Source organism: Thamnophis sirtalis, unplaced genomic scaffold (genome assembly GCF_051295495.1).
Source record: "Thamnophis sirtalis isolate CommonGarterSnake01/CBP01778 unplaced genomic scaffold, rThaSir2_p1.2 scaffold_5, whole genome shotgun sequence".
Taxonomy (NCBI): domain Eukaryota; kingdom Metazoa; phylum Chordata; class Lepidosauria; order Squamata; family Natricidae; genus Thamnophis; species Thamnophis sirtalis.
Genome location: NW_028261385.1, coordinates 26,782,066 through 26,902,743, shown reverse-complemented (window position 1 = coordinate 26,902,743; position 120,678 = coordinate 26,782,066). Strand labels below are relative to the sequence as shown.

At 40.1% G+C, this 120,678-nt stretch overlaps 2 protein-coding genes across 2 annotated transcripts; both read right to left on the bottom strand.

The window, feature by feature from the left end:
- Nucleotides 1-9,326: 9,326 nt before the first annotated feature.
- Nucleotides 9,327-103,642, bottom strand: ITGA1 (integrin subunit alpha 1). The gene is made up of 30 exons (XM_087715481.1): nt 103,412-103,642; nt 72,192-72,312; nt 70,984-71,096; nt 69,356-69,444; nt 65,478-65,589; nt 63,518-63,645; nt 57,541-57,689; nt 57,148-57,298; nt 55,745-55,910; nt 51,492-51,565; nt 50,010-50,154; nt 46,443-46,585; nt 44,670-44,813; nt 44,268-44,525; nt 42,943-43,073; nt 42,156-42,319; nt 40,774-40,910; nt 37,655-37,765; nt 36,150-36,235; nt 32,683-32,818; nt 30,192-30,272; nt 24,573-24,649; nt 23,182-23,271; nt 21,733-21,835; nt 20,258-20,371; nt 19,961-20,065; nt 19,041-19,145; nt 16,603-16,695; nt 12,960-13,076; nt 9,327-10,251 (listed from the first exon to the last, which is right to left on the bottom strand). The coding sequence occupies exons 1-30, from the start codon at nt 103,479-103,481 to the stop codon at nt 10,207-10,209; spliced, it is 3,558 nt and encodes a 1,185-aa protein (XP_087571607.1). The 5' UTR covers nt 103,482-103,642; the 3' UTR covers nt 9,327-10,206.
- On the bottom strand, nt 81,342-86,155 carry PELO (pelota mRNA surveillance and ribosome rescue factor). Its single transcript, XM_014060502.2, has 2 exons — nt 85,141-86,155; nt 81,342-82,053 (listed from the first exon to the last, which is right to left on the bottom strand). Exons 1-2 carry the CDS (start codon nt 85,864-85,866, stop codon nt 81,622-81,624), a joined length of 1,158 nt encoding a protein of 385 aa, XP_013915977.2. The 5' UTR covers nt 85,867-86,155; the 3' UTR covers nt 81,342-81,621.
- Nucleotides 103,643-120,678: the final 17,036 nt, after the last annotated feature.

Sequence of the window (120,678 nt, the reverse complement as noted above, 5' to 3'; positions counted from 1 at the left end):
CGGGGGCGTTGGTGGTGGCCCAAGTGGTCTACCAGTGAAAACAGGCTCCAGATCTCCATTTTCTGCTGTGACGGCCTCCTGCTGTCCTCTGCCAGGGAAAATGGAGCTTGGGGGAAGGGGGCTTCCCCAAAGCTCTGTTTTCACTGCCAGAGGGCGGCAGGAGGCTGTCGCAGCCAAAAACAGAACCTTGGAAGCTGCACACCGCCCTCCCAAGCTCCATTTTTGCTGGTAGTGACACCACAGGGTGGCCCTGTGGGCCAGATCTAACCTCTCTAGGAGCTGCACCTGGCCCCCTGGCCTTGAGTTTGACACCCCTGTTGTAAATGGTGTTTTTGCTCCCTTCTAATGGTCACATGGAATTCTGCAACCTGGATTCAATATCTCCAATTCCAAGCTCGAAGAAGCTCTCTCTGAATCTTTATTTCTCAAGGTAAAATTCCCAGTTCTCTTAGACCAAAGGTCGACAACCCGTGGCTCCGGGACCACATGTGGCTCTTTTATCCCTCTGCTGCAGCTCCCTCCTTTCATCTCTCTGCTGTGGAGAGAAGCAGCTGATTCTCTGGTGCCTCATCTCTTGCTGGGTCTTGCAGGCACTTCTTCTGTCCCATGTTAGTGCTGGGGACCCCTCAGTCGCTTGGGGACAAGCGCAACCTCCTCTCTGCCCCGAGACACTGGTCCGACCCAGCCGCGACTGACACCGCTGCTGTTGCTGCCTCCATGAAATTTAGCATACTTTACAATGGGGGAAACAGTCCCCTTCTTTTCCTGGAGCCCATGATGATGCGGAGCCACAATGCGACCCTGCCCCATTCGCCCCTGGCAACAGCAGCGTCGTCAGCCGCGGCATGGGTCAGGCCAATGTCTCGGGGCGGGGAGGAGGCAGTGCATCTCCCCGAGCAACTGAGGTGCATCTAACACCAACAAAGGCCGGAAGTAGCTGCCCGCCATTTCCTTGTGCAGTCTGTCAGCACCAAGACCCAGCTAGAGATGAGGCGCCAGAGAATCAGAATCAGAGAAAGAGAAAGAGAGAGACAAAGAAAGAGAGAGAGATACAAATACACATTCAAACACAGAAACACAGAGAGAGAGAGAGAAAGAAAGAGAAAGAAAGACAGAGTGAAAGAATGATAGAGACAGAGACACACACAGAGAGAAAGAGATACTCAGAGACAGAGGGAGAGAAAAACACAGACACACACAGAAACACACATACAGAGGGAAAGAGAGACAGAGACAGAGAGAAAGAAAGAAAAAAGTGAACAAAACACCCAAGGCCAGGTGTGGCAAGAGGTGGCTAGAAGGGGAGAAGTGAGGCAGAGCTAGGTGTGGCAAATAATTTTAACAGCTGGTTCTTTGCCCTAATGACCGTCTGGGTAGGCGTGGCTGGGGGGAGTGTCATGTAACTGGGTGGGAGTGAGTGACGTTGAGTTGGCCATGCTCACCCATTCACAGTAGATGTTAAATTATCAGCTCCCGGTGTTTGGTTTTCTGTGGGAAATGGGTCCAAATGGCTTTTTGAATGTTGCAGACTCCTATCTTAGATCTAGTTTTCTTACATGCCAGGAAATAGTCTGAGTCTCTTTCTAATACTTTCTCGCTTCCTTGGGCTAATAGTCAAAGTCTCTAATATTTTCCCACTTTCTAGGGCTAAGTGCATGTGCCTGTACATTTTGGTTTTGTAATGTTTCTGAATAGCTTCTGCAAGGTCATCTCCATAGAGTGTTATGCCTATGTAGTCTTTATTATATACATTTCCTTCTGGTATTTTTTGCTTATCTCTATTGAAGCTCTTGGCTCATTTCTACTTATTTCTATTGAGATTTTTTAAAATCTTATTTATCACTTTGTAAAATGCTTTATGAAGTCAAGCTTTATCATTCCCAATATATTTCCAAATTCACCTTAGTTTCTTGATCATTGTATGTTGCCAGGTCATTTTTACTGCATTTTACTACCATTTTTATCAGCTTTCAATTCTTTAGCATAAGACGCGTACAAAACTCCAGGCTTACCAGAGCCATGCAGTTTTTTCAAGACTGAACAGGAGATGGTTTTTAAAATAATACACTGGAGTGACATTCTAAAAAAAAAAGGCAGAATTGGGACAAAGAACTCAGTGGGACCCTAAAGCAAAAGTTTTAATTATTTGATCTTAAACAGGAATTAGACTTGTTAATTTTAAAGGACCAGCTGAGTTTGGCTAGGTGCTTCTCCAAGCCTTCCTAATATAAAGGTAAAGGTTCCCCTTGCACATATGTGCTAGTCATTCCCGAATCTAGGGGGCAGTGCTCATCTCCTTTTCAAAGCCGAAGAGCCAGCACTGTTCGAAGATGGCTTCGTGGTCATGTGGCCGGCATGACTAAATGCCAAAGGCATACTGAACACTATTACCTTCCCACCAAAGGTGGTTCCTATTTTTCTACTTGCATTTTTACATGTTTTCAAACTGCTAGGTTGGCAGAAGCTGAGAGAAGTAATGGGAGCTCACTCCATTATGCAGCACTAAGGATTTGAACCACCAAACTGCTGATTTTCTGATTGACAAGCTCAGCGTCTTAGCCACTGAGCCACCACATCCCCTTCCTAATATAAGTTGTATTAAATTTAGTCTAATTTGTAGGCAGTACAAAAAGAATAAGGCATGTCAAGTTAAAATGATATGTGACATTTCCTTAAATAAACATTGAAAATGCTTGTTCATACGATGACATAGTATTTCATGCGACCTGTTCATGAACTGTGGGGTGGAGCACTGGGTGGAAAGGAAGTGTAAAATATAATGAAAGCAATTTCTTTATATGGTGCTCTTGTTTGAGAATTCTGCATTGTTTATGTTACCACATTGGAATAAGTGGGTTCTTACTTTTTGTGGGCATAAATTTATTTTCTCACTGACATCATGAGGTTTCTGAAAAGGTTTGGGTCCTTGTATTTGTTATTATGAACACTCGATAGTTTATGTAAACTTTGCAGAATGCTCCTGCCTGCTAATTAATGATTAGAGAATTGTGTGTCCTGAAGGGACAGGATGTGTCGGTCATAATGTCTCATCTGATAAAGCCAACCCCTGTTTGTATGTCAGATTGCTAATCCATTTCTGTGCTATATATTGCATTTACAAAAGATGTTGTATTTCCTGCATTCCTCAGAATTGTTGTTAGCAGCGTGGGAGAAATCTCTGAGTCATTTAGAAGAGCTACAGGGGAGACAGAAGTTGGAGTTGTGAAATTAGAAATAAATGAGCCAAATTCATTCTACGGTTCGTAGGATGCACAGGAGAGGTGGTGACATTTTAACAATGTAGTTATTGTTGGAAGATTTCCCCCTTCTTCAGTGACATTTTTTTTCTGCTTTTCTAAACAATAAGTGGAAAAATTCATGTACGGCTGTGGTAGGTAAACACTTGCCAAGTTTAACATTATGCTAAGGCATCATATCATTTGTCTGGTTTCAGCTTAGCACAATATAAACCCAGCCATTGTGTGGGTACAATTGTGGCTTACAGATTAATGTTGTGTGCAAGCTAGACCTCCATGGCTTTTTCAAAAAGCCATAATTTTAAAACCCCATCTCTTACCACAATGTGTGAAATCTGCTGCAAACCTTTTTAAAGAGATGCACATATATGGTGTGTTTAATAGTAAAATACTAAGAACTGTGTATGGGCAGATCAAACAAAACTACAAGTAGAGAGAAATATGTTATTTTGCTAGTCTCTCTTTTTTTTAAAGACATATCTTATACGAATACCAACGTTATACCTTAGTATTTATTTCTCTTTGTTTTTACAGGAAGTAGATAACAGTTCTTACACTAACCAAGCTAGAACTAAAGAGAAATGTCCTGTCAGTTAGAACAATTAGTCGGTGAAATACTTTGCCTTAAGAGGTTATAGGTGTTCCATCAATGGAGGTTTTAAAGAAAAGATTGGACAATCATTTGTCTGAAATAGTATAGGTGTTAGGTAAGCTCCCCGTTGGGAGAGCGAGTGCTTTCAGAGAAGCGTTGTGAGAGTTGTGTTGGAGAACACACAGACCAGCATACAGAGACACTGCAGTTTAAATAGGCTTTTACTTTCATGGAAATAGAGGTATCAGAGTCCATCAAATAGTCCAAGTCATACACGGATAAGACAGTCAGTCAGCAATGTCTTTCAGTTAAGGGCTAATCCAAATAACATAGTCCATAATCATACAATCAGTCTAGTACTCAAAGTTTGCTAGCAGTTGCAAAACTTACAATAGCTCACGGCACTTTCTAACAGCCAGCTTCCAAAACACTCAGATCAGATCAGTCCAGCATCTAACAAAACAGAGAGCTAACATTTTGGCTCCCTCTTATGGCCGATTGAGGAAAACAGCAACCAATCCCATTTTACAGTATGATTTAAAGAAACAGGTATAGTATTATTACATGGTTTATATATTGCCAACCCAACTGTTAGATTATATTCCTAACAATAGGGTTTCCAGCTTGAGCAGAGGATTGGACTAAATGATCTCCAAGGTTCCTTCCACCTCTGTTACTCTGTTATTTTGGGTTTCCCAATCATGGATATGACTAAATATTTGCTTTACTTCCATTAAACCAAATTATTTTCTCCCACCTGTCTATGTGCAGCACTGCTCCTTTCTGGGAATGGAGCAAAATTCCCTTTGCCTTGACTGCTCCAAGCAAAAGCAGATGAAGACTTCTGTATGACTCAGGAAATAACAGGAAACTGAACTGTCCTATACATTATAGAACAGGGCTGTCAAACTCAGTGCCTGCGGACCAGATGCATCACGTGCTGGCCACGCCCACACACAGTTTAGCGAAGGGAGGAAAAGTTGTGATACATCACATGCCACCACGGCAAGTTTAACACCCCTGCTATAGAACATGGAAACTCTTTAACTTGAGGGATTCAGAACCCAGAGGTGAGAAGGAAGGCAATATCAAAGTAGACAAGATGCTAGACATGGCATTTTATTCATACTTTTGTCCTTTATAATCCTCTATCAAACTATGTTTATGCAAGGAAGAAGCAGGTTATAAAGGAGGGAAAGGAAACAAACCAAGAATTAGCCAACAAGCTATGATTACTTTTTCTGCAAAAGTTAGTCTGGCTTGTTTCAGTCCCTTTTAACAAACTGAAATAGCATGGTATAGAGTGATATCTGTTAGTGGGCTCACCAGCCAAAAACAAACCACATAACAGCTTGCCATCCCACAAGAGCCTCGCTATGTTATCAGTAAAGTTAAATCACAGTTCACTTGTTCTTTATTTAGCACAGAATAAGATTAATACCTCTCATAAACATACAAATCTCGGTCTAATATAAGATTTCAAACTGTACAGGAAGGAGATTAAGGATTCTCTGTGATCCTGTCCATACATGGACAGAATTAATAGAAAGTAGTATGTGTTAAATCAGCCTATCCTGAGGGACTTTTCCAAATATTGGTCACCTACAGTCATAATTATTCATAGATCTCAAGTTGTAAATCTTAATGTAGTGTCTGCTAAATTATAATGACTAAGCAAAGAGTTTTATTCACAATTTTAGACAAGATTGTGTAATTATATTAGTAATACTCATATACATTCACATAATCTCACCCACACAAATACTATTTACAGAAAAAATAGAAATGAATACATGGCATGTTACTTCAATTGATGCTGCAAGGCATGAGTCAGGCCTTTACCTCAACATAATATAATGGACAGAATGTTTTTAAGCTCCATATAAAATGGCATTTCACCTTTTTTTCCCCAAACAATTTGATGATGACTCCTTTTTGTAAATACTCAGGAAGAAAATGATTTTGGTGAATGTTTTGGACTCAAAGCAGCTCTAGACAGGTTAAAAATCAAGTTGGCAGCTGCAAGGAGACTCTATCTGTTTATATGCAAAAAAAAGAAGAAGTGGAGCTTTGATTGTATTGTATTGTCCACCATCTTGAATTTTTTAAACTATGCCTTGTGGATACTTCTATGTAGAACACAGTTTCCCGGTTTGACTGCTGGTAATGGGGCAAAATGGATTCCCATCGTTTGCCGCTGCAAATTAGTTTTAATACGTCAGGAGAAAATTTAGAATCCCAGTTCAAAACTAAATATTGTAGATCAGAGATCCTTGATGTGTGTGGGTAGAATAACTATAGAGACATAAGTGGAACATTCCACATGAAAAGAAAATTAGATAGTGAAATGAATAATAAACTTCTATTTTAAAAATATGCATTTATCAACATGCTGCTCTTGAAATGACAAGTGTATGACAAAAACAGTTTATAATACACAAAAAGAGACACAAGTGGGAGAAAAGTTATTTTTCACATTACGTAGCATTGTACTCCAATTTATGACCTACTTTCTCTAGGGCATTTCAACAATTTTTAACTAGAAAATTTAAAATTACTGAATGCAATTGCTTCTATATTCATGTTCCTATGAATATTTGAAACTAAATTCCATTAAAATAAGTACAGTGGCTACACCTTGTAATCACTATCTAGATAAAGTCAGCCGTACCTACAAATTAGCTATGCCAATAATATTTGCTAGTGCTTTAAATTGGACTTTGTGGCCCTTGGTTAAGTTCAAGTAGATTTAGACCATAGTTTTCAGTAGTGTTATTAGTGTTTTAAACTGCTTACAATATTTTATCTATTCCATGATACTTTATCTATATGCTGTACAATGTATGGTATGAATTAGTATTTGAGACCTTAAATTTAGTCACTTAAATAACTCCTCAATTTATAAGTAGAAAATTAAAGTACATTTATTTATAGCAGTGTTTCTCAACCTTACAATTTTAAGAGCAGTGGACTTCAACTCCCAGAACTTCCCAGCCAGCCTTCAAATGGGAAGACTGTACAACTCACAATAAAGTCACAAAATTTAAGGGCATCAATATGAAATACAAACATCCCTGTAATTCTAACTAAGATCATGGATCCGTCCCTCTCAATTCCTGGCAAATAGAAGGGGAAGAAATGGAGGTAGTGACAGATTTTATTTTCCTGCGTTCCAAGATCACCACAGATGGGGATTGCAGCCAAGAAATTAAAAGATGCTTGCTCCTGGGAGGAAAGCTTTGGCAAATCTAGACAGCATACTAAAAACCAGAAACTTCACCCTACTAATATAGTGCTTATAGTCAAGGCTATGGTTTTCCCATTTGCAATGTATGGCTGTGACAGATGGACCATAAACAAGAGTGAGTGCCAAAGAATTGAGGCCTTTGAACTATGGTGCTGGAGTCCCTTGGACTGTTAGGCGATCAAACCGGTCAGTCCTAGAGGAGATCAACCCTGACTGCTCTTTAGAAGGCCAAATCATGAAGATGAAACTCAAATACTTTGGCCACCTAATGAGAAGGAAGGACTCACTGGAGAAGAGCCTAATTCTGGGAAAGATTGAGGGCAAAAGAAGAAGGGGATGGCAGAGAATGAGGTTTCTAGATGAGTCACTGAAGCAGAAGGTGTGAGCTTAAATGGACAGAGGATGGTAGAGAACAGGAAGGCCATGGTGTCACAACAGGTTGGACATAACTTTGCAATTAACAACAACAATTCTTGAAAAGGGAAATACAATGTTGTTTATCTTTTCAGTAGGGAAAACAGTGCAAACACTTTGTATATCAGTGTGTATCAACCCTTTTGGCACAAGGGACTGGTTTAATGGAAGACAAATTTTCCACAGACTGGGGGGAGGGGGAGGATGGTTTTGGTTTTGCTCACTTGCTTGCCACTCGCCTCCAATTGTGTCACCTGGTTCCTAACAGGTAAGGGATCTATTGTAGATGAAACTAAAACAGTTCCCTTGCTGGCTGGAGAGTTCTGGGAATTGAAGTCCATGCAGCTGAAAATTGTTCTACAGGATACCTTGCTTTATTTCAATCCCAATCTGAATTTTTATTGCTTATAATGCATTTAAAATTGGATATTTGAAATATTGAAATATTTGAAATAAAAGCTCCAGAAGCTCCAATATCCATCCAAATGAAACTGTACTTGTGAGGAAATCCTATTCTATCAATTTCATGATTCGCATCATTCCCAATATGGGTCATTTTTTAATTGCCATTGCTGTGTAATCCTCCAATAATAAGTCTTCAGATTTTTTCAGATTTTGATTTTTTTAAAAAAAAATCATAATAGTCCGTTTATGTACAACAATTGTTCAGCATAACGTTTCAAAAATTCCAGTGGATTGATAAAATGTTAATATTTAACATAAATAACTGTAGCTATTCTAAAAGTCTATTTGAACAAATATTTAAATTACATATAGTGGCAGATGGATATGGGAAGATTGTACAATTCACAATAGAATTACAGAATTTATGAGCACCAGTATAAAGTTCAAACATTTGTGTAATATTTGAAAAGGGTTGATACCAATCAACCCTTTCAGTGAGGAAAAACACGGTGGCTAAAACAGCAACAAAAAGCATCTGAAGAAAATAATGAATATAAATCATTAGGTAAATGCACTCATAGCATCTATGATGGTCATGTCATGTTGAATTTTTTGTCAAAAGCATTTGCAACACTGCCTTATTATAGTGTATCACATTACAGTGGTCTGCTGGTGAGAAAAAAATTGAACAGGGAAATTTGAATTCTAATTTTGCCTGGGACCTGCTAGTCACCCCCTCTCAGCCTTGGGAAGAAGGCCATAAACCTGTGTCTGGAAAACTGCTTGGACTTCTCCATGTAGTCACTGATTTGAAGGCAAAAAAAAATCTTATTTTTCTGCTAACAATCAAGCAATTTTCAAGCATTAGTGATTTGCATGAAGATCCATATTCTGTCTGTAATAAATTAAAGAACTATGATTTAACATTTTCAGAAAAAAAATCATTTTTTCACATTTTCCACTAAATATAAAGCAAATGATTTTTCAAGGATTCATCATTAATAATGAGAAAGCAGTAATCATCTGTGCAGATAGCTATTCTTATTCTATTACATTGATCACCAGGAGGCAGTGTGGTGTGGATTTTATCTTTATTAGAAAACCAGTATTGTACTACCTCCTGGTGGTCAATACATACCGTACCTGAAAACATTACTGAGGATATACACCTTGGAGAAATAAAATGGTTCAGTGATGCATGATTCTAATGTAGTCTTATGATTTATTTCAGTCATAAGGGGAAGCTATGTGAAGGAATGGCATCTGCTTTCAAATTCACCCCTTCGCTGTGAAAAAAAGTCCCTTCTTCATTTTTTAACTGCACAAAATGGTTAAAAGTTTCTATTTCTAGATGTAAACTAACTTATAGGTCCCACACACTTTTAATTTATGAGAAATATAAATTTTCTGATATCTTAGCATTAGCAAAATATATAGCGAGTTTTCAGTTTTTTGGATGCACATTTTTCCCCTCTGAAATTGTAAATATCAAGGATTGTACTTGAGGTTCTCCGATTACAAATATGATCTTAGCCATGAAGTAATAATTTTTCTAGAGTGATACACAAGGCGGGGAATTCCATCTGATGTGTGATAGATAACACCTCTGTGAAGTTTTATGGTGCCGTTGCTAATTTCTGAACGGTGTTTTTCCTCCTGAATAAATGTTTCCCAAATCAGTAGCATACTCAGCTTTGAATATGGGCTTCTTGGCCATGTAAGAATGGTGATAAATCAAAGTTGCAGATGTTTATGCATATCAGACACTGTTTGAAATCTTCAGATTCAATTCAGCAGGATATATGTCCCTGTGCATACATTTGAGATAAAAAAACCTGTGGGTTGTGCTCTAAAAAATAAGTGACGATATTAAAAATAAGGATAGAATCTGAGGAGTAAATTGTCTCATGCTCTGTCCCTAGTTTTGAATACACCTTGACTTCAAAGTTGCTTGTATATCCATAAAGGTATCTGAGAAAAAAGTTCCAAGTTCAGAACAAGTTGCACAGATTTTTCGGTCCTGCTCACCTATAAAAAAAAGAAAAAGAAAAGAAAAGAGAAGCTTTCACTCCAGAATTATCTTTTCTATCTTTGGTTTGTTAGTTTTCTTCTTCTTTTTGTTTCCTTTATTGCTCAGCATAAAGTGTTGTTTGAAATAAAACTTCCGTGAAAAACTTCTTTTCTTACATTGAACCAAGGATTGGATTTATAGTCATATCTCAGAAGTCCACCAAAGGACAGTTCACTGAAGAACTGTTAAGAGTTTTTTTTTCTTTTTCTGGAGTTTCTTCTCATTTCTCCATTTTCTTTCTTAAGGGCCTGTTGAAAAATCCAGCCTGCAAGGAAAATAAAATCAAACAAACCCTCAGATTAAAAATTACTGCATTAGACACAAAGGAGATAAATACAAAATCTGACATGTGCAACATGTCTAAGTTTAGACTATGAGCTAATGACAGATTCCAAGTGACACTTTTTCTTGAGTGTCAATCATTCCAATACTCCCCCCCCATCCCCATATGGAAAAAATAAAATTTCTTCAGATGAAACATGAAAAGGAACAAAAGTCATAAAACCATATTAGGATAAATATGAATTGTGAAAACCCATCAGTTAATTTGGTAATATGTACTAGATTTACTCTGAGGGAAATATATAGAATGACATGCATACTGCTTGGAATTAAAAGCATTACTTTTCAGAGTTGACTAATGCCATTTATTTTTGCATCTTGGGATTTCTGCTATCCTCTATCTTTTATTTCTAATATAATTTAATATTCTGTAACCTCCACTGGTCTATTACTAAGACACTAACTTAATTTTCTCTCTCTTTCCATTTTATTTTATTGATGCAAAGTTGATTCTCTGTATTATTATTGTTGTTGTTGTTGTACAATTGTATCACAGCAGCCAGTTGTTTCGCCGGATTTGGCATTGGTTACTAGTCGGGCCCCACCCAGGGGCCTAGGACGTCGTAACGTATTTTCGTAATATGCGTGCAGATCCAAGCAGTGCGGCTTTTTGCATTTGACTGATGGTGATTTTGTCAATTTTTAACTGTTTTAAATGTAATTCCAGTGCTTTTGGAATAGCACCCAGTGTGCCAATTACCACTGGAATTACCACTGCTGGTTTGTGCCATAGTCGTTGAATTTCGATTTTTAAGTCCTGGTATCTTGCGATTTTTTCATGTTCCTTCTCGGCGACCCTGCTATCACCTGGTATTGCGATGTCTATGATTGTGACCTTATTTTTCTCAACCAGTGTGATGTCTGGTGTATTATGCGCCAGTATTTTGTCGGTTTGTATACGGAAATCCCACAAGATCTTGACCATCTGATTTTCGGTGACTTTTTCAGGCTGATGTTCCCACCAGTTTGTTGCTGTTTTAATATTATAATTTTTGCACAAATTCCAATGGATCATTTGTGCTACTGAATTGTGCCGCAATTTATAATCATGTATTATTATTATTATTATTATTATTATACAATTGTATCACAGCGGCCAGTTGTTTCGCCGGATTTGGCATTGGTTACTAGTTGGGCCCCACCCAGGGGCCTAGGAAGTCGTAACGTATTTTCGTAATAACCGACAAAATACTGGCGCATAATACACCAGACATCACACTGGTTGAGAAAAATAAGGTCACAATCATAGACATCGCAATACCAGGTGATAGCAGGGTCGCCGAGAAGGAACATGAAAAAATCGCAAGATACCAGGACTTAAAAATCGAAATTCAACGACTATGGCACAAACCAGCAGTGGTAATTCCAGTGGTAATTGGCACACTGGGTGCTATTCCAAAAGCACTGGAATTACATTTAAAACAGTTAAAAATTGACAAAATCGCCATCAGTCAAATGCAAAAAGCTGCACGTATATTATTATTATTATTATTATTAATATTATTATTATTGTTATTATTAACTTTATTCATTAAATATGTTCAGTGAACTGAACATTCAAAAATGCATCACAAATACCACTGACTGGTGCTAATGGTTGGTACGGGCTGCTGTCAGCATCCTAGGTATCAACCAAGTACCTTCTTAAAATATAAGATGTTCTGGCACAGTTTTTTGCAGTTCTGCTGGTGTTATTGCAGGAAGTTGCAATTTGTTGATGTATCTTATAAAATTCTAGGACATGGTACCAAGTGCTCCGATGACAATGGGTATCACTATTACACATTGTTGTTGTTTTATGGGTCACTTTGTGGTAACACTAATAATAATTGAAACAATTAATGAAACTAGTGTCTCTTAAGACACTAAAAATTGTTTCAAGTTGTAAAGACCTTATTTTCTTAGCTTTGACAAGACTGCCAACTTATGGCCAAATGAATAATAACAGATGTTTTTTAACTATTAGATTATATTACAAAAAAAAGTGCAACCCTATTTCAAACCTGATGAGATAAAGTTATTAATATGAGAACAATAAAGTATTTTTATATGGAACACTGGGAAGAATGAAAATAATTTCCAGTAGAAATTTGTAAATATATATTTACAAATTGAGAACTGAAAACTAAATAGTTATAAAAACATGAAAAAAGACACATGTGAGAAATAAGATTTAGGAAAAGCCAAGCTTATAAGGAAGTGCAAGTTTATACTGGTATATATCTAATTTAGAGCACTGTTTTTCTCATTTGGATTATATTTCCATCCAACCAGATAACAACACCAATGTGAACAGCCACTAACCTTCTCCAAAATATTTTGCACTTTTTAATGACATTTAGAATCTGATTATATAAATATTAATTAACAACCATTTAATAATAATAATAATAATAATAATAATAATATACACACCAACTTTCAAAGTTATGTCATACAAAAGCTGATTCTTGAACCACTTTTTTTTATTTGTAACATTGCAAGATAGAAAACATTGATTTTCTTTTAAATTCATGGATGGGTCATCAGTTAAGTGGCTTTGCTTAAGCAGGTAGTCAGAAAGATTTTCCCCTTCTTGCCTTTGCCAACTCACCAAGGTTTCAGGAAAAAAATGTAAAAAATGAATCTTACCTTCCATAATGCAAATATAAGCAAGGTAAGAATCAGGAGTCCAGCAAAAACACTCAGTAGAATGACCCATAATGGCACATGGCCAGGAAGAAGCTCCTTTGAGATTTGAATTATTGTCTGAAATACATTAAATCAAAACAAGCATTCATGATTTCTCTAAAATAGAAACTGGGGAATCAAGTTGAATAGAAAATACTTTTTTACTTTTTTATTCATTAGAAACCCATTCTTTTGTTATCGAATACAACTTGGGATTGATTCAAAGGTTCTCTTTAGTGAGACAGGACTAATTATTTTTATCCCAACAACTTTCCACTTGTCTTCAAAATCTTCTACAGATGTTGGATGGGAAACAACTGGAAGTGTAGATCTTAACTCTGACTCCAACCTAGTTTTTTTTTAATGAATAAAACTGTTTAGGGATCAATTAAAAAATGTAAATGGGAGTGTGCAAATGCTAGTGTTAGAAAATTTGAACTTTGAGTCTCTCCTCTTCTCTTATGGGATAGTTCTATAAGTGCAAATGTTTTGTTTCTTCTGCAGTGTGTTCTATTCTATAAATAAATACTTGCACCTTGGAAAGAAAAATGTGATAAGTCATACACTGTACATCATTTCAGAATATTAAAGCTCCAAGTCTACACCTACATTAAAACTACATTTCTATACCTACTGATTTGCAAGTTGATACCAGTGACGTGCGGTGAGGTTTATAGCTGGAGAGGCACTGACACAGGGGTTTCAATTTTTTTTAGACTTGTGGACTTCAACTCCCAGAATTCCACGGCCAGGCATGCTCAGTTCCGATTTAAAGCGACAGCATTTTCCCGCTCCCTCTCCCTCCTTCCTCCCTCTCTCCCTCCCTCCCCTCTCTCTCAAACAGACACACGCACACAGAGAAGTTGGATCCCTCTCTCACTCACTCTCTCTCAAACAAACACAAACCTTTTCCAGCTGTTTCAGAGAGGATTTCAACTCTGCTCTTGCCTGCCCTCATGAAAAGAAAAAAAATGTAAAAAGGAGAAAGGCATGAACTCTGAGGTCAGACTGAGCTAGTTGATCCCAGAGCCTCTAAAAAGCCTTTTAAAAACACCCTCTACAGGAGGCGAGAGAACCACGTGCCTCATCTACATAAGGAATTTTTCGGCTTTTAACCCTTGCTTAGCTCTGCTCGAGTGATCATAAAGTCAGACTAAATGAGGCACCTCGTTCTCCTGCCACTCCCTGTAGAGGGCACTTTTTTAGAGACTTTTTTAAACAGTTAAGCACTAAGCAGAGTCATCCACTGTGACTCTGGCAGCAACTACCTCAGCCTTTTTCCTTTTAATTTTTCTTTTCTTTTCATGATGACAGTGGTAAGGCCCTGTTTCCCCTGCCTCCCCTGACTGCACGTCCCTGGTTGATACCTACTGTAACTCTTAATCCTAATATAGGATTTAGATATTTTCCAAATAAATATAGGTTTTATTGTATGACTGATGGATTAAATTTATATGCCACCATTTCACGGTTGAGCAAGACAATTATATCCCAGTCCTATTTAATATGAGGCATCACATACATAACATATACATGAAAGATGGAGCCTCAGTTGTCCAATTAGCTAAACTGACAACTGTAAGATATGTGCTGACATTTTACATTGTTCAACTTATGCATTATACCTAAGGTGACCAAATTTTCAGATTGGTAAAGAGGGACACCATTGATGGGGGGGAGGAGGAAGCTAGGCCACGGCGGTTAGTGCCAGCCCGCGGCCTCGCTAGGGACGTCTGGTCACCTTAATTATACATATCCTCTCTCTATCCATCCATCCGTCTGTCTGTCTATCTGCCTGCCTATCTGTCTATCTAGTTATGGTATCTCTTTGTCTCTCTCTCTCCTTCTGTCTGTCTCTCTGCCTGCCTATCTGTCTATCTAGTTATGGTATCCCTCTCCCTCTCTCTCTCTCTCTCTCTCCGTCCGTCTATCTCCCTGCCTACCTATCTCTCTCTCTTTCTCTCTATCCATCCGTCTATCTGCCTGCCTATCTGTCTATGTAGCTATGGTATCTCTCTCTCTCTCTCTCTTTCTCCCTCTCTCCCTCTCCCTCCCTCATCTCATTATCATTTATCTCATTGAAGTCCACACACTTTCAAGTCTCCAAGGTGGAGAAACACTGATCTATCTAATTAATATAATTATTTCTCCCTCTCTTTTTCACTCTCTCTCTCTCCCACGCACACACGCGAATGCATAGGGCAGCCCACCTCACACACAGGTAACACCGGGCGGCTTACAACATTATGATGCACACCCAAAGCGAATAGAGTCAGGTGCCTGTGATCCCAACCCTCCTTTCCCGAGGGGGGAGGGCCGTGGAACACTGCAAAACTCTTCTTGGTGGCGTCACTCTATGGGGCTTTCACTTTCGCTTGTCCCCCCCCAACATTTCCAAAGCCAAGCTTCATCCGATTCTAACAAATCCCAGCGCCTCTCGCATCTCTCCTTTGCAAGCGTCACCTTGTGCAGAGGGCTGGTATGGGAGCTGGAGTCCGATGCCACTGGTGATCTGGGGCTGCTGTAAGCAGGCGCGGGGCTTCGGGGGAGGGGGGATGCGCAAAGCCCCCTCCCCTAATGCTTCCAGCTCTTCTAAAGAAGAGGGGGGGCTTGTGCAGAAAGGAATCTCTCCTCTCCTCCCTGCATCAGAGCTCGGGTGGGATTTAGGCAGAAAGGACTTTTCTTTCGCTGGCATCAGAGCTCGGACGAGCAACAGCAAGTATTTTAATCAGTGGGCTTCATGCAGGGACAAATATCTCCTCTCCTCCCTGCACGCATCCCACTGATTAAAGTGCTTCCTCTGGCCCACCCGATCTCTGCTGTGGGCGAAAGGGAGCTGGGAGGACAGGAGGGATTCATCCCTGCACGCATCCCACTGAAAGCGCTTTAATCAGTGGGGTGCGTGCTGGGAGGAATCTCTCTTCTCCTCCCTGCACGCACCCCACTGATGCCCGCATCAGAGCTCGGGCGGGATTCAGGCGGAAAGGACTTTTCTTTCGCTGGCATCAGAGCTTGGGCGAGTGACAGCAAGTATTTTAATCAGTGGGCTGCGCGCAGGGACGAATATCTCCTCTCCTCCCTGCACGCATCCCATTGATTAAAGTGCTTCCTCTGGCCCACCCGATCTCTGCTGCGGGCGAAAGGGAGCTGGGAGGACAGGAGAGATTCCTCCCAGCATGCACCCCACTGAAAGCATGTGGATGGGCAGGGGAGCGAGCGACAGCTGATGGGCTGGGGAGCGGGACTTTTTGAAAACTGGGCAGGGCGCGGGACAAATTGTACAAAAGCGTGCCTGTCACGCTGAAAGCGGGACGTCTGGTCACCTTAATTATACCAGTTATACATATCTAAATATTATTGTTACAAGGACACTCACAAATATTTATTAATTTGTAAAATGCCAACAGCTGTATTAAGGTTCAAATTTTAAAAAGCAATGGAGTTGCAAGCAAATATATAGCTAATAGCCTGAATGGTTATTTATAAGTATTTTTTTTCTATATGTATTAGGGTTTTTCCACCTAATTACAGGCAGATAATTTTTCTGGCTAAACTGGCTTGCCAGTTGAATTCATGATATGCTAAATAAACTGCTGGAACTCACCTCTATTTTTTCGTTTTCTTTCTTCAAGATCATTAATGAGTTTTCACTCCTTAGACTTGCTTTCACAATGAGTTCTATGCTGTGAATTTTTGCCTGGAATAAAATGGAAGTTATAATGCTTATTCTTACATTGATGGTTCCAAATTCAAAAGAAGACCCAGAGAGGAAAATGCTGCTTATTGCTTATAAGAAATGTCAGTAGAAGTGCACATAAAGGAATTTGCTATGATGACAGAACAATTTACTATTACACTCACTTAATGACCTTCACAGGGAAAATAAGCAGCATTTTGGCTTATTTAGGATAATTTAAACTTTAGGATTTAAAGGATAATTTAAAATTTAGGATTTTATTTAAACCTTTTCTTCTGGAGGTTGACACAAGAAGGGCCAAAGGAAAAACTATTGGCACCAAATATTTGTATCGCTTAGTGGACACTGCAGTTTCAGTTCGTCTCAAACTCCATCATACTCCTCCTCAAGGCATGCCAGAGTTGAGAAATGATAATCTGGACTCTACACAAACGTTGCTTACCATCTGGACTCACTTATTGTCCAATGTTTTCAGTTGTTCTTCTCCTACAATCTCATGAGATCAATCTTTGGACCAAAGAACAACAAAAAAAAATGCTTGCAAGTTGAAGCCAATACTAGAACATGGAGAGATTATTTTTTCTTTCTAACTCTTTTTCTAAGGCAATATCTTTGTTGTAAAAAGGCTTACAGGAAACCAGAAACATATGGTTTATAGAGCTGCATAATGAAAAAAATTGATTATGTGCCATCAAACTATTTTCAACTCCTAGCAACCATATAGATTTCTCTGCAAGAGGATCTGTCCCTAACCTATTCTTCCAACAGAATACTCAGGATCTCATAACTGAGTCCATCTCCTTTGCTGCTGCCTTTCTTCTCTTTCTTTCTTACTTATCCAGAATTAGAACTTTTTTCAGAGAACTGGATCTTCACCTAATGTGTCCAAAATAGGATAATTTGAGCCTGGTCATTTGTGCCTTGAATGAGCACTAGGGGTTGATTTGTTTAAAGATCCATTCACTTGGTATTCTCAGGAGTCTTTTCTGACCTCAAAGTTCAAAGGCCTCAGTATTTTTTCTGTCCTGCTTCTTTAAAGTCCAACTTTCACTTCCTTGATGTCACATGGAATACCATGGCTTGCATAATTGTCTTTGTAAGTATAGACCAGAGATGGCAAACCCTTTAGACACCGAGTGACCAAACTGCATGCACACATGCCCAAACTGAAAGGTGCAAACACACTCCTGCGCAGGCATGTGTGGATGGTCAGCAGAGACCCAAAGACAAACTGGATGGCGGGAAGTGTGGCATTCCAACACCAGCAGCGCAGCAAGAGGTAAGATCTTTTTCTTTTGTGAGTGTCTGTTTCGTCATTTGCAGGGAAACAGGAGCTCACGAAAGAAACGGCACACAGATCTGATGCGCGTGCCAGCAGAGAGGGCTCTGCGTACCACCTTTGGCATGCGTGCTCTAGGTTCACCATCACGAGTATAGACACATTAGAGCATTTCAATATTTTTTCCAAGACCTTCATGGCTGTTCTATCAAATAGTAGTCTTAGCTGCTTGGGTTTTTTTTTTTTTGTTGTTGATGGTTGATCCCAAACAGCAGAAGCTTTCTAGCACTTCAATGTATTCATTATTAATTTAAAACTGATGTTGTACCTGCTGTCAAACTTTGGTCTTCTTTATATGTAATTTCAGTTTTATTTTTTTCACCCTGTTCTTTGATTTTTAGTCCTATCGCATGCCTGGATACTGAGGCAACATTACCTCTTTTCAATGGTATTTTCTCTTTGTAGCTTTAGTTACCTGGAACACGGGTCTCCAACCTTGACAATTTTAAGCCTAGTGGACATCAACTCCCGGAATTTCCCAGCCAGCTGGCTGAGGAATTCTGGGAGCTGAAGTCCGCCAGACTTAAAGTTGTCAAGGTTGGAGACCTCTGACCTGGAACATCTCCCTGATGAATCAGTACTCTAGTTTTATATCTCCTCTTGGCCCTGCTGGGAGATGTCTGGCATATGATGTCTATGGAGATCCTCAGTCATCCAGGTCCTGGTTGTTCCAAAGGTGCTTTTTCAAGAGGCAACGGACTTTCTTGTTTTTTTCTTTTGAAGATGTTTTGCTTTTCATCCAAGAAGCTTCTTCAGCTCTTACTGACAGCCCCTTATGGTAAAATGGGAAATCCGAGCCATGATGGAACAAATGGCTGCATTTCTGCTCCATCTGAGCAGACTTGGAAGGCTTCAAATGCTTCCTTTTTAGCATTGTGCAGGTGCGCCTCAGGTGTGCATGGACGCACTCAGTAGCAGACTCACCGAACTGGTAGCATACTTCAGAGGATTACACCGCTGACAACATATCATTTTAAATTGTTAATAAACATGATTGCTCACTTACCGTTATGAAAGTAGGCTTCCAGAGTCTGAATGAAATATTCACGTGAGTTATATTCGAAGGTGCTATAGTGCAATTAATGGATGCACAATCATATCCATCACAATTCTGTAGAAAAGACCATAGACATTCATCATTAATATATTTGGAAACTATGACTGCCCAATATAGCAAAATTATTAGATAACCGGACACATTTTCCATATCATGCTGAAATAAGTACGAAGTGTCCTGATAAATAACAATGGTGATACCAGTAAAGTTCATTCATTCAGATTGCCCATCATTTTGCTTTCAGGAAGGCCCTGACTGCAAGCTATAATAAATAAAATAAAAATCTGTTTCAAAACCTAATAAGGATCATTCTACTATATGACTGCACATCTAGTGAATGTGCCTTTGGGTGCCACTTGCAACATTTCAAAACAATAAGAAGAAATATCAGCAAAGAAGAAAACTACAATGGTCGCTGAGGATAAAGCCAACCAAAACAAGTAACAAACAACATTCAATGGACCATCTAATCCACAGGTGTCAAATTTGTGTGGTCAAGTTGCTGTACATGATGTATCACAATATTTTTCTCTTCATGGAGCTGGAATGGGCATGGCCTGTGCATGAAGCATCCAGGCCATGGGCCACCAGTTTGACACCCCTGATCTAACCCATTGTTTTTCAACCTTAACAATCTTAAGATGTTTGTGATTCCTCATGTTGGCCAAGGAATTACAACAGTTGAACTCCACACATCTTAAACTTTGTTGATGAAGTTGAGAAACATTAATTTAACCAACCCTAGGCTCCCAATACCCAGGCCTTGAAACACAATTCAAGCCCAACTTAATATTGTACACTAAAATGAATTATTATATCCCTGTCCCCCCCCCCAAAAAAAAACTCCATATAAAATCAGGTATACATACTATGTTGGGATCCTTTAGAGGTTCTTGTATCTTTGATGTTTTGAATGGTTTGCCCATGTCAATCTTTAACAAATCACTTGGGTGGCTGGATTGGCATTTTGCATTCTATCAGAAGAAGAAAAAATGTAATGTTTTAAGTATCTTTATTTTATTTATTATGATACCCAAGTAGACTTCATTTTTTCCTTTATGGAAAGAAACAGATGGGACATTGACTCATTCAAGGACCCATGTTGTGGAAATCGAAATCTAATTTTGAACTTCAGAGCAGTGTTAGTTTATATATTGCAGATTTACCTCTGAGTATGATATCCTGGTGAAGTAAAGGATTTGATTTTCAACTGAAATATTCTTTGGAAATGAGATTTGCAATGCAAGCTGTGGCTGTAAGAAATGTTCTCCTTTCTCAATCTATAAAGATGAATGAAAGGCTAATTAAAATTTTTAAAAAAATGTTTCCCCATTGTTAACAAGTGCTACAGTCACTACTAAACAAATAACAATGTACAATTTTATTTCATAGCAGTGGATCTCCACCTTACTAAATTTGCATGCATGGAAAATAATTATTTAAATATTATCTTAGAAATCAAAAGACTATAAATTAAACTAAAAACATATCTCTAAGGGAAATAAAATAAATAATCTGTGGTATATTACTAGTGGCCATGTTATACTTCACTGACACAATGACTTGTTCTGTCTGTGGTTTGTTGTAAATAGATTTAAGTTTCTTACTAATTGCTTGCTAATTATGTGTCCAAGGGAAAAGATGAAGCAAGAAGAATAAGTGGCATTTATTTTTCAGAAAAGTGTCTATAATTGGCAAATGTCTATAATTCAGGGGTGTAAAACTCAAGGCCCGCGGGCCAGATCTGGCCCACGGGGTGCTTAGATCTGGCTCATGGGGCTTTCCTGGAAACAGCGAAGGACCAGCCATGGGGCTTCTACATGGCCCTCTTGAGCCCCATTTTTTGCTGCAATGGCCTCCTGCAACCTTCTGCCAGCGAAAATGGAGCTTGGGCAGCAGTGGTGGGTTCCTACATGTTCGGATCGGTTCAGCCAAACTGGTAGTGGTTGGCAGCCTGGGTCATGGGAACCAGCAGCGAACCAGGCCTGCCACACTTCTGAACTGGTCCTCCGGGTGGCGCCATAGGCACTACCATCTTGGGTTTTTTTTGCTTCTGCGCATGTGCAGAGCAATTTTTGCTTTTTTATTCATGTGGCCATGAGTGAACTGGCAGTAGTAATTGCCAGAACCCACCCCTGTTGGGGAAGACATGCACGGGCTGTGTTTTCGCTGGCAGAGGGCTGCAGGAGGCTGTCGCAGCCAAAAGCGGAGCCTCAACGAGTGATGTTGAGCTGGCTACGCCCAACCTGGCCACCCCACCCCTGGCCCCCAAGGTCAAACACAACCCTGATGTGGACTTCTATGAAATCGAGTTTGACACTCCTGCTATAATTGAACGGATGAATTCTAGATGTATCAACCACTGTCACTGTGCTCCTGCCAGAAGTGTGAATTTGTTTTGATCCTCTGTATAGGAATACACCCCTCTCAAATTTGCACTAAAAATCTGGTTATCCTTTGCAGCAGATTTTTGGAAATGTGCAGGTGAGGTGACCTGAAGTTCCATTTGCAGAAAGTTCTATCTAGTTCATAGAAAATATTACAAACTAGCTTAATAAAAGTTTACCTGATTAAAAAAAATACAACACATAAATGTTATTTTTCAAAGTTCACAACCAGAAAAAATGGCATCATCTCTTACCAAGTAGTTTATATTAATTTCTTCTCCAATATTGTCAGTAGAATTAATGACTGCAGGTATTGTGTCATTTGCAGCGATGATGATGTGATGCGGACTAGATTCTCTTAAAAAGAAATAAAATAATGTTCAGTGATTGAGAATCACAAAGCAGTCATATGTTCATTTCAGTTATCCATACAAAATGAAATGAAATGAAACAATATGTGTTATTCTTGTTCAAAAAAATATGAATTTAATAAACCTGATTTTTTTTCTAAATAATGCATACTTTTTGCCATCCAATTTATACAGTATGAAATTGTTAATCCAGTTTAAACCACCCAGTCAAACGCAGCAGTCTAATTTCATTCTTTTTAAATAGCAGTTTCCCCCCAGATTAATAAGAGGTAAAACATCGATTAATTGACTATGTTTTCAGTGATGGAACAAACCAGATAACATAGTATGAAATCTTTATCATATATAATAAATGGAAGAGTTTGGGTGCTCTGTTTACTTATAATTGGTTGAAACAGTTTAGTTGCTCTATTTACTTTTGATTAATTAATCATTATAACATATGTAAGGTGTTCTATGGACTGGTTATCATCCGCAGTGAAGATTCTTCTATCTTTTTTTCTGTGAAAGAATCTGAAAAATAGCAATGCTATATTTCAAGATCTTTCAAAGGATAAAAAAAACAAAAGTCAACTTTAGCATCATGCTTTGGACATGAATTATCAGAAACAATAGTGTGTGTGTGTGTGTGTGTGTGTGTGTGTGTGTGTGTTGGGGTGATCTTAAATTTTTTTAGCAGGGGGTTCTCTGCCTGGTTGTTGGGTGGGTATGGCCATGGTGGGCGTGGCCTAGTCGGCCTCCTACACCACGGCGGCAGGATGAGGAGCGTTTGTGCCCTCTCCTGGCTCTGGAGGCTTTCCTCGAGCCTCCGGAAAGACAAAAATGACCTCCCCAGGCTCCAGAGGTCCTCTGGAGGCCAGAAATGGGCCTGTTTCTGGCCTTCCCAAACTTCCATTAGGCCCATTTTTCGCCCACCCTGAGCTACCTGCATCCAAGATGGGAAACGTGGGGACTCTCAGGAGGGGAGGGGTGGGCGGGGCCAGCCAAGTGTGGTATTTGGGGGTTCTCCAACCTGCACAGAATCTTAGATAGAGGTTCTCCTGAACCCCTGTGAACCCCCAGCTGCCCACCCCTGGTTTGCATGTTATATTGAAGGATTCCATATAAAATCAGGCTTGAACTAAAAGACTATGTGCACTACCAGAATGATACCATGGGTCGAGGTTCAGCCTCAGTCAGAACCAAGAGCCATTAGTGGTCAAGGGAACTAAGGAACAAATTAGGAAACCGTGCTACCACATGACTCTTTTGTTTTGGGGAGGACGGGACTTTTTATCACAGAAAAAAAAACCTGGATGATCAGTATAAAATACAGATAAAAGTGAGGTATACCTTTTAAATATTAATCCACTTTCATATTTAACTGGAAATGAAATTGTTCCTCTGTTGTCTCCAAGAGTCTCATCAAGTTCATCACTATCACTAAAACAAAATATATTTCAAAAGTTGCTTTAGACAACAAGCAATTTTAACCAACAAGCTATTATGATCAAAACACCAACCCATGTTTTGCTTTATTGTTATATTATAAAATTATTTCATTTTTATTTGTAAAGAAACTTGAAGTGGAAAAATGAGTTAACTAACTTAGAGTCAACTTAATTTCTGGAGAAGAAAGTCCAGATTTAAAATAGCCAATTAAGTATGGAATTCAAAAGAAATGTTTTTGGTGCAACAATTCATTAATATCTATGCTGGTTTATCAAGATTTGTACATGTAATCAGCAACTATTGTGAATTCAGAAGTAGTGACTAATGAAATTTAATGGTAACCTAAGAATGCCAACAGCCAATCAAATCATAAGGTCACTGCAAAATACTGTATCAATAAAACATTAACTCATATAAAGAAGCAAGGAAATATTTTATGATGTTAGAGCAGTAGCACTAACATCAGTAGAGATTTATACTGCTCCATAGTGCTCATAGCACTCTTTGAGCAGTTTGCACTGTCAGCATATTGCCCTCAACAATCTGGGTCTTCATTTTACCGACCTTGGAAGGCTGGAAGGATGAGTCAACCTTGAACTGGTCAGGATCAAACTCTTGGCTGTGGGCAGAGTTAGTCTGCAATATTGCATTGTAACCATTGCACCACTACCACCATGCTGTCAGGATCCCCCCACTCAATTCAAGATCTTTAAACTTTTATTCCACTATAAATGGACAGAGTATTGTACCCTTTGAATTTCTTTATATTTTCTTTCTTTATTAAGTTTTCTTATTTCTACCCAAATCTGAAAACCATAAAGATCATTGAATCTTCCACTAAAGGAGTAGATAATGAATCTGTTTTAGGATTTAATAGTTTGGATGCTTAAATATGCTTACGCTATAAATGGAACCTACAAGTGTTGGAACTCCATTCAGTTTTTCTGATTTGAATTAATATAAGATTTGCCATTGGTTAAGCTTTGAATAGTTTAAAATTTACCCTTTATTAATCCTTTTAACCACTTACATTACCATTGCTTTAGGTATTATTTTACTATATTGCCATTGATTCTTTTATTACATCTTAATCATTCAATGAAATTTATTATTTGATTTCACTCTTTTTATATATCACCATTTAGTCTTTTATTCCAATAAATTATAGACTAATGTACTTTTGTGCAATCTTGATTCAATGGAAACTTCCCCATAATTTCAATGGGGGAAGCCAAAATAAGAGAGTGGATCCCAATTCAATCTAAAGTTGTGTAGATATTACTGGTACCAACCTTGTAACAGAAAAGTGAATTGTTGTATTTTCCAGGAGATGCGACACATTGAACTGGACTGCTATTTCGAAGTAAATCTAAATGAAAAGAAAGTGCATAAAATGTCAGTGTTTATAATTAAATAAAATAAAACTGCAATTATATTTTCAACAAAAAAGTCAAGGTGGCACAGTGGTTAGAGTGCAGTACTGCAGGACACTTCTGCCAATGCTGGTTGCCTGCAATTTGGCAGTTCAAATCTCACCAGGCTCAAGATTCCATCCTTCTGAGATGAGTAAAATGAGGACCCAGATTGTTGGGGGCAATATGCTGACTCTGTAAATCGCTTAGAGACGGCTGTAAAAGCACTGTGAAGCAGTATATAAGTCTAAGTTCTACCTCTATTGCTAAAAATTGAATACAATTCATCATTACATTTCCCCTTACTAAAATAAATGTTTTCTTTTTTTGTACACTGAGCAATAAAATGAAGATGAGGATATAAAGTCTGGAGGAGGTCCCTAGTGTATACACAACCACGAATGCACACCCACACCCACCCACCCACCCACCCACACACACACACACACATGTTATGAAGTTCTCATGCACATTTGGACTAATGAGTCTATGTATATATAGATACATTTATCTAAAGTCTATATAAAGTGTGTACATATGAAAAAGAAAGGCAAAAAGACTGTGAATGACAAAATAATTATAGTGCTACAATTTATTTGAAATTTATGTTTTAATTTAGAAATATAATATGCAGGTATGAACATGGACTTAACATTTGAAAATTGTTGCTTAAAATATTTTTATAATGCCTGTCACATAGATGTTATTAATGTTCAGTTTGTAGCCTTAAAATAATGTAACCAATAGTCATGAGTAATGTGATAATACTGTTATGGATTGACAACTGCTGATAGAAATGTAGAAATGTAAGGATTTGAATTAAATCATGTTGTTGCATTTTTTAAAAAAATCACTTTGCAGGTGGGCTATTGAGATGAAACTCTTTTTTCAATATTCCGCTGAAATGGTAGAGATACATCTCCTTTTAAATAACTTCTTCTTGTGCCACATCTGTCATTGGACATTGCCGATTATGTTGTCGATCCTATTTTTATCAATAGCCGCATGAAAAAGTACTGCTGAGTTTTGTCCAAACCAGTCCCTTAGATTTTGAAGCCATGATGTTCCTTTTCTGCCTGGACCTCATTTGCCTTCAATTTTTTCCCTGGAGGATTAAGTGAAGTATGCCACATTTTTCCGGGTGTCGCATCACATGTCCAAAATATTCTAACTTTTGCTTTTTTATGATTTTGATGACTTCCCTTAACTTTCCCAGGTGGCATAATATGGATTAGAGGGGGTTCCTGAAACTTGAGTAGAGAGAGATGTGAAATCTGCAGGAAATATTTTAAAGAGTAAGGAAGATGACTTCCGTGGATAAAGATGGAATCTGTCTGAGCAACTTCCAAATGTTACCTTATTACTGTTAATTTAAATAATGTTTCACTCCCCTTTTGCCAGCTCTTGTATAGTTCTAACAAGCTTATGTCTCTTTCTCTCTAGACTACTGAATTAATTTTCCTCTATTGCTTTAACACCAAGCAAACCAATTGTTTCTCTGTTCCAATTCCATTGGGTTTCACTAGCAGGTTTTTAGCTTTTTTTAAAAAGAGGGTTTATATTGCACTAAACAGAAAAGCTGCTTTGTATAAATATATTTCAAGAACAATGTAGCAAAAAAGCTGCAAGTAGTAAAGGTATTTTGCTTATAAGGCACTGGAGAAGATATTGTGGGAAAGTTCATTTTTAGCCAAGTTCCTGTCAAGACAACTGAGCCAGATGACAGAATATGACAATCTGGTAAAAATAACAGAATTCCACATAAATTATACTCTATAAAGTCTCAGTCATACAGAAAGACTGAGAAGGATGGCTGGATGCTACCAGAACAGCTGTTCTGTCTTCACTGGTCAATGTGAGTGAAGGTAAGAAGTATATTTTAACATGAAGGATTTCATTCCATCAACCTAAAAGGTTTCAGCTGTTTTTGGCCTTCCTTTGCCTAAAGCATAACTAATGGAACTCCAACTCATTCATTTGGTGGCATCCAGTCAAAAAGGATGTCTGTTCCAGAGCACCAGGACATCTCTAGAGTGATCCTTGATGCTCTCTGAGCTTGCTTGTTTTCCAGCAGACATTTCATTATCTAAGCTGGGTAACATCATCAGTTCTAGTCATGATGTTACCTAGTTTCCATAATGAAACATCTGCAAGAAAACAAGCAAGCTCAGAGATCACCAACATTTCAAATGTTCAACAAAAGTTTTCTTTTATTGATTTCATCTCTAGGATATTTGAAGTACCGTATTTTTCGGCGTATAAGATGCACCTTTTCTCCGTAAAACAGAGGCTGAAAATCTGGGTGTGTCTTATAGACTGAATACAGCATTTTTTTGCCTCCCGATACCCTGCCCCCTTCACAAAAATGGCTGTGCATAGCCTTTAGGAGGCTAATAGAGTGCTCCTGGGGGCTGGGGAGGGCAGAAATGAGCAAAAATGGTCCATTTTTTGCTCAATTCCCCCCCCCCTCTATAAACCTCCTAAAGGCTGTGCATGCCCTTTTTTTGACAAGAAAAGGGCTCGTTTTCACAAAACAATGGCCCATTTTTGGGATGTCTGCAGAGTGCAAAAACTTTTTTTTTAATTTGCCTCTTCAAAATCTTGGTGTATCTTATACTCTGGTGCATCTTATACTCTGAAAAATATGGGTAAGTGGTATAAAATTGAAATAAGATATTATAAAAATTCAGTATATATTGATTGGTATACTGTTTAAATTTTTCTTTCTTTTTTGTACCGAGTATACTATATATATATTACTTGGCTATTCCACTCTCCTGTTTTTCCCTTAAGGAAATAGAATATTTATAGGAAATTCACATGATCTCATACATAGGCCAGAGGCCAGGCCTCTCACATATCCTGTCACATAAGCTTCAATTCTCAAAGGAAGATCTGAATCAAGAGTCTGGTTGCCTGAACTTTGTCTAACTGAAGATAAACGTCTCTTTGGTCACGAGCTCTAAGGAAGAAATTGTTCTTATGATCACAAAGCCATTAAGGCTTCCCTGTTTTCTGCAACCAGGTCCATTTTGCATCCGGGGTTTAGTAATATATAAATACATATTACCCACAAAATGCAGCTTGTTGTTACTTTGACCTCTTATTGTTTATGTTCCCATATGGATTCTAGTCTACTTCTATGATTTTCAGAATTCACATAAGACAAACCCTGTGCATTCCATTTGGTGGTGTTGGAAAGAGGTTTCCTGGAATGTTTGTGTATTTAAACCATCCAAGAATGCGAATTTTTTGAATTTTCATAAAGAAAATAGCCAAAAGTGGGGTGTTCTAGTGTATTATAGTGGCACCTGAAATGCACAGACTTCCCACCCTTTTAAATGTTCTGAAATTCAACCAATTGTTTTTTTTAAAAAAAAAACTTTCCTCTTTTATCAGTTTATGATTAAAGATAAATTGGTAATTGAAATTTCATATGGAATTTCTTGTGGAATTGGCATCTTTGCCTGCTTGCTGAATTCACATAGGCCCTAAGTTTGCACAATATTCTCTAAGCAACAAGTAATCTAACGAAAGTTATATTGTTGTGCAAATGAACCAGCTAGGTCGATGATGGCAAACTTATAGCACGCAGAGCCATATCGGTGGGCACACAAACTCATGCGTGCACCATCCAGCTGATTTTTGGGCCTTCTGGGCCCACCAGAAGTCAGCAAACAGGGTGTTTTCGGCCTCCAGTGGGCCTCCGGGGGATGGGAAAGCCTGTTTTCGCCTTCCCCAGGCTCCTAGGAAGGCTCTGGAGTCTGGGGAGAGCAAAAAACAGATCTTCCGGTCCAACCGGAAGTCCATAAATGGGCTCTTTTCAGCCTCTGGAAGGCCTCCAGGTGGGATATGGGGAAGGCCTTTTTCACCCTTCCCAGGCTCCTAGAAAGCGTCTGGAACCTGGGGAGGGAGAAAAACGGGTCCACTGTGCCATCATGTGTCAAAAGTGGGGGCTGTGTGGGGGTCGCGTGAACATGCACGGGCACATCAAATTATGGGTGTGGGCACACACGGACATGATCCACCTGTGCTCCCCCTGCTTTTGGCACACGTTGGCAAAAAAGTTAGCCATCACTGAGTTAGGTGGTTAGGTATATTTCAAGGCCAACTTTCTGCTCTTTTCAAGATCCAGTCTAAAGTCCCCTCAACTCTGAACTGTTGTTTTCCTGCTACTTTTATTGATATTTATCTCGAATTTGTCTTATGATAACATCTGGACAAACATCATTCTTCCCATCCCACATATAGAAACTAAATAAGAAAGCAACAACTTCATCAATCTGACTATATCTCATTGCATCATAGTTAAGTGCACAATAAGGTTGGATTCTTAAATGTGGAATGTTCTTAATTAGCCAAACTAATTAAGAATATTCATCATTTGAGAAGGTGCTTGAGGACAAAGTTCTAAATATGAATTCCATTTGCTGCTTCTCTATTTATTTCTTCTTTACTTTTAGTTTGCGTTTCATTCTTGTTTTGTTTCCTGTAGGTTTGAATTGTAAACATGAGATATATTAACTTTCTGCCAACTGGTAACCTCTGTTGATTGTAGGATACCAATTGGAGAAATGTTGAAATATACGCTTTTAATTCAGACACACAGACATGCATGGATCTATCTACGCATACACAAATTCATGCATACTATGATTTCTTTAAAAAATGATAGTATGGAACTTTGAACCTTGAACACTAGAGGGAAGCAGAATGATCCAAATAATACTATTAAAAGAGAAGAAGACTTTAATTTGACTTACTAACGCAGAATGGAGCCTTATAGTGGAGCACTGGACATATTGAAAGATATTTGTGAACAGCAGACTCGGAAGTTAATTTTAAGTGTGTCTGCCATTGTAGATAAACTATGTTTAAAAGATGCTATGGAAGAGGAATAGGTTTTACCAGGTAAGACTGCAACTGATCTGAATGTGGATCTAAAAAATGACAAGCTACAAGAATGCATAGAAAAAGATGATACCTTGGATATACAAATGGACAAACTTTTTGTTCAAGGTTTTGCCACCTGGAAAAAAAATGTGGTGGGAGGAGAACAGATATTTTCAAACATTATTTGTATTTGTTTATATTTAAACTGGAGAAGACTCCTGCAAGTCTCTTGGACTGCAAGGTGATCGAATCGGTCAGTCCTAGAGGAGATCAACCCTGACTGCTCTTTAGAAGGCCTGATCCTGAAGATGAAATTCAAATACTTTGGCCAGCTAATGAGAAGGAAGGACTCACTGGAGAAAAGCCTAATACTGGGAACAATTGAGGGCAAAAGAAGAATGGGATGACAGAGAACAATGTGGCTGGATGGAGTCATGGAAGCAGTAGGTGTGAGCTTAAATGGACTCCAGAGGATGGTAGAGTACAGGAATGCCTGGAGGAACATTGTCCAGGGCGTCGCGATGGGTCAGACACGAGTTTGCAACTAACAACATATTTAAATATGTTATACACATGTCATCCCCACTGATTTACTCATCATCTTACCTCCTCCTTGGGAGACAGGAAGGGATAGCCTACTTTACAAGTGATGTTCTGCCCCGTATCACAGCTGTCTTTTGGTATTTTCTGTATTTAAAATGATAAGAAATCAATTATTTATAAATAGTAATAATAGGGGGGAAAAGCAATATCCCAAAACATATTTGCACATTAATCGCATCCTAAGAGCCGTGGTAGCACAATGATTAGAATGAAGTTAGAATGCAGGCTACTTCTGTTGACTTCCGGCTGCCTGCAGGTTGGCAGTTCGAATCTCAGCAGGCTCAAGGTTGACTCAGCCTTCCATCCTTCCAAGGTCAGTAAAATGAGGACTCAGATTGTTGGGGACAATATGCTAACTCTGTAAAGTGCTTAGAAAGGGCTGTAAAACACTGTAAATCCATATATAAGTCTTATTGTTACATAGTCGCAAAACTTTGAGAACTAGAACTGATGAAGAATAATTGATCTCCCTGAGCAACTTCATGTCTGAGCAAGAACTGAAATTCTTTTAGGGTCTAATCAAACCCCACCTACTAATCCACATTCCTCCATATCCCTGGCTCTATCCTCCTCAAAACTCACCATTTCTAAAAGTGCTATTTATTCTTGAAACTTTCATCAACACTAACGAGAGCTTTCTTATTGGAAGAGTAACAGCTGGGGATGATTTTAATTAGGATTCAAGAGGAAAAGTTTGAAGTTCTCTCTCCATCTGCTATGGCCCTGATATGGATTTAATCCTCATGTTCCTTATTCTTAAATAGAAATACAAACATTCACACATTTAACATGCAGGTCTTGATTAACTCTTAATCGCAATAAGGCATTTGATGCAATTTTAAAGGAAATAAAATTATCCATGAGATTCAGTGCAGTCTTATACACCAGACAGGCACATTTTCCCCTGAAAAGTATGCAGAAAGTGACAAAAAATGGGAGAGAAAACTAAATTATATTAATGAAATACAATTAACAGGATAGCTTCTCTATTTACTGCATTCTATAATTTTCCTCTTCATAACATTAAACTATGAGAAGCAATGTGGATTCAAATCCAAGGCTTTCTGGCTACAGGTTGTACAATTGCTTCGTATATCCGCTCAAAACTAAGTGTCACTGGATTAAACAGGGTCTGCTAGCATTCCTAGGACTGTGGCTTAGATCAATTATTTTTTTTAATCAACATTTTCCTCTCATGATAATGGTTACCCATCTTTGAAATCTCCACAGGATTGTTTGCACGGGAACAATATATTGTCATATTATGTAAGCACAGTATTATAATAAATATTCCTCATAGAATGGGTTTTTTTTGTGGAAATATATATATATATATAAGAGATTGGACCCCATATGCCTTCTAGGGCTTCATAAGAAAATCTCTCTCTCTATATATATATATCTAAATGGTGGTGGTGGTGGTGGTGGTGGTGGTGTGTGTGTGTGTGTGTTTCTGTCTCAGTGGTGGGTTTCAATTTTTTTTAGAACCTCTTCTGCAGGTGTAGCCTGCTTTGTGGGAGTGGCTTGCCGGCCATGTGACCAGGTGGGAGTGGCTTGCCAGCCATGTGACTGGGTGGGAGTGGCTTGCCAGCCATGTGACTGAGTGGGAGTGGCTTGGCAGTCATGTGGCTGGGTGGGCATGGCCAACTTGTAAAATGTGATGAAACTCACTTAACAACGTTCTTGCTTAGCAACCAAAATGTTGGCTCAGAAACTCTGGCATTTGATGTAAGCAAGTCTTAAAGCTGTCAAGTTACAAGACCCTTGCATCCCTAAACCTTTAGAAAAAAAAACCCAGGGGTGTTCAAACTTGACAGCTTTAAGACTTGTGGACTTCAACTCCCAGAATTCCTCCTCTTGCTCTTCATCTTGATGATGTGCGGATGGGCGGGGGGAGGGAGCTGGAACCGGTTCTAAACACCACTGTAGATTTGTGGAACCTCTTCTATAGAAGAGGTTAGAACTGGCAGGAACCCACCCCTGATGTGTATGTTCCAGCATAACTCTGGAACACCTCCAGCAATTTCAACTAAACTTGGTACACAGATGACTTACTCTCTGGAAACAAATATTGTGTGGGTCAGACATCCATAAAACCCCTCGGGGTATGTATTCTGCTACGATACAGCCTGTTGTGCCTTAAAACAGCTTTTACTGTACTGCCGTAAAATGGTTTCTACTGTGCAGCGCAGTGGAGTTGCCATGGTAATGGCTTCACAGTACTCCACAAGGGGGCTCCCTTTGGTAACGGGGAAAATCCAACATTAGAAATTACATTTGGTCTGGACATTTCCCCCCTATAAATAAATACCTGGGCAATGCCAGGTTATGAAGTAGTATATAATAAATAAACATCAGTGTAAAGCTGGAATGTAGGAAAATCAATTATGAACATCACAGGAACTAATCCTAATTTCTCTAAAGCTATCCTAAGCAAATAGATTTGCATTACTTTTCTCCCCTCACAAGAAGATGATAATTTAAAAATATTTACCTCAAGTCCAGAAAAAATAATATTTGGAGAATGTTGCACATAGACTCTCGTATTGTAAGCACTATCTTTTTTATTTCTGACCAACATTTGGACCCAGAATTTCAAATTATTCTGTTTGATGATGAATGGAGATAAACTGAAAAATGTAAAAAAAAAAGATAAAGATCACAGATCATAAACAAGTGTAACACAGCTCTTGCTTTTTACATCTTAAACTATATCTTATATTAAGTCAGCAGCATATAATAAAGTGGAAAAACCCCTCAGAAAATTAGGTGGACATTTTTTGGACAGTTGCAGAGTCACATGGATTGTGGAGCCTTAAAATGGATTGTTATAATATCTATTTACTGTTAGAAATGGGATAAAATTTTATTACTTAATCATTCTAGAATTAAAAAAGAAAAAGTGTAAGCTTGACATTACATTACATTGCTAAAAACAACAGCTTACTATTTTAACTTTCTCCCAAGTAATGTTTAGTTTTGCAAAATAACTGTGATGTGACACCACATACTATGATTTCCCCCTTTTCTACAAACACTCAACCATAAATGGAGTAGGGAAATTTGCAGTGCAATGGTGAAGTTTCTTGAATGAGAACCAAAATATTTTCTTCTTCCTCCTCCTCTTCCTCCAGGAAAAAACAGTCCAGTTGCCTTTTGAAGAAAAAAGCACCTTTGAGGAGGGATGGGCTGTTACGGGTTCACCCAGGTTTGGGAGAACCCGTAGCTAATGTTATGGCTGGTTCGGAGAACTTCCAAATCCTATCCCTGGCTGGTCCCGCCCACCCTCCCCTCCCAGGAGTCTCCACGTGGCCCGTTTTGGATGCAAGGTAAGTGCAGGGCCCACGCAGAAACTTGGGGAGGGGGAAAAATGGGCCTCCTGGAAGTTCCGGAAGGCTGGAAACAATCCTGTTTCTGGCCTCCAGAGGACTTTTGGAGCCAGGGGGAAGCAGTTTTCACCCTCCCAGAGGCTCAAGGAAAGCTTCAGGAGCCTGGGGAAGATGAAAATGCCCCCTTCCATAGTGCGGAAGGCCGAATAGACCACGCCCACCATGGTCACGCCCACCCAGCAACGGGGCAGAGAAACCATTGCTGAAATTTTTGAAGCCCACCCCTGCTTTGAGACAACTATGAACTGGATGATTGAGAATCTCCACAGACAATAACTTCTTAAGATTATGTGTAGTTAACCCATGTCTTGCAGATCACATACATAGATGGCATACATAGTAATAATCAAGAATATACAGAAACCACTAAACAAACTGACTTAAAAGTAAAAACAAGATTAAAAAACAAGATTGAAAAACAATTTAAAAACACTCAGATGTTCTTTGTGATTACACAGTATTTAGAGCTACTGCTGCCCATTCCTTGTCACAATTCAGATGATCAATCAGCAACTAAGTGTGAACACTCCTGTCCTATTCAGTTTGGCTGAATTTACCTTTTCCCAAACATAAATCATGTTGATTTATTTAATCACATTAAATGCAGCCCATCTGGATGGCATACATAGTAATAATCAAGAATATACAGAAACCACTAAACAAACTGACTTAAAAGTAAAAACAAGATTAAAAAACAAGATTGAAAAACAATTTAAAAACCTATTCATTTGTCACAAAAAAGTTGTCATAAACACTGGCTTCTATTCTCCTTATGCACTTTTATTATGTGATTGCAAGTAAGAGGGAAATGCATTTTGTACATATTTCTGATATTTACATTTCCAGGCAATTACTGTTGCTTTGCCACATTGTGAGAGACCCAGATTTTGGCATGCATCTGCAATCCATTAGTGGCCCAAATATGAAAATTATGAATGGAATGATGGGATGGGAGGAAACATAACCTCCCTAATGTCACAACATTCCTAATTGCATCCTAATTACACAGAAATACTGTTGGAGAGAAGAGAATTTTTATCTTTTCCCAAGAAAGAGATAGCTTGAAGGAATTCTTTAATATTGCCCCACGAATGACCCCATGTTTAGATCCATGAAATTATGTTTGTTATCAAAAGCAATTCCATATTTCAAAAAAATGGGTGTTCCTGCTACAACAGTCTGTCTTTCTCAATGATAGCATGGAGAACTCTTAATTTTGAATGCATGCCCAGGAACACATAGAGACCTTTAGATATGTTTCTGCTTATGTTTCGCTTTCGCTGTACCTTCTCATTGCAAAGTGCACCCGTCTTCTAAAATAGGAATATGGTCCCCTCCAGCAGCCTGTAAATAATTCTTGACAGTTAAGGAGCTGCAAATAATGGTAAGAAAGACCAAAACTCCAAGTGACAAAATAAGAGAGTTGGAAGGGACCTTGGAGGTCTTCTAGTCCAACCCCTTGCTTAGGCAGGAAACTCTACACCACTTCAGACAAATGGTTATCCAACATCTTCTTAAAAACTTCCAGTGTTGGAGACCATAACCTCTGGAGGTGTCATTCTACTGATTAATTGTTCTAACTATCAGAAAATTTCTCTTAGTTCTAGGTTACTTCTCTCCTTGATTAGTTTCCATCCATTGCTTCTTGTCCTGCCTTCAGCTGCTTTAGAGAATACATTGACTGCAATTTCTCTGGGGAAACCCCTTAGAATATTGGAACACTGTGATCATGTCACTCATAATCCTTCTTTTCGTTAAACTAGACATACTCAATTCTTTTAACCGTTCTTTATATATGTTAGTCTACAGTCCCCTAATGACCTTGCAAGAGTATATAGCCTATATGGTAAGTGTCATCCCAACTGTTTCCCTTTCTGTCCCCTCCCCTCTCCCACATCATTTATTTTGGAGGCTCAGAGTGCTCATGTGACTTATCAGCCCGGTGATAAAAGGGAAAAAATAAGGGGCTGCTATGTTGGCCAACTATCAAGCATTTTCCATGTCTACTTTAGTCTACTTTAGATTTTTAATAATTTTTATGCATTGATCAGGATAATGACCTACCATTGCTTTTATTTCTATTTTGGTTATATTTAATTCTTTAAAATTGGGGACATGTTGGCTCAGTGGCTAATATGCTGAGCTTGTGATCAGAAAGGTTGGCAGTTCAGCAGTTAGAATCTTTACTGCATAACAGAGTGAGCTCCCGTTACTTGTCCCAGCTTCTTCCAACCTAGCAGTTCGAAAGCATGTAAAAATGCAAGTTTAAAAATAGGGACCACCTTTGGTGGGAAGGTAGCAGTGTTCTGTGTGCCTTTGCCGTTTAGTCATGCCAGCCACATGACCACGGAGACATCTTCGGACAGCACTGGCTCTTCGGCTTTGAAACGAAGATGAGCACTGCCCCCCCCTGGAATCGGGAATGACTAGCACATATGTGCGAGGGTAAACCTTTACCTTTAGCATTACCTAACTCTTTAAATCATATTTTAAACAGACCATTCAATTAGAAAATAGAGAGAAGCAGAGAAACGGAGAGCTAGAGATAGAATTTGTGTTTCATTTGACTTACCTGCTTCCTCCAATGGTTGCGTTAGCAGTCAGCTGTAGATCAGTGATACATTTGTTCTTGTTTCCACAATCTTTTGTGAAATGGATCTGCAAGGAATTCTTGATCAGCAATGAAAAGACTACACATTATTCAAACCCATCTCCCTTTCCCTCCTGGTCATTGTCCTGAATTCTGGAACGTCCTGATTAGTTTTTGTATTTGTATTTGTATTTTATTATTTGTATGCCGCCCTTCTCCGGGAGGACTCAGGGTGGCGAACAATTCAAGGGGGAAAAAAAGGGGAACATAAAAGACAAAATACAAATAATAAAAGTAGACAACAGTCGCACAGCCATACATGTCGAGAGGGGAGGGAACTCATCACCCCCAGGCCTGCCAGCAAAGCCAGGTTTTGACGGCTTTTCAGAAGGCCTGGAGAGAGGTGAGGGTCCGAATCCCTGCGGGGAGTTCATTCCAGAGGGCCGGAGCTGCCACAGAGAAGGCCCTCCCCCGGGTAATAGCCAGGTGGCATTGGCTGGTAGATGGCACCCGGAGGAGGCCAACCCTGTGAGATCTAATGGGTCTGTGGGAGGTAATTGGCAGCAGGCGGTCTCTCAAGTACCCAGATCCAATACCATGAAGGGCTTTATAAGTTACGACTAGCATCTTGAAGCGTATCTGGAGACTGATCGGTAATCAGTGCAGCTCACGGAGGATAGGTGTAACGTGGGTGTACCGAGGTGCACCCACAATCGCTCGCGCGGCTGCGTTCTGGACGAGTTGAAGTCTCCGAATACTCTTCAAGGGCTGCCCCTTGGCCAAGGGCAGATTCTTTTAATAGTGTCATCAAATTCCTAATATGAATTTGTAGAAGAGCTGTGCTCCAAGATTTCCATAAAATTTCTGATAGCAAGCCCAAGGTATATATACATGCTTGCATAGTCATAACCCCATCAACAGAATACTGTGGAAGAATGTGGCTGAAATATCTTCTTCTCCTACCACAGAAAGGCATTGGTTGTGTTCAAGAATGGAGAAAGCAAATAGAAATTTATTATAGAATAGGCAAATGGCCATATTTAGTCAAGCATGTTTTATTTTACCAATACAGGACCCAACATAACAATACCATTTACTTCTTTATTTTGGGAAAAATTAAGTGACCTCTCTAGTCTATACTGATTTTTGAATGTTGCATTTCTGCTATGGCCCTTCTCATCTTTGGAACAAGTTGGCTTGAAGAGAGGACTGAAATGAGTGGGGGTAGATGGAGCGACCTCTCTAGGGGTGACCTCTAGAGTGACCAGCTCTAAGTGACTAGTCTATCCTGATGTTTGAATGTTGCATTTCTGCTATGGCCCTTCTCATCTTTGGAATAAGTTGGCTTGAAGAGAGGACTGAAATGAATGGGGGTAGATGGAGTGAGTTCAACTCACATGTAGAGCATCAAATTTCATCCTTAATACACTATGTAACTCTATAGTGTAACACAAAAGTTAATTTTTTTCCACACTGTAGTGACTTACATATTCAGCTACTGAATTGGGTAGCTCACTGTCAAGGATTGGTCCTCTTTCAGGGTCAGAAAAATTAAACTCCAACAAAACCTTTATAGGGTCACGAAAGTCAGGCTTGCCCTGGAAGAAAATGCAAAGCAAATCAGGCATTAGAATTTTCTCTTTCTTCAAGAACAAGAAACTGACAATCTGAATCTCTACATTTAATAAGGCTCCATTCTAATCAGGATTCCTCTTTATTTTGATATAAATACAGGGTGATATATGAAGGAAGGGACCTCCACCTAGTCTATAATTAAAACTGCATAAATATATAAATACAGAAAGAAAAGAAAGAAAAAGAAATATATATTTATAACAATGAAATCTATCTCAAAACTGAAAATTATCTAGCAAGCATGGAATATGTCCCTCACAATTGCATGTGTTGTTAGGCAGACTTGGTTGTCATAAACAATAGACTTTAAAGATATAGTTCCTGAAAATTGGCAGAGAAAAACGTTTTCCATTTTGGCCTGGGCCAAGAATGTCTAGAAAGTATGGTGGAAGGACTTCCTGCAGTGACGTCATCATGCTGGGGTTGAGGAACGGCAGCTCCCATAACCTGTAACCCAAACTTCTTCGTTTGGGCTCATTTTTGAGCACTGCAGAACCTGAAGGGATCGGCAGATTCAGGTGGAAACTTTGAAGATACTGGGGTGGTGATGCAACCCCCCCCCCCAGTGGGTAAGAGAAACCCACTAAATGGACAAGTATCTATCCTGTCACTTGGACAGGACTAGAGCGATGGCGACCGCATACGAGGGAAGCGAATAGAGAAAGCAGTTGAAATTGAGGCATTTGTTATCATTGACAACCCAAAAAAGGAGGACAACAAGAAACTGATGGAGTGGGTGAGCTAGAAAGAAAAAGGCTCTGTGGTGAAGACTGTTTTTACAGTTCAGATTCTTGCCGAAAAGCAGTGAGAGCTGAGGCAGAGACCTGAAAGCTGCAGTGTGAATAATAGAAGGAAGTGGCCGCAGAGGGAAACCTGATAGGGAAGTCAGGAGGAAGCACCAAAAGCCGGCATTTACAATGGGAGCTGTTGAGAAGACCTGAAAAGCACACAAAAGATCATATAAGAGTCAAGCTGGTTGTTGTTTTTTCTCCTTTCTGCTCTTTTTTCTTTCCAAAGAATAGCTGAACTTTGAATAGAGTCTAAATCATGAACAATAAATCCAGGTAACGAAGAGCTCAAGTTTTTTGGGGGTGGGGTGCGGGGTATTCTACAAATATACAGTACTTGCTCTCCTCAGGAGTTGGAACTGGACAGGGGACAGTAGAAAAAGAACTGTTTTGGAATGGTTGGAAAATTCTCTTATCCCCACAACCACCACCACTTTGTTCTGTCTTTGCCCCTGGGTCTGCTGTGATTACTGATTGTGATTGATGGAATGGAAAGTGATACTGAGGAGAGGATGACATCTAGTGGATTATAAATTTGAGCTGTGAAGGCTGATGCAAGAAGAATTGACAGTGACATAAGGTGGATTAAAGAAACCATAGAGAAACTGATTATTAGAACTGATATAACTGAGAGATATTTATTTGCATAAGATAATAGTGTGATATATAATTCTGTGATATATAATAGCTAAGGATTAAAAAGAGACATTGAGGGCAAGCAATATCAAAAGCAAAGTAGACATAGCATGGATTAATATTGATTTGAATGCAGAGATCTAGGTTCCATAATAGAAGGACCCTCTGAATGGTATGAGATCGACTGTCTGGGTGGAAGAAAATAAGCCAACTAGTATAATTTTCGTATTAAGAGGTTAACACCCAACAATTACTTTCACTAAAAATTAATGCTTTCAAGCCTTATCAGTCCTACCCATCATTAGCTAATAAGCATTCAAAAACAATGGTGGTGATGATGAAGAAGATATTGATGACAACAGTGACAGCAGAAGGAATTATTTAGCTCAGGGCTATCAAACTGCCAGCCTGCGGGCCGGATGCATCTCACGCTGCAAACCACACCCGGTTTAGGAAAGGGGGGAAAGTCCCAATATATCACGTGACGCCACCATGATGATGTGAATTTGACACGCCTAAGTTTAAATCTTGTTGCTTGATAAAAATTAAAATATTTCCTTTCCAAGTTTTTATTTGTAACTAATGAGATATTGTTGTGACTTGTAAACCTGTAAACCACAAACATTTACGCATACACAAAATTTCATATGTTAATTTTCTGTGTTGGCAATGGCCTTTCATTAAATACAGGTCTAATTGATTATTCTTTAATTGCATCTGTTTCAAGGTGGAAGTTATTTGCAGTAGGAAATGGGTGAAAAAACTATGTAAAGGTAGATTCCCTTGAATCAAATAAAATTCTTTGAGACATATATGTTGTTGTCTTTGCAAAATATGGAAGTGCTCATGATCTTTTCTAGAATTATTACAAAACTAGCCATGTTTAATTAAGTGCTGCCACCCTTTCAGGTATGTTGGAAGTAAACGATATAGAGGACATGGCCAGAAAAATCATCCATTTGCTAGAAACTTGTCCCCCACAATTCAGCCCATCAATTGGCAGTCTACCATCTCAACTTATGACACATACTGCATTTCCAAAGTTCTGACCTTCAGCCATCCACCATATTTAATTTTTTATAAATGCATATGGAAAATGGAAAAATAATGCAAATGGAAAATGGAAAAAGAAAGTCAGAAGGGGAAGAGATTCATATGATTATATATATTTAAATTGTATATTTTTAAGGTATTTCCTCCATGCACATATCAGCACCAATCATCCTGAACAGCCTGTGATAATGGAAGTACATATATAATAATTTACATTTTGAATTTAATAGTAGGTGGGAAAACATTACAGGGATATTGTTCCCAATAAGATCAATATTAGCTCCCTATAGTAGACCAATACAATAGAAACAAGCTACGATCTGATCTGGGTCAGTCACTGGGAGCAGAGATTTTGTCTTCCGAGCTTTTGGACTTAATACAATAGCAGAGTTGGAAGGGACATTAGAGGTCTTCTAGTCCAACCCCCTGCCATTGAGATAAAGTCAATTATAGCAATAGACAAAGGAAACAGCCACTTTATATGATTTACTTGCCAACATGTAGAAGTTGTGCTTAATGCATTCTGAACCTCTAACTGTGATGTTTTTTTGAATCCTCCGTTCATTTGTTTCAGCAAAAAGTGTTCGAGACACCTTTCTTTGTGAATCAAGTGTAAGCCAGTACTGTATATCTAGGAACAAAAATAGGAGCAATTAATTTCATATGTAAAAAGTTTCTATAGTAGCTTTGTATGAAAGCTGCTCATTTGTTTCCCTTCATTAATTCTACCAGTTTTAAAGGCTGTATTAATACAATGTGAGGGTATCAGATATAGTATGTGTAGCTTAGAGTTGCTATGTTGCATTGTGGGAATTCTGTAAATTGGGCTTTGGGGTTGAAGACCTTTGCATTAATTGGTCATGTAGCTTTCTTGGTAGGTACATGGCAACAGCTTCCTAGTGCTTGTTCCAGGATATGTTTCAATTCTTTGAAAGTCAGTTTAACTTTCTGAAGATCCTCCATCTAAGTCCTAACCAGATCTGATATTGCTTAGCGTCCAAATCCAGATTAAGTCAGGGCTGCTATCTGATGAAGCAGGCCAGTTCAGTGAAATTAAAGGCAATGGGCCAAAAGTTAAACAAAGGATATACATTTCCTATCCTACCATTTGTACAAGAAATATTCTTTGGCCATAGAATGAATGTGTATTTAATTGTGAGGCAATAGGAGGTTGCTGTCACATACACTGAAACAATTATTTATTGTGCTCTTAAATAGAGTTTAGTCTCTATTTCTTTCTCAGTTCTAGGACAAACCTCTGGAGGTCATCACTGGTTTTTTTTCCTAGTATTCTATATTCTGTATAGAATAAATAGCTACAATTATCCCTTGAATCCTGAATGCTGCAGTTAAGGCTCACGGGATTTGAAAAGGGAAACTTGAATCATTAATGAATCTTTTGTTTCTTTAGGTCATTTCAACTGGTTATTTATTTGTTCCTTTCCTCCCTCATTATTAAAGTTCTAAGTAATGGGATTGTTCAATCCCTACTTCAACTTCTAGCTAATAAGAAATACAATATTATAAAATCATTTAAAACGTTAGTTCTATTTTATTTTTATGCAACAAAGTAATGCCCAAAGTAATGGTTTAGGATTTAAATCTCTCTGCAGACTACCAAAGAACCGTTCAGAAGTATATTTTTGATTGCAGCTGTGGTTTGAACAATAAATACAGGAGCATCCTCAGGAAAGGGATCAAAACAATCAAGATAGAAGCTTTTTAAAAAAATTTGTGTTATATGCGTGACACACATAAAAAGAAAAGACATGGAATTTAGGGGTCACCATCTTGATATTTGACACCTCCTCCTCCTAGTAGACATTCCCGGTAGAAAACATCTATACAGAGTTCAGAAATCTGGATGTCCACCTACCTGTTTCATTAATTGTGGTGTCTTTCGATTTTAATCTGACTTGAAAACAAATTGTGGAGTTAATATACACCTTTTGTTTTTGCATGTCACTACTGAGCTTCTGAATATCAATTTTGTTGGGCATGAATTTCATGGACGCATTTACTTGGGCAACATCTCGAGACCTAAAACCATTCAAGAAAACAATTAAGGAATATTACAGAATGTTCAACTTTGTAATATTTAGCGCCATGTGTGCTTGATCTGAGCTGGATATCTGAATTAGCTGAGAATATGCTGAGGGAAAACTAAGCTGGAAATTGTCTCAGTAACTTTCTTAACATTTTCATGAATATAAGAGAGGTCCTATGCTTGTGTAGAGCCCAAAACATTTTAAATAACATTGTACAGTCCTAATGAACTTCATTTTCTCTCCCTACTTAACATTACTTCCTGATGTTTCTTAAAAGAGAGTTCATTTTTGTGTCTACAATGTGACATATTTTTGCTCATGACTGCCACCCATTCATGTTATTTTCCTAGATTGTGTATTCCAATTTTAAAGGCTTGTCCTTAATTCAGTCATTCAACATTTCATGCAAAATGCAATCAGCTGCTTTAGGGTTTTCAATACTTCTGAAAATCATGCCAAGCTCTCCACCCATGCCAGTAACTTCAACCTTTCCTTATGAATTGATATTATTCCCTCAGTTACATTCACATATGACAACAAATTCAGTTAGGGAATATAACTGTTATATTACTGATAACAAGGTGGAATTTCAAGCCTAAATTTGAATACACCTACCAGAAAAGGGCTGCTCCTCCTAAGCCTCCAATAGTAACATCTGTAAGTCCATCTCCATTTAAATCCATTTCACCATGTATTGACTGTCCAAAAAATTTCATCTTTTCCCCATCTCCACCAGAAGCAATACGCTTTAAAGAAGCACAGTTTTATTACATCCAACCATAAAATATACTTGAGCGTATTACAAATAGATAATTGTTTGTGATTCCAGACCTTGCTCCTTTATAACTCTCCCAAATCCCTACCACTGCAGAAAATATGTGATGTTGAATAAACTTTGACATTTATGTAGGAATGATGTCCTACCTAAATCCCAGAAAGGTACCTGGATGATGCTTCTACATGGGATTTACAAAGAAGGCTGGGGAGTGCCTTAAATTCTTCTTGAATGCCAAAAAATGATGAAACATTGTGAAGAGCAAGAAGTAATATAAAGTTGGACTGATTGGAAATAAAGTATTTGATACTTCTGATAATTCCTAATGGACTGAAGCAGGACTGAAAAGTGACAATTTTTGGATTGTGCATAGATGAAAAAGCTATGGGGAAAAACTTTTTATTTGTGATTTTAAAAGTGGGTGAAAATTAATATATTAGCATATACTTAGGTTGATAAAGGGTGGAAGTCACTTATTATTATTGTCTTTATTTCTTTTTCTTTTAATTTTCTTTCTAAAATTTTCTTTTCTTTTTTTCTCTTTGTTTAGTTTGTATTAGTTTTTACTATGTTTACTAAAACTTTCAATAAAATCATTTCTTAAAAATCGCTAGAAAATGCCTATCAACTTTGGACATTGATTAATGTATACATTACTTATAAAATAAGCATATATAGCAATAGCAATAGCAATAGCAGTAGACTTATATACCGCTTCATAGGCCTTTCAGGCCTCTCTAAGCGGTTTACAGAGAGTCAGCATATTGCCCCCAACAATCTGGGTCCTCATTTTACCCACCTCGGAAGGATGGAAGGCTGAGTCAACCCTGAGCCGGTGAGATTTGAACCGCTGACCTGCTGATCTAGCAGTAGCCTGCAGTGCTGCATTTAACCACTGCGCCACCTTGGCTCTTGTACAGAACAACTATCTGTACAATATATACTTGTACAGAACAACTATCTTGTATTTTATACTATTTTTCCTTTTCTGTAAAATGATAAACTTTCCAGAGGCGAAGAATTCCATAATTAAACTACTCTTGGTTTTGGAATGAAGCTCAGTTAGAATAGAATAACAGAATTGGAAGGGACCTGGATGTTTTCCCAGCCCAACCCGCTGCTTAGGCCATTTCAGACAAATGAAGCAGTTGAGTCTGAGCCATACCTGGGCATATTCTTTCTTTATGCTCTTCCCATTTCCATGATAAACATACACAGCCCCTCGATGATCATCTTCTAGAGGAGCACCTATGACAATATCATTGAAACCATCAAGATTGAGATCCTTTACGGGAGCAATTGATGTCCCAAAACGAGCTCCACATGGCTCATTTTTGTTGTGATTTGTGCAATCCTTCTCCTTGTGCACCAAACAGCAAGTCTGTTTTATAGGCTCAAGTGTCATCTGATATTCAAAGGTTTTCTGTTAAGGGAGAAATAATTATCAAAAAGACCCGTCTGATTTTTTTTTATTACAAGTTCTTTTGATAACCTAGACATGCAATCAGTTGGTGTTAAACTCTCACTTGAATCCCCAATCCATATGATTTTTTAAAACAATCATTACCTTGTTTAAAGAATAAATGTACACCTTGCCTTGTTCTTCTTTCTCGGTCCCCATGTACATAGGTGCTCCCACCAGAAGAAGATCTGTATATGTATCCTTGTCAATATCAATTGTTGTGATAACACTTCCATAATACGATCCAATCTGTGATTTCAAAAATAGCAACATGTTAATATGTAACAACATTGGCATTAGGTAAGTCACAGGTCCTCGAACATCATGGTATCATGAGCCTGAAAATGATAAATACTTGTTTTGTGATTTCCCCTACCAGTGAATAAACTAATGATTTCATTTGGATTAAGATTGGGTAGGAATTAAACAAACAAATTTAAACCATCCTTTTTTTTTTCCAATGGTAAGACTGAACTTACTTAGTTTTGCAGAGTGGTGTGTGTGTGTAGATGCACACAGGAAAAAAAAGAAAGTGAACTTATTTCAGTTTGAGGAAATAAAATCAAGGGGCCAACAAAAAAAAGAAAATTCTGCATTATGTAATCCCTTTCCCCTCACTTTGCTAGGTAATATAATTCATAACTTTGTATGGTTTGTGTATAACTTTTAATATTGCAAAATATCTGAATGTGAACTGGGAGTGGGAGTGAGGAACAGATAAAGTAGTCTAAGGCCCTTGCTTTGTAATTTAATAATATAACTTAGAACATATAAGCATAAACACTAAGACGTAAAGTTATTCTGTTCTAAGAGGTATATGCTTGATAACATAAAGAAACTAAGCTGTGTGGATGCCTCTGTTTTAGCACCCAAGCAAAGGTTGACTGTTACTAAAACCAGAATATTAAGAGAGAGATACAAAAGCATAATCCATCAATTACATGTTCAGATCTTCAGTCTGTACATATTCTTGTTTCAGTGCAGCTGCTCTTTCATAAAATACCTTCTTTCAAACATGATACAGTGGGAATGGCTGAGACCACGAATAATTTGGGTGCTGACCGAAAAATCCGCTAAATGTTTCACTCATGTCACAAACACATCCTCAGGTACCAAATAAACACAGCCGTGGCAATTTCCCCTTCTGTGCCATTTTGTGTGTGTGCGTGTGCTCATGCACAGTCAGTCTTGCTTGTGGTCACGCCCAAATCCAGGAGAAAACTATCACACGCTGCAGAAAGAACTTTGGGAGAGCTTTCTCCTGGATTCCTCTCTGTCCTGCCTTCTCCGATCAACCCAATTGTTTTCCCCAGCATGTTATAGTTTTCTACTGGATTCCTTATTGTCCTACCTTCTCCAGTCAACCCAATTGCTTTCCCTAGTGTGTGATAGTTTTCTCCTCATTCGGCCTGCAGCCTCGGAGCTTCAGCTGGGTGGGCAAAGGAAGTGGATGGGCGGGGCAAGCATAGTGTGGACGAGCAAGTGCAAGCGAGAAAGTGGATGGTGAGCGGCAGGGGGGGGGCGAGCAGGGAGGGCAGGCCAAGGGGAGGCAGGGTTCCGGTACAAGGCCTCCAGAAGAAGCGGTATGGGAAGGCACACTAAATTTCACCAACCGGTACACCCATACCAGTGCGTACTTGCTGGAACCCACCCCTGGTACATTCATTGGCAATTGGTGCAATAGTTTTGAATGAAATCCTTACTTGTATTTCTTTCCTGGAGTAAATGTGCGGTGCACATAACTTCATTATTATAAGTACTATTAATTTTTGTCATCACTAACATTAAAAATGGAAATGTAGTGAGGATGTGCTTATTGGTGTTTTTTATCCCAAGTGAACGACTAGGAAGTAGAGTAGTGTCATAATACATAATTACCTGTTCACCACTTAATTTCTGAAGTATTTCTATTTCAGTGTCCTTCATTCTATATATGATAACTTGCCCGGTGTGATTATAACGAGGTTGTCCTGCAATGTATAGCAGATCTCCAGGTACAGAAGCTGAATTGACTGTATAACCTAAGGAATTAGATAACATGCACTCATTATACTCCTAGTATTTAATATTTAATTTTACTTTACATACATACATTTTTCTTAGGGCAAATTGCCTATGTACCCACATTTTTTGAACCCCCATTCTACCCCAAAAACTCTGAAAGGGATTTGTAAAAAATATTGATTCTTCTTTGGCAACATGTCTCCTGTTTTTGTGCCTATCTGTAGAAATAGTTTCCATCGACTTATAAAGAACAGGTATTTCTGGGTTTCCCAAGGAAAACTATTTAAGAATTCCTGTTATGCCAACTTTCCCTAATATGAGTGCCTTCCAAATATATGAATATCAGCTTCTAGTTTTCATTCCAAGCTAGCTGGTGGTTTCTGAGAGTTGAAATTTAGATTGCAGAAACTTGTATTATTCACATTTTAATTATCTGATTCAGAAGCTGATCATAGGAACATTTAAATTCTCCCAATAATTTGTGCCTATTCACTAAAAAGTGTTTGAGTTGTCTCTGTTTTCTGAAATAGCGTCCCCTGGAATCAGGTTGTTCTGAATACTTTTGGTGTTTCAAGGTCATTAATTAAAGACACCAGTGAATTTCACATTTATGTTATTTAAGAACTCCTAGCTGAAGAACATGTGGTCATTCATTAATTGAACATACCAGTAAATTTCACATTTATGTTATTTAATAACTCCTAGTTGAAGAACATATAAAGTCATTTTTTTTTGCTTTCAATTTGTGGGAAAATTTAAGATTTTATATCTTATTATTTGGGACATGGAATCTGAAGGGTGACCTTGAAGGAAATAGGCAAGTACTGTCATATAAACAAAGAGGGCTGAAGCATTCCTTAAATTCTGGGAAAGGAGATTGTATTTGAAGAGACCCAGACAGGCTTCTCCATGGTTCAGTGAGAAATAAAAGGGAGGAGAGGTAAAGAACAATAGGGCTTGTTGTTATTATAGCCTCTCTCAATATATATAATTGTAGTGTTCCAGTGACATTCATTTTCTGATCTGGTTTAATCAGAACCAGGGGGAACCCCCTGCAGGGTAAGGCTGAGGAATATAGTCAGTTCTTGGCGGACAAAATTGCTCGGTTTCGATCGGAACTGGACTCCACCCCTGCAGATCCAGCCGGGACACAGGGGAATAACTTGGTAGACCATCTCTGGGTTGAGTTTCAGGATGTTGCCTCTGGGGATGTGGACAAGGCTATGCGAGCTGTGAGTTCCTCCACCTGCATACTGGACCCGTGTCCCTCTTGGCTGACTGCCAACAGCAGAGAGGTGACACGAGGCTGGATCCAGGCGGTTGTTACCGCCTCTCTTCGGGAGGGACACCTCCCCACCGCGCTTAAGGCGGCGGTGGTGAGGCCCCTCCTGAAGAAACCGTCCTTGGATCCAGCAGTTCTTAACAACTATCGTCCAGTCTCCAACCTCCCCTTTCTGGGGAAGGTTGTTGAGAAGGTGGTGGCCTTACAGCTTCAGCGTACCTTGGAGGAAGCTAACTACCTTGACCCCTTCCAGTCTGGCTTCAGGCCCGGTTACAGCACTGAAACCGCTTTGGTCGCATTGACCGATGATCTCTGGAGAGCCAGAGATGGAGGCTATGCGTCCATCCTGGTTCTCCTCGACCTCTCAGCGGCTTTCGATACCATCGACCATGGTATCCTTCTGCGACGACTGCGGGAGGTGGGGGTGGGCGGCACTGTTTTACAGTGGTTCTCCTCCTACCTCTCGGACAGGTCGCAGTCGGTGTTGGTGGGGAGGGAGAGATCGTCCCCGAGGCCCCTAACCTATGGGGTGCCGCAGGGCTCGGTTCTGTCCCCCCTGCTATTTAACATATACATGAAACCGCTGGGCGAGATCATTCGGAGGCACGGGATTAAGTACCATCAATATGCGGACGATACGCAGTTGTATCTGTCCGCCCCGTGCCAACTCAATGAAGCGGTGGACGTGATGAACCGGGGCCTTGAGGCTGTTAAAGACTGGATGAGAGCTAACAAACTGGTACTCAACCCGGAAAAGACCGAATGGCTGTTGTGTTTTCCTCCCAAAAATTTGGCTAACGTTCCATCAATCAGGCTGGGGGGGCAAAATTTATCCCCCTCAGATAGGGTCCGCAACTTGGGAGTCCTCCTGGATCCACAGCTGAGTTTTGACCACCACTTGTCGGCTGTGACCAGGGGGGCATTTGCCCAGGTTCGCCTGGTGCGCCAGTTGCGGCCCTACCTGAACCGGGAGGCTCTCACAACAGTCACTCGAGCCCTTGTGATCTCTAGGCTGGAATACTGCAATGTGGTCTACATGGGGCTGCCCTTGAAGAGCATCCGGCGACTTCAGCTAGTCCAGAACGCGGCCGCACGAGTGATCATGGGCGCACCACGGTTCGCCCATATAACACCAATCCTCCGTGAGCTGCGCTGGCTACCTGTTGATCGTCGGGTGCACTTCAAGGTCTTACTTACCACCTATAAAGCGCTCCATGGTAGTGGATCTGACTATTTGAGAGACCGCCTCCTGCCAATTACCTCCCTGCGTCCCATCAGATCGCACAGAGTAGGCCTCCTCCGAATTCCATCCGCCAGCCAGTGCCGACTGGCGACTACGCGGAGGAGAGCCTTCTCAGTTGCAGCTCCGACATTATGGAACAACCTCCCCATGGAGATCCGTACCCTCACCACAGTCCAGGCCTTCCGCACAGCCCTCAAGAACTGGCTATCCCGTCAGGCCTGGGGATAGGATTACTCTAACCCCGCCCGAATGTTGAGTGAATGTTGTGTTTTTACGATTAATTTTCTTTTAATCACGATTCTTTTCTTTTTAAGTCTTGTCTCGCACTCCCTTCCCTTATTGTTGTAAGCCGCCCTGAGTCCCCTCAGGGAAAAGGGCGGCATATAAATTTCCAATTAAAAAAAAAAAAAAAATCCATAGGGCAGGCATTAACACTCATTTCCTTCCTCCAAATTAAACATGGTATCCACAGGGCTGTAAAATACAGCCACAAATAATTCATTCAGCTTCTTTGCAAAAGAGAGAGAGGGAGGTAGAGAGGGAGAGTGTCTTCAAAGCCAATATATTAGGGTGGCTTGTTTTAGAAAGGATTAATCTAGAAAGTAAACTTTTATAAAGTAAAAAGAAGTCCATCGACTGGCCTAGATACCCCATAACATATCTAAAGTACAATATGTTGGCATGAAATGGCCAGAGGCCTCTTGAATTTAATTTTTAAATAGGATTTCCTAAATTTAATTTGATTCATAGAAATAAAAAGAAGAAAGTGTCTTCTAGTAGAAGCTCTTCCGTTTCCTGAATCTAATGCACAATATAACCATTGATATCTGGTTGGGAATGTCGCCCCTGATTAAAACACTTTGGACTGGCATAGATTATTATAAGAGTAGGACAACCAGCAGTCAATTTTGCTCACCTAAGTATGCTGCAAGGCTTTCATTTCTTTCTGAAAAGCTATCATCAAATGCATTACTTGCTGGTGTTAGAAAATTGTTGTCCTTTAACATGACTACCGTCCCGTTCCAGTCATATGCCCCAACTGCTCCAAGCATGATCCAGTCCTTTACAAACATAGCAGAAAAATCATTGCATTACTATATTCTCAGGGAGATTTATCCTGTGGCATAAACCCCCAAAAAGGGGAATATGCTGGGCAACCATCTTATGAGTGGCTAACGTAGAGCAATTCAGTCATGTATCAGTATTTGATATATAAGCATAATAAAACAGAAAAATATATGAATTCAGAATCAGTACACTAGCATGTATTTGTTCCAGGCATTTAGTTAGTTTCATAATCAGCATCTTTAAATGGAAATCCCTCAATATGTTTTGGTATATATGAGACATGACTAAGTTTTCCTGTTTTAATTTAATCTGATAAATAAGCATAAAACATAGGATATAATCTTCTAGTTCAACCCCTTGCTCATGCAAGAGACCCTATACCAGGGGTGTCAAACTCAAGGCCCGCAGACCAGATCCGTCCCTCAGGTTGCTTAGATCTGGTTCACAGGGCCATCTTGGAAACAGTGAAGGACCTGCCTGTGATACCTCTGCCAGTGAAGACGTACAGAGCTCGAGAGGGCCACACACATTTTCATTGGCAAAGAGTTGCAGGAGGCCATCTCAGTCAAAAATGGAGCTCAGGAGTCCATTTTTGCTGGCAGAGCACTCGGCCACCACAGGCACCCACCCATACAAGTGATGTCAAGCTGGCCATGCCCACCCTAGCCCCCTGAGGTCAAACACAACCCTGATGCCACCCTCATTGAAATCGAGTTTGACACCCCTGCCTTATACCATTCTGGACAATTGGTGACTTGAATACCTCCAATGATTGAGAACTCACAATTCTGAAGGTGAGCTGATTAATTACCTCCCTCTTAGAAAATTTCTTCTTAGTTCTACGTTGTATCTCATCTATGCTAGATTAGGTTAGCATTTCAGATATCATCCTATTTCATTCATCCTGTTCAAATTAATCCTAATATATGGAATCATAATTTTATTGCAATTTCAAATCAGCAAGAATCATCCTGACAGCCCCAGTTTCCAACACCTGCATATTCCTGTTGAATATTTTGAATTGTTGTTATATCCAATGAACTCAATAGGGACATGTTTTATTGTTGTTGTTGTTCAGTTGCTAAGTTGTGACTGAGTCTTCACAACCCCATGGACCAAATGGCAACCCACTTCAGTATCCTTGTCAAAAACCCAAAACCCAACTGATGGACAATATCAAAAGGAGCAAGGTAAATAAGTCAAAAGTTCTTGTGATTCAACAAAGATTATTTTTTAATTGATTAGCAAAACTTATTGCAATGTTTCTCTCTGTGGAGAAAGTATAATGTACCTCGTTTCTTTTCTTTGTAATTGAATCTAGTCACTTTACCTGAGAATAATGGGCACTGAAGCCAACTTGAGACATTTCCATTTCAAAAGAAGCTGCCTGTTGATCATTGGTAGCTATAAAACAGGAAATATTCATTGTTTTAGCATAGTTGATTGAAAATGCTAAAAATGACTGTAAGGAAATGGAAACAAGAAAAGACTAAATTAAGGTTTAGGAATGTCCAGGCTGACCAATGAATTAAATATTTAGATATGTCTCTGGAGAAGTCAGTGTGGTATCTTGAGTTCATAGTTACCATAGAGATAGCCAGGGTCACATCTAGTTTTGAGGCCACAATTTTCCACATGCGCACTGGTTACAGTAGATATAACATTTAATTATTCAGAAAAGCACAAATTTACACCCATTTTTTCACTTGTTGCAATGTGTAACAAGTTTTACCATCCTTGAAATACTCTGAATTAACTTTGAAACATTTGTTTTAGATGGAGTTCAATATAGTTTTAATCTAAGACCAGTTCTGCCTCAGGCTTCTTTTGGAAATTAAGAATCTCATGGAGTAGATTCATGCTTTGGTTCAACATTTTTTTCAAAGAATTCCAGTTAAATTCTAATTACTGGAATGTGAAAAATGCAGGGTGTGTAAAAATATCATATAATTATGTCTCTAGGAGGAATAGCAGGGGGAAAGGCCGTTTCTCAGAGACCAAAATACAGCAAAACTTGGAATCTTTGGTATGCAGGAAAAAGGAAACATTGGAAACTCCTTAGCAATTCACAGAGTATATTTAAGAGTTATGCAGATCTGCATGGAAATTCTCAGTCATCCAGTTCATGGTTGTCCCAAAGGTGCTTTTTCAAAAGGCAACTGGACTTTCTGTTTTTTCTTTGAAGATGTTTCACTTCTCATCCATCCAGTCAGAGCTGAAGAAGCTTCTTGGATAAGAAGTGAAACATCTTCAAAGAAAAACCAGGAGATCCAGTTGCCTCTTGAAAAAGCACCTTTGGGACAGTTATGCAGATAACTGGCAAGATTTCTGTCAATAGACAAATATAATAAATGAATTAGTCAGAAGAAACTCCAGGTGTCGTTCTTGGTTCCTTAGGCCTAACATTAATGTTGCCAGACTTTGTATTTCTAAGAAGAAGGAAAATCTTGAGAATGGTGACAGACCTGCAGGAAGTACCAAGTTCTTTGCAGAAGCTAACAGACACATTGCTATGACATCATTAAAAAGTTGATACACTGATTGAAAATTTACAAGCAACCATTTGGCAACATTTGCAACAGGTAGGACAGAGCGCTCTGCAACCAGTAGGTGTGCCAATGTCAGGCATGAAAGACCAGGTCCACATGTAAAGGTCCAATAAAACTGATTGATTAATAAAAGCCTACATAGGTGAATCTCTTCAATGAAAGGTCAGCATCTGCTTAGAGTAGATAAGGGTTAATGGCGCTCAAGGGGAGTTGGACTTAGTTCTCTTGTGGCTATGTAGAGATTCTATGCTGATCCCTCTTTTCACTCCACCCACAGGTTTGGCCATCTCTTCTCCTACAGCCAGATGAGCTGCCATCCTCCATGTCTGAAGAATCATCCCTGTCTGATGACTCCTTGGAGGAAGCCACTCTCCTGGCTGTTCCATCACTTCTGCCCCAGGTCTGGAAAAGCAATAGTGTGGGAAGAGGTCTTATGAAACTCTATTTAAACTAGGTTTGTATATCCCTCTCTGACTCTGTTTCAACTTTTCTAGTTGAGCATTTATTACCCTGTTTCCCCAAAAATAAGTCAGGGTCTTATTTTCTTTTGACCCCCAAAATAAGCACTTGGTCTTATTTTCGGGGAGGTCTTATTATTTTTGAGGTGCAGGAGGCTCCTTAACCTCAGCCCACAACTCGCAGATCAGCTGATCCAGAGAGGGTCGGAAGGTCTGTCTCTGTTTCTGGCACACTCTTGTCAGTCCTAGCGTTGCTGGGCCTTTCGCTGTTTTTGTGGCCGCCACTAAGAGAAGGGTTTGCAGGACCGGCCTCCATGAGCATGTGAGGCCTGTGAGGCATGTTCCCTCCTTCCCCCCAGAAAGTGGTGGGGACCAGCTGCGCATGCATTTAAGTATTTTAAGGGAAGGTTTATTTTCAGAGGAGGGCTTATTTTAGCACATGCGCTCAAATGCCCGATTGGGCTTATTATCCAGGGAGGTCTTATTTTTGAGAAAACAGGGTATCATGCAAGCTGGTACAACCCCCCGTAAAGTATGTGGAAAGTCCCATGTCATTATTTCATACTGCTTAAAAAATCATACCACACTTCATTTAAACATGGATTTTCTTTCTCTTCACACAGTATAGATATTGCAAGGAAAACTGGGGCTACATGTGTTGCTTTCCCTTTTGTGCATATATAGCTTCCTGGGAATGCAGCCCGTGTTTATAAGCAAAAGGGTGATTACTTTTCCATAAAACAGAAGCAATACTGTATATATCTGTTAATTAAGATAAACTACAACACTGGAAGCCCTTAGATTCAAACATGGTTTTCATAAAAACTGTACTATTTGAATAAGGTTCATAACCTAATATTAGTAATAAAATGACAATTCATATATTTTAATGAGTGTATTTTATATTTATTGTCTTCCTGGCACACATGGTTGTGTTATTCATAAAGAAGCTTAGTTTGATTATTCCAAAAAGATGGACATAAAGTATAAACGTGAAGTATACACAGATGTTTTCCTTGCTAGGGAATATAATCACTTACACATTACTTGGATTGCTGCCTAACATTTTAAAGCATTAGTAGTGCATTAAGCACTGCAGAGAAGAACGGAAGCAATCTCCTTGCTGCCAAGATAGTTTATAAATGAAGTACAGGATATGGATAGGGATTGTAAAGGATTAAGGACAACCAACTGTAGGAAATTGACTAATATGGAACATATCACAGTTTAAGTGACAGCAAATTCAGAATGTCAGATGAAAAGATATCAGTTCAGTTTTGTAAAGTTATGATTCCAGAAAAAGGGAGGGAGAGAGGGAGGAAGGTACAATCCATCAATTCTCATTTATGAATTGGTATGATTGGGGGCATTTATGTTACATTTTTTTTTCTTGAATCTGAGATATAAATGGTACAGTTTGGCCCTAATTGTGACACAGAGCAGCATGGAAGGAAAGTGAACCAAGTGCATGGAAAGACATCATCCAGGGTCAGATTTGTCATCATCTGAGAGGTAATAAAGGCAGGTGATTCTCAACGAGACAGAGGATGAAGACGGAGTTTAAGATAAGGGACTCATTCTTTCCTAGCATAGCACCCTTCCCAGGGGTGAAATTCAGCAGGTTCTGACAGGTTCTGGAGAACCGGTAGCGGAAAGTTTCAGTAGTTTGGAGAACTGGCAAATGCCACCTCTGTCTGGCCCCAGAGTCGGGTGGGAATGGAGATTTTGCAATATCTGTTCCCCGGGAGTGGGAAGGGAATGGGAATTTTGCAGTATCCTTCCCCTGCCATGCCCACCAAGCCATGCCCACAGAACTGGTAGTAAGAATATTTGAATTTCATCACTGACTCTTCCTGATTAGGATTGCAACTCCTAGAATCTTCAAATGTGCATGAACCCTAGAGGATTTAATATCTGATCTTCAACCATATATACAGAGGATAAGAATGTTTTTATAGCTGAAAAAGATTTAAACACAATAACAAGTAACTAGCTCAAGACTCTAATCTGCATATTTATCTACACAGAAGATTAAACAATCCTCCCCATTAATAGAAATCCTGCCTGTGCAATCCCATCACATTTTCTGTAATGAGGGTTCTCTCTCTTAATTGACTGCTCCCTAGGCAGCATCACTTCAACCCTTTTCTCAAGGTCTTTCTCACATAACATCATCCTTTCTGTTGTCAGACAGACCATTCCAGTTAAGAACCTATTTGTGATCTAGAAGACTAGCATTGGCTCACTACCAGACTCTACTTTCAGGCTGTAATTTTGGGGGAAAAGGAGAAGCATTTTTTTTGGCTATCTTGCTAATTCTGCTCAGTGCACAGCTGCTACAAATTAAAATTACCAACACAAAAATACAATATCCAGAACTTCCTGTAATAAAGTACTACTCCACTCCAATCTTAACTCCTCTAACCATTGAGTTAGGATTATTCTATAAATGGACTAGGTATCTATTTAGTCATCTATTATACCAATTATTATTTGATTACAACAACAACAAATCAAATACATTAATAAAACCAACAAAACAGAAGGGGGTGGGGGTGGGGTGGAGGAACGCATACCTTCCAAAGCAAATATTCTTTCTCCAAGAGCTTCAACAATTGTAAGGAGAGCTACTTCATTTGAGACATTAAAGAAATGCTTTTCAGTTGGCTTGCTTGCAATGGATTTGATTTCCTCCACTAATTTCTCAGGGTTTCGATTCCCTCTGTTATAGGAGCCAAGAATCTGTGGCATGCAGGGGGGAAAAATGAAGAAGCAATTTTAAAAAGTAGTGATACATACATACATACATACATACGTACGTACGTACGTACGTACATACATACATACATACACATACATACATACATAATCTCCAATAGTTTACAATTAGTACATGTGTAAGAAGCATAAAATGGCACAGTCAGCAAGTCTGTCATAGTCTTCAGTCTCTAGAATAAATACAGTAGTAATGACTAACCCAAATTAACAGCATTCCAATGTAGACCAAGCATCTGCTAATCAGACATTTCCCACCATAAGAATAATCTAGGATGACCTTCCCTAACATGCTGCCTTTGTCAAAATTTCCCCAAAATAAGAATTGTTGATTTGGAAGTGTCCGTGTGCATTGAATATCATCCATATTATGAAAAAATGCATAAGCTAACCATGACCAGCTCTATATAGATTAACCATCCTTCCGAGGTGGGTAAAATGAGGACCCAGATTGTTGGGGGCAATATGCTGACTCTCTGTAAACCGCTTAGAGAGGCCTGAAAGGCCTATGAAGCGGTATATAAGTCTACTGCTATTGCTATTGCTATTGCTATAATCATGGAATTATTATTGCCTGGTAGAATATCACCATGTTTGAAAAAATCAATCCCACAAACACATTGATTCAATTATATGTAGCTATAACATAGTAATCTAAAAATATTATTTTTAAGAACAAGCATTAAGATTTTGGACTGGGAAGTCTCAGAGTCTAATCTACCTAGACCCATGGAAACACATAGGATGACTTTGGACCAGTTGCTTTCTCTTAGCTTAATCTATTTCAGAGAATTGTTGTTAAGCAAGAAGATAGGAGAATGTCCACTATATACCATATTCAAGATACATATATATGTATCTTGAGCTACCATAGAAAAAGTGGGGTATACATCTAATTAAAAATACTTGTGTGAAACAATGACAATGAAAAACAGTGATCTTGTGGCAACAATTGTCCATTGTTTATTCTCAGCAGTTGAAGAAAAATGGAAGAACACATCATTAATATTAAAAATAGAGTCAATGTGTACTTTAAAGAAAAATACGGACCCAATGAGTAATGAACAAAAATTAGCATGTAGCTAATATTGGAAGAGCACTAACTCATCAAAAAGAAAAGATTCTTTCTTCAAGGCAAATTGAGGAAAAGGGGAAGAATCATTTCTAGATATATAGCACAGTTTTTCTACTAAGCATCACTTACAGCAATAGAAAATCTCTGTATATTGTCTTTTTCACAATCATCAATCACTTTTTGTAATCGGTAATTGTCATGAGATTCTCCATCAGTCACAACTACCATGACTTTTTGAACCCCTGGGCGGGCCCCATGAGCTTCTGTAAATGCTTCATTCCTAAAATGAGAGTGAAAACCTGTAAATCTGCAGATAAGGACAAGGACAAAACATAAATATCAACATCAGTAGGAAATTTTAAAAAAAAATGGCATAGTGGGTGACTCCATAGGCCTTTGGTTGGAATTTTCAGGGCTCCCTTTCTATCCTTAAAGTCAAGTTGTACATGGGCAAGGCTGTGGAAGATCTGCATAGTTCTTTATATAGGTTGATACTTGTTTATAAGGCTGTAAGGCACCTACCTTGCCGTCTCAATGCCAAGAGCTGTCATGGTCTCAAATCCTTCTCTCTGCTTAATTTTGCCTGCTGCTTCAAGTACCTCTTCTGTGGTTGAATATGCATTGAGATAAAATTCATGGGTTACATTTTCACCATATTGAACGATCCCAACCTGGAATACAAAATCATCTGCTGAGGAAATTTTCACAATGATGCCAACACTCACAAGACAGCAACTGAAGAATTTACCTTTCAGTTAAAGGCAGAAGACCACCCACACCATGAGAACTTTTTTGTTTTATATGGTAAAGCAGAAATGCGGTTTACTAAGAATAAGCATTAGGCTGTTGGACAGAGTTCAGTTACACAGACTTTACTCTTCTTGCCACCTGAAGCATCTAAATAGATCATGTACAGCCTTCTTCTCACTCCTTTGCAGACTTGGGGCCTGTCTGTTTCACCATGTTCCATCCGGCCTGTTTCTTCTTGTTTTTGTACAGGTTTCTGAGAACATGAAACCTATAAACCTATAAGATCTTTTGGGATTCTCAGCTTCTTCAGAATATTTCACAGATAAAACCAATCAATTCAATTGAAGGTCTTTCCAGAATCAATGAAACACATGTTGATGGCTTTCTCAATTATTTAATGGCATTAGCAATAATTTATGTTGCTCAGTCTTTTCTAAAGCAGCCAAAACATCTACCATTTCTATGTAGGACTCTAATCTGCATTGGATGATGGTTTTGTTAATGTGTGAAACTACAATAGACTGCATACTCTGTTAAATCTCCTTTCTTTGATATCAATCTGTAGATACCCTTCAATATATTGGCTGTTCTACAGATTTGCTACAGATTTGGTTGGATCTTCTACTGATTCCTTCTCTGTAAATGTCCTTCAATTCCTATAGTGCTTTCTTCTATTTCTTAGTTTTGACGTTCTCTTTCCATACTTAGCTTTAACAATGTGTTTGATTTCATTCTACAGTTCCTCTGATTTTTTCACCAATGAGTTTGGAACTTCGAAGTAATTCCTGATGTCCGTGAAAATGATGGAAATCAAAATAATCAAAATTATATTGTGGAAATGTGTTGGCTTTTTATTTCACTTCAGCTTGACCTGCAACTTGCACATGATCTGTTGCACAGCAGGTCCCGAATATCTTTCCTGTTATAATTGAGCTGCTCTACCACTTTGTAGTAATAATATAGTCAGGTTGGTTTTTGAGTACTCCCTATCTATAGGTATCACTGCTTTTTTTTGGGGGGGGGCAATAGCCAACAGGTGGATTCCTATAATTGTCAATCAATTTACTTTAGAAAAGAAAGGTGGTATGTAACAAAATAATAGTGCCTTTGCCAAATACTCTTTCCTTCATTTTCATCTGCTTAATTTTATAAGAAGGTTTAGTCTAAATGTGAGCTAAGCAATATTCTACTAGTATATTTTAAATGTATGCTCTGCATTGAATTTTGAATATGCTGCTTAGTCCAGCCATTCAATGCTAATATACTCTGACTTGGCATATTTACCTCTTATTCATCCATTAATAAAACTCTACTATTAAAAGACTGAACATTAAACCAATCTACCTAGACATATCCTTTTATAGCTGGATCAGTTTACATTCTAGCTTTCAGTTTTCAGATGTGCTTCTCGATCTTTTTTATAGTTCATTCCTTTTAGTACAAACATCTTTATTTACTGGCTGTCTTTGATGTAATTAAACTGAGGAATGTAAGGGTCATTAAGAGTTAAGAAACTGATTAAGACCTGGCCTTTCCACAAAGTTTTCGGAGACTGAGATGCTTATATGTAAACTATTAAAATATTTTTTCCTAAGTTGGGAGGGAGGTTGTTCTATGCAATACAGGAAGTGAATATTAGTGAAATTCAATCAGTCTATTTTCTACCAGTCCAGTGTATATTTTACTATATCTCGGTTGTTCATTTTTTGATACTTTGTAAACCACTTATAAACATTATATAAAAATATCTTACAAAGTTTCAGTAATGAGTAAATACATAAAGAATATGCGTTTTACAAAATGAGCAAAAGAAGAATGTTCTTCAAATTTCTGATGATACATTTGCACCAAATTCCAGTTGCTGAGAACAATAATGAAAAACATGGTTGCTTGTCTATGGATTCCCTGCAGTTCAGGGGTGGGTTTCAGGCGGTTCGCGGCGGTCCCCGCGAACTGGTTGGTCGGCGAACCCGGAAGTAAGTAACTTCCGGGAACGCCGAAGTGTCCACCCACCCGCCCGCGTTTCTTACCCGGTTTTGATGAGTTCTGCACTTCCACGCATGCGCAGGATGCATACAGCGCCTGCGTGATCCTCCAGGAGCAGCTGGAGCATCGCACAGATGCTAGTATGCATGCGTGCACTGCGCACGTGCACGAGGACGCCGCCGGCCCCGTTCCAACCAAACCGGTTGGAACGGGGCGAGAAACCCACCCCTGCTGCAGTTGGTGCTAGTTGATCATTCTGGAAATTGTAATGGACTTCAGGTCTGTTCCAAGAACATTCTATTTTCAGTTCTTAAATTTACTAAATAGATTTAATATATCTGATTCTACTGATCTTCTACTTGAGAAGATTTTGTTCTGCGTAGATTGTATAGATCTCTCTCATGCTTGTACAATATATAATGTTCCCCTTGCAAAGTTTGTGCTGACAGGTAGTTTTAGGGAAATATGCTTTATAGTGATGGCATCCCAAAGTAGGGTTCCTATTCTTAGCAGATGATCTGGAAATGAGGACAAGACACCCATATTCACACAGAAAGAACTAATATCATGTCAGCTTCTTGGAAATTCCATAGAGTTCTATCAGAGGAAATAATAGGAAGTTGAAACAAATGTATGACTTTCTTGTTTTTGAACCTACGACTACAGAAATGGATAGCATAGCAATCCAATTCTTGATGACGGTCTACATTTCTTCCATGGACATTCCAATAATATGTATTTATTTAACTCATTTCATGCTTGCCTAGGCCATGCCATTCAAGAAATGTGACTGTGGTATGTGGTATATGATTTCCATGATCATGTCCACTCATGTTATACATTGTGTTATTTGATTGATTGGCTGTTCTTGCAATTCATGGTACTCTTACCGATAACTTCTCCAACTTGGTAATTTGAAGATTTAATTTATCAGAATATGCATAAATAATCATTGGCTTCCAAATGATGGATGTGATCGGGTGATAAAGCCCTAGCCCTTTTAAACATGTCTCAGATGCTTTGCAAGCATATAAAATAGGGTGAAGTTTCAATATTGTTTGCACATGCTATTTTAAAGCTTAAAAAAGACTGCTTTGGGTGCTCCTGCCTCTTTCTCAATATCCAACATTAACCGCCATACATTATCACGAAGAAAATGATTGCTTTAAATATTCCAATCTTTACTGTCACAGAAATAGCCTTGATCTTCATGATGTCATCTATATACGCAATTACCTTCCCTCAAATGATCAATCTCCCTTTTTAATTCTTGAGTACATTTTCCACTTTTATCTATTCTGTATCCTAAAACAACAAAACTTCCCCTATACTTCTTCAACTCAACTGTGAATTCACAAAGTTTGCTGGTTCATTTTATCTTTCTGTTCTTAATATTTAAGATTAATGCATTTTTTTAACTTTCCATTTGTAGTTTTCCTAAGGCTTTTTACCTTTGTTTAACAGAATGGTGTGGTCTTCATATTTTAAACTGTTCCTGGTTTAATCTCCAATTTGGACTGCAGTTGTTATATATTCTGAAAGTGCCAGATCTGCTGTCTTAAAAACCTTAAATGTTCTCTCCAATACCATTTTGTATTCATTATCTGATCATACATATTCTCTGCCTTTTCCGAAAACTTCCTGACATTTTTCTGACCATATATAGCTGTATTCTTCTTCTAAGTTCTTAAGCAATCCTTTGTTTGTATAAGGAATGAGTGTAATATTTTGACAGTGTGTGAATATACACCAATTTTTCAATCTCTGTGCCATGGTGTTGTTTCATATTTGTTGACATGCAGCTGTTTGTACTTTAGATGGTTCTTTTCTGAAAGCTTTCAATAGTTCAGTCAGTTCATCTCTGATGTTTTTCTACAAATAGTTTATTGCTCTCGTATATCACTTTAAAGTGGAGTCAGTGCCTATATGCATTCTCTCTCTATAAATTGATTTGTGTTCTTTATTTATTTAAAAGTTTTATATGGCTGAACATCAATTCTGTGTAACCAAAGAAATGGTTTTTTGTCATTCTATACTAATCCTAACTTCAAGTTATTTCAGTATAGCCTTTCAATTGTTCTTTAAGCACATTTTCTTTCTCTATGTCTATCTCCCATGTACACATGCTCTATATTTCCATCATGCTATTTTTTAAGGTAAGCAATATTATGTAAAATACCTAAATACAAAGAAGCGAAGCTATGAGACAGGAGAAAGCAAAAGGAAATATAACTACGCCTAGTTTACAACTCCCCAATTCACTATATTTTTCTATCCTTGCAAACCATCTATGCTTTTAGTATATCCCCATGCTGATTCATACATTGTTTTTTGGCCTTTGAACTTCTCACCTCTCTGCTTCTAAGATCTCATAAGCTTCTACAACTTTCTCAGTCTTCCTCTTCCTCTCAGTTCATATAGTTCTTTTATGACTTAGCCCTAACTCATTCTGCATTTCTGACCAAGTTACCGCAATAAACTTATTTTATCCAAAAGGGTGATATACTTTTGATCACCCACCCACTCTTGATCTTATCTCTTCTGCTTTTACCACACATACTTCTTAATCACCCAACTCCTACTGCATGCAGCCACAGGCAGAAGCACGTTATCGTTGTGCCATTGTCTCCATCCAGTTGTATAGTACAAAGTGCAACTGTCAGTACAATAGAAGAATAGGAAGCAGACAAAGAGCATACACCCAGCAAAAATGCCTATGAGCCTATGGACTGGGAATTTGAAAAATCTCTTGAAACTATTAAAGTGTCTCAGCAGATGGCAGCACCTGGAAGAATTTGTTTTGTCTTGGAGGCTTAGCAGAATTGCTTCTGATACATACAGTACTTTGAAAGAAAACTTTCAGGAAACAGCAGTACTGGAGGCTGCATTGGACAGTAGGAGAAAAACATTGTGGAACAAGGCAGTGGTGTATATTACTTCAAATACGATTCCAACATTTTATAGCTTTGCCCTGGCCATATACAAAGCAATGAAATAAGTGTAAGAAGGGGCTTGTCTGTAGACTCATACAGAACCAATATGACTTTTCCCCATAGCAATAGTATTTTAACACAGTGTTTTTTCATTGCCATGTCTGTGTTTTATGCAAATATGCATGTGTCTTTGATATCCAAATGCATATATTTATTTATCTATTATTTACTTATTTACATTTCCTATTTCTAAAATGCCCATGTTCCTTTGCAATATGATTGGCTCACAACTTTTTCATTGGCACTATAAATGTTGATTAGCTTTGCATCATGCGTGAAGAGTTTCTCCTTCTTCTCTTGGTGGCTGAGATGAATATCTGACTTCACCTCTGACAAGCTGATTATTTGTAATACAATCAGAGGTGGTATTCAAGCGGTTCTCTCCGGTTTGGGTGAACTGGTAGCGATGGCTGCGGGAGGCTCCGCCCACCCGCCCCAACATAATGCGTGAGCATGGCACATGCACAGAAGGCAGTGTGCATGTGTTGACGCGGTGCATGTGCTCACATTTGTGAACCGGTAGGGAAGGTAGGTAAATCCCACCGCTGAATACAGTTTTTTCCAGATGATCTGGTACCATTAAACATTCCCTTTGATATCTATGAATTAATTGACATATGTAAGAAACTATAAAAGATTTCTTGTCTATTGCAGAACCACTCCCTAGGATTGGTAAATTAGAAAAGTTTATATTATTGCAGCTATCCCTGATTGTATAGCTATGCTATAGATCAGATCAAATCAAATATAACACATTTGCCTTAGTGTACCTGTGTATCATGGGGGCCTATACTCATATTTTGCAGTATTCGCTTCAAAAAATTGGTGACATCTTTCCATTCAAAAATACTGTTAGATCCATCAAGAACAAAGACAATATCCAACCGGGACTTGCATTCTGCAATAGGAAACATAAAATAAGAAAATATTCAAAGCACGTAGTGGTTTTTCTGTTAAATTGAAACCCTGCTACTCCTTTAATTTCAAAATAAATTACTTTTAAGTGACCCATAAGAGATATGATACATCTCAGATATAACTTATATGCAAGATTAAGTGCTCTGAGTTTCTACATTCCATTGTACTATCTATTTTTCTAGTATAGTTTATACGGTAGAGACTTACACACTGGAACACATCCAAGCAGAAGATGAAGGATGAAGTTTTTGAATTGCTAGAATTTGAATCAGTGCCTCTGGATAATGTGCATAATAAAGTTTGGCCTGGTGAAGGGAAATGGAGGTTCATCTTCTATGGTATTATGGAATTCATTGGGCTATTTTGGACCATCATTCTCTCTCTGCCCAGCCTGAAACTCAATCTATTTTGCCTCTGGAGCAGTGTTGGGTTCCTATTATTTTTACTACTGGTTTGCTTGTGTGTTTACATGATGCTTCTGCGCATGAGCAGAAGCGTCCGGGTGGGTGGCCAGAGCTCCCACCAGTGCTATTAGCGGTTCGGCTGATCCGGGCTGAACTGGTAGCAATCCACCTCCACTCTGGAGCAAATGTTGGACTGACTTCTAGCACTGATATACTGGTTCTATGGTTCTGGAGCTTGTTGTAACTAGATGATGCTAACACATCAGTATAGGAGATGGAGCTATTACTCCAGTCTGGAAGGTTTCAGATTAAAGAGCTTCTAGTAGCATCTTGAGATGTTCTGAAAGTGGTGATCTGAGATGGCATAGAGTAGCTTTATGGACAAGAGAGAGCATGGTTTAGTTAATGGTTATTTCATGAATACTAGGCCTTTGCATCCTACATGGAGATCAAGAAATATCTCAATAATAAAGAGCATTTTCAATTTTTTAAGTTATTCATAACTATGTTTAAATGTGGTTCTAAAATATATACAGTTTTATTAAGATTGCTGTACAGGAATTCTACTTAAGGCATATTGTATTTCAAATGTTTCTTTGGCGTGTGTTTTGTGACCATCCCTAGCCATTTTAACTATTTCAGAATGCATAATTACAGAAACAAGTTATTCATGCAACTTGCCAAACATTATAGTGATTGTCTTGAAGAAATCACAGAAGCCTCCAATATTTAGGACTCTTGAAGTCTAATTACATCAATAGTTTGCTGGAATAGATCTGGAATTATATTACTACCATGTGTAGGGATAGTTGTATAGCATCATTTGTCTATATAAAAAAGAACAACTGCAGTGACCTTGAATAGAAAAGAAGACTAAAAGTAAAGGGAAAGGACATTTATTGTAATTGTCCTCAATTGTCCTCAACCAAGGAGCAATGTAAAGAAAGGAAGAAGGAAGATAGTAGGGTAGCAATCATATCCTCCAAGAAGGCTTCCAAAAGTATTTTTGAAAAGAACATTTTTAATATGATTAAGCAATTTAATTTCTGCTTCTGGGAATCAGCACACAGAATGGAGCCTTGTATCTCATAAAAACCAATACAAGGACAAGTGTTTTGTCTTCTTGAATTAAAGAGGCATTTAGCTTTCTGTGGTGGCCTGAAGATTATTATTAGACTGCTTTTCATTTGTGACTAATACTATGAACTTGTTTATTCTGAAAATAAATTCCAGGAGCAGTAAGCATTTAGGTAATATACAAACAGATATAACATTTTCCTAATTTGGTCATACCAGTTGCCTTGAAAATTAGTTTATATTTCTGATGTGACTCTGTGTATATATTAAACTTTTTTTCAAGATCTACCTACGTTCAACACATACAAAAACATTTTTTATGTATGCATACCTCGCAATGGAGCAATGGAATTTACAACCTCAAAATTGGAACTAACGTTGGAGCAGATACCAGTGGTGTAATAGGAATGTCCACATTTATAAGCATAAAGAGGTCCACATGCCTATGATAAAGAGACAAATAATTGTTCTTTAATGTTTAAATAATTCACCATATTGTATAGCAGCTATTTTGATATCCACAATGGTTGGAAATATGCTTACTGAATTCCTAAGTAAAACTATAAATCATTGCAACAGCAATATGACGGCACAGCCACAACTGAAATTACCAAAGGGATCTGATCCAGTTTTGGAATTCTGTGCAGTAGAAACTTATCCTTCTTATATTTGGGTGTTAAACAAGGAAAGGTTAAAGGTTTATTGCATTTATATGCCGCCCTATTCCTGGAGGGACTCATGGCGGCTACCAAACCCAGGGGAGGGGGGTAGTACAAACAAGGTAACACAACAAACAAGATACAGAGAAAAATTTTAAAACAATCAACAGTCACACAATTCGAGCGGGGAAGGGAACTCGTCAACCCCAGGCCTGCCGGAACAGCCAGGTTTTAACGGCTTTACGGAAAGCCTGAAGGGAGGTGAGGATCCGAATCTCCGCGGGGAGTTCGTTCCAGAGGGCCGGAGCAGCCACAGAGAAGGCCCTCCTCCGGGTGGTTGCCAATCAACATTGGCCGGTAGATGGAATCCGGAGGAGGCCTAATCTGTGGGATCTAAGGAAGTCTAGAGAACCCCAGGAACCCAGCAATTCAACTCTGAGCTGCATTTATTCTCTACCATAGTAACAAAATTATTGCTCTGAATATATCTGATAAATGTATATCTGATACATACACCTTTATAAAATAAACACACTAATACAATGTTAAATACACTGATAAATACACAGATATAATATAAATAAACAGATATATACCTCTTTATTATGAAATAAACAGGTATATGTAATTCTAAATTATGTCCCATTTTCCTAGGTTATTCCAATACAAGTACTCCTCGACTTATGATCACAACTGAGCCCAAAATTTCTGTTGTTCAGTGAAACATTTGTTAAGTGGAGTTTCCCCCATTTTATGACCTTTCTTGACCCAGTTGTTAAGTGAACCATTGCAGGGGTTAAGTTAGTCACACAGTTGTTAAGTGAATATGGCTTTAGAGCAAAACTAATATAACAGCATTTAAGTCCCATGAAACTCCACTACAGATCTCAAAGTAGGCATTTTGGGAAAAAAAGTAACTTTATCAGCAGAACTCAGGGAAATATTGCTGAATTCACACACATCACAGGGATTCATGATATTTCAGAAAATCTCAGCACTGACAAGCGTTTCTTAGGACTTTATAATTATTATTAGAACCACTTGTAAATCTGTCTCGGTGCAACCAGCATCTCCATAACCACCCCCTCTTTCCTCCCAACTCATCCCAATTTAAATCTTATATCAGTTTTGCTAGTTCAAGCATCTGAGGATAGGAGTTCTGGTTCATGAAAGCTTAAACCATATAAATTAATTTATTTGAAAATATGCTACCGTGTTTACCTACATAATATGGCTTGGGCTTTATTATGGGGGGAGGGCTTATTGTTTTGGGGTTGCCGGGTGGCTGCTCTCTTGTGAGTGGGCTCCCAAAGAGCTGGCCAACCTCAGGGGTGAATGGCAGTGTTGCGCTGTCAACAGCCATGAAGCGACCATGCTCACGAGCAGCCACCTGGCAAATCCCCTTTGCAGCTGGGCACATTGCCATTCACTGACCTAGGGGTATTGCTAAGCCGTGTGAGTGCCTGTTTGCCGCCGCCCAGCTCCCGTGGCTTGGCACCTTCCAAATACTAGTGAATGGTGCTCTGCACGGCTGGAAAGGGGGGTTGTGCGAGCGGCTGTCCTGCTCTCACTCACCCGCCTCCCAGCCTCACGATGCATGGCCCAGCTCTCATTACGGAGCCAGGGCACCTCCGCCGCTGCTGATGCCAACCCAGCCTGGCTTTTTCTGCAGCTTCCAACCCGAGTCTTTCAGCAGTGGCCACTCTGGGCTCACACTCTATGATTGTGGGCCAGCTGCCTGCAGAGCATACAACCATAGAGTGTGTGCCCAGAGCGGCCACTGCCGAAAGACTCAGGTTGGAAGCTGCAGAAAAAGCCAGGCTGGAATGGCAGCGGTGGCAGAGGTGCCCTGGCTCTGTAATGAGAGCTGGGCCATGCATTGGGAGGTGGGTGAGTGAGAACGGAACAGCGCTCATGCAACCCCCCTCTCCAGCCATGAAGACTGCCATTCACTGGCATTTGGAAGGCGCCAAGCTGTGGGATCCAGGCGGCAGCGAACAGGCGCTGACGTGGCTTGGCGATATCCCTAGATCAGTGAATGGCGCTGTGCCCGGCTGCAAAGGGGGTTTGCCGAGTGGCTGCTCGTGAGCGTGGTCGCTTCGTGGCTGTTGTGTTGCACTGCTGTGACAGCACAACACAGCCATTCGCCCATGAGGCTGTGCCTCGCTCTTTGGGAGCCCGCTCGCAAGAGAGCAGCTGCCCAGCAACCCCCCTCTTCAGCTGGGCACAGTGCTGCTCACCAACCTAGCAGTATCCCGAAGGCGCCAAGCAATGAGATCACCTTTGCCTCCCTCCAGGTTCCCGCTGCTTGGCACCTTCGGGTAATTGCTAGGTTGGTGAGTGACGCTCTGCCTGGCCAGAGGTGGGGGGTTATCCAGGGGGCTTATATGTGTGTGGGGGTCATATTTTTTGCCCACCAGAAAGATGTGGCATGGCTGTATTATGAGGACATGTCATATTTTCGGGGAAACACGGTACCAAAGTCTGATTTTGATGTTGTAAACTAATGCAGTTCTCCTCCTTCAATAATTACTCCTTGGCATGAGACATAAAGTACTTCTTGGTAGTCCAAAGAATCTGTGCTGGTTATCTATGTATCCAAGAGGCATTTCTCTTTAACACTGGGTTGAATCCAGTATTCAGGAGCAGAATTCTGTTCATCGATTTTAGAGATCTTGGTTCCCACTAATCCTGCAATTCTCTGTACTATCTGAACATTTGTAGCCATGCTGGCTGGTAATTCTGGAGTTGGTCCACATGTTTTCATGTTGCAAGGCTGAGAAATACTGCTTTAGAGCATCCCTAAGCATACTATGAGAAGTGTTAGAAGGAATGGGAGAAAGATGACGGCACTGACTAAAAGTAGCTCTCCTCATTTCCATCTGTAGAATCAGTGCTGCATCTAGTGTCTTACATGGATGATAGCAATACCACTTAGACTTATATACGACTTCATAGTGATTTTTATAGCCCTCTCTAAGTGGTTTTACAGAGTCAACAATCTGGACACTCATTTTACCCACCTCAGAAGGATGGAAGGCTGAGTCAACCTTGAGCTTGGTGAGATTTGAACTGCCAAATTGCAGGCAACCAGGAGTCAGCAGAAGAAGCCTGCAGTACTGCTTTCTAACCACTGCGCCACCATGCTCAACATCATGTTGATGACGCTATCTATTCAGTTGTGTTCAACTTTTGGCGATTATATCGGCCAGGTCACTCAACGTTTTCTAATCCTGCACTATATCCTTGAGTTCCTCATGGCTCTGGCTGGTATCAGCCTTGATGGTGTCCAGCCGCCATGTTCTTTTGTCATCTGATTTCCTTTTACTTCTAACTTTCAAACATAATTGCTGCTTTCCCACGCATGACATGGTCAAAATAAGTGAGATGCAGTTTTGTGATTTTTGCTTTCCTTTGCAAGTTTTGTATTCCTTCTCTAAATGGGGGACGAAATCTTCTATATGTGGAAGCTTTCATGGTAAATATTATAGTATTGGTTATAGTAAATATGCATATTGTTTTTTATTTTCCTCAAGATATATTTACTCACCAAAAACCCTCCTTTGGGATTTGTCACTAAGGTTGACCCAAGAGTCATATTCTCCTTTACTTCTGTAACTTGAGGAATTGAAGTGTCGGCTATAGATAGATTGAAAATTAAGTTAGATATGGGGATATATGCAAACAAGACATTAAATCATATCCTGGCTTGTTTAAAATGCCAAATTTGTATGTAAAACATGGATCTTCTTGGCTTCTTTTCCTTTTTTCTCCCTGTTCCCTCTTGGTTAAAACTATGAAATACAAGTGAAATGCCTGGCTTTCATCCCAGAATCTTTGTCTGGGCTAATGCTTCACATAGTTTTCTTGAACCTCAAGGAGAATGTCAAAATAGCAACAGGGTGACACTAGAAGATATGCATCCATTTAAAGTTGAAAATTAGGAACAAATAAACTTTTCATTTTCTGTATACCTCCACTGTTGGATCAGTAAATTATCAGCTGTATATATAATATTTCAGTGGGCAATAAAGGTTATGGGAATGGCAGTGAAATAGATCTCACACTAGTTCCTCTGTTAGTAAAAACTATATAATTGACTTTGAAGGAAGTTTCTGGACCTTTGGTAAAAGATTCTGAGAAGTAACAAATATAGCTAAAAGACCCATTGCACCCCCATACAATGAGTGGGGAAATGAGTGGAAAGAGAATATTGGAATTTACAGATGGTCTTTAACTTACGACCAGGCACTTAATGAATGTCTGAAATTACAACCAGCCCAGAACAAGTGTTTTATGGCCTGTAAAACACTTCTGGCCATTGTAACATGTCATACAGGGGTGGGTTTCAACTGGTTTGCGGCGGTCCCCGCGAACCGGTTGGTCGGCGAACCCAGAAGTAAGTAACTTCCGGGAACGGCGAAGGGCCCACCCGCCCGCTCGCGCTCCTTACCGGTCTTTGAAGGCTTCTGCACTTCCACGCAGGAGCATGGCACATACAGCGCCTGCACAATTCTCCGCGAGCAAATGGATGGCACATACAGCGCCTGCGCGAGTCTCCGCGAGCAGCTGGAGCATCACGCAGGCGCTAAGACACATGCATGAACTGCGCGCGTGCACGAGGACGTCACCGGCCCCGTTCCAACCGAACCGGTTGGAACGGGATTAGCAACCCACCCCTGATGTCATACTATACACATCCCAGTCATGTAATTGCATTTTGGGTGTTTGACAATTGGCTACAATTGGTAGCAGCTTCTGCAGTCACATGACCATGATTTGCTATGTTTTTTGTCTGTTTTTGGCATTTTTTTGCTGGAAAAATGAATTTGGAGTTTTGCAGAATGAATCTGCAGATTTGTTTAACAACAGCCATGGAAATCTTGTAAAATAGGGTCTGTCTTGTGGGTTCTTCAACTATGATCAGAAATACAGTTACAATTGTGATTGTAAGTTGACAACTACTTGTGTACCATTTATATTAAAAACTGTATTATAGCGCCCTCCTTTTCTTTGCAGAGAGGACTTTAATTTCTTTTTATCACTTTGCCTGTTTAGTGAGTGTCCTTTGATTATGATGCATGTTACCTCTGGTCTCTTACTTAAACATGTTTTTGGCTTCTAACTTGATTTTGTCAGGGTAGGTCAATTTGCAATTTCTTTCATTGACTTTCTTACCTGGCAGATTTAATTTTACACATGGCAAACCATTACCCTGTCCTACAGGGCATTTATAGACATCACCTGTTTTCTTTTGGGGCTGACCAGCCAAAGGAGAACCAATAAGAACCCTGCAGAATAATAATAATAATAATAACAATAACAATAACAATAACAATAACAACAACAACAACAACAACAACAACAATAATAATAATAATAATAATAATAATAATAATAATAATAATATTGATGATGCCAAATGCAGACTTTGCAAAGAAGCTGATGAAACTGTTGATCACATACTCAGCTGCTGTAAAAAAATCGCGCAGACTGATTATAAATTGCGGCACAATTCAGTAGCACAAATGATCCATTGGAATTTGTGCAAAAATTATAATATTAAAACAGCAACAAACTGGTGGGAACATCAGCCTGAAAAAGTCACCGAAAATCAGATGGTCAAGATCTTGTGGGATTTCCATATACAAACCGACAAAATACTGGCGCATAATACACCAGACATCACACTGGTTGAGAAAAATAAGGTCACAATCATAGACATCGCAATACCAGGGGATAGCAGGGTCGCCGAGAAGGAACATGAAAAAATCGCAAGATACCAGGACTTAAAAATCGAAATTCAACGACTATGGCACAAACCAGCAGTGGTAATTCCAGTGGTAATTGGCACACTGGGTGCTATTCCAAAAGCACTGGAATTACATTTAAAACAGTTAAAAATTGACAAAATCACCATCAGTCAAATGCAAAAAGCCGCACTGCTTGGATCTGCACGCATATTACGAAAATACGTTACGACGTCCTAGGCCCCTGGGTGGGGCCCGACTAGTAACCAATGCCAAATCCGGCGAAACAACTGGCCGCTGTGATACAATTGTACAATAATAATAATAATAATAATAATAATAATAATAATAATAATACATTAATTTTATATATATAGTCAATGCAATACATTAGTACCAATTTGCTATCTAATATAATTTGCATGCAGAAAAGCTAGCGGAGTAAAAATGCGTTTATAATAGCAGATAGGAGTGGCAAGGTAGATAAATTTCTCTAATTTATTCTTTGTTTAAGAACACCACAAGGTGTTCATTATAACCTATAAAATTCTAAATGACTACGGACTTATTAAGTTACAGAGGTATGGGAAGGGGAGGGGAAGGGGGAGATAATAATTAACTAATTAATAATCTCACCATTTTCCCTCTTCATTTTCAAATTGCTGCACACTGTATCCAAACATGTCTTCCACAGGACCACTAAAAGTCATCGTATCTTTCACATCAACGTTGGATGACAAAGAAAGATGCAGCAGAACTGTTTTTTGTTTTTAAAAAAGAAAACAATGGAGAAGATTGAGCTGGTCTCAATGACAAAGTTTTGTTGTTGTTGTTATTGTTAGTTGTGAAGTCATGTCTGACACATTATGAACCCATGGACCATGTTCCTCCAGGCCTTCTTGTCCTCTAGCATCCCCTGGAGTCCATTTAAGCTCATGTTTACTGTATCGGTGACTCCATTCAGCCATGATAGTGATTCTCTGTCATCCCCTTCTTCTTTTGCCCTCAATCTTTCCCAGCATTAGGCTGGGAAAGTTTACATGCTACCTAAAAAGTTTACATGCTAGCTAAAAGCCATCAGAAATTTGAAATTGAAATACATTCTCAGCAACAGTGATCTGGGAGACACATGACAGCATATGATAACAGATATGTTGAAGGCTTCCTATTAGACTGTTGTGTGTTAAATTTGCTACTTCAGTGGACTGTTAAATAGTAAAGCTTCTTTGGAATCAAATATTCTGTTGTCACCACAGCATCTGCTCAGTTCTGTGTAATGGACAAAGTTTTTATTGGGATGGAATATAGAAGATGGAATATGGGATTTGATCTGAAAGCCATCAGCTGCTGGAAGATTACTGGGCTTTCTTTTGCAGTTGGTTGGCCGCTGTGAAAGCAGACAGCTGGACTAGATGGGCCAAAGGTATGATGAAGCAGGGTGTTGCTTAGGTTTTGATGATTGCCAAAACCAGATTCATATCTTTCCTCAGCTGTAGTACAATTTGTCATGTTGTCACTAACTATGATGGAGGAAAGGAAACAGAAAGAGAGCAATACCATGAACAGACCATATCTTTGCACTATATGATGAAGAAAAGAATTCAAAGCATTGTTTTCTAAAGGGTAGACTGTTTTGTCTTTAGTATAACCTCTCACCAGATTGTTACCCTGTTTCTCCGAAAATAAGACCTCCCCAGATAATTAGCCCAATCGGGCTTTTGAGCGCACGTGCTAAAATAAACCCTCCCCTGAAAATAAGCCTTCCCTGAAAATATTGCAACACAGCAGCAGGCCATGAGGTGACCACGCTCGCCACCTCCTGCACCTCAAAAATAATAAGACAAGAAATAAGGCCAAGAGCTTATTTCGGAGGTCAAAAGAAAATAAGACCCTGTCTTATTTTGGGGAAAACAAGGTATCTAAATAGCACATACTTGGTTGTGTTGGTGACTCCTAGTATTATTTTTCTTTTTCTTAAATGATTTAGTTTGATTTATTATCAAACACATTTTGTTTTAATGTAAGGGAAATAAACCTGACCAAAACACCAGGATTGCACATTAAATATATGACAGCAAAGTTCAGGAATTAATATTTCACAGAATTGTGCCTGATACGTTTTGATAACGGAAAATAGAAAACTGAACTTGGTTCCTGACAATTGCAAGGAAATTAGGCACTTTCCTTCAAAGTGGATTATCCTTGCCATATTCCAGGATTTTTTTTTTTAGTTTAGTGTTACTGTTAGATCGGCGGTAGAAATGACGAGGAGGCGTCTGAGGTAACCTTGAACCATTTATTCGAGCAAGAATGTAACGAACATCAACTGTGAGTAGACCGGCACCTCTCCTTCGTCTGACAGCCTTTTATACTCGGCTGTCAGATAGTTTAGCCAATGGACTCGCGTATGACAGCCCGGCAACCGGCAGGCGCATCTGATTGGCTAAGACGCGCCTGGCTGCCGCCGAGCTGTCATTCGTAAGTCCGAGGACTTACGAGGCTACAACAGTTACTTCCTATCTTATCTTACAGGCTTGGAATTTCTGAGGGTCTCCTATTCAAGGATTAATCAGGTCAAACTCTGCTTAGTTTCAAAACCCAGATAACCCAGGTAAGCTCAGTCAACCAACCAATCATCCAACCATCCAACCACCCAACCAACCAACCAACCATCCAAAAGTGGATCGTCTTCTAGGGTGCACTGGTGTTCAGTAAGGAGAGTTTTGGACCTATGTGGAAGGTTTAATTTCTAATTTTGTCCCTTAAGATTCAGTCAATGTGATGGGGAAGAAATGGCTTTGTCAAAGAGAAGAAAACATGGTAAAATTCTGGTAGTGAGGGATAAGGATTCTTGTAGTCATAGTGATTATGAACAAAACAACCTTCTTTCTAGGAAAGGATGTCAATCTTTCCATGAGATCTTTAGCTTAACATCATCAGAGAAGATGCAAAACACAATAGAAATAGAGAAGGATTAATGTATTTTAAGAACAAAACCTCTTTTGCAGAAGAAATGTTTTTAAAAGAAATTGGAAGTTGGATTTCAGCACAGTGTTAGAAACACCCATGTTATTATGCTTTCTAAATGTCGTTCCTTGAATATTTTGAGACTCAATAACCTTTTTTTTGGAGTGCATACTGTGACTCTTGGAAGTATTGAGTATAGCCACATCTTCCTGTATTGAACAGTAATGTTTAATGTGATACCAAGGGAAAGTTATTAAAAATAAAAAATGGTCATGTAATACTCTTAAATTAAATGCAGTTATAGTTTAGTTTAATAAATTTAATTTAGTTAATTTAATTTAGTTTAGTTTAATGAAAAGAAGGACTAGTGGTGACATGACCGCAGTGTTCTGATATATCAGGAGTTGCCATAAAGAAGAGGAAGTCAAGTTATTCTCCAAAACCCCTGAGGGTAGGAAAAGAAGCAATGGGTGGAAATTAATCAAGGAGAGAAGCAACTTAGAACTAAGGAGAAATTTCCTGACAGTCGGAACAATTAACTAGTGGGACAACGTGCCTCCAGAATTTGTGAATTCCAACACTGGAAGTTTTTAAGAAGAGATTGGACAACCATTTATCTGAAATGGTATAGGGTTTCCTGCCTGAGCAGGGGGTTGGACTAGAAGACCTCCAAGGTCCCTTCCAACTTTGTTATTCTATTCTATTTTGCCATGGTGCTGTCCACTTCACACAGAAAAACCTGTCAGGCTACTTAAAAGGAAGTCTTTCAACCTCAGCTTGAAAAAGGTTGGACATCCATCTCATTTTGGTATCTATTTTAAATAATATTCTGTCTGATATTTTCATTGTTAGAAATAATTTAAAAATAAGACTACAGCTGATTTAAAATTGCTGCACACAAACGAAAATAAAATTTACATTTTTCAAAAAATATGCACATTTTCCAGCCGTGAGAATCACTTACCTTCCCTACCGGTTTGCAAATGTGAGCATGTGCAGTGCTCACGCATAACATCGGGGTGGATGGGCAGAGCCTCCCGCAGCCACTGCTACTGGTTCGCCCAAACAGGAGAGAACCAATTGAATACCACCTCTAATGTTTTCATACTTTCACAGTAAAACATCTCTATGTTTAAATCCATAAAGTTCCATAATGCAGAACATTAATGGCAAAACAAAACAGAAAGGACCCCCCCCCCAAAAAAAATTTAAGCTAAACGTTTACATGAGTAGATCTTGTTTAACTTGGTGCTGAAAGTTATAATTTCAGTTCTAACCACAAATGAACTAGGAAGGTATTCCAGGTTCTATGAATGCCCTCTTTCAGGTCACAACATAATGAAGCATAGTAAATGTGACAACTTCAAATGGCTTCGCTATTAGATTTTAAATCACAGGCACTTAAAAGAGCTCTGCTGGGGCAATTGAGTGTGTTCAATCCTATGTCAGTTGGAAAGAGAACACAGTGATTTTTTGTGCATTTTAACATCTTTGGCAGTGAAGACGTTTCTTGTGGATTATGTGCTCATAAAACACTGTAAGAAGTTGTTGATGTTTAAGTGATTCTAGGATTCATCATGCCTTTTATGAGTGCCCCGTCAAATTGTTCAGGGCCTTTTATAGTAATAGAGGTTGAAAAAAAATGGAAGAAAAATGTTACCGCTCCCATTAGTATTCTTTGGACTCATGAGAAAATAGCAAATACTGCTGAGGGAAAATAGTTTTAAAAGAAAAACCATGGATAGTCAGAGAAGATAAAAAAGCAGCACTTTTTTGGCTTTCCTGTTATGAAAAGTATGCAGAGAAGTTTTAATAGGAACCCTAGCCTACTACAAGCAGGAAGGATAATCCAAAACTTGTATACACGAAGTGGTGGGATTCAAATAAATTAATAACCGGTTTTCTGCCCTAATGATTTCTTCCAACAACCAGTTCACCAAACTGCTCAGAAACTTATCAACCGGTTCTTCCGAAGTGGTGCGAACTGGCTGAATTCCACCACTGTACACGAATTGCTATTTAATGGAAGTAATGTGGAGATGTCTCTTCTGTATCTGTCCACTTTATTCCCCTCTTCCCAATATGATCAGAGATTTTGATATATCTACAGTACCATACAGACTCGAAAGGGTTTACAATAACCAGGGATTTTCTAAGATTTGCAGTAGTTCAACCCCCTTTTTAAAAATACACCTATGTATCTCGGTTGCAAATGTCTAGACGACTGCTAGTGGGCAGCAAAGAGACAGAAAAAATTATTTCTGATGCCCTCTAGCGCTCTTTTGAATTTTTACAGTCAGATGTTGTAGGCCTATTTTAAACACAGGTCATTGTTGATTTACAATCATTCATTTTGCAACCATTTGAAATTAGTTAAAAAGCAATGACTTATAACCAGTCCTCACACTTATAATGAGCATCCCACAATGTGATCAAGATTCAGGTATTAGGCAAGCAGCATGCATTTATGAGGGTTACAGCGTCTCGGGATCCGTTCTGACCTAGGCTTTCCAAGAGCAGGAAGCAAACTCCTTGTCCCGACAAAACCCTTTTATTAATTTACTATGAATTCTGCTCATTCACATACAGCAAAGTCTTTCAAGGGAGGATGTACAGTCACAGACCTTATCTGGCATAGAGAGTTGCCAGGCCAATATCTGCAAAACTTGGCAAGGAGTCTCGGAGTCAGGAGGCAATTAAGCAAACTAATTGTCTCCTACCAATTCCACTCCCCTCTCACTCCTGTTTTATTTTCTCTGGGAGGGGCTATTCATTGTCCACCTGTGGCCTTACTCCCAAGTCGACCCGTTCTTTAGCTGTTCACTTTGTCTGGCAACTCTGCACATCCACACACTGGCTCCAACTGTTCATCTGTCTCACTGATGTCTGACTCTGAAGGCAGCTGATAAATGGCATACAGCTCTGGCCCCCTCTCTGCCTCCGACACAGAGCCCTCATCAGAACCTTCCCCAGACTCCAGGACTGGCCCATGTTCCTCCCTAAGCTCCTCACTGTCCATATCTGCTGCCAGATCTGGCGGGCCACAACAGGATCATGTAATCACCATTTGCAATCTTCCCAGCTGGCTTCGGACAAGCAAAATCAATTGGAGGACGCTGGATAGTGTCCGCATGATTCACTTAACTGCAATGATTTGCTTAACAACTGCGACAAAAAAGTTCATAAAATTGGACGTGACCCACTTAACAATCACCTTGCTTAGCAATGGAAATTCTGATTCCAATTGTGGTTTTAAGTCAAGGACAGAAAACACCACACAGTAAAGCTGGCATTCTCAAGGGCCCAAACTCTTAACTAAATGTTGAGAGGGGGAAAATTTGAAAAGTGAGAAACAAGACAATGGAGCAAAGGAAGAGGATGTTGTGAGTTGCAAGTCCCATTGGATCCAAGCATGCTTTTGTGCTCTTTACCTAAGGCAGTGTTTTTCAAATTTGGCAACTTTTATAATGTATGGACCTCAACTTGGCAACTTTAAGATGAAGGGACTTCGGTATGTTGGTTGGGAAATTCTGGGAGTTGAAGTTCACACATCTTAAAAGTTTGAAAAACACAGATCTAAAACAATCAAGAAATAGAGTGCAAGAATTATGCAAGTCCTAATGCTTAATGTTTAATGCTAAATACTTAATAGTAAGGATAAATGGCACTGTACAGTTAAAATATTTGCAAGATTAAATCAATTGTTCAAATCAATGAATATAGAAGGAAAAGCAGCATCATGTCATTATAGCAATAGCAATAGCAATAGCAGTAGACTTATATACCGCTTCATAGGCCTTTCAGGCCTCTCTAAGCGGTTTACAGAGAGTCAGCATATTGCCCCCAACAATCTGGGTCCTCATTTTACCCACCTCGGAAGGATGGAAGGCTGAGTCAACCCTGAGCCGGTGAGATTTGAACCGCTGACCTGCTGATCTAGCAGTAGCCTGCAGTGCTGCTTTTAACCACTGCGCCACTCTTGGCTCCTATTGGCTCCTAGCATATTCTTGTATAGTTAGTGCACATTTTATGAATAAAATTCACAAAGACTACCTTTTTTGCACTAATATTAAATATATAGTAAATAATATTTTTCTCTTCCTCTCTTTGAATCAAAGTTATTAGAATGCCAGCCATAGTTTGCAGCCTTCTGATAAAAGTTAAACAGAAAAAACACTTTATCTTGTTTTCAATGATCTTCTATTAAATGCTTCTAATTTTCTTCCAGATTTTTGCTCTCAGGCTATTTCAGTATTATAAAGCTAGTGTACTTAGAATGCTCTGCCATCTGAAAAGTATGCTTGCTGGCATTCACTGTGGAATTTTCCTCATGCCCTATTAACTGACTTTAATCTGGACTATTTAAAGGCCACATCTGAATGTATATTGCTATTAATTTCACACTTGGCTAAAAATCAGTATTTCTGATAAAACCTTACACAAAGCTTTCTATTTATCAGTGAAGAATTCAAACATGTCTATTTATTCTGATAAACCATAAAAGAACTTTTGTTTAACTTCTCTTCTAGCTTTTCTGTCTACATCTTTAACCTTTAACCAAAGAAGAAATTGACATTTTCAACTATTACTCAACAATAAATACATTAAAAATACAGTTCTGTTAAATGTAGGCAACAAGTAAAACATAATTACATATTTCACAAAAGGCTTAAGTCACACAATCAATGCTTCTTTAGATGCAATAGTAGACTGTTATAATCTAGCATGTAAGATTGTCTCTTCACAGTAATTTATACATGAAAAGTAATTTATTCAGACTGCATTTAAATGGACAAATAAGTGAAAATTATCTTTCCAAGTGGATAAAGCTGAGGAATCTATGGGAATATCTTGTTTTAACTGAGGGTTGATCTGATTCCAGACAATATAGCAAAGTGAGGCCAATATGCTTTCTTTTTTATCTGCATGTTATGTGTGTTTATTCATTCTACCTGTTTGCCTTACAATTTCTTGTAAATGGAATGTGTAATGAATTTCCAGCATCTATTTACCATATGTAGGCAAATGGTAGACAAATTTAAAATAATATTCCCACCCAAATAGTATCTTGCAAATGTGTATATATATGTATAAACACAGATACACACACACACACAGACAGAGATGGCAAAATTTCTGTATAATCCCAATTTCCATCCTTTCCCAACTCCAGTTGAAACTAACTCTGAGTATTTCTTTCCCCTCTGCAATAAATGTGCACTCATAATACATTAATATAGGCATGTGTGTATAGATACCTTAAAGCCAGAAGCTGTATGTTCTTTAAAAGGTAGGATGAGGACAATAAATTCATACTTAATTGAATTAACAGCATAATAAAACAAATGCCTCCATAATCAGGGATTGCAACTTCCTCACTGTTTCTCACAGAAATAACAAGAAAAAAGATAATCAGGAAATGGGATCGGTGAGGTAAAAGAATAGCTGCCCTGGGAAAGGATGAAGAGAGAAAAAGAAGGGCAAATCTGATGGTGATGAGATTGTGGAAAGAAATAACTGACCGGAGATGGAAAGAAAAGAGAGAAGACTTGTGTGCGCATTACAGAAAAAGGTTAAATTCACCAGGTAGGCAGTCCCTATCAAACAAGAGGATACAGGGATATCTTCACAGGTGTTTCACCTATACCTGTTCCTTCCTTCCCTTCCCAACAGTTATTTTATTCTTCTTACCAAATGTAAGGGTTCCTCTTCTATTCACAGGAAATTCCAGGAAAACCTAAACCACTACAGAGTAAGGCATGGACGTCAAACTCGATCACATCATGTAACATATCGTGAAGTATCATGATTTTTTTTGCCTTTGCGGAGCCAGGGTGAGCGTGGCCTGCACATGACGCATCCACCCCACAAACCACCAGTTTGACAGGCCTGTAGCAAGGCATCCCCATTCTTAGGAAGTATAAATGAGCCCTTAAGCTACAACAGAAATGGACAATCTTTTGGTGACTGAGGCACACACTTAATATTTTGGAAAAACCATGAATAAAGTGCTAATATACATAGGCAAGAATTTTTGTAACTTTTGGGAAAGCGCACAATTTATATATGCTTGCCTTACTATCAAAGCATAATCAAAGGAAGTTTAGGAACTGCATCTGGATGAGGTTTGCCCTGGTGATCAGTGTGTGGGTGTGTGGAAGAGAAAGGCACATTAGAGAAAGATTCTACTGCTGAATGATTCTAGACGTTTCTGTTTCCCAAAGATGGAGAATACCATTTCCCTAGTTTTATTCTATCAGCTACAAAATATAGTATGTCTTATAAGTTAACTAAATCTATAGCAGTTCTGTGGTTTGAATATGTAAACCCCTCATAGCTGCAATCCTTCAGTATGTAAGGATAACTAATCAGGCATAGTGTTTACATTAAACTGGAAATGAGCTGGTTTGTTAGGTTTGCCAAAGGAGTTAACAAATATTTCCATTGCAATTGAATCTTCCCTCAACTCTTAAAAATTCTTACCTTCAGTTATTTAGTAATATATTATTAGATTTTATGTGATTTTTTAGCCCATTAGTTATATCAATAAAGTTTTAATTAAAACTATGAATTTAAAATTTCATTTATAATAAAAGAAAATGTTTGAATAGTCAATTGCTAAAATGAAAACATCTGATAGAAGTATATAAATTAGCAACTTTCAGAGTAAAAAGTAAGACAGATTTAAACTTGCCACATGTTTTCTGACTACTCTTACTGACTACATATTTTCTCTTTTCAACATAGTCCTTGAGGGCAAAAGGACCAGGAAAAGATGGCAACACTACTTCTTTTCACACACAAATAAACACATTATCCTTCTTGCCTGATAAGTTTATTATTTTTGCATGTTCCACAAAGCATCAGACCTGTTTGCCAATTAGTTAGGTCACCCCAGTTTTGATACGGGAAATCTGTTAGCACTATCATCACAGCAACACAAATGCATAAATATCAAGTTCACAAAATGACAACTTGGCCAGTTGTTTTAAAAAAATATTGTTCTCTATTTTTGTTTGGTATTTACTATTGGGGACAAATATTATAAAGGAAGCAGTCTCATTATACAATAAGATAAGGGTGAAATTATTCTCCATCATCAATCATCTTCAGAACTAGAATCATCTTCCTGGTCAGAAAGTTCTGCAACAGGAAAACGCAGAATAGCAGCTACACCTGTCAGTTGTCCAAGTTGTTCCCCAGATACATGAAGGCTAGAGAAGATTCGAACTGTGCCCATGTTCTCACGTACACTATCTACGAGCCGGACATATCGACTACGAGTAGCCACATCCTGATGCCTAAAAAGTTCATCGCTGATCAACAGAGTATCAATAGCCATAGCTTCATTAGCCTTTTCCACATGTTTGAGACCATAAAAGGCCCGATCAGGCTCATGTTGCAGCATTTTGTAGAAATCATCTAAAGCTTTGACTTCAGCAGTTGCTTTGGTATCAGCAAGTCGACTAGTCACAGCTGGATCACAAAGAGCTTCTTTCAGGGCATATTTATGTCCAGATGATGAATGCACCTAGAGTATGAAAAATAACAGAAAACATGTATTATCTACTATAATAATGTTTAGTTTCTTTTGGAAACTGAATTTCCCAGGAACAAGTACAGGAACAAATTTACTTACAACCAATCATTTAGTAATCATTCAAAGTTACAATGGCACTGAAAAAAAGTGACTTGCTACGAATCCTTGCACTTACGATTATCACAGGATCCCCATTGGGCACATGATCAAAATTTGGGTGTTTGGCAACTGGCAGGTATTTACACATAACCCCAATGCTGTAACCACCGTAAATACTTGCCAGTTGCCAAACACCCAAATTTCCCAGCCAGCTTCCAACAAGCAAAGTCAATGGGGGAAGTCAGATTCACTTAACCACCACCTAATTCACTTAATAATTTCAGAGATTTGCTTTAACAACTGTGGCAAAAAAGGTCATAACCTGTTCATGACTCATTTAAAAACTGTGTTGCTTAGCAATGGAAATTTTGGTGCCAATTGTGGTTATAAATCGAAGACTACTTGTAAAGGTTAAAATACACGGAAAACATTCTTATATCTTATCTGGGTTGAAAAATTTATCAATCCGAAAAAAAAAACCCTTATTCAAAAAGACAATCCAGCTAGTTCTCTGCTTACAACCACAATTGAGCCCAAAATTTCCATTGCTAAGTAAGCAAATGAGTTTTGCCCCATTTTATGATCTTTCTTGCCGCAGTTGTTAAGTGAATCCCTGGACTTGTCAAGTTAGTAACATGGTTGTTAAGTGAATCTGGCTTCCCCATTGATTTTGGTTATCAGAAGATTGTAAAAGATGATCACGTGCCAATAGGACATTTCAACCATCATAAATACATGCCAGTTGTCAAGCATCCTAATTTTGATCACCTGATCATTGGGTTGCTGTAATGGTTGTAAGTGTGAAAAATGGTTGTAAGTCTGTTTTTCATTGCCATTGTAACTTCAAACAGTCACTAAATGAATAGCTGTACATTGAGCTGTACCTGTATATTCAACTGCTGAAAACTACAAGAATAGAATGTCCTATTCGGATTTTGTCAGCCAGGAGTATTGTAATAATTATATTTACTGGGAAATATGTCCTCGTTGAACTTAATAGATGCCATTTCCCTATTCCTTCATAAACTATATTCATCTCAAACCAGTTTTTATTTGCTTTATAATAAACTAGTAGAACAATGAATCATGCTCTCATTAAACAGCTTATCTTGAAAAAAAGTCTCAAGCAGAAAAATAGGAATGGACATCTATAAAGGAGCTAAGATTGAATGTACAGGTAGTCCTCGACTTACAACAGTACATTTAGTGACCGTTCAACTTACGACTGAAAAAGTGACTTATGACCATTTTCCACACTTACGATTACTGCAGCATCCCCATGGTCCGTGGCAAGACAAAACCGCGGTCCACTAAAGCGCGCCCGATTAAAGCGCGTCGCTGACATCAGCAGCGCGACAACGACCGCGGAGAAAAAAGGGCGCTTTAAAAAGCGCTTTTAAAGCAAGCCGATTCACGTAAAGGTAAGGGTTAGGTTTAGGGTTAGGTTAAGGGTTAGGGTTAGGTTTTGGGTTACGTTAAGCGTTAGGGTTAGGTTTAGGGTTAGGTTAAGGGTTAGCGTTAGGTTTAGCGTTAGGTTAAGGGTTAGGTTTAGGGTTAGGTTAAGGGTTAGGTTTGGGGGGGTTAGGTGTAGGTTTACGCGTTAATTTTAGCTTTACCGCTCACAGCGTGCTTTTTTCGTCGCGCTGTGATGACGTCAGGTACGCGGTTTCGTCGAGCGCGCTTTAGTCGACCGTGGTTTTGTGGTGGAACCCCATTGTCATGTGATCAAAATTCAGATGCTTGACAACTGACTTACATTGATGACGGTTGCGGTGTCCCGGGGTCATGCGACCTCTGACAAGCAAAGTCAGTAGGGAAACAAAGATCACTTAACCACCATGTTACTATCTTAACAACAATAAGGATTCACTTAACAATTGTAGCAAGAAAAGTCATAAAATGGGGCAAAACTCACTTAAACGTTTAATTTAGCAACACAAATTTTGGGCTCAATTGTAGTCGTAATCTGAGCACCACCCGTAAATTATATAGTTTAAATCCGAGTAAACACATTTAATTAAACCTACATATTGGGGTTTCATTGTAAAATTGTTCTAGTTAGTTTAAATATTAGCCCATTGTTTTCATAAATCTATGTCTTTAAAGATTGAGGATTATGACCTAAGAGAGACAGCAATACCTCTCCTTTTCAGTAAAAAAGTAATCAGAAATAAACACAGCTAGGTCTCTCATAGATGGATTTCATAAACTTGACTGCACTATTATTTATAGGTCCATTCATCCTTCTAAAAGTTTTTTTTTAGTTCATAAGCAAATTATAGGCAGATTTATGTGATCCAAATTTCAGTATTTTATGTCATTAAAATTAAATAGGATTTTTTTTTTAATTACATGGTTAGGCCACCTCCCATTTCTACAGTAGTGGCCAAAATTGTGGAAACCTTTTGGGAAAAGTGTGTTTTTGAGGTTTGATGGCTAATAACACCACTTTTATTTTGGAGTTTCAAGATAATCATATTCCACTGCTGGAATGGCCTGGGAATAGCCCAGACCTTAACCCAATTGAAAATCTATGGAGCTGACTAAAGAAACTTGTCAGTCAGAAGCGACCCAGCAATAAAACCCAATTAATAGAAGCAATCATTCAATCTTGGTTTCACATTATAACAGCTGCAGAACAAAAAGACTTGGTTCACTCCATGGGAAGACATTGTAAGGCTGTAATTCATACTAAAGGTTACCCAACTAAGTATTAACTGACATAATTTTTGTAATATCTCATTTTACTTTTCTTCTTTATAACTGCTGTTGTAATAGAAAATCCTTCATAAAAGCTATTGCATTACATTTTTGATTAAATTATCTTTCCATTGATATATAATTTTATGATGCTACTAAAAAAAAGTGGTGTTATTAGCTAGTTTTAGAAAATATACTTTTCCAAAAGTATACAACTCCAGTGCATGGCTAAAGATCACTTAAGCTGATGGTATGAAGCACCTAAACTACTGAATTTACCTGTAAGAATTTGGAGCGATTCTCCAGCAACAACTTGTTATCCGTCTTGACAGCCTGCTGGAACATGTAGTCGCAGAACTGCTCTCTCACGAAACCCGGACTGGCCACCAGGACACACTTGACCACGTCAAAATTAAGGTGCCGCTGAATGGCCTGCATCACTTGCTCGTAAAACCTCTCCAAGGCCCGGTCGTGCTGGGAGCAGTTGCCGCGGCGTTTTCGAGGGATGTTCACCTCGATCTTGGCCCGGGTCAGCGTCATACTGGGGGTGACCAGGCAGACGTGGGCCAGCCCTTCCTGCATCACCACGGCGGCCAGGTCAGCGCTCCAGGCCGGGTCGCAGGCCTGCTCGATCCGCTCCAGCACCACGCTGTCCCACTGTTTTTTGGCCAGCGTGAACTGCCGGTTGGGTTCCAGCTCGATGGTGTGGTAGGCGCCCATCTTGACGTACTCGTTCTCCTGGATGTTGGTGCCTTTGACGCGCAGCTGGCAGGCCTGCGAGTCGAAGTCGATGGTCTCCACGCAGAGGGTGAGCGTGGTGCGGATGCGGTTGCTGCCCACGCTGCCCGTGGACGACTCCGTCTGCACCTTTCGGATGGTGGATGCCCGTAGGCTGTCGCCCACCTGCAGCAGATTGTAGGCATGCCACATATCCTCGGGGTCCTCGGGGATGAGCGTCACTTGCCCGGCGTTATCCTTCTCGATGTCCTTCCGCACCAGCTTCATCGTGGCTCCGGCGGCGGCGGCGGGCAGCCCGGGATCAACCAAAAAGGACGCCGCCGCCTCCTCTCAGCCGGCGGCCCACCGATCTAGTGACCAGCCTCGAAGACTCCGCAACGACCGCCCCGGGGCGGGCAATGCGGCCGGCCCCCGGAGCTCTAACAAAGCCACGGAGGCTCTTGGCCCAGCGGCGGCCTTGGATTGCTTTGTGGGCGCTCAGGCGCGGCTCCTCTCAGCCCTTCATTGAATGGCTGGCGCGGAGAGACGCCATCGCTGAAGGAAGCAGGAGGAGGAGGAACAGGCCAGGGCCGGCCCCAGGCGTAGCGTAAATGTGACACGAGTCCTGGAGAGGGGAGTGGCGGGACACAAGGCAAAGGCTGGTTGGCTGCCCGCCGCTGCTCTCTGGCCGCGAGAGCTGCGGAAGGGAAGGGCTTCCCTTCGCCCGCTGACGTGATTAAGCCGGGTTCCGTTAGGGAGAGAGAGAGAGGTTGGGGCCTCGGCGGAGCGTTGTAACGTGGACCTTGCGCCTCATTGTCTCAGCAAGCGTTTGATTTGAAAGCAAAAAGAGGCTTTGGGGACGTAAAGATAAGCAAATGAGTCTGTTTTAATCCCCAAAAAGCTTAAGCCTCGTTTATTTAACTGCCCCCCCCCCCCATTTTCCAGGGCTCGCTTCGGCTCATACGGTAACGGGCTTCTTTAAGGGATACTTAACCAGGTTGGGAGTTGGCGAGATCCGTGAACAGCTTATACTGGGCCAGGGTTTCAGGCATTTTATGCACTGAGGTTCATTTCCGTTTTAAAGACCAGCTGGCCAATGCGTGGAGAGGCTCAGTGCAATAAAAACAATCTTTTAAAATGCAACATAGAATTATTTCAATATTCGAAGCCTCACTCTTTTCTCACCCGTTTTTATTAACGGGGCTCAAGTGCTTTGAGGAGCAATATACATGTTGGGATGAGATTCAGTGAGAAATGTTGGATAGGGGTGGGATTAAATCAGGAGTGAAATCCAGCAGGTTCTGGAGAACCAGTAGCGGAAATATTGAGTAGTTTGGAGAACTGGCAAATCCCACATCTAGCTGACCCCAGAGTGGGGAGGAAATGGATATTTTGCAGTATCCTTCTCCTGCCACACCCACCAAGCCATGCCCACAAAGCTATACCACACCTACAAAGCCGGTAGTAAAAAAAATTAAATTTCACCACTGGATTAAATGATCATTTAATTGCTTGTGGAACTTAGTTTAATAATAAAGCTTATTTCCTTATTGGTCAGGGTGCAGTACTGCTTACGGCCCAAATGGAAGTTGGTGGTTGGTATTCATTGGAAGGAGCATATTTCTAAGAAAATAATTTTAAACTAATCAGACATCCCGTCAGTCACATAACTCTTAACTCTCCTGCTATGCTCAGATGGAAATTGAAAGTCATCTTCTCTACCACAGCACAAGGGTGGTGCATTTTTTATGTGTTAGTTGCTTTAAACTGGAAACTAGTCACGGAAAGTAAGCGTGGATTTTCTATAAATAGCTCACTGATATTCAACGCTATTATTCCTTATGTATGTACAGGAAGAAAAGTCATTACAGAGGAAACGGATCCACCATGTTTTTAATTTAAGAGGGGAAAAAAGGCCTTTATGCCATTCGAATAATGGAATGCCTTCAATTTCCAATTATTCATACATTGCTTTTATGTGGTTCTGTTGGTTGTGGCTTCTGACTTCCAGAAGAAATTAATGGTGATTCATTGCCCTTCCCCTTTATGTAACAGAGCAGGATCCACAATTAAAACCTATAATTAATAGTGTCCATGCCATTGCAATGTATATATTTTTCAGTAATACAATATGAGGTAATCTCTAGGACGAGAGCATGATAATTGAGTATAGAAATATATGAAAAAGAAATAAGTATATATAAATACTGTTTGCACTTACATTTTCATGTAACTTTGTTAAGATGAATGAATCTTGAAAACCTTTGAATTTGGTTTTCATATAAATCATATCAATCACTAGTAGTTATATACAAATTTTTAGGTTCAGTTTTTACTAGTCTTTGTATAAAAGGATGGTGCCAACAAAATCTTATAGCATTCTGTACTTTCAGGATATTTCATGACAGTAGATGTTTTTTTTCCCCCCATCTGGTCGGAAAGTTATTTGAAGTGTTCTGTTGTTACATTTTTAATATTTACCTAATATGTGAAAAAGTTGTTTTAGCAGTAAGGGCGGTACATTATATGAAATCAACTAAATGCTGTTCTTATTACTTTGGCCAGTTGCTACCAATGCGTTTACCGTATTTTCACCCATATAACCCGCCCACGCAAATAATCCGCCCACGTGAATAACCTGAAGATTTTCAAGATCGTGTAAAATGTTTCCCGTATACCCCGCCCACTTATATAACCCGCAACGAGTAAGCCGTCGGCAAACATTACATTAGCGCTATTCCATCGGACCTACCCATTAAAACCAATCGGAGGAGAAAGCCTGGGCGAGCTGGGGAGGGGTTGGAGGAACTCAACTCAAGGGAGAGATCTTGAAATTCAATAGAAAAAAAATGCTTGGGTTTCGGGACGCCTTCGTGAAAACCCCACCCCTGGCTATGGGCGAAGTGACCAGGAAGAAGCAGGAGGTGAGAGGAAGCCCAGATTCTGCAGCCCCTCGCCTTCTCTGGGCTTGGAAGCAGGAAGGGAAGGGGAGGAGGCGGCGGCGCGGCTGTGGCTCCGTTTTCACACACACACACACACCCCTCCCTTCTTCTGCTTTGCTCTGTGAAAGGGCTTCACTGCCGAAGCATTTTGGTTTAAAAAAAAAAACACCGTCCCTTTCTCTCTCCAGTTAACAGGGCCAACCCAAGTGGTGCATTTTATCTGGGAGACGCCACGCAACGAGGGAATCTCCTTTTGGGGGGGGGGTGAGATGCTGACAGAAAAAGGGCAAGCAGTGGCCGTGTGAGGCGGCCTTGAGAGAGCTCCAAACGACCTACCGTACTGGCTGGCGAGGTTAGTTCTCTAAAGGCCGTTGAAACCTCCGGGGAAACCCCTTTTTCCGCCCTCGGAGCCCCCGGTGCTTCCTCAACCCCCCCACACTTTTTCCTCTTTGGTTCACCCCACCCCCGCCCTCAAGGGCCCGGGACTCTGGGAAAGTGTGCAGCTGGGGGGCTGGGGAGGAGAGAGCGTCTACCGTTCCTCACGGGAGGCACTTCGAGCCCCACCGTATCTGAGAGGCTCTTAGTCGTCGTGTGGGAGAGGAGAGAAAGGTTAAAATGTTTTTGAAACATAAAAAGAATCCTTTGTGGGCAAACTTAAAGCTGCTGGGCTGCACGGGCTTGCTGTAAATTGAGGGCATGTTTTGCCTTTATTTATTTTGCCGCCTCCCCTTCCCTTCCTCGGAGGGGAACGCTCGGAGCAAAAGGGACCCCCGCCTCGTTAAAGCCGCATCCGACGCTTCACCTACAAACGATCCCGATTCTCCCGCGTCCTTCCTTCCTTCCCTCCCTTCAATGTACCGTACTCTTCCTATAAAGAGAAGGGAAGCGTGAACAAATTCCGGGCAGCAGATGGGCTCGCGTAGAGGTACCAGAAGTTTAACCGTTTCACCTAAGCCACAGCTCGTCCTCTCTTGGGACAGCCTTCCGCCGACATTAAAACGATGCGTGAACTTGCGAACAACTGTGGCAGGCACGGAAGGGAGGGAGGGAGCGAAAAAAGAAGCGAGAAACGGATATTTTCTCCCTCTCGTGAAGGGGGGAGGATCTGGTGCTTTCCGGCTCGGGCTCCTTTTCTCCCTTTTCCTGCTTGGGTTTCGGGACGCCTTCGTGAAAACCCCACCCCTGGCTATGGGCGAAGCGACCAGGAAGAAGCAGGAGGTGGGAGGAAGCCCGGATTCTGCAGCCCCTCGCCTTCTCTGGGCTTGGAAGTCCGGCAGGAAGGGAAGGGGAGCAGGCGGCGGCGCGGCCGTGGCTCCATTTTCACACACACACACACACACCTCCCTTCTTCTGCTTTGCTCTGTGAAAGGGCTTCACTGCCGAAGCATTTTGGTTTTAAAAAAAAAAACACCGTCCCTTTCTCTCTCCAGTTAACAGGGCCAACCCAAGTGGTGCATTTTATCTGGGAGACGACACACACACACACACACACACACGACATGTGCGGCAGGAGGAGCGGCGTCCTCCGCGCTCTCGGCTGCCACAAACGCCACGCAACGAGGGAATCTCCTTGGGGGGGGGCAAAGCAGGGCAGTTTCTCGCCGTTCTGCGAAGCTGGGAAAGGATGCGGGAGTTTCCTTCTTCTTCCTGCCCCCCTCCGTCTCCCCGCTGCCACCTTTCAGTCTCCCCAGCCTCGTCCGGGAGAAGCGGCTTGGTGGCGTCTTCCTTTCGTACCCCGGTGCGCCTCCCTCGCCACCGCAAGTCGCCTTTCCCCCCCCCCCCAAATAATAATACTAAATAAGCAGGTGCGCCGCTTGGGCTGGCTTGGCTTCTCGGTTAGATAAGACCAGCCGGTGCCCCCCCCTTTTTTTGCCGGTTTATTTCGTCGTCATCCGCCAACCCCAGAAATCCGTGCAGTTCGAAAGCTGAGCGAGGCGAACGACCCCGGTGAGGGTAGCAGTAGCGTCTGAAGAAGAAGCCTCCCCTTCGCAAAGGCTCTTCGGCTTCAGGCAGCCAGTGGCTTCCCCGGGCTGCCTCGATGGGCACTGGCGAAGGGGCGAGAGAACTGCAGGCGGCTCGCTTTCCCCCGAGCTTCCTTCCCTTCGAGGGTGGGGAGGTTGGTTGTGGCTGGATTGCCGGCTGTAATCTTGGGTTTGCGCGGGTGCCAAAGCTGCGTGGACGGCTTGCAAGCTGGCCGAGGTACGCCCGCAAAGGACCCGTCTCTGCCAAGCACCAGATCCCTCCCCCCTTCGCCAGAAGGGAGCAAAAAAAGCCAGAAACGGCGAAGGGGGGAGGGATCTGGTGCTTTCTCCGCTCCTTTGTTATTTTTTTGCTCCCTTCTGGCAGGCGAGAGAGCATCTACCGTTCCTCACGGGAGCCACCGCCGTATCTGAGAGGCTCTTCGCCAGAAGGGAGCAAAAAAATAACAACGGATTTCTCCCTCTCGTGAAGGGGGGAGGATCTGGTGCTTTCTCCGCTTGGCGACTAAGAGCCTCTCGCCTGCCAGAAGGGAGCAAAAAAATAACAAAGGAGCGGAGAAAGCACCAGATCCCGCCCCCCTTCACGAGAGGGAGAAATCCGTTGTTATTTTTTTGCTCCCTTCTGGTGCTTTCTCCGCTCGGCGACTAAGAGCCTCTCAGATACGGCGGTGCCTCCCGTGAGGAACGGTAGATGCTCTCTCGCCTGCCAGAAGGGAGCAAAAAAATAACAAAGGAGCGGAGAAAGCACCAGAAAGCAGTTCTCTCGCCCCTTCGCCAGTGCCCATCGAGGCAGCCCGGGGAAGCCGCTGGCTGCCTGAAGCCGAAGAGCCTTTGCGAAGGGGAGGCTTCTTCTTCAGACGCTACTGCTACCCTCACCGGGGTCGTTCGCCTCGCTCAGCTTTCGAACTGCACGGATTTCTGGGGTTGGCGGATGACGACGAAATAAACCGGCAAAAAAAAGGGGGGGGCACCGGCTGGTCTTATCTAACCGAGAAGCCAAGCCAGCCCAAGCGGCGCACCTGCTTATTTAGTATTATTATTTGGGTGGGGGGGGCAAAAGCCGACTTGCGGTGGTGAGGGAGGCGCACCGGGGTACGAAAGGAAGACGCCACCAAGCCGCTTCTCCCGGACGAGGCTGGGGAGACTGAAAGGTGGCAGCGGGGAGACGGAGGGGGGCAGGAAGAAGAAGGAAACTCCCGCATCCTTTCCCAGCTTCGCAGAACGGCGAGAAACTGCCCTGCTTTGCCCCCCCCCAAAAGGAGATTCCCTCGTTGCGTGGCGTTTGTGGCAGCCGAGAGCGCGGAGGACGCCGCTCCTCCTGCCGCACGTGTCGTGTGTGTGTGTGTGTGTGTGTGTGTGTGTGTGTGTGTGTGTGTCGTCTCCCAGATAAAATGCACCACTTGGGTTGGCCCTGTTAACTGGAGAGAGAAAGGGACGGTGTTTTTTTTTGTAAACCAAAATGCTTCAGCAGTGAAGCCCTTTCACAGAGCAAAGCAGAAGAAGGGAGGTGTGTGTGTGTGTGTGTGAAAATGGAGCCACGGCCGCGCCGCCGCCTGCTCCCCTTCCCTTCCTGCCGGACTTCCAAGCTCAGAGAAGGCGAGGGGCTGCAGAATCCGGGCTTCCTCCCACCTCCTGCTTCTTCCTGGTCGCTTCGCCCATAGCCAGGGGTGGGGTTTTCACGAAGGCGTCCCGAAACCCAAGCAGGAAAAGGGAGAAAAGGAGCCCGAGCCGGAAAGCACCAGATCCTCCCCCCTTCACGAGAGGGAGAAAATATCCGTTTCTCGCTTCTTTTTTCGCTCCCTCCCTCCCTTCCGTGCCTGCCACAGTTGTTTGCAAGTTCACGCATCGTTTTAATGTCGGCGGAAGGCTGTCCCAAGAGAGGACGAGCTGTGGCTTAGGTGAAACGGTTAAACTTCTGGTACCTCTACGCGAGCCCATCTCCTGCCCGGAGTTTGTTCACGCTTCCCTTCTCTTTATAGGAAGAGTACGGTACATTGAAGGGAGGGAAGGAAGGAAGGACGCGGGAGAATCGGGATCGTTTGTAGGTGAAGTGTCGGATGCGGCTTTAACGAGGCGGGGGTCCCTTTTGCTCCGAGCGTTCCCCTCCGAGGAAGGGAAGGGGAGGCGGCAAAATAAATAAAGGCAAAACATGCCCTCAATTTACAGCAAGTCCGTGCAGCCCAGCAGCTTTAAGTTTGCCCACAAAGGATTCTTTTTATGTTTCAAAAACATTTTAACCTTTCTCTCCTCTCCCACACGACGACTAAGAGCCTCTCAGATACGGTGGGGCTCGAAGTGCCTCCCGTGAGGAACGGTAGACGCTCTCTCCTCCCCAGCCCCCCAGCTGCACACTTTCCCAGAGTCCCGGGCCCTTGAGGGCGGGGGTGGGGTGAACCAAAGAGGAAAAAGTGTGGGGGGGTTGAGGAAGCACCGGGGGCTCCGAGGGCGGAAAAAGGGGTTTCCCCGGAGGTTTCAACGGCCTTTAGAGAACTAACCTCGCCAGCCAGTATGGTAGGTCGTTTGGAGCTCTCAAGGCCGCCTCACACGGCCACTGCTTGCCCTTTTTCTGTCAGCGTCTCACACCCCCCCCAAAAGGAGATTCCCTCGTTGCGTGGCGTCTCCCAGATAAAATGCACCACTTGGGTTGGCCCTGTTAACTGGAGAGAGAAAGGGACGGTGTTTTTTTTTTTAAAACCAAAATGCTTCGGCAGTGAAGCCCTTTCACAGAGCAAAGCAGAAGAAGGGAGGTGTGTGTGTGTGTGTGTGAAAACGGAGCCACAGCCGCGCCGCCGCCTGCTACCCTTCCCTTCCTGCCGGACTTCCTAGCCCAGAGAAGGCGAGGGGCTGCAGAATCCGGGCTTCCTCTCACCTCCTGCTTCTTCCTGGTCGCTTCGCCCATAGCCAGGGGTGGGGTTTTCACGAAGGCGTCCCGAAACCCAAGCAGGAAAAGGGAGAAAAGGAGCCCGAGCCGCCGAGCCAGCCCACTGCCGCGAGGAAAGTGGTGGTCCCAAGCTCTCCCTTTACCGGTAGTTAATCTGTGTAAAATATTTTGCGTATACCCCGCCCACTTTTATACCCCGCAGGGGGGCGCTGTGCATGTAAAAAACGCATATAACCCGCGGGTTATATGGGTGAAAATACGGTAGTGCTTTTTCTACAAGCCTTCACTCTGGAAAGCCTTACACGGGCATTGTGTAGCAACCGGAATGTGTTGGATTACGATTCCATAAATGTACTTAGCTTGTTGACCTTGATTCCTTACATAGTTCTAATATTCCAAAGATGATTTACAATACCAGGGTTTATTGAAAACCAAGACTGTATATTACGGGAAATGTACTGGGCATTATTTCTGTGACTTTATTTATCAAAAGTCTCATCCGAATGATACATAATGACAGTGGTGTTTAGAATTACTTTTGCTATCATTGGGAACTTAGACTTTTCATTGGTTGCTTCGTCTTGCTACGTTTCTATTGGATTACTTCAGAACACTCAGAAACAAGAAATATACATGAATTCCTTCTTAGTCTCTTGAAGCAGGAAATTGAAAACGTCCAAGAACAAGCATTCAACTCCTGAAATCAGATTGCATATTACAGGAAGAAAGCGCTTGTGTTTTTTGTTAGAAAGCTACAAGCCTTTGTTATTCTTCTGTGGGATAACGTAATTGTTCAGGAAGTTATGGATATAGAGGAAAGGTGTGATCTGAGTCTGTTTGTATGAAGAGGAAAAGAGAGAAAAGCACCCAGAATTTCTATTATATAATACTTTGAGGAAGCAGAGTTAAGATCAGTATTGCTGTGCATGGTACCAAATCATGCCTGTGGTAGAAAACCCCTGGAGCATTAGCTGTTACTAAATATTCTTGAACTCTGGCATTATCTCTTTTTATGTGCTGTGCATTTGTCACAAGTAAACATTTAGATTAATATTAATACTTTTACTACTAACCATGCATTTTTGTCTTTATGGTGTGTCTTTACATATTGGATTCTGAAATGGGCATATGGTGCCAATTGGCACTAGTGCAATTATGGTACATCATTTCATAACATGGTTTCCTGTCTGTATGTAGGCCCCAGAAACATTTGAATTTTTCTGGACCCTACATATATTCTAAAAGCCTTTTGAGAATATAGAAATAACGAATGGCAGTAACCTAGTGATTTAGAATAAGAAAAAAAAATCACATAAAAGCTCAGAAAAATAAAGTGCATTCTGGAGGCTAGACTGGGTGCTGGAAACAACTTTCAAAGATTGCTTTCTTTTCAGTGAATGTTTATCGCTGATTCTTTAGAACATATTTTTAAAATTTCAGATATTCCTACTCCCCTTTGTGTTGGAATGAAAAAGTCTGCAAATGGACATTACATCACATCTTGCATTCTCGGAATTTGGGGTCACTGTTAATTGCATTTGATAAATGTTTGTGAATCCTAATGCAAAGTATCATTCATTTATTATTCAAATTGGTTGTCCTAAGAGCATTTCTTTGGCAAAGACCACTGAAATTCATCTAAATTTGTAAGCCCACTAGTTTAAGCGAAGAGAAAAGAGTGAGGCTACTTAAGTAAAATATCAGTGATCTAGATTATATAATTCAGCATTTGTTTTCTTTTAACAAGTATGTTGTAATCTGTTCAGAAAACAGTCTGGAAATCATTTTATGCAAATTGGGGTTTTCTGAACCACCCCAGTTGGGCAAAAAGATATAAAAAGAATGGTTTGCAAAGAATTAAAGAATTAATTACGAAATATATTAAAATCATTGTTATATTGCAATTTTCAATTTATGAGAATTTTTAACATTTTCCTTGTTGCCCCATTACCTTTGAAATATGTACTAAAATATTTAAAGATAGTTTTGGCTGTTTTAACATACTACAGTCCCATCCCCCCCCAGTAAATTTCTGATAGATTTGGTAGATTTCATAGTAAATTTGAGAGCCAGTTGGATGCAGTGATTAAGACATCAGACTACAAACCAAGGGACCATGAGTCCTAGTGCTGCCTTAAACACAACACCAACTGAGAGACACTCACTTTCTCTCAGCCTTAGGAAGAAGGCAATGGCAAGCCACTTCTGAAAAGCCTTGCTAAAGAAACTGCAGGGACTTGTCCAGGCAGTTGCCTGGAGACAAGATTGACTCAAAACCACCAAATATATACATTTCTTTTATTTCATTAATATTTTTTCAATCCACCAGAAAGATGGTTCTACATATACAAATCCATAATTTTTCATTCTTAACATAGTAAAAAAGAAAGTCATGAAGAAAATACTAACTGAGCTTAGTTTCCAAGAACAATAAAAAATACTCCAGCTAATTATAATCTACTATCGGTTGGAGTACATGAAAGGCCAAATTTGATTATGTACTTGGAGGACGCTCTCTATTTCTGCTGCTAGAGAGACTGGGTGTTAATTTAGATAGACTTCTTACTTTTTTGGGGGGAATAATACCCCCAAAGTCCAAAGCTATTATTTACCTTGGCATTGAAATAGAAATTATTTGATTAATAGGGAAAAATAGTTCTAAGTAGCATGATTAGAAGAGATGGTGGCATTTCATAGAAATCTGTTATGCATAGTGTAGTTCACACTGAGACATATTAACTACAGCATTTTTTAAAAAAAAATATTATTTCAGTAGAGAGCGTTGACCATTAGGCTGCTTCTTCAAATAACTTCTGCGAAAGGTATTATTTGAGATGGTAAGTCTACAGCAGGGGTGTGCAGGCTGGATCCAGCCCATGGGGTGCTTAGATGTGGCCCGTGGGGCCGCCCTGGAAACAGTGAAGGACTGGCCCGAGATGCCTCTGCCAGCAAAAACTGAGCTCGGGAGGCTGTGTGCGGTCCTCCCAGGTTCCATTTTCAACTGCGATGGCATCCTGCCCCCCTCTGTGAATGAAAACAAGAGTTTGGGGGGTGCACACACAGCCCACAAACTTCCATTTTCGATGGCAGAGGACAGCAGGATGCTGTCACAGTCGAGAACGGAGTTCGTGAGCCTGTTTTCGCTGGTAGAGCACTTAAGCCACCACAGACGCCTCCGACATGAGTGACGTCAAGCTGGATACATCCATCCTGGCCACCTGAGGTCAAACAAAACCCTGATGTAGCCCTCAGTGAAATCGAGTTTGACACCCCTGTTCTAGAGTAAAACAAAACTTCAGAGAATTTGAATGCCTGGGAATGCCAGCACAAAGTAGTTGTTTTGCTATCATGTTGACCTTATAAAAATGACAATGGATTATGCTTGGAAGCAGAATTTGGTCACAGATGTAGGTTTAATACAACCTTATTGGCTTAATCAGATCTGAATATGATAACATTTCATAATGTCTTGTCTTAAGCTACTTCAAAAGTTGCAATGGAAAAGATAGAGTATTTGATCCTTGACATTTATAGTCAATTGTTTAGAGGAAGAAAAGTTTGGAATGCAGGGTATATTTCAGGCCTATACTTGGTCATTAAACTTGTTTATTCAGCTTTCTACAAATATGCTTGACCCTTGGTTCCAGAGACAAGAATGGCAAGGAGCATATTTGCAGAAGCTGCGTGGTGTGCTAGCTGCACACTTTGAGAAACTGATTTACAACTGTGGTTTCTCCTTGTTTAGAACATACTTAGAATATTGTAAGGTGCTGTTTGTAACTGTCGAAGTTTTTTTCTTGTTGCCCATCTAGCTTTTATGTATGTTCATATTATTCTGGGATTGAAAGGTTTGCATGGATTGGCATCTTTTTGCAGTTTTGATGCACGATATTTTAATATTTAGATAAAGATCTTTAGCCTTTGCATAAGAGATGATCAACCTATTTTTCGTTTAGGACTACACTTCATTCTAGTCAGACTTTGAGGCTGCAGGAGGTATAGTTGTGATGAAGTGAAATAAGGAGATGAAGTCTCCTTTTGGTCCAAGTAGGAAGGAATATAAACAAAATTTATATTCGTATGTATGTATGTATGTATGTATGTATGTATGTATGTATGTATGTATATCTATATATTTCTATCTCTGTCTGTCTGTCTGTCTGTCTGTCTATCTATCTATCTATCTATCTATCTATCTATCTATCTATCTATCTATCTATCTATCAAATCTTTGGGGAAAAATAGTATCTCTGAAATTTAGTAATTTCTTACCAAGTGTTAGAGATGGCAGGAATGGTAAAATTCATTGAGACAGGTTGATTTCAGCCCAAGATCTGCAAGCGAGTCATTTCTACTCTAAAGCTGTGGATATTTAAGGTGCTACTTGGCACAATGTTTATTTTTATTTATATTATTTTATTTAGCAAATGTATATGGTTTCCTATCTCATTAACTGACCAATATACAACAATGTATTATGCTAAGTTATTGAGATCTAAAGGAGACACGGTGGCTCAGTGCTAAGATGCTGAGCTTGACAATCAGAAAGGTCGGCAGTTCAATGTTTTGAATCCCTAGTGCCACATAATGGAGTGAACTCCTGTTACTTGTCCCAGCTTCTGCTAACCTAGCAGTTCGAAAGCATGTAAAAATGCAAGTAGAAAAAATAAGAACCGCCTTTGGTGGGAAGGAACAACGTTCCGTGTTCCTTCGGCATTTAGTCATGTCGGGCACATGACCATAGAGACGTCTTTGGACAGCGCTGGCTCTTTGGCTTTGAAATAGAAATAAGCACTGCCCCCTAGAGTCGGGAACAACTAGCACATATGCAAGGGAAACCTTTACTTTTATTGAGATACAAAAGTGGTCCTTTTGAGACTGTCACTACATTTAGATACTTGTTTGTTACGTTCTAAAGTTTTTCGTAGAAATGGGAATGTGCCGAGTTTGGAACTTTGATTAATATTAGGAAAATATGTTAATACATATCATAAAAATAGTTTCTTTTTATTTTCTAGTGTTTTTTTAATTAGTACCACTGCATTTAATACATTTCCTTGAATAATACTTTAACCTTTTCTTTATATTAATGTTATTATCAATGCAACATTCTTTGGAGAACTGCAACTTTTCTGAAGTTCCACAGTTTATATGGGCATTATCATGGAAGCAGATCATTGGAGAAAGAATGTATTTCAATGATATAATAATGATTTACACATGTATGCAAGCTAAGCAGAAGATTCTATCCATACAATTTTTGTTGTAATCTTCCTTGCTTCATTGGTAGCAGAATCAGTTCTGTTATCATGCTTCACCCAAATCAATACTGGAACTAGGCAGAGATTCTAGCACCACCCTGGAAAGGAAACCAGGTCCTGCAGACTTTAGCATTTAAGTCTCTACATAGCAGTTCCCCAGCTTCAGATTGTATGTATCTTGGCCTTACATTGTAATATAAGAACTCCTTGTTTCTCAACAGCAAATGTGGTTGATCCTTGTGTATTGTTACAGGAATGGACAGGTTGGTCTTAGGTCCTTCTCTTCTGAGTGTGTTCATTTTCATTCTCACACCCGCCTTCCTTCTTGCTTGAAGTGGGTGTGAAAAATTTCTTTCCAGTTGACTACATGTGGTTTAATAATAACACCTAGAGCAGGGGTGTCAAACCCGCGGCCTGTGGTTGCATCACATACTGGCCCTGTCCCCACTCATTTAGCAAGGGGGGGAAAAGTGCTGATATACCACGTGACACCGTCATGACGACACAAGTTTGACACCCCTGATCTAGAGTGTGGGGTTTAAGATGCATTTAGTTATCTTCAGGATATAATGAATGGAATAGGTAGGAAGGGAAGGAGTTGGAGCTGTCCAGGTCATGAGAGGAAGGAATCTGAGTTTCTGAAAAGCTAGAGCTAGCTAGACTAAAGCTAGATAGGACAAGCTTTAGCATGACTCCTAATGCTTTTTAATCATAGCATATATTAATCAGCGGTTCAAATCTCACCGGCTCAGGGTTGACTCAGCCTTCCATCCTTCCGAGGTGGGTAAAATGAGGACCCAGATTGTTGGGGGCAATATGCTGACTCTCTGTAAACCGCTTAGAGAGGCCTGAAAGGCCTATGAAGCGGTATATAAGTCTACTGCTATTGCTATTGCTATATTATTTTTAGCAAAAGGAGGTTTCTTAGGGTATATAAGCATATTCTTACAATTAGAAATTGTTCTGTAAACATCCTAAGTAAAACAAAACAACAACAACAACAAATGAAAAATGCTAGCAATAATCTCAAATTGAACGTACATAGGAAACCCCCCCCCCCCCACAGTTATTGCTTCTGGTCACATAAAAACAGGAAATCTAATAAAGTTAACTTAATATATAGTCTTGAACTGTCAACTTTTTAAAACATCTGCTTGAACAAGAGTAATTTGAATGTCAAACTCCAGAGCAGATCTAAATATTTATACTACACTGGACCTTTTCTTTGCCCCATCCTGTTCTAAGGAAATCACATCAGGATCAAGATTTTGGACATCTGGGAAGGAAACAGCTAACTGAAGATGGCTTTCCCGAGAAGAGAGCTGATAATTGTGGTGGAATGAAAAGTCAGTGATGGACCATTGCTTCCAGCTCTTCAGGATTCATCTCTTGCAAGGAGAAGACTTACGATTGTCCACAAATGCTCTACACATTTGCTCCTTGTGAGGAGATCACAAGACAACTCCCTAGTGCGTTTAGAGCCGTTCGAGACAAGGGAATGGCACCTTTGCCTAAACTGCAGTTGGCGTCTTTATGGACACATGGTTCATATGCTTTCTTTCTTAATCATTTTTGGAAATAGCTTATTAACTGCTTTTCAGCTATTAAGAACTTGGAACAAGAAATTTTTTTTACAGCACTGGATGAATTTCCTTCAATTCCTAAAATAATTTTTAACACGACTTTCACATATTTTATTTTTTAATAAACAGCAAGAGAGTGATTATATTACTGATTTTGGAAGGTTACAAATGGACTAGGAGTCCAGATGGAGTTAAGATTTGGAAATTATAAGAATCCTTCACATGGGAAATGCTATTGTTATGAATTATTTTAAAAAATTAACATACGTTTTTGAAGATTGGACACTAAAGGGAACCAGAAAGAATTATAGATTCCAGGAAAAAAAACCACTTGCATTACTAATAAGAATGGGGCAAAATACCTTTGGGCATAGTGAAGGATATTTGTGAACAATGAATCCAGGAATTAGAAGTGTCTGTCAATATAGATTTAAAAGATGGTATGGAAAAGGAACAAGCTTTCCAGATATGCCCGAGACTGTTCTGAAAGTGGATATAAAAATGACAGTATGGAATAATTTGGAACAATATGGAAATAAGACATTATAGTAGAAGGTGACTGGCTGAGCCTAAGGGAGGAGTCAAATGCACCATCCCTCATGAGTTCTTTCCACCCACAAGAGATCTAAGTCCAGCCCACCTTGGATTCCTTTCACTCTTATCTACCCACAATTTGCTTTTTAATGGCAGTGTCTCATTTATCCAAATAAAAAAGAAACTTTAATTGGGTTGATTCTTAATCTTTATGTTCACAGTTTATGCAAAGCAGTGTAGAAAGAACAAGGTTTATTGACCATAGTGCTCATTTTGAGAAAGTGCAATGGATGAGTGAGAAGGAAAAAAAGAAATAAATGCAGAATACCCCGGAGGAAGTGTATCTAAAGTTGAAGACAAGTCCAGCTGCTAAATGTTGGTAGTCCAAAGGGACAATCACAGTATTGTCTACTGATGGATGTCATTGGTAAAGGTGGGTAACCCAAAGAGGTGACCCCAGAATGTAACCACTGACAAAATAGTTAAATCTGGAAAAAATATTTCCAGACTACAAAGTTGACTAATTATGTCTATTTAGTATTACTATGTAGTAGACTATTAACCATTAACTATGACTAACAGACTCATAGTTAATATAGGATATGTAGAAAAAAGGTTTACTACAGGATGACTCTAGTAGAAATAAGCAGAGAGAGGTTGTATTAAATACAATCCAAGTAATACATGTCAAGCCCATATACGAACCCTTGGCAAAACAGTGGCTGGGTAAGTGGAAGAGAAAACATAAAAACAAATCTTCATAATTCACAATTTATTCATAATTGATGCTGGTAGCTTCAAATAGTGGGTTTTTTTTTAGGAATGACTGAAATATTCCAGATCATACACCAGTTAAAATGTATATAATGTCATCTCATGTCAAATGCAGCTTCTTGAAAAGTTAGTTTGGATTAGGAATACATAATCTCTTTGGGATCAGTAGGCACACTTCACTGACAAAACTAACATTTTAAGGAGACAAACATTGAAGTTATTCCCTTCAATTGAAGTCCCTTGTGATCCTCTAATCACCCCAATTTACTTTTGTTTTCTGTCTAGGTGGGTGGGTACTCTTCCAGGCAGAGCATTCAACTGCAGCCACCCATATCTAGTTTTCTTATAAGTTATACAACATTTGTTGTCCAGAAACCTGTTGTAAATAAATATGCTACATAATGGTAGATAGTTAGATAAAGATACAGTATATAGATAAACATAGATATAGACATAGACATAGAGAGAGAGAGAGAGAGAGAGTGTGTTGAGGCATCCAAGACAGCATTTGCACTGGGAACGAAGATGGGGGTCTATGCAGTAAGTCAACTGAAGATCAATAAAATCAGGCAGCTTCCTTGTTAATACACTGTCTACACTCTAATACATACATACATACATACATACATACATACATACATACATACATACATATTACATGAATTCTACACAGGAGAGGATTGCAACTATCCAGAAAAAGTGGAATATTCCATGCTTTGCTTATTGCTATCTTTCTTTCAGGAACTTGGAGATGTATCTGATAATGAACAATGAACTTATTAAGAACTCTTGCAGATTCAATCCTTTCAGCTTTTGTATGTACTTATTTTCTCCAAGTTAAAGTTTAACAGTAATTTATTCAACTAAGCGTGGGTGGTACAAAATCACATTTTCCAAGGGTTCAGAAATGGAAAACCATAATAACATAAAACCAACTTTACCACAATTACCATACCAACAAGGGCGGACCATCACTGTATAATTTTGAAAGTTAGAATAGTGCGATATATGCATGGAGAATATCATAATTACTTGGGAAAGCTGAATTACTGTAATTAAGCATTAACATAACTGCTGTATATTCATTCTGAAATAAAGACCTTCCACAAGTTGAACACAATTGAAAGAGTCTGCTTACTATATAATGAGCTCAGTAAAATCAATAAAATATATAGAAGTTTATGAAAAAAATCATAAAGGATATGAGAAAAAAAACAAAAAGTTCTTTACCCTTTAGGAAGAAATTTGCAAGTTACTCTCTGCCTTTGGAAACATCCACCCCCCCCCAAACCCCCTTGCCTGCTTTGCCCATGCATTTCAGTAAAACTACTCTAGACCACAACATTCTAAGTAATTATGACTATTTTAATTTCCTCTCTTCCAGCTACAACTTGAATTTCACCACACTGCTTGCTTTAAGAAATCCTCAAGAACATAACATCCGTAAATGGGAAGACCACATGTTTTCTTGGCAATTTACCCAGTGACAATGCACTATTTTACTTCTGGGCACTTAACTAGGCATAAGTTCATCCCTCCCTTTAGCTTGGCCCTTTAGTAATAGCCAAAGTTGAAATCAACAAGTTTACCTTGATGCACACTGTAATCTCACCTGCCTAGAGAACATTCACTTGCAGATCAGTCTTCTCTCTCTTAACTCCCCCCCCCATTACTTTTTTTGGTGTGATATCACAAGTGGTGGCATTAAAAGCATATAGGTTGCAAAGGCAGCTTAACTCAGAGCAAAAACTGACTCCAAAAGAGACAGGCAGAAAGAAGTAAGAGCTTGAATTGCATAATTCTGGGAAAATCTTTAAAAAGGGTTGTTCACAACTTGGCTTCAGTGAAAGCTTCATAAATTAGAAAAAGGTGAACATACCTGTTATTCCCACACAAGGGAAGAAGACATGTGTGATGCTGCAGATGGCAGTGAGGGAGCCAAATCCCATGGTTAAAGTGTAACGGGAAACCTTATGGGGAAATACAAGCCGAAACGAATAGAAATCCTGTTGCTCACAAGACTTTGCTGCAGCTTCTGGTCCCCTTCTGTATCAGCAGCCGCTGCAATTGAAGCAGGCATTTCCTGTTTGTTGTCCAAGTCGCACCCCCCCAACACATGAAGATGAATGGTTCCCTCCTCTAGTAAGCCCCCCTCCTTCCGTTGTCCCAAGTAAGCTCTGAGCCTTTGAAACCCCCATGCAGCAAGAGCTCAAAGTCAGGAGACATGTACAAATAAAGTCAGATATTTAACAGCCAGTGTTTAGGCTAAACTCTGCAGGCTAGCAAAGCAAACCTTAAAGGGATATCTGCGTGCTTATAATTAATGGGCATCTTTAGCTACTAGGCAACCTCTGCAAATACAGTTAAAAGGAAGTTTGGGGACCCGCCTTTTTCGGCTCCAGATTATTATTTTTTTAATTGCATTTCTAAATGTTCTTTTTCTCAAAAAAACAAAGCTGTATTATATGAATAAAGTGTTAAAACTTCAAGATGCATTCAAATGTCAGACTGCTCTTGGTTGGTTGAATTTTATTCCACTTACATCATACTTTAAAAATATGCCTGTTCAACCTAAAGCAAGCCTTTGTGCAAGAGTTGTGGGTGGGGTTGACTTCATGAATATTTTCTCAAGACTCTAATTTTGCAGAGTGATAACTGCAGTTTTGGTGTGCTTTGTAGTTAGGATGAGTAGACCTTAGTCTAGGCTGGCTGGGCAATTCTGGGAGTTGAAGTCTGGACATCTTCAAGTTGCTAAGGTTGACAAACGCTGCCACAGTTTATTTTCAGGCTAGTATAAATTGCTTCATTTTCTCTTCTCATCCAGTCCTCAATCCAGTCACTACCTTTCACTCTGAATTAATCAATCAATAGTTGGAAAAAAGGGTGGCAAGATAAAATGACACACTAAATAATGAAGATATTCTAGATTTTTATTTTTTTCCTATTCTGAACTTATTCAGCAAGAATTTTGTGAGTATCCAAAGAGATTCCTTCCCTCCAATTTTTCACTCAGTTTTCTAAATTTTATATCAATCAAGTCAGACTTACAAGAAGGGCATGCTTGTTGAAAGAGTTATTTGTTTATAAACTAGTATAGTGAAATCACAAGTATATTTTGATGAACATACAGGAAGTCCGTGACACATGAACATAATGGAATTCACCCATTACAATTACAAGTTGGGAAGGTTGTTACATCAGATGTCCTTGTGATCATCTCATTTAATGACCCCCACCCTTGCTCTCCCCCATGTCATTAAGAGGAGCACAGGGTCCCTCAGAGTTTGGGTTGGCCCTGGGAGGTCTAGTGCAGGCCCAACTTTACCTGCCCTGGACCTCCCAAGGCCTGTTCCCCAAAAGCACCCCATGCTGTTTCCCATACCTCAGGAGACCCCACAGGCCCAAGGCTTGGTTTTCCTTCCCACCAGGTCCGTGCAGACCTTACAACTTTTGCAACCAGTTGTAAGTCAAGAAGTATCTGTATTATTCCACTTAAAAGTAGGATGGCCACATCCTACTTCTGCACATGCACTGGTGAGTAGCTCATTCACAAGTATAATTCAACCATCTGCAGTGCAGAACTTTTACAGAAGTCAAGCTCTAGTACACACAATTCAGAATTATCTTCTGAATTCAAGCTCTGATAGATTAGGGGTTAGGTTGCTAAACACCTGCATACACAGCTATACGTGCAAAGGCTTCCCAGATGCAAATGTTGTATGAAATTTGTGGACAACTAAAGTCCTAGTGTTGTGTTACAAGAAGCAGGGACCATTTACCACTGCTTGTGTGGTAAATTCTAAGTGTGCCTTATTTGTTGGGGAAACAAAGAAATGATTGACTGTATTGGGCTGCTGAAGACTTATTCTGCTTATAAACATTTTTTGTCATTGCAGAACTAGAAGCTGGTATTAGTTGGCCTGTTGTGTTAAAATGATTAGAGGTTTTCCTCTACTGTTTTTGATGATAGCTGGAGAACTAATGTTTTTGGTAGCTTGGAATCCCTGTGTAAATTGGAATGCTGTGTAGAGAAGTCTCTACTTACTGTGGGAAAGTAGAAAGGATAGAGAGCTGTAAACTAGCTTCACCTGAATTTTTTCTCTTCCATTCAATCATGTACGATTTTCAGAGACTAACTGAAAACTCAACTCAACTCAATGCAGGTTTCTTGACAAGGTTTTTCAGAAGTGGTTGTTTCAATTGCCTCCATCGTGGGGCTCAGAGAAAGTGACTGGCCCAGCTGCCTTTACGCAACTGAATTGCCTATTGTTATCTGCAGATTTTATCTCCAGCTACCAATTTTCAGACTATTGTAGGAATTGTTTCCTATGTGTGCAAATATTTACAAGTAATTCATAATCTTTGAAGACAGATGATACACTAAATTTGCAATGTTACCTCATTCAAATGAGCTAACGTATGAACACATAGCAGTATTCTAGACTTGAGGAAAGTCTAGAATTTCCGTTATATTCATCTTTGAGGAAAGTATGGATTATGGAAAAGAAATTTAAGATGGAATATTATTTTCTTGGAGAGATCCTCTTTATGTATGAGCCAAAATGAAACAATAATAGGAAGCTTTAAATAATCTGGACATTTTAGAAATAGAGACAATTGTTGGCCTTTTACCTGAACAGATAACTATACAATATGACAAAATCTGTCCCAAAGCTATTTGGAAAAGCATTAGGCAAAATGTTTGAAATCTAGCTTCTGCACCATCTATCACATTCCAGTTACTGTTAAAGTGTTTTAAATCAGGGGTCCCCAGGGGTATGTGGACTGGCAGTGGGTCGCGGCATGCCAGAAACTCAGTTGCGCAAACAAGTGAAGCCCCATTGTGAGATGAAAGCAGTATGCAAAACCACGCCCCCTCTGGTCTGCGGAAAAACCTCTCTCCACAGAATTGGTCCCTGATGCCCAAAAGGTTGTGGGCCTCTTGCTTTAAATCATCAGCAAAACACCAATCAAAATCTCATATATGTCTTTAAGAGTTCTTTCAGTTTTCTTCCTTTGAAAAATATGCCAATCAACTAGTAAACAAATTTTGGGATAATCTAGATCAGGAGTCTCCAACCTTGGCAATTTTAAGACTTGTGGACTTCAACTCCCAGAGTTCCTCACCCAGCAAAGCTCTGGGGGTTGACGTCCAAAAGTCTTAAAGTTGCCAAGGTTGGAGACCCCTCATCTAAATTAGAATCATTAGCAGGTTTTACATTCTGAATGATTGATATGCTTGCTTTGGCAAGTAAGGTGCCTGGGTTGCAATTTTTTTGTGTTTCTTGATGAACTTTTTGCTTCCCATTTTTTTGTAGTCTCTTTCTTTCTAAAGCTTAGATCTTACAGTTGTGCCTTTGATCTTACTAGTATGTTATGTTATTGTTTGTGAAACAGTGGGAGCTAAGATGACTTCTTGCTATAATGGCACATACAAATGTAGTGCAAAGCAGATGGAGCTCAAGTGCTTGAATAAACTTTGCCCACACCCTTCTGCTCTGGAGCTAGAAATTTGGCAAATAATTTAAAGTTTATGGAATTTTCCTCTTGTTCCTTTGAGGATAATAAAATGCATCTGTTAAGGATCACTAACACAAATTAACTGTGGTTACTATTTCTGTCTTGGATTTTATGAGAACATTTGAGCTACTTTTTCTATATTTCAGAAGGGGCCATTTTCAGCAAATTATAATATTTAACACTGTGTCTAACAGCATGCAAGAATTCATACCCTACATCTGTAAAATGTAATAAAAACATATCTATTTAGTTAATCAAACTAATAGAGAGAAAATACATACATAGCAGAGGTAACAATTTAAGAAATTTATTCCCCCCCCCCTCCCAAAAAGGAAAGGAAAGAAAATATCTTATGAACAAAGCAATACAAATTGAACAAATGCTATATTTCTACATGTTTATGTATGATTGTCAGTTCAGTCCAAGGCAAGGAAAATTGATCATGGGTACTCTATTTGCAATCTATCTAAAAAGCAAAAACTGGTATCAAGCATTAATTTTGATTTTTTTTAAAAAAAAATCCTTCTGCAGAAATTTCCTCTATCCATTTTCTGAAAGCCTGTATGGTTATTTGATCTTGATTCTGCTGGGATAGCACAAAAGAACTTCAAGGGGGAAGACTGATAAAATAAATAACAGCCAAGAACTAGCAGTTAAAGCAGGCTTGGCTGTATGACTGCTGTGCCTTTTTGTAATGAAGAAATAAATAAGTTCAAAAGTGGCATTGTTAAGTGGGGATGTTGTCTCACTCCGCATGTTATCACAGATAATAACCTTTTGTTTTCCTGTGTACTGATAGTTGAGACGTACATTTTCGTAATTAAAATTGGCAGCCTATTTCACTATTCACATCCACAAAGTTTATTTCTGTGTAAGGAATAAGAAGGAAATACAGAATTCACTTCTCTTCAGTGTAAACTGTTGTTCAGGGTATTCTTGTCTTTCAGAGAAATAACTACAGGATTAGAGAGTTGGAATGGAGCACTGAGAGATCACTGATCAAACTCTGCTCAGCAGAAGGATCCACTATTTGTTCATTTTATTTTATTTTCATGCAATGGATTCCCAAAGGCTCTGGGCAGTTGACAATCTTATCACTGAATATGAAGTAACACCTGCAATTAAAAATGACACTAAAATATGGTTTAGGTTTCGTTTTATTTATATGCCGCCCTATTCCCAACGGGACTCAGGGCGGCGCACAAACCCAAGGAGGGAAAGGGGAAACACAAAAAACTACAAATACAAGAATTTAAAAATAACCAACAGACACACAAATCGAGAGGGGAAGGGAATATGTGGAATAGCAATACCACTTAGACTTATATACAGCTTCACAGTGCTTTATAGCCCTCCCTAAGTGGTTTACAGAATCACCATATTGCCCCAACAATCTAGGCCTTCATTTTATGGACCTCCTAAGGATGTAAGGCTGAGTCAACTTTGAGCCTGGTAAGATTTCACCTGCCAAATTGCAGTCAGCAGTCAATCAACAGAAGTAGCCTGCAGTACTGCACTCTAACTACTGCGCCACCGTGGCTCTTAAAATAATAGCACAATATGGAAGTCGTGTACAACCTCCACTTTCAGCCATAATCTCTTCTCCGCCAGTGTCAAATGGAACAGGTATGTCTTGACTACTTTCCTAAAACTCTTTAAGGGGACACTGCTGTCAAAATCTCCACAGGGAAGGAATTACAAAGTGTGGGAGTGGCAATAAGAAAAGTCTGTTTCTGAGGCCCCATCAGACATTAGTCTTCTAAAAACAAGACCTGAAGGAAGGTAACTCTATTTCATCTGATTGAATGGGCAGATGAGTGAGAGAATGCAAAAGAGAATCCACCATATCACAATTAGTTCCAGTGTAAAATAATTCTCATTGTTTGGAAGGTTTTAAACATTCAACGAAAATCTGCCTTCCTGTAATAAACCCATTATTTTATGTCCTATGCTTTGGAATAACCTTCTCTACACCATTCTTTCCAGTGTATGAAGAACATTATCTCCATTGTCTTCATTTCAAATAAATACATTATTGTTGCCTCTTCTTTTTTTCCAAAGATTTTTTTTATTTTTTTTATTCTCTTACATACCACTTTAAATATACATTCACATAATTGTTCTTCTTTACATTTATCATTCTTATACATTTATTATTCCATTTAATAGATTATAATGTACAGTTTGGGTTGCTTTATTTGCCATCCCTTCCTCCTTTTGTAACACCTCCTTTTTTCCCTTTCTTTTCTTCTTCCCTCCCTTCTCTACTTTCTTCCTTCTTCCTCTCCTTCTCCTCTCTTCTTCACTTACCTTTCTCCTACTGCTTCCTCTTCCCCCTCCTACCCTCTCTCCTTCTCTTTTCTCCCTTCCATCCTCCTCTCCTTACCCCTTTCTTCTTTTCCCCCATCTTCCTTTCTTGTCTTCTTGTCTTGGATCTTTCCAGATATGTTGACTTCAATTCTCCCAAATCTCAAAACATGGCCAGTTCTAAGAATTCTGACAATTGGTTCTCTTCCATTGTGGGTGAGTGGTTCCAACTGGTGCTGGTGGAGGATGGAGAGTTCATGCCCTTGTGTAGTACTTCAGGAGTCAACTCTTTTGCCTGGATATCATCTACATGAAAATGCAGGGAGAAATCATACTTTGGGTAAATTATCACCAGGATGCTAATGATACATGTATATATTTTCATCCCAGGCTGAAGCATAAATGTACTGGAAATCTTGACTCAGGACCTGGAAGCTGTGTGGAACTGAATGGGGAGGGAGGGGAGACTCAAACTGAGACCCAACAGACAATCATTGTACAGGAGTCTTACCTGCTCCTTATGGATTGAGTTTCTCTTGAAAGAGAAATGTAGAATTTGGGGAATTCTCAGGATCTTACAACCCCTTTTAGTACAACAGGTGGAAGTCATGTCCACCAAAGCGTTCTGATGGTTTGGGCAGGTCTGCTAGTTGTGATCCTTCCTGAATTGAAGACAGTGACTCATGTTCTCATTAAACTACTATAATTTGGTCTACATGGGACTGCCATTGAAAATGATTGATAAACTACAGATGGCACAGTATGCAGCTCTCTACCATCAGTACTAATGAATAAGCCCTAGTATAATGCATTTTTTAAGCTACCGGAATATTGATTGCCCATAGGCTTCTGGGCCCAATTTAGGGAATGGTAATTGCTTATCAAGTTTTCTACGCTTTAGGTCCTCACTACCTTTGCAATTCAGGTGGAATCTACCTACCAAATGTATGTTAACCAGGAGGGAGCACTGCAAAATGGTTCCTTAGAATTAGCTTCCACAATTATAGAACAGATTACTCATTTAGGTCAGGATGCCTCACACCACACTGTTAATATTTAAAAAGGTTGTAAAACCAGTTTTATTCCACAGGAACATTGATGTGAAGAGGTTTGATTAAACAGTGGTAGGATTTCTATTGTGATTTTAACTGATTGTTGTGACAATGTTTTTTATAATTGCAAGCCATCTGTAGTCTTGCAAGTAGGTGGTATACAAAGGACTGTATAAATAAATGCATAAACAGAAGTCCACACACCTGGAGGGCATTCTGCAAGCGAAATCTGCCCATTGTTAACTTCAATAAAGCTATTGGGGAAGACTGTACAGTGATTGTAACATACCCTTTCCTTTATCTAATTGATGATTATCAGAACTGTGCCTGTTACTGTCATTAAGTCATACATCGTTTTGATAGAGCAAGCAGACTATTTTAATAAAAATTGAATGCTATTTTCCTTTAGTTTTAGATTTACCCCAGGAGTGTTATGGTGAGAATTCCCATGCCAGAGATACTCTTCAACAAAGTTCATGTATAAGGCAGAGGAAATATACAATATTTCCTAGCAGATACTGTTCACACACAAGATTAGTGAAGGAAGTCAAAACATTCCAGTAGTACTTTTGAATCAAAATAAGTTTTAGTGAACTTTGGGGAAGTTTTAACATGAAAAACAACCATTTCCCTTTCCTGAGATTCAGGATGTCATTTTTATTGAAATGGGCACAGAAAATGGATGGGACTTCTATAAAATTGTATTTGATATATAAAGTTTGCATGAATGTATTTATGATCCTGGGATAACAAGAAGTATAGGACATAGCTTACTAACTACTCCAGGCAGTTGTTGCAATGCAATATATACTTGTTAAAATTGGGATCTGGCAGCCAAAGAGGACAGACATCTGATTTCATGAGGAAGGCTAATTATGGTCTCTGGGTTTTAGTTTGGGAAAACAGGCAGTCATCTAACCCACCTTTTCCAATGATAAGTAAAGTTAAAGTTTCCCCCTCACATGTGTGATAGTTGTTTTTAGCTCTAGGGGGCGGTGAACATTTCCGTTTCAAAGCTGAAGAGCCAGCGCTGTCCGAAGACGTCTCCATGCTCATATGGCTGGCATGACTAAACGCCAAAGACTCACGGAACACTGTTATCTATTTTCCTCTTGTTAATAGCAACTCATCAAACTGTAGCCCTAAAAAGGTTCCCCTTGCATATATGTACTAGTCATTCCTAACTCTAGGGGGCAGTGCTCATCTCCTTTCAAAGCCAAAGAACCAGCACTGTCCAAAGACATTTCCATGGTCATGTGGCCAGCATAACTAAATGCTGAGGGTGCACAGAACGCTGTTACCTTCCCACCAAACGTTTTTCTACTTGAATTTTTTATTTGCTTTCAAACTGCTAGGTTGGCAGAAGCTGGGACGAGTAACAGGAGTTCACTCAGTTATGTGGCACTAGGGATTCGAACTGCTTATCTTTCTGATTGACAAACTCAGCGTCTTAGCCACTGAGCCACTGCGTCCTCTATGATAGCATGTTAGAAAAAGATTTTCTGGAAACTGAATTTGAAGTGATTGGGGGGATTTTTTTTTTCTCACATTGCCTGAAGGATCCTATAATCCAGAGATGACAAACTAGCATTCTGGATGCTACATGCAGAATATTAGATAAAGGGATTTATTGGATTTTCCCAATCTGACTCAGTTTTCCACCCTTGGTTTCCGACGAATGGCTGAATGGAAGAATATCTTTTGTTTACAGGAAAAGAAAATGAAGTCCTCCCCAACAAAAATTTTAGTTCAGGATTATGGGAACAAACTTGTCATAGGTTCTAGTAGAGCTTGTGTGTAGTCCCCATTTCTATCAGCCACATCTTGTTTTCTTCATTTGGAGCTCAGGAAACTGTTATAATGATACATCAAAATTGCTTTCATTCCAGCTGGTTGTGATGAAAAACAAAACAAAACTTTTAAGAATCACTGATTGAACTCTCAATTTCCCTTTCCATTCCATTTTCCTTGCATGTCACAACTTTTACATTGCAAGTTTGAAAGTCAAGGCTATCTTAGTACTGGTATTTTGCTAACCATTCTCAGATTCTTTTTAGCTGAAGAGCACAGTGATATAAAGCAGTTTTTCTCAGACTGAGTGCCTTTCTGTTCAGTTTATCATTAGTGATGGGAGCAGCATATAAACCTGGTAAATAATGGATGGCCAACAATTGGGGCATATTTTATTGCCTGGTTGACCAATACTAAAAGAAGAGTTTCTTTTGTTTTATTTAATTTTCCAAGCCTCTCCTTCTGGATCAGATTTTATAAAAGTGTATTTTGAAAAAATACACTTCTGTTTAGATATTTTTTCAAATGCTCCTTTTGACAATGAATTTCTAAATTACCTGAAATTTAATGATCTGCTATATTATATATTAAAGCCAGATGGAACCGGAAATTATAATGTACCAAAAGAATACCCTTTGGACATATATAATACAGGAAAATGTAACACAGTATTTAAAAACTATACATTTTTATCTTAAGATTATCAATTTATCCTCTGTCCATCCATCAGTCCATCCATCCATCCATCCATCCATCCATCCTCCATCCATCCATCTCTTCTCCTATTTGTCATTAATTGCTGCTATTACTGGCAATGAGATGTGATTAACATAGATGGTTTCAGCTTGTTTTAGTGATTTTCATAAAGTTCTATCATTACAGTTATCTTTAATTTTCCTGGGTTCTATATTTCTTGAAAACACCATTTTGAATATGTCCTATGTATGAACTGTTTATATGCCAATTATATCTCTTGACACATTTAGGGGGAAATCAGGATGAGTCTGTAGCACTTTCGCAAACAAAAATATTTTATTAAAAAGCATAAGCGTTGCGAACCACAATTATATTTCATCAGATGTATGGAGTGTAATGATTTTAATATAATTGTAATACATAGCAAACTGTCTCACTATAAAATGGAAGATTGTGATAAGATGAATTAGGTGACTGTTTAATAAGTTATTCAGGTATAAACAATTTTGGAAACTCCATAGAGTTTCTTTTTAATCTCAAGAGACTAAAGAGATTTGGACTATACTTGGACAATACTGTCTTAAAATCTGTTTTCACTTCATCTGAAGCAAGATGAAAAATCACTAGATCCAGTGGTTACAGGACCCACAGCCATTAAGTCTTGCTAGGAGTGACCCACATGTACTTAGTCTTGCTAGGACTAGACCTACTGTAAGTCTGTTCTAAGAACTTTGACATCCATATTTGCTTGACCTAGGATATTATCAGCATACTGATAATATCTAACCCCATACTATTGGATGATTTTTCCCAGAAGGCTCATGTAGATGATACCCAAAGATAGAGAATGTAATCCCACAAAATAGGTGCTTAAAGCTAGATCCCCCCCATCAATGCTAACTAAAACTGACTGTGAGAGAAAGAAAAGTATAAGTATAATCTTTATTGTCATTGTACTTAAATACAACAAAATTGGTTTTAACCAACAGTGGTTTTAAGAACCACTGTAGCACAGTTTTACTGACTCCCAATCCCCTGAGTTGGTTCTGGAAGACACTATGAATAAAAAGCACTGACAAATCAAGAAGGGCTAGGATGGATGTATTACTATTTTGACCTTCAAGAGATCATCAGCAAGTATATTCAATTCTGTCTCAACACAATATCTAGCACTGAACCTTGACCAAAGTTCCCAGAACTTCCTTCACAGCCCTCTGAATCTACAGCACAACCACATTTTCAAAAGTTGGAAATTGGCCAGTGTTGTTAGTGATAGTTTCTTGAGGAGAGGGCAAAGCACTGTCTCCTTATGGAGAAGTGATACCAACCAGAGAGATGCAAGCAAGTTTATTCATCAGGTTGTACATACATTGTTGATAGTAAACTGCAGGTGTTCCTTTGGTCTCCTTTTCCCTATGAAGTATTGAGTTATCTGTCACATATTTTTCCATCACTGAATACTTGTCATCCATATTTTGCAATTTGAAAAAGCCCTATGGCAAGATTCCCCCCCTTCTCGTGTTGAAACTTAAGACATGTACAAAGTATTAGAGAAATGATTTTATATTGAAGAAGAGTATTCATAAGCATCCCATGGTGACTGTAAATGTGAGAACACCACATTTCATCCACAAAAGCATATTCTCTTTCCAACACTCATAGAAAAAAAATCAATTGAGAATGCGAGGGCTTGTTTAGATTGTTTTGCCTATCATTTAAAGTAAGATACATGAACATCCCATTAATCAGCGAAGCTTGTAGAAGAAAAATGAAAAAGAGTGAAAAACCATACATATTCTAATATAGATTTTTATTTGTCTTGTCAAATAAAAAGTATTGTTTTTGAATTGCACTGCAAAATGTTGTGAACTTGAGGAAAATATTGTAGAAGCAGATCTTGAACTGAACTGTATGAAAATATTTGGTTGAGAGTGATTCCCCCCACTATCCTGGCTGGGTTTTTAAATCTTAATTGAAATGGTAATAAAAACAGTCCTTTGAAGTAAACATTAATTTAGTTCATCATAGTATATTATAGTCAATTATTATATAACTACCTGTACCATCCAGACTGGTAGTAAAGAAGATTTACATACTTTCTCCTACAAGTCAATCAGTAGCATCTGTGGTGATAATTATATTGCATTTTCAATAAGGTATTTAGATTTGTTTATAATTCATCTTGTGATAAAAGAGAGATTGTCTTTTTTTGTGTGTGTTTTTTCCTAAATTAATTACTTATAGTTTCTTTTTCTCAGTAAATAACACCAGTTATAGTTGTAATTGTCTATATTAGCTTTTGGGCGGCTGTTTCTGATTCTGTATCCCAAGAATTCCAGGAAGATTCTCTAGATTTTTCTGTCATCCCTGTAATGGTAGGAGACACATGAGACTAATACTTTTTTGAAACTCTGAACCTGTTTAAAGTTTTACACTATGCTTCCTCAAGGCAAGCTAAAAACATTGAAACGTATTCTCAACTATCAAAATCATTCAGGATTTACTTGGCATTAGTCCAATATGAGCAAGCAATTGGTTGCAGAAAAACCAAAGAAAACAACAGAATGTTATTAAACTAAGAATAATAAGAATAGTTTAAAATAACATGGATAATATAGCATTATTGTCTCCTCCTCTTCTCTCCAGTTTTCTGACTGCTTGTCTCATGACTAAAAGCCTGAATTTGTACAAATTCATACACAATAGTCAAAAAAAACCCACAAGCAGATGAATCCTGGAGTAGAGAAAAACATTCTACCTAATAAGGGTAGATGCATCTTTAATTCTGACAAACTCTGAATTTAAGAATGCCAGAGCCATTCTTAGTATAATTAATAATAAATCATTGCAGTAATATTTAGTTACTAATAATTTGTTACTCATATTTGTTGTTAAGACCAAGCTCTCTTTACCAAATACAGTTGTTTTCATCTGGAAAAAATAAGTTAATTGATTAGAATGTCTATGCCTCTCCTTTCCTTCAGGCTATGGATGGTAAACAGCCTTCAAGAAAAAAATTAAAAGCATAAAAGAATTCCAACCAAATAAAGTTGTTCTTGTTTTATGATTGCATGTATTTTGTGACAGTAGAACTATCCATTTAGTAGTGAGTCAAAAGTTCTTTTTCTTAAAAAAAAAATACAGTTTCTTCGAAATTGTTGTTTTCTGTGTGCCTCTGGTTGGTTACAGTGGTTGGATTAGTTTTGTAAAAATGTTCCACTTCTTCAACTTCAGATTTATTTATTTTTATTGTCATTTCAATTTATTTAGCAGAGAGGGCAGAAAATGCAGTTATATTCCTCGGTAGTCCAGTTGGAAGTGCATCTCATTCTGCCTTCCAACAAAAGTGAAGCCAATCCACCTGGATGTACCTCAGTTTTGGCTAGATGACTTCAGACCTATCTTCATGTCCTCTAACCTACCATGAAGATGCCTGCAATCCCTTTTCATTAGTATGTCTTGACATGTCCTTATGACATTGTCTTCTGTGATGGTTGTTTTGGAATAAGAAATCAAGCACAAATAGACTTTTATGGCTGCTTTTTCAGGTATTTATTAGATTAATATATCTTTCAAATACAGGGCCCTGATCCCTTGTAATTTAATGTCATTCACACCATTCTCTTAGCCAATTAGCTATTTCTCTTGGCCTTTGCTTTAGAATTTAGCCCTTTCCTTCCTTCCCTCCCTCCCTCCTCCCTTTTTTATTAGATTTAGGGTTTTTTACATATACAATATTTAATAAAAACATTTTTTAAAGTTAAATCATGCTCCATTGGTGTAATAGCAGTGAGTTCTCTTGTTCTAGTTCCTTTATCCACACTGAATTCGTCTCTTCGCTTCTCCTGTTTAGTCATGCCTTTCCTGACAGCTAGTCCTTCCTTTTATCCCAAGGACTTTGGTGGGAGGACATGAATCCAAGCAGAGTTGATGTGGGGACATGGTTTCATCCCCTTTGTCCAAACAGCTATAGATAACAGCTTGTGTAGACCCAGGCAAGACATGCTGGTCTAGTCCGATTAGGCTAGTGCACTATGGCTGAGGGGAAAGGTGGCTTAACAGGTGGCCTTGGTAATAGATGGGGAAAAGCCACTCTGGCCAAAATAATTAGAGGATTGTGGCCTTTTTGTACCAGAGAGGACTTGTTTGAGCTGGTCATAGCTGAGTTGGCTAGGAAGGTCTTAGAAAAGGTGGAAGGGCTGTTTTTGGTGGGACTGATGGTCTACCTGCGACCGCTGCCTCTTTAAGCGCCCCCCCCCCTGTTCTATCGGCTCTACTGGCTTGCGAAACGCGGCGCCCCCGGCTCCTTTTAACAATCTTTGTTTGCTCTCCTATGCTACACGAACTTCAGACTATCCCAGAGAAGGGGCTGGCTTGGCAGAATATTGGGCGAGGTTGGGGAGTTGTTTGTGCTGTCTCCGTGACCCCTCTTGGACGCCCCCCCCTTCGCCCCATTTGAACTGGCCTTCCCCTTGGTGTAGCTTGTCCTGTGTGATTTTTCCACGGCTTCGGGGCCTCTCTGCCACCTGGCCCCCTTTATTTATAGTAGCTGGATGCCTGGACTTGCAATCTGGTCACCTTGTGGGTTTATTATCATCTATGGAGGCCCAGAGACGTTATCTCAGCCCTTTCAGAGGAAACCCTTCTGGCTTAGGGCACAGTTTCTGGGACGTGGAGGAAGGGAGAGGGACAGAATACCCCTCTCTGGACTGCTCCCCCCCATTGAACTGCTCCCCCCCATTGAACTCAATGAACTCTTGCCAGAACTCCCACCGGACTTGTAGAGGAGAAGACTAAGACAATTAAGACCTTATACAAGCCTTATACGCTTTTTGCACATTGCGCAATTTTTAACTTTTAATTTTTAATTTAAAATTTTTATTTTAAATTGGTATGATGAGTGTATGTGATTGCATGTGACTGAGTGAAAGCGCCCACTTTTATTACCCTATATTGTTGTATTCGTGTGTTTTAATTATCACGTGGGAACTGTTTGAGTGAACGAATGAGTGTGTCTGATTCGGAGGGCCTGATCGGGAATGCGGGAGCTGTAGGTGTGGTTGGGGGAACCACGGACACGGGAGTGGGTCGGAGCATTACGGTCATAACGGGGAGGGGCAGATATGGCGGGGACTTTAGGGCTGGCCATTACCGGGGAAGGAGGGTTCGCTATGTTACAGCGATCCCTCCTTCCGGCCCTATAGGTCCCACTCCGAGGCCAGATGGCGCGAGTAGTCAGGACCCTGGTCTCCGGCTGTTGTCGCTAAATGCCAGGTCTGTTGTTCACAAGGCTCCCCTCGTCCGGGACTTAATTTTAGACGAGGGGGCAGACCTGGCATGTATTACTGAAACCTGGCTGGGCCCGGAGGGAGGAGTCCCCCTCGTAGAGATGTGCCCAGAAGGATTTCAGGTGCTTCATCAGCCGAGAGCTCAGGGAAGGGGTGGGGGTGTGGCTATCGTTATTCGGGAGTCTTTGGTTCCTCGTAGGATCCCTGCTCCGGAGCTTGTCGGGTGTGAGTGCCTGCTGGTGAGGTTGGACCTTAAGGGTCAAGTGGGTCTGCTGCTAACGTACCTGCCTCCCAACAGCGTTGCAGCAGCCCTCCCCTCGCTCCTCGAGTTGGTAGCCGAGCTGGCAGTTGAGTTCCCCAGGCTTATGGTCCTGGGGGATTTCAATTTGCCTACGCTCGGTGAACACTCGGATGGGGCGCAGGAGTTCATGGCCTCCATGACAGCCATGGGCTTGACCCAGATAATTCAGGGCCCAACCCACTCTGCGGGTCACACGCTCGACCTCGTATTCCTCTCGGAGCAGTGGACTTGTGATCTTGGTCTGAGGGGTAATGAGATCATACCCCTGTCGTGGTCAGACCACTGCCTACTGAGGCTTGACTTCCGAAGACCAAACCCCCACTGTAGGGAGGAGGAACCGACCAAGTGGTTCCGCCCCAGGCGACTTATGGACCCTTTGAGGTTCCAGACGGAGCTTGGGGTTATTCCTGATACTCTCGCCCACAGTCCGGTAGAGACTCTGGCTGCCGCCTGGCATTCGGCAGCATCGGAGACCCTCGACCGGATTGCGCCACTACGGCCCCTCCGAGGCGGCGGATCCCGGAGGCCTCCTTGGTTCACCGAGGAGCTCCGGGAGAGGAAGCGCCGGAGGAGACGCCTAGAGCACTTGTGGAGGTCCGATAAATCCGAACCGAACCGAGCACTCTTAACAACCTGCACCAAGGATTACATCAGGGCACTTAGGGCAGCAAAGAGATCTTATATTGCCACCTTGGTTGCGTCCGCCGAATCTCGTCCAGCCGCCCTGTTTAGGATAACCCGCTCCCTCTTAAATAAGAGGGATACGGGGGACCCCTTGCAGGGTAGGGCTGAGGATTATGCCCAGTTCTTGGCGGACAAAGTTGCTCGGTTTCGGTCGGATTTGGACTCCACCTTTGCAGAGCCAGCCGAGGCACGAGAGGACGAGTTGGTTGACCATCGCTGGGTTGAGTTTCAGGATGTTACTTCTGGGGACGTGGACAAGGCCATGAGGGCTGTGAGTGCCTCCACCTGTGTACTGGACCCGTGTCCCTCCTGGCTGGTTGCTAACAGCGGGGAGGTGACACGGGGCTGGATCCAAGCGGTTATTACCGCCTCACTTCGGGAGGGGCACTTCCCCGCCGCACTTAAAACGGCGGTGGTGAGACCCCTCCTGAAGAAACCATCTTTGGATCCAGCCATACTTAACAACTATCGTCCAGTCTCCAACCTCCCCTTCATTGGGAAGGTTGTTGAGAAGGTGGTGGCCTACCAGCTCCAACGGTCCTTGGAGGAAGCCGATTACCTGGACCCCTTCCAGTCCGGCTTCAGACCTGGTTACAGCACAGAAACCGCTTTGGTCGCATTGACCGATGATCTCTGGAGAGCCAGGGATGGAGGCTATGCCTCCATCTTGGTTCTCCTCGACCTCTCAGCGGCTTTCGATACCATCGACCATGGTATCCTTCTGCGACGACTGCGGGAGGTGGGGGTGGGAGGCACCGTTTTACGGTGGTTCTCCTCCTACCTCTCGGACAGGTCGCAGTCGGTGTTGGTCGGGGGTCAGAGATCGACCACGAGGCCCCTATCATATGGGGTGCCGCAGGGGTCGGTCCTGTCCCCCGTACTATTTAACATCTACATGAAACCGCTGGGCGAGATCATTCGGAGGCACGGGATAAGATACCACCAATACGCGGACGATACGCAGCTGTATCTGTCCGCCCCGTGCCAACTCAATGAAGCGGTGGACGTGATGAGCCGGGGTCTTGAAGCCGTTAGGGACTGGATGCGGGCTAACAAGCTTGTACTCAACCCAGAAAAGACCGAGTGGCTGTTGTGTTTCCCTCCCAAAAATTTGGCTAGTGTACCAACGATCAGGCTGGGGGGTCAAAATTTACACCCCTCAGACAGGGTTCGCAACTTGGGAGTCCTCCTGGATCCACAGCTGACTTTTGATCACCACCTGTCGGCTGTGACCAGGGGGGCATTTGCCCAGGTTCGCCTGGTGCGCCAGTTGCGACCCTACCTGAATCGGGAGGCTCTCACAACAGTCACTCGCGCCCTCGTGACCTCTAGGCTGGAATACTGCAATGTGCTCTACATGGGGCTGCCCTTGAGGAGCATTCGGCGGCTTCAGCTAGTCCAGAATGCGGCCGCGCGAGTGATCGTGGGTGCACCTCGGTTCGCCCACATAACACCTATCCTCCGCGAGCTGCACTGGCTACCTGTTGGCCTCCGTGTGCACTTCAAG

Coding starts and splice junctions, on each gene's coding strand:
- PELO (XM_014060502.2), bottom strand. CDS start 85,866: ATGAAGCTGGTGCGGAAGGACATCGAGAAGGATAACGCCGGGCAAGTG. Junction 82,054..85,140: donor ATCGCTCCAAATTCTTACAG/GTAAATTCAGTA, acceptor TTCATACTCTAG/GTGCATTCATCATCTGGACA.
- ITGA1 (XM_087715481.1), bottom strand. CDS start 103,481: ATGGGATTTGGCTCCCTCACTGCCATCTGCAGCATCACACATGTCTTC. Junction 36,236..37,654: donor CCAATTCAGTAGCTGAATAT/GTAAGTCACTAC, acceptor AATTCCTTGCAG/ATCCATTTCACAAAAGATTG. Junction 13,077..16,602: donor AAGAAAACGAAAAAATAGAG/GTGAGTTCCAGC, acceptor AATGTATTTCAG/ACAATAATTCAAATCTCAAA.